This window comes from Amphiura filiformis, chromosome 2, assembly GCF_039555335.1.
Source record: "Amphiura filiformis chromosome 2, Afil_fr2py, whole genome shotgun sequence".
In the NCBI taxonomy this organism is placed as follows: Eukaryota; Metazoa; Echinodermata; class Ophiuroidea; order Amphilepidida; family Amphiuridae; genus Amphiura; species Amphiura filiformis.
The window spans coordinates 22017080-22161258 of NC_092629.1; the positions used below are offsets into that span (position 1 = coordinate 22017080).

The 144179-nt window shown below is 36.2% G+C and overlaps 7 protein-coding genes and 1 long non-coding RNA gene across 10 annotated transcripts in view; 5 read left to right on the plus strand and 3 right to left on the minus strand.

Moving 5' to 3' along the window:
- The window catches only part of LOC140145994 (uncharacterized), a 22063-nt gene extending 20464 nt beyond the window's left edge, over positions 1–1599 (plus strand). Inside the window, exon 8 of the mRNA XM_072167731.1 lies at positions 1–1599. This exon is cut by the window's left edge and continues 8355 nt beyond it. The gene's annotated coding sequence lies outside the window, so the exon portion shown is untranslated.
- An 835-nt stretch (positions 1600–2434) lies between these two features.
- On the minus strand, positions 2435–28859 carry LOC140145995 (retinol dehydrogenase 11-like). Its single transcript, XM_072167732.1, has 7 exons — positions 28760–28859; positions 24450–24528; positions 23240–23374; positions 17032–17223; positions 14010–14294; positions 6672–6885; positions 2435–5165 (listed from the first exon to the last, which is right to left on the minus strand). The coding sequence occupies exons 2-7, from the start codon at positions 24490–24492 to the stop codon at positions 5054–5056; spliced, it is 981 nt and encodes a 326-aa protein (XP_072023833.1). The 5' UTR covers positions 24493–24528; positions 28760–28859; the 3' UTR covers positions 2435–5053.
- Positions 28860–28942: 83 nt separating this feature from the next.
- Positions 28943–63606, plus strand: LOC140145996 (acid phosphatase type 7-like). Its single transcript, XM_072167733.1, has 13 exons — positions 28943–29115; positions 40659–40791; positions 42355–42555; positions 44616–44807; positions 47842–47965; positions 49801–49869; positions 51180–51294; positions 52481–52600; positions 53829–53865; positions 54277–54344; positions 55224–55295; positions 57055–57189; positions 58431–63606. Exons 2-13 carry the CDS (start codon positions 40686–40688, stop codon positions 58494–58496), a joined length of 1305 nt encoding a protein of 434 aa, XP_072023834.1. The 5' UTR covers positions 28943–29115; positions 40659–40685; the 3' UTR covers positions 58497–63606.
- Positions 63607–74085: 10479 nt separating this feature from the next.
- Positions 74086–76366, plus strand: LOC140139037 (integrase/recombinase xerD homolog). Its single transcript, XM_072160821.1, is given in 5 exon segments — positions 74086–74096; positions 74496–74553; positions 75499–75748; positions 75751–75911; positions 75914–76366. Coding segments are annotated over 5 exon segments (933 nt in total).
- Positions 76367–96096: 19730 nt separating this feature from the next.
- LOC140135641 (uncharacterized) lies at positions 96097–104746 on the minus strand. Of its 3 annotated transcripts, none has more exons than XR_011856549.1 (4): positions 101969–102682; positions 98510–98581; positions 98082–98171; positions 96097–97561 (listed from the first exon to the last, which is right to left on the minus strand). XR_011856549.1 is itself a non-coding variant. In XM_072157226.1 (4 exons), exons 1-4 carry the CDS (start codon positions 104672–104674, stop codon positions 97511–97513), a joined length of 291 nt encoding a protein of 96 aa, XP_072013327.1. In that variant the 5' UTR covers positions 104675–104746; the 3' UTR covers positions 96097–97510. The 3 variants fall into 3 exon arrangements, 2 of the variants coding, with proteins under 2 accessions (XP_072013327.1, XP_072013319.1); XM_072157226.1 differs by lacking the exon at positions 101969–102682 and adding an exon at positions 104597–104746; XM_072157218.1 differs by lacking the exon at positions 101969–102682 and adding an exon at positions 102695–103248.
- Positions 104747–111116: 6370 nt separating this feature from the next.
- LOC140135660 (uncharacterized) lies at positions 111117–112490 on the plus strand. Its single transcript, XR_011856551.1, has 3 exons — positions 111117–111206; positions 111338–111394; positions 112399–112490. It is a non-coding gene; the product is annotated as an uncharacterized lncRNA (long non-coding RNA).
- Positions 112491–117811: 5321 nt separating this feature from the next.
- LOC140139046 (uncharacterized) lies at positions 117812–119037 on the minus strand. The gene has a single exon (XM_072160830.1). The coding sequence runs from the start codon at positions 118937–118939 to the stop codon at positions 117812–117814; it is 1128 nt and encodes a 375-aa protein (XP_072016931.1). The 5' UTR covers positions 118940–119037.
- A 10620-nt stretch (positions 119038–129657) lies between these two features.
- Positions 129658–144179, plus strand: part of LOC140135664 (neuronal acetylcholine receptor subunit alpha-2-like) — a 180798-nt gene continuing 166276 nt past the window's right edge. Inside the window, exon 1 of the mRNA XM_072157250.1 lies at positions 129658–130670. Coding sequence (XP_072013351.1) covers positions 130577–130670 — 94 coding nt within the window. The 5' untranslated portion in view covers positions 129658–130576. The remainder of the gene's footprint in view (positions 130671–144179) is intronic.

A 144179-nucleotide genomic window follows, 5' to 3' on the forward strand; every position in this document is an offset into this window, starting at 1 on the left:
TTGTTTATGATCTTACTATTGTGTTGTTATTATAATTAGCCTTGTTTTAAAAATACAAGGACAAGTACTTCTTGCAGTACAATTTATTGAAATAATGTTTAGACATTTCTACTGTAATATTCAAAATGAATTCCAAATCAAGTGTGAGCTGAAAATTACAAAGTCCTAAGTTAACAGAAATTTGGGTGTTTTCCAAACATAGTCATCCCATCAAACACTAAAATCTTTTAAAGGGCTCACAAAGGTTACCAGAAAATGTTAAAATGTGGACTCTAGTAAATGTTATAAAACGTTCTGACAACAGTTTTACAATGTTTAATTAATGTTTGGCAGAAAATGTTTCACACAATATTGAGACAACATTGCTTTCATAATTGTTATTTTAAAAGGTTTTCCTAATCATCATACTAGGCTCGACATTTATATAATTCAAAATGTTGTAAACATGTTTTGTGTTTACTGGGGTTTACAAAAAACAATTGAACTCAACATAAATTTAAATCAAGGTGAGGTCCATTATTGGCAAGTTATGCTGTATAAAGCTAGCGAAGTTATGTACCATTTTAATGCTTTGAAAATGCCGATTTTGAAGATATTTTTTTATCTCCAAAAAGGAGTCAGAAAATGTTAGTAAGTTTCAGTATGTGCAGTATTTAGATCATTAATTTCATAACATTGACACATTTGAATAAATCTGTATCACACGAAGAGAATAGACATAAACAGCCTCGACTCAGCCATGGTTGTGGGTTGCTCATGGCATGGAAGACAAATAGTGTAGGTCCCTTCCTCCAGATTAATTCACAATGCACCCAGTAAACTATGATTTTAAATGTTTTCTTGTTTATGTTATGCGTGTTTGCATTGTGCCGATAGAGTGTGCTTAGCATTACATGTGCATACCTTTTAACACTGAATATTACAGGTGTAATTTATCATTTGATTTCCGTTTTTTGACAATAAATGTCAGAGGCACACTTGTTTTGGTCTCCATCATGGCATTCCAATTAAGTATGGCTGATTTTTACCATAGTGTTAAGCAATCGGACAGTCAGAGTTTTAACTCCTTTAATCAGTGCATATAAGGGGAAAATATGTGTAATTAACCATAACTCTCCAAGTGCTCTTTGGCAGGGATGGGAAAGAAGGAATTTCATACTTTTAAATCCATTTTTGAAGAAGCAAAGTTGCCACTCTGATGAAGTGTTGTGTAACGGCATGAAACTGTAACAAGGTATATCACCCAAAATGGATTTGATACAATGAATTATGTACAAGTTATTATTGACAATCCAGATGCAAATACTAATACAACATGTTTGGTACCAGCTGTGATGTCTTATTGGCAGAGATAAATATAATTATCTCGTCAAGTTGACTTATACATATTAATGGTGAGATCAAAATTGTGACACACAACTTTTGTAATGGAATCAAACTGAATTTACAGTGTTTGTACTTTATTCCACTATTTTGACATTTTGTCCTTAATTTATATGACAAGGGATGGCAAGTGACAAGAGATGTTAATCCACAAGTATTTTCTTGTAAATGTTTGCAATAAAATACTCTTAATAATAAATATGAATCAAGATGTCATATGCATATTGTGTTTACTGGTTTATAATTTGAACATTTGTGTAACAGTGTTGTTTTAAATCATTGAAATGGGCTATTTCATTTAAAATCTATATCCCTGTGGAAGATATCAGAACAGTCTATGGAGGGAGTATGTTTTTCAAATGGAATTGCTTTGGATTAAACTATCTGAAACACATACCCCCTGTATACGGTTTTACCTATATCTTTCAGAACTGGGTGAGTATTTTAAATGGAAGTTACCCAATTGTATATTCAATACAGGGTGTATTAAAATGATTGGTACCTATCAGTATCCAATGAGCATAACCAAGAATGCCACATCGATCATAATGTATTTTCCAGTGAGCATAATGCAGTAGATTTATGTTATAAAAGGTCATTAAACAATAAATAGTAGTCATTTCACAAGGATTTAATGTTTAATGCGGAAGAAGGCATTTCATTAGACAACAAAGCTGATGGGTACCAAACATTTTGAAACACCCTGTATGAAACCCATACCCGGACCCATACTCCCTCTGTGTGGAAGACTTTAGATAAAAATCTTCCACAAGAGAGTGTGAATTTCAAATGGAATAGCCCAAGTTCTAGGTCACCAACATGAACATAACAGTATATGAAGAGCTTTGTTTCAAAACCCCTTACATCCACTTGAGCAATTTTGAGAACACATCAAAAAATCATCACAAAAATCACTGATATAAGAGGGTTTGCAACAAAAGCAGCTTTTGGCAGGATAATCATCCTACCCAAGCATCCCACCAAAAGCTGCTTTTGTTGCAAACCTCCATATATCTGTACTTTTTTTTTTTATTTTTTGATGTTTTCTCAAAATTGCTAAAGTGGATGTAAGGGGTTTTGAAACAAAGCTCTTCATATTGGAAAACCCTGTCTTTGGCAAGTATTTTGCACAATAAGAGAGAAATTTGTTTTCTCAATAAAAAAAAAAGGTTGTGTGAAATGTTACGCTGACTTGATAAAAATTAGGCCTATTTAGGTGTTGAGTTTTCTATACTGTAAATACCATGCTCAAGTAGTCGGGTCTTGCCATCGTTTACGCCCGTCTATCGACCAATCATGTACGCCTTTAGGTAACACATATATTAAAATATCATTTTAATATTATGTCTGGCTACAATTTGCTATTAATAGTTCTCGAAAATGCCTCTTGTAGACTTCACTAGTTTATCATAATAAGTGACATTATACAAAATTCATTGCCATATAATTTAGGACATACAGGGTGTCTAAAAAATGTAAAACAAAAACTTTTTTTCCCTAAAATTTTGAAACTGATTTCATATCAGTGTAACAGAGGAGTGGCATAGTCTTCATTCAGGGCTAGTTGTAGAAACTACAAATTTAGAACGTTTGAGGACTTGTTCTCAAGTTGTAGGTACTCCCGTAGGGTGCCTCCAGGGTTTTATTTTGGAAAGTTTGCATTAGTATATCTAGTGTCACTGATGTATGTCATCTGTGATTGCTCAACTTATTCTACGCATCAGCTTTTGTCCAAAGAAATATTTAAAAAGATGATTTTTGAGTGATTTTCCACGACTATGTACATGTGAATATGGTGATGAATGCACGCTAAATCGCGGCGACACATACAATTACACATAGCTCCTTGGAACTCACGATTGGAGCCGTGAGTTCCAATTATTGGAACTAATTCAGGGCTGTCAACTCTCACGCATTGGGTGTGAGTCTCACACATTGGGTCACTTTCTCATGCCAAGCCTTAAGGTATATAGTATAATCTCACGCCTAGGTAGTAAATTAAACATGGCAGGAAAAAGTGGGCAATACAGGAAGCTCATTGCTGGGAAATTATTGGTTTTTGGCCACAAAAATAAAGAAATACACAAGGGAAATATGTGATACTGGAGGGAAATTTGGTACAACTGGAGGGAAATTCTGGATTGCTTGCAGGGAAAACAAAATTTTTCAGCCTGGTAGTAAATCTCACACATAAAGCTGTCAAATGAGTCAAAGCTCATGCATAGTCAAAATAATTTGTTGTCCCTAGTTATTTTAGCGATTTTTCGGACCTGTGGCTTATACCATGCGCGGCCAATATGTCTGAAATTACGGTGTATATAATCAGATGAATCAACCTTTCTTAATATGTGCTACTAACTAAATCAGGGGCTCACGTTTGTTTGATGTGATCATTTATGAATTTTTCTAACAAAACATATAATGTTCAATTTTAGACCTAGACAATATCAGGGTAAATGTGGTATTTTAAATGCCTTACAAGGCCAATGACCTCTAAATCTATACCCTAACCTCTAACCCTAATTAGCATATGGTAATGTTTCTGTCTTAAATACCACATCTACCACAAAATCAACAGCTATCACACTAATGTACACATATTTATTTTTAGCTATTTTTAATATAGGTTTTCATTTCTGTATCAAATTATTCATTTTTTCCTGCTTTTTCTCATAATTTTTATTCTATAAACTGTACATTTGTATGCAAATTCAGGGATGCTATTTACATAAATTTTGAATTTAAATTAGCTAAATAATACGACTCTTTCGTTACATTTCATGAGATTTTTAAAAAAATTTTCCTTACAATTTGTTAGTATTTTTTCTAATGTTCTAATACCATTCATTATACAAGTGTCTACCCCTTGTAAAGATGCAAACAAGATTTAAGACTAGTTTTACATGCCATCAAACAACCGTGGGTTGTGGGGAGTTGATCGTCAGATGAAATCTGACTCCAAATATAGACATGACTTTCCAATACCTGATGATGGTCGACTATCTATTGTGTCCTAAGATAGTCAGCCATCACTAGGTCTTAAATGAAAAATAACGACTAAAGTCGACTGCCCAGCACACCAGCAAACAGAAAAGGTTTAACAGAAAACTTTTAAAAGTCATTAAAATGTTTAAAAAATTAATCATGTACGGACATAATTTTAGCATCATGTCCAGTTACAATTGGCTGTTTATAGTACTTACTCAAAAATGATTAGACTTGACTCGGAGAAGCCAGCTCATACACATGTACTTCCTCTTGGTCCCGATTATTTATCATAAAAAAGTGAGATATATAAAATTGATTTTCATATAATTTAAAATTGATTTTCATATCATTTATATAGGGGCTGGCATTTTCTTCCGAAGGGGGGGGGGTCCTAAATTTACAAAAAGTCGGCGTCAATAAAATTGCGACCCCCCTATTTCGGCAACAGAAATTTTATGACCCCCCACAACGATACACCTTACCCCCTAAAATTGTATTGAAATCAGTCCTTTTGAATAAAATAAACACACTATCTGTGGTCATCTTGTGACTCCTACATTTTGGTCATCAAAAATTTTATGACCTCCCCCTATTTTTCTTTCCAACAATTTATGCCCCCCAGTATATTTGGGATCCACCCCCTTCCAAAGAAAATGCCAGCCCCATTAAATATACAGTTCAACTAGTTGACTTTTTTATCATCCAATCCCACCAGCTTAACACTGACGTCCCATAGTCGTTTAGCTGCTGCTTCATCATTTGCTTCTTTACCGGTTTCTTTTTCTGTACAATCGCTGTAAATAAAAAACAATAAAAACATGGACATCATTCACTTAACTGGGTTTCCTCTCCTTTAGCCATGCAAAGAGTCGTTTAAAACGTTTTCACACACTCCTATATCAAAGCAGACAATCAGCAAAGCGGTTAGAAAAGTATGCCGATTGCATTAATCCTATGCAACACAAATGTATGCGTTAGCACTGCGCATTGTACACAGTGCAGATCATACACAATCAATGCATGCCACATACTTTTACTGTAGGATTGATTCATTTTCCATCATTTTTCAGTCCTGCACAATGATTTTAAATAGTCGATAATATATTATCGAGTAGAGCTCATGGAGGCAGCCATTAGCAGACCACCCATTGTCAGATGGCTAGATGATTTTCAGCTGCACACACAAATGAATAGGAGAATTTTGAAAATGAATCATGACTTTTTGATAAACCGCTTACAGCAAAAATTCTGAGCACTGGGTGATTCTAAATTTCACATACAATGCACAAAACAATATTTGTAAAATCTTTGTCGAGAGATTTAAAAAGTTATTGAGAGAATATTCTGTAATATTGTTTTAAATTAGTACAAAATACAATTTTCTAAGCAGAAAAATGGCTACAGTTCCTATCTTGCCATTGAAAACAACAGGAAGACCACACGCAGAGCTTTAAGCCACATGTCAGACAACCTGGCGCCAACTGCAAATGGCTGCGCCCATGTGATGTAAGTCGATAATATATTATCGACTTTATAAAATCATTGTACAAGACTGTTTTTACTAGTGATAATTTTGTTATAAAAACAGCAAAAATCACAGTCATGTTTTTTTCTTCTCGTGTATGAAATAGGTTAATAAACGCGTATTACTTGTTACTTCAGGCCCGTGCATTAGACGCATCAACATCAGTGCGTGTGCATTATTTTGTCTAATTACTCTCCCAACAAGTAATACACGTTACTTAACCTATAAATAAGCACGTGTTGGTTTTGGTCTTTTCATGTTGGGTTTCATGACATCAGTCTACCAAGCACACAGCAAATAATCCGGTGGTACACTATTTTGCCCTGCATGATTTTTGCCCACTCTGAGTCTGACATGCAAATATGGCCGAGTTGGTCCTCTGTGGTTCTGAAGTTTACTTGGCACCATGCACTACTTGAACAGTGCAATAGGCATACACTTCATAATGATACTGGGTGCACGGTCAAATAATCCTGAGGTACATGCTTGCCCGCTATGACTTTTGCCCTCCATATGACATGCAAAGATGACAGAGTCGGTTCTCTTTAGGTTTAACATCTTTGGTTTAAATAGCCATAGGCTAATCCAGTTGAAATGCACACACCCCCTACAAACCACATGATAATGTTAATCTCTTACATGTGTACACAGGCAAGGTGAATTTCAAATAGCATCACAAATTCAGGTAAGTAGGTAACCCCTTTTGAAATTCACACTAAGGTCATGTCTTCCACAGGGGGTGTATGGATTTTAAATGGAATAGACTAATACTCACCTATAGTACTTGCCAGACACGTCCCTTAGACTCTCATCCACAGCACAGTATATATTAGTCTGTGCTCCCTGCACTGGAGTCTTGAGCAATAGCCAGATTATGGGAGAGGCTAGACGCAACAAGAAAAACATGATAGGGTATGCTGAAGGCAGATTACGAGACAGCTCAGTTTCCACTGCTCCAGGGTGCACAGCATATGATGTCACACCGGTGCCTGGAAGAATAAATATTAAAAATTTTTTTTTTTAGCATTTGAGGTTGGGAAAAACCATCCTTTTTGAAGGCCAGTTGGATATGGCAGGAGCAATATTTTTCCAGTTTTGGCTATTTAACTAAAAATAACTAACAGCACACTTCTTAATATTAATACATTGATCTCATAGGAAATTACCGGTATATAGTCAAGGAACCAATAATCACATTTATATTTCCAAAGGTCTTGCAGTTCTTGAGTTAAGGCCAATAATGTTTAAAAACAAAAGTTTTGCGGATCTCCTTTATAGAATCATAATTATATATACCACTCCTCTTGTGTATCAGCTTTATTTGTCTCAATCTTTGAGTGCAAACACCACTAGGTCATGGTCCTGTCTGACCCACCTTAATGATTTTAAACATAAATGTTCAATACAAAAATAGCTACAACTTTTAAGACTCTTCATATTTTCTATGGCCAATGGGAGACCACATGGTACTGGGAGCCAAAGCATATCACATTTTGCAATCTTGATATTTTCGGGGCTACTTATGTTACTTCAGTAATTTTGGTACATTTGCAACCCTACCAGCTCCCCATAGTACACCTGGGTGAAGGAGGAAACAAGATAAAGTTTCTTGCCCAGGGGTCTGGACAAAACATGTTGGTCCTGACAGGATTTGAACTGACAACTTTACAACCTTGTAATCACGAATCGAATGCTGTAAACCACTATTAGCTAGTCCACCACACACTTAATGACCTTTATGGGGGGGCAGCTTCCCCTGTGAGAAGTCTTTCCCCCATGTGGAGCTGCCCACCCTGATACGTAAGTTTTTCAGGTATGTTTTAAACTCGGGAGGGAAAGCTGTAAAAACCTTACATATGATTTGACCTTTTCCCTTCTTCCCTTAGAGACTCCTCAGTACTGTTAACCCCATGAGAACTACCTGCCGATTGGCTAAAAAGAAGTCTTCATTATTAATTGGCCCAATCAGCAACACTGTTAGAATAATTTCACCACACAAAAACATTGGGGTGAATTATTTGCAAAGCTCTATTCAGATTGGTGATTTAAGTGAAGATATCATGTAATTGACCAATCAGAGGCAATGTTAGATCGGCAGGTAGTGCTCAGGGGCTTAAAATGGAGTCCTCTCTTGTTCAGGGATGGTTGCGCAATACACTCCCAAAGCAAAGTAAGTTCCAGTATTAGATTTATTTCCAAACTCTGTTTACAAGTACTGGGGTCCATTTTCCACTAAACTTTTAACCCTTCGTAACTCAAGTAACCGTTCGTTAACACTTGATGTAACTTTACGAAAGCTCCCAGCGGTATATCCCTATTACTTACAAAGGACACCGTTCATAAGTAAGTTTAGTGAAATGGAACTTAAAAGGGCATTTCGTGATCCACAGCCTCATCCCCACTTTTTTCTAAAAAGTTGAGATTTTTATACCACTGGAAACCTCTGGCTACATAATGTTTATGTACCAAAATTTCTTGCAGATTCATTCGTTTGGAAAAAATATCGCCAAATCTGAATTACATTCTGGTATACCAGAATGAAATTACAACACTGGCCTATGGTGGAGTGTAATACACATAATCATGCATAACTCGCAAACAAAAATCAGAATCAACTGAAATTTTGGGAATAAGCTTTTTTTGTGGATATCTACTGAAAAATATGTCATAAAAAGAGGATGCTAGGATCACAAAATACTCCTTTTTAAAGGAGTCTCAAAATCGTGTCTTAAAAGACTCAATTTTGAGACTTGAGAGTTTAGTGAAATGGACCCCTGGATGACTAATAAGCAGGCACAGGCGATTTGCGTGGAACTTTTTTTCCGCCCAATTGGCTATTTTTTTTCCTATGGGCAGGGATGCATGATTTGCACTGAAAAAAGAGTTCTGCGCAATTTGCTATTTTTTTCCGCCAGGCCCTCGAAATCCGCGGTAACGCGGCCGCGCCGTTCCCAGAAAAAAAATTGAGGTCACAAAAAAAAGGAAAAAAAAAAAAAAATCGATTTTTTTTTTTTTTTTTTTTTTTAATTTTAAGTTTTTTGAAATGTTTTCCTACCCACCCACCCACAAACCTTACTCCATGTATTCAAACCACCCAAGCCCAAGTAACCTTTAACATAACCCAAAACCCTTGCCCTTACCCCCAAAAGGGAATTAGGGTACAAATTGATTTCACCTGAAAATGACAGAAAATCTGACCTATATGTAATGTTTTTAAATGTATTGCATGAATGTGTTTATAACGTTTTAAGGATGCACACAGGATCACTGAAATGTTACATGGCCAAAATTGAGTTTTCATCACTAATGTCATCTTCAAACCGTATTTTATCTTGTCATTAATAGATTTTAAAGAAATCTTAAAATTTGAACCATAAGAAAAGCTATTTTAAATACCCTTTTTCATTAAAAATTCGTCAAAATGCAAAAGTAAATAAATCATTGTTTTCCCGCAATAGATCGCGTTCTCGTAACGCGTACTGCGGCGTACAGCTAGCAAAGACACGCACACGTGGTAAACTGGATGGGCGAGGTGATTGCTGATTGAGGCGCTGGAGTCGCCAATCGCGATCACTACCGTATTTTATCGTATTGATCTCTTCCAAGGTAGGTAAAGCTTGCACCATTGCATTGCGAAACTGGGGGCCGACAGACCACCACCGTCCCCGTCCCAGAATCAGTAGGCCTACTCGATAAATTTCGCCAAAAAAAGTGCCGGCAGGCCTATAGTGGTATAAATTATAGTCTTGTTTGTTTTTGTTTTGTTTTTCAAGTTTCATTCTGAACTTGAAAAGATGAAATTTATCTGTAAGAAGTAGTTACCCGTAAGAAGCCCTGTAATTATGACGCAATCTGGTAGGTACGATAGAAAACGCCCGGAGAAAACATAGGCCCTAAATATTTTGCTAGTAGGCTAGACGCAGCCCGTATAGTACATCATTAGGCTTATTATTTTATGTTTAAAAATTTGTTTTATTTCACTCATTCATTCATTCATTCATTCATTCATTCATTTATTTCATTGTTATTATTTGATTTACCAAGTTGGTGTAGTTGGACAAGAATATAGGCCCAGTCCCATCAGCCTTGGTTCGGGGGCCTCTGCGGTCGTTCCTCGTCTTAATTTTGAAGACCATAAAAAATAGGCAAGCAGTTACTACCGGTAGGCCTATATTAGATACCTAAGGCCCTGAATAATGTTTCAAAGTGTTATTAAAACACGGATTTAAGATTCGTTTGCAAACGTTCTCTACTCCTGATTGACCATTAACGCAATGTCAAAAACGTTGACATTTCAATACATCATATCGACCATCTAGGCATAGGCCTACAACTCTATGTCAAAAATGTCGATATTTGAAATTGGCATAGCGAGCACGCGTTTATGAAAGCATTTTCACGAATGTTTTAATGCTAAATAATAATTTCAAACGAGAAATATAATCGAAAACGCGAATTCGTGCTTTTTTCATAACCCATTTTAACTACATTTCCATCAGTAGGCCTATTAGGTCTACCATATGCCATGATTGCGATAAAAGCTTTTGGTTTTACAACACTTTTTGCAAATGTTTTGGCCGAATGCCTTTTATTTGCAATGTTTGTCTGGCTTTCAACTTTCACGTTTATAATGTTTTCTGCATACTTTAATAAAAGGTAAACAGTTACTGCTTTAAAGCATTTTTCGTGAATGTTTTCATGCAGTGTTTTAAAACGCTCTTTATAGCATGATGCCTATATATACGGTAGGCCTACTGCATAAACCACAATCTAATTTAAAGCCATAAGTTTTCCGTTTTCTACTTTTGAAATTCAGTTTTGTTAGGCTATGTCAATTTCCGTGTTTTTCAGTTTTCTTGTGACCTCTCCGTGTTTTGCCCGTTCAATATATAAATGCCTACTTTTTGTCCGTTTTACAAGAAGTTTATTCAAGACATATTGCAACTTTTACCCCACTTTTTACACGTTTATTTGATTGAAAACAACAACAGACACACTTTTAAAATTTTTTGTTGTTGTATTTTATTCACTTTTTATGCGGTACAAAATATTTTACAACTTTATTGTGGCTTTAGGCCTATAATAGGCCTATGACTTTTGTACGTGTTTGATATTCCGTAAAAAGTTAAAAACAAAATATGATAACAACAAACAATTACAATAACAAAAACGGAATATTGAGCAATGACACATCAGAATCTTTTAAAATTTTATTTGGGATTCCTGTGGTGTAGGCCTAGCTATAATGAGCGTTAAAATGCCTATCTTTGGCGCGGACGGGCCGCTGTGGTGCCTCTCAAGCACCAACTAAAAAGAAAAAGCAACGAGAAGTAACAACATCATGTTTGCAGTTCAGAAAAGGACAATGAACATAAAAATGCAATACATGTTAACACCACAAAAAAGAAAAAAAAAAGAAAAAAAAAGAAAATCACCAAAAACGATTAAAATTAAAAACATTGCATTTTTAAAGCAAAATTATGAAAATTAGGACAAAACAGATATCGCAATTATCATGATCATTTCATAAAACTTCCTGATTTATCTGCTAAAATAATTGCTTGTCAGTTATTCTATGCTACTTTTAATGTTCTGATGTCCGCAAATTTTAATACAGAGCATGATCTTTTTTATACGGAACAGGACAAAATTGTGCTTAAATAATCATGGTTTCGTTCGCGGCAAACACGACCATGCACTGTGCAACTTATTCGCGTAACCTGTCTGTCTGTCCGCGCGCCCTGTCGCTCCTCAAACGCCGACGCGACGCCGCGGCCTTGCCGGACGCTCTGCTGCACCATGGAAACAAGACTGCAGTAAATAAAATGGCTTCTCCATGTGGCTAAACATCTGCCGAATGTGCACGGATAATTTTGTCATAATTGTATATTTTACCTTCTAAATCACCAAAAAAATGCCAATCTGCTGCAGTTGGACGCCCCCTCTCATTTTCTAACTTGACCAAACGTCACAAGTCACCGGATGGTATATTTATGGAATAATCTTCAAAAATGGACCTAAAATCCACTGTATTTTTCTAAATCGCGATTTTCGGCAAGTTCACTTTTGACCACTTTGAACCGTTTTTGGTCCGCCATAGCGTCTAAATGAAGCATCACTGAGGTAAGTTTTTAAGTCAAACGTTTAGATATGGCCAAAATCTAGATAGTGTTTTTTCATTTTTTTAAATTAGGGCCTAGAACTTTTTTATCACCCATGATTCAAAAATTTGAACACGGGTCACACGTTTTTACTGATTTTTTGCCTATATTTTGAAAAAAAAAACTAAGCAAAATTTCGAAAAAATAAAAAACACTTTCTAGATTTGTTTGTCTAAATTAATAAAATTCATGTTTTACAGTTTTTGATTTTCAAATAATTTTTTATGGCGGACCAAAATGTTTGGTCAAAAAAGCCGTTTTTTGGATTTTCTCGAAAATTGTACTTTTGACCCCAAACTGACATTTTAAATGGATTTATGACCTCATTTCCTTTCAAAAAATGTATACTTTTATATACTTTACATAAATAGTTTTCGAGTTATGAGGTGAATAATAATGGATAATTAGTGATCCTGTGTGCCTCCTTAATTACTTAAAATTTGCCTCATTTCAATTTTCATGGAAATTTTTATTTTTATTGCTAACAATATAAAGACAAACCTTTCACATAATTTTGGAAATTTGAAAAAAAATTCTAAAATTCTGGAAATACAAAAAAATACATTTATGTGCAAAAGCTTTTTTCCTCTGGGAAAGAACTTTTTTCTTACATGCAACAGCTTTTTTAATTGCAGGGTAGAAATTTGATAAATAGGTCATCATATACAAAATGCATGCATGGACCTATTTATCAAATTTCTAACCTGCAAGAAAAAGGCTGTTGCATGCAAGAAAAAATTCTTACCCAGAAGAAAAAAGCTTATGCACTTAAATGTATTTTTTTGTATTTTCAAAATTTTAGATTTTTTTTTAAATTTCCAAAATTATGTGAAAGGTGTCTCCTTCCTATAATAAGCCATAACAATAGCTATTTTGATGAGATGAGGCTAAATAAAGTAATTAAAACTTTATATATTCAGGCATTTAATAATACTAAACATGCTATACATGTAGGTCCGATTTTGGGGTGAAATCAATTTCACCCGTAATTCTCTTTTGGGGGTTGGGCAAGGGTGTTAGGCTTGGTTGGGTTTGTATATTTATAGTAAGGTTTGTGAGATGGGTTAGAGTTTGTGTAAGGCCAGGAAAAACATGTTATTAAAATTTATGCTATAATTACTTGACCATGTCGGAAATGAACATGATGAATAACACAAGATAATTCTGAAGATGAGGAAGTCCAACACTCAACTCTTGTTCATTGTTGTATTGTAGAGCATAAAATGTAGCATATTTTACACATTACTCTTATCATACAATGCATTCTTCATGCACATTAGTACCCCCCCCGCATGGGGGCCCCTCCCACATACCCAAAGAAGTGGGTGTCAAAATTTTTATGAATCATCATTTTTATATTGTACATTATATATATCAATTTCAGCCATGTAGGCCATGTTATTAGGCAAAGAAAAAACTTTGAAGAATGCCTCTCATGTACAAAAGTATAGGAAACTGAACATTTAAAACCACTTTTTTAGGATGAAGGAAGCATTTTTTTCAAAAATGTCTCAAACAGGCCAAGAATTACTTTAACATGGATATATGCATTTTTCTATATGTCACAAATTGCCTCTTTTGGGGTGCTAAATCTGCTCAAATCACCTGGGATCAATCCCTGCGGGGGGCTCTGCCCCCGCGACCCCCGCAGGAGCACTGCCTCCTCGACCCACATGGATAATATTTCAGAGTTTTTTTATCAAAGCCCACTCTCATGCCTGAATTAGAGCCTCAGAATGGTGATTTCTTACTTTAAAAAGTCTAAAATCCATGAGTTTTTTAGGCTTTTTGAGCCCCTGGACCCCAACCGTTAAGGGCGAGCGACCAGGCGCTCGCGAATTTTACAGAAAATTTAAAGCAACATAGTTTAAGTTCCCAGACAGGAAATATTTTTCCTATGCCCTGTTTTCCGCGCAAATCACCTGTTTTTGCTAATAAGAACATTCACTCACCATCAAGTCTCTTGGCCAACTCTGTAGTAAACAGAACATTAGCAAGTTTACTCCTTCCATATGCTTCTGCTGGTCCATATGATGTTGTATGATGTATATCCTCAAAATCGATTCCGGATTTTGCGATGCGGTAACCCTCAGATGACACATTGACGATGCGACTGGGAGCCGACTTCTTGATCAGGTCTAGGAGAAGCATAGTCAGGAGGAAGTGTCCAAAATGATTGGTGCCCATCTGCATCTCAAACCCATCTTCTGTCTCCCAGCGAGGACACATCATGACGCCTGAGGATAAGAGCTTAGAGTTAATGAGAGAGTCTGTACTGAGTATAAACTCCTTGCATAATAACTTGCCATATTGAATTGTCATGCTGGGGGACTAAATAAAATACTGTACTGAGGAGTCTCTAATGGTAGAAGACCAATGGCACATGCATGGGAAGGAAAAGGTCAAATCATATGAAAGGTATTTACAGCTATCACAAGTCCCTGATGGGGAAAAATGTGATTTATAGTGCGCTGTGCACAGACATTGATCCAAAAAACCTCAGCACACTTAAAAGCTTGTCGCTAACCACTGCGGCCTCATTTTATTCCATAATCCATTTAACAGCAATTCATGACAGTTCCTTGTCCGGGGAAATTTCAAGTTAACTCAATCTTATCCACGACAGTGTACTAAACCACCACCAGGGTTCGAACCCTCAACTTGACCGATACTTGACAAAAAGAATAACATTTGGCATGATAACAAAAGGTTCTATGAAATAATTTGACAAAACCAAGCTATAAGTGCCAGGAAAGCAGGATGGATTTGATCAGGACTGGGGCATCGGGCGAGGAGTAATGAATTGAGACAAGGGAGTCTACAATTTCAGTTATGTTTACGACCTAGTGTTAGCCTCTGAGTAGACACCGATATACACAGACACATCCATCATGTCATGTCATCATGACATCTATGCACCCCCTACAGACATGGAAGACATGACCTTAATGTCCTACAAATGGGTGTAGATTTCAAATGAAGCCACCCTTCTAGAAATCCCAATTTTAGAACCACTCCCAGATCATGTCTTCTGAAGGAGGTGTATGGATTTCATGTTCCCCTTAGGTTTCAAGACTTTGATTTTTATGACCCTGAACTCAATTGTATAATTGATACATAATATTATGTTCATCAGTTTCAAGAGTTTAATGTTATATTGGTCCAAAAATATGTGACACTTTATGAGACAGGGTTAACCCCATGAGAACTACCTGCCGATTGGCCAAAATGAATATTGTGTCCAATATTGAACCAATCAAGGAGGGTATTAATAAGATCATCTGAAAATGCAAGTTTGACCATGAATATTTTAAAGCCTAGTCATAATTGGCAATTGAAATGAGCATTTCAAGTTATTAACCAATCAGAAATGCTGTTAGATGACCAGCAGTGTCCAGGGGGTTAATACAGTAGCAATAGGCTTCAACATAAAAAGTCAAAGTTTTTTAAAAGATATTCTCTCAAAATATTAAGAGCTATTTCAACACCACTGAACCAATACTGGGCTTGTCTGTACTAATCTTATTGCATTTTTCATGCTGATTTCAAATATGGTCAAGACAACGCAAAATTCTGAAATTTTTTGAATTTTGATAGAACATTTGGAACTTGTCATCTGCAGTCAACACCTGTGTGGTGAGGACACGATTTTTACATTTTCCCTTTCCAAAATTCTAACAGGCTCAAACAGGACAACCAATAATAAAACTGTGTATCACAATCTGTGCAAATATGGTAGTCAGGGCAGGAGAAGTTTGTTCAACGCATAACACGGCGTGCATAGAGGTTACTAATATTACTAAAGATGGCATTTTCAGACTGACCACTGGGATTCACTTTTCCTGTGAGATTGGCTGCTACTTCCGGGGAGTTCGTATCCCTTGATAGCTACTCTGTTGATCATGTATACGATCCACAATATTAAAACTAAGCAACCGAGGGATGCAAAAATCGCCAGAAGTAGCAGCCAACTCTGCAGGGAAACCTGGTCCATCAGCCAAGATGGAGAAAGTCTAAATAACTGGGGTTTTTCAGGATTTGTCAATCAGAAAATCTAATCAAAGGTATGATTTTGTTGTAAATCAAATGACTCATCAATGTACTAAGGGGGGGGGTGCACTGTCCTAAGGTCATCTCAGGTCAAATGTAATGTCAACTCCATTACAGCATCTGTATAATTCTCCTGATGATGAAGTGTGTCTTTACATCAAATTATTGAAGTACATCTGAAAGACAGTGTTTATTGCGAAGTGCATTGAATTGTCAATCATATCCAATCGAAGTCTAAAACACAGTGAGTAATTTTGGATTTGTCAATCAGAAAATCTACCCAATTTTTAATCTACAATCCTACAAATGTATAAATAGAATTTCAAAATCATACCTTTTCACTACCTTAGGGAGGACAGTTTTTATGGTCTACTTAGCTCAGCAATGCTTTGCTGTCTTCGATAATGGTTCATGTACGCTAGAGCGTTCGATAGGAACAAGCGAACAGTATACGAGTTTGCTGATATCTATCGGAGCGTTCAGCAGAGCAGCAGGATTATAAACACGGTCGATGGTAAAACCAAAATCAATTTCCTTTGTGTTCAGTAAGTACATAACGACCCACTCATCAACTACTCAAGTGGTCATTAAATAAGCATGTCTCTGGTCGTGAATAGAAAGTAAATAATGTGTGTAAGTTTATGTTTACATAAAGTGGTGTAATTAGGTGTCAAGGGGTTGTTAATTCAAGCATGGTCGTAAAATTGATTCGATCGATATTTTGGTCAATGCTTTGTATCGGAGCAGAGTTGTCAATTGAGCGGAGCCTAAAAGAGTTTGATACAGGCTTTAATGGGTTTGGGCTTTGATAAAAGCCAGGTACCTCTCCGATACAATGCGCTATCGAAGACAGCAAAGCATTGCTGAGGTCAGTAGACCATAAAAACTGTCCTCCCTTAGCACTAATGGGGTCACAAAAATTACCTGCATTATTTATCAAGATATCAAGTCTATCCTCTTCCTCTAAGGTCTCTTTAGCAAACTGTCGTATCGATGCCAATGATGCAAGATCAAGTTTACGTATTACTATATTCTCATTGCCAGTGCTCTCTCTCACATAGTCTGCAGCTTTCTGAGCTTTGCCAACATCACGACAGGCAAGTATTACACGGGCACCTGCGGAATGAATAGAAATTGCATCAAATATTATGTATTCCATATTTATAAATCCAAATTGGGTACATGGTTGCAGCCATTACGTACACAACATACTATCAGCAAAAGTACCTAGATTTATAAGCATTCACTATACAAATGAATAAGAAAACAAGATGTTGGTATTCATTGATTTTCACAAAAATGACTATACTGCAAGAATTCTGAAGATTGGAGGGGGTGGTCCTATAACATGCTATGACAAACTAATTTCAGAGACAAGTTTAGCATCAAAAAGGTTATAATGAATTATGTAGACTGCTAATGGTTCACATTGCCATTCAAAAGTACAAGAAGACCACTCACTGTGCTAGAGGTCATTTATTCAGCCATACTAGCACCCTATTTGGAATCAGCATGAAAAATGCATTAAAATGAATACAATCAAACCCAGTATTGGTTCAGTGGTTCTTGAGATAGATCTTGATATTTTGAGAAAATATCTCAAAACTTCGACTTTTTTATGTGGAAGCTACAACCTTGGCGAAAAATGTTGCCACACCGGAGCGTTAATTGGCCAACATCCTGCCCCGCTCCCCTATTGCAATGTTGATTTGGACAAAATCGTCATAATTTCTACATTACAGTCTCCCAACATTGAAAATGGGGGGGGTGGGGGAAGGACGAGTGTAAGCTGCATGTACATTTGCAACTATTATACAAAATAATACGGAACTATCACATATTTGGCTCCGATTGTGTACTTTTAACACCAGAACGTGCAGGTGTGGCAACGAATTGCCGCCAAGGTTGTAGCCTATGACCAGCATGCAGAACATTAATGCTGCATTCACCATGCTGGTGTGTCACCAAGGGAGCTTCAAGATTGAGCATTACAATGGTTTGAGCACTACGGTTGTTTGATGGCATGTAGAACTGTATAAAATTATTTATTTTTACAAACTTTTGAGAAAAATTTTGTGTTATTTTGTAAAGTGAAAAGATGAAAGTGACGGTTATGAATGAGGTTATAACTTTGCACCGCACATCGTCCACACCTGGGAAAGAATTATTTTCTATAGGCATCAAAGCACATGTCTTTATAAACGCCCCGCCGGCTGCCGAGAGTAACCTCTATTACAAAGTTAGCTTATACTTGCACTCCACGCTTGGTGAGCGATTGGTTTAAAACCAATCATTGGCTAAAAACCAATCATGTGAATCACTGGCATTTACGAATGTAGTGTTAATAACAATTGCACTTTCGAAAAGCATGTATTTGCGTAAAGTGCAGTATTGTTATCATCACTTCATTCATGCAAAACAATGATACGAAAAACAACAAAACTATGATTTTCATTAATACAATAAATTAAGGAAGCGGATAGCAACATTTGCACATTATTGTTATGGGACATGAGAGCACATCAGACATATCGAATTACATGCTGAATACGAGGATTGTCCTTCTGATATAAAAAAAAATAATAATTTTGATTTTGTGAAATTCGTGATATAATACAAATTTTATGGCAAATTATTAAAATGTCATATTTTTAGTAAACTTTATAAATCTAATAAATGATATGTAATGAAACTGTAGGCCTATGTAGCTGGGATGAAAAGCCGAATTGAAAATTTTGACCTTTCATATTGAACATTGAACCAAAAAGACCTACATTTTTTAGTGTTTTGAGGAAAAAATCTATATCTTTAATAATGAAGGTCAAAATTTTCATATGATGGACAGCTGTTCATCCCAACTTCATAATCTTTAGGTGCATATCGTTAGATTTATACAATTTACTTTTTTTACAATTTACAATTTTAATAATTTGCCATAAAATGTGTAATGTATATATCGCGAATTTAATAAAAATCAGAATTATTTGATATCAGAAGGACATTCCTCGTGTTCAAAATCCAATTCGATGTGTCTGATTTGCTCTCAGGTCCCACAAAAAATATATATAGGCCTACACGTGAAAACGTCGCTATCCGAGCCCTTAAACATAAATTTACAATGCAAACCTGTGAAAAGTAAGGCAAGATCAAAACGGGTAGGTTAAAAGTTGTATATACTTATTATGCAAGATGTGTTTTTACCCTCACTTTGGAAAATGCTTATTTAGGCTTCACTTAGTATAAGCCCGTAACTTTAAATTATTTGGACCTTTCTTTCTACGCTTACTGTTTTTTATATCATTTTTTTGTTCTTTATATTTTTATACGTTTTCAGTGGCTTGGGACCAACGTTTAATTTGTTACATTTTGGGCAACATTGCTACTTAGGCCTATGTATCTGTTTATTTTTAAATCGTTTGATTTGGGCATGTTTAATAATGATAAAAGCCACAGTAGGTCTATTTTCGGTATAATTTTTATTTCACTTTAGTACATCTGATGTTTCATCTGATAGTATTTTGGCATGTTTGAATATTTACTTACATCGATCAGTAGGCCTATCCGATAATTAAATATTATAATGTTAGGGACGCTCCAGTTGATTTCGGGAGGGGGGACTGGAAGTTGAGCTTTTATTTCGCGTATAGGAAGCGGCGAAGTTTGTTTGTTGTTGTTGTTTTGCCGCCGAAGTTCAGGGACATAATAGGCCTAGGTAAAATGGATTGTAATAAGGCCAACCAAATAAAACAAAGTTTACACATTTAAAATATTCGTACCTTACTTGACTTAAAGTAGAATCATACCTGATTTAGGTCCTTCCTGCTTGAATCAACGATATATATCCTCGGAATGATTCCATCACACAATTATAATTACTAGTATCCAAGATAAATAAATAGTGTCCATAATTGCAAGGTTGTCCAAAATCGAACACTCGATTCATAGAGAAGAGTATCATTGCTCAGGTATAGCGGCAGGTCTGGCTTTCTTGAGGTACAAAACTGCAATGATCTGCATTTAACTATTTCATATTAACCTATGACCATTTTGCCAATTTTCTTTATTATGCAAAATAGAGACCCAAACGCAACTACTTCAATCATGTCAATAGTTAACACATTAGAAGTGGGCATAAAGAACTATTGATTGTACTTCTAATCACTTTAATGATTTTACGAATCTACGTTTATTCAATTTGGGTAACAAACATTTTAGATCTTTATAATTCAAGAACGTGGTTACGGATGATTTAAACTAAACACCTGGATCGTGATATGATGGGTAATTCTATAGAAATTTTACATAAAGCTGAGTCCGTGTATTTTTCACCCGCGCCTAGTACGATCATTCTATTAGTGTATTTGATAGTGTATTCAGTGTGAGCAATTGATCAATTTGTAAAGAGCACCAAATTTCAATAACACTCCATTCGTGGAAAATAATGGAGCGGTAAAACAATAGCGCGACGTCATAAGTGTGTATTAATAATGGCGCGGATTAGAACGTGAGTGGCTAAGAATGGCCTAGGGCCTTCGGCCCACGGCCATTCTTAGCCACTCACGTTCTAATCCTTGGCCATTATCCTATACATAATTTAATAGATGAATTGATTTTATTCTTATAATGAACTTTGACTACATGTCATGATATGATGGTGCACATGGTGTATGATTCTTTTGATGTGATTTATTCTCAAACCCTGTAATATATACCATTATTTTTGCTTTTGGAACCAAAAATTTGCAAGATTTGCAGTTGAATATATGTGAGCCGTCACATCAAAACATACCTCTTCGAGGCTTTTATAGTTCCAAGATATGAAGTTAAATGTCTATGAAAGTATAAAGGAAATAAAAGAAAATTTGAACCTTGTCTTTATCACATCCTGTGATGTGCAAGGCAAACATTCAGTAATAAGGTATCATTTTAAAGTTTGATTTTAACACTTTCTGATAAGGTTGAAATCTCACTTTTGAAAAAAGCCTCCAAGAGGTTGTGGCTGCTCACATATGTGTTGAAACAATGTGATAAGCGTTACTGCGAAAAATTAAATTTTCTTGGGTTAGAAACGTCAAAGACAATAATGAGCATGCATGCAGATCGTAAAAATGTGTCATTTCAGCTAATGAATGGAAACGCTGTGGTATCTTATATCATCCAGGTGATGTATTAGCCTGAGTCGATCGGTCTATCTCGAACAAACTCCCCATGCGTGGCCGTTGAAGAACTCAGTGGATTTCGCACTACTATCATGCCCAGGGTTCGGTTTTTGCTGGCAAAGTGGCAAAAACCTGGCAAAAACTGTTTTTGCCAGTTTTTGCCTGGTTTAAACCGGCAAAACTGGCAAAAACTCACATATAGTCACTCAAATATTAAAAAGTGACTTAGAAAGCTCATAAACAGTAACACACAACTTTTAATGAATCATTCAACACATTTTTGGTCTCATCAAGACCTTAAAATGAAAAAGTTTTGAATTTGATACATGCCACATTTCAATGAAATGCACTTGAGCAATGAAAACGCATCCCTTAAATATCTTAATATATTGCTTATAATTACAAAATCTGGCCTTGTTACACTCGGGAACTTATTTTTGTAAGTTAATGTTAAACTATAAATCACTTTTTAGTTTTTGCCATTTTTCCGGCAAAAACTGTTTTTGCTAAGTGGTTAAAACCGCGGTTTTTTCCACCTGCGGCAAAAACCTGCGAACCCTGATCATGCCATTTCTGATATATATAAAGATATATATAGGGATGATGATGCTGTGCACCGCATATGGATATTCCACGGTTCTAAAGCAAAATGTTATCTGTCACAACTCACAATGCCATCAAAATAATTGATGCATATAATAGCATGTATAGTTATGGCACAAGGCATTACTTGCACCAGAGAAGATGAGAATTCTCATCTTCTCTGCTTGCACATAGCAAATAAGTACAAGCATGCACATTATGGGGCGTGTGGCCAAGAGAAGGAAAGGTACACTATCTTACGTTCTATGCATGAGCGACATGCAAACATGGCATGCAGAGTTGGTTCTCTTTGGTTCTAACCTGATTGGGATGTCTCTTGATGTTTGATGCTGTAATCCTCAACAGCTGAACTTGGGCTAAACTAGAATGAGCTGGTATGGGTATAAGAATAATGTGAAGAAATAGGGTGGAAATTATATAAAACAATCACCTGATGGCTATGACTCCAAACATAGAATTTAGGGTACACTTATACACTATACAGAAAATGAAGTCTTGTGTAATAAAGGAAGTTACTGACAGAGCAGAATTAAGCATCTCATCACTTGGAAACTGGGCTTGGAAAGCTGCTCCCTTGAAAACCTGCTATTAATAGTATTATAGATGGCATAATTTCAAATGATGTATAAACGATGAACTGTTGTAAGTAATATGTTAATGTCTGAAATTATCAGAGGGTGTGCAAAGGAGGGGGGGGGGGTCTTTTAAGGGGGCAAACTTTGACAAAAATGGTCAAAATATACAAAAAATGCTTACAATTCTTAAATATCAGGAGGGAAAGGGTGGGGAGACTTCTCACAGAGGGGAGCTGCTCCCCTTGCCCCCTCGCCTTGGCTACACCACTGTACTCACACCCAGGCGCATACCGAGGCCACATGACCCAATTTCCAAATTGTCCTGCTGAGGGGGGTAACCCTATCGGTTCAGGATAAGGATTCTCTTCAAACTTACATACAATGTCAAATATCGTCCCCTTTTATCATCTATATGTGAGAAAACGGGAACAATTTCAACTTTAATGTGAATTGTTAGCATAATTTGCAAACCAATACGTTGGTACGCATGAATTGCATTCTGGTCAGGCATCCCAAAACAACGGCTGAGTGCATATCCCGATGGAAACAGGAAGTGTTTCGATGTGGCACTGACAACCAGCTCGCCCCTGGCCCCCTGTATACTTTAAACCGGCTATTCATACTAATTCATCTTAAATAACATTACATATCACTGCACCCATTATCATTCTTGACAAGATAGATCATGCCGTATCTATTTCGCTTAATTATTTCTTTATTTTTAGGTATATCATGCACAAGTTTTCATGGGACACCCTGTACAGACCCACAAACATTCTTGTCATTTTTACTAACCTCTATTAGCTAGGTCCCTGGCAGTTTCTTTTCCTATTCCTGTGTTAGCACCAGTAATGATAACCGTCTTTCCATCTAGCCGTGTATGACTGGTGCACATCGCACTGGTAAGTTTCATACGCAGTAATACATAGCCTGAAAAAGTATTGCACAAGGGACAAGACATATTAGTGTAATATTGGTACATGTACAGGGACTGACTTTTGGAATTTGCAGGAAAGTATTAAATACGGTAGCTCTTCTGGAGCCTTCAAGGAGAGCTGTTTAGAGTTTAGACTATTTACAATTATAGAATGGAGAGAATGGTCAACTAAGGAGAGCTAAAAATCACTCTCCTATCAGTACCGATTGCTCTTGCTCCCCTCAAAAGGCAGTCCCTAGCCCTGCATGTATGATACACCAATATGTCATACACTTTAAAAGTGTATCACATTTAAAGGTGTATCACATAGTGGTATATCGTACTATTGACACAGCATTCATTTGTATCAGAAAAAAAAATCTGTTTCACACACTGACGTATACCTTTGGAATCTTTTTTACCTATTTAAAACCTAATATGTCAAATTAAAATAATACAAGGGGCCGGGCGGGGGGTACTCGACTTTGGAAGTGACGGGGATGTGAGGACAGCAGTTCGAAACTAGGGGTCTTTCGGTGAAAACCTGAAGGCCCCCAAAAAGGGGGTTCTTTATATGAGACTGGGGAAATCTGACCAAAAAAGGGGGTCATTCAATGAGACTGGGAAAAAATTTGGGCCAAGATATTAAAGTTGATAAAAAAATTTCAAAAATTCATCATAATTTTAGGAAAAATACTGAAAAAATGGGGTCATTTAGTGAGAGATTATCAGCAGGGCCGTTCCGACCATTAGGCCAGGTAAGGCGGTCGCCTAGGGTGGCAAACGCAGAGGGGCGCCAAAAAGAAAGGGCGAAAAAAGAAAAAACGGGAATGGAGAAAGAAAAGGGAAGAAAATATGAGGGTGGATAAAAAGAAAAAATGGGGTCAATGTGGCCGCACATCCCGTCACCTGTTTTTAGTGAGTGCCCCCCCCCCCCTCACCGGGACAAGGTTGTGCTTTGAACACCATTTTAGGAACAGTTTTCATACAATGAAGTCGAAATTAGTGGGGGTGGTGAAGCCCCTGGATCCACCCCTGACATATGATCACATACACATACAATTCACTTAAAGTTTAGCTATGACTTACCTCCGACAGAAATTGCTGCTACAGTGATCAATATTGTAATCATTATGTCAGCAGATGGATTAACTCTGCAAAATGCAACCTGCAGATGACAAAGAATAAAAAGTGTTAATTTTTTTCAGTCTTATTATCATCCCTATAATCACAGTGTCTTCAATTGGAAAAGTCATCTTTTACTATAAAGCGCTCCACAGACTCCGAGTATTAGACGTACAATATTGTATGTAACATATCTACGTTATTTAATCTATTGCCATTCTATTTCCAGTAATGATGAAAAATCGATAATATATTACATATAATATCTAGCAGAAATATATTATCGATTTTACGTCATCAAACATTCGTTAGAATTTAAACATTACTGGAAATAGAATGGCAATAGATTAAACAACATAGATATGTTACATACAATATTTTATGTACAATAAAAAGTCTGAATACTGCTTTAGTTTGAATGGGGCATGAACATTAGCTACCATTAACAATAAACACTCAAAATTAACACCAAATCAAGTTAAACTACATGCTCAGAGAAAGACCAATTACAAGCTTCATTGATTTCACCCACTTCACTGGAGTGCACCCTCTTGAGTCAAGTACCTCTTCCTATTGTGACTGTATTGACTGGTCCACATTCAAGTGTAATCATCAATTTTCAGCTTCTTTTGGTCCTACATGTACTTTGATATAAAATTGGATAGATTGAGGCTCAATCATTGAGCCCATATTTATTGGTCGAGCTATGAGTTTTAAAATATTGGACAAGACATAGTCAAGTCCAATATTTCATAGCGAGACCAATAAATATTGGGCGTAAAGCATCCAATTTTAGGGAACAACCCAAAAGTTCGATGAAGCCCTATAAATGAAAGTCCTTTCGTTAGGGAGGGAGGGGGGTCAAAAAGTCCGATTACGTTTGTAAAGAAGTAGTTAAAACATCGGTCAAAGCTGATTTAATATATAATTGTAAAATTTTAGTATTTTCTGAAATATGATATTGACATTTTACAGTGGTTGCTTCAAAATGATTTCATATAAATATAGAGTGCAGTACTCGCAACCTGCGACTTGCAAGTTCATTTTTTAAAGCAGCTGTATGTACCGCACTTTGATTCTTTTAAATTTGAAAATCCAGCAAGTCCTAATTTATTATGATGAAAAATATTTCAAAATAAAATAGAATAATTGCTTCTTAAACGTCAATATCAATATCCTAGCATTGTGGCACCCCTCCACAACCCCATCGACCACAGCGACGGCCCGTGCCCAATGAACACAGGTTGGAATTTTCGATATTTGACACTTTCGTTAGAGGGGAGGGGGTTAGCCTTCTAACGAAAGGACTTTCGTTTATAGGGCTTCATCGAACTTTTGGGTTGTTCCAATTTATTGTCAGCCACACCTAAATTCTAAATAACCTAATTCCCCCTTCCACCATGTTAAAAGAACGACCACATATAGGCATATAATTTCAATTTTTGACTTGAATTTGTTTTTAAACTACAGCATGTAGTTCTTGTTGTTTGGTTTATATTTTGTTGTCTGTCCCTGAAGAAGAGTAGTTTATCTGCTCGAAACATCTGTTGTTTTTTATGTCTGTTTTGTTTTGTTTGACTGCTATGTGCACAGTGATTTTCATCACTTCCAGTGTACCTTTGTACTGTTTTCCTGACACTTTTGTGGGCTCTGGAATTGGCAATTTTTGGCCATCGAACTTTGCCTGTTTTTGTGCCTACACTGGTTGTTTGGTTTAGCGGGTCTGTTTATATGCACAGTGATTTTAATCACTCGTTCTAGTGCACTTTTGTATTCCCATTGATCCTTGTTGTTTTTGCAGGTTTAGCACTTCTGTGGGCCTTGGAACTGGTCATTTTTGGCTATCGAACTTTGCCTGTACATATTATAGGCATCAGCATCTATCATAGCAAAAATCTGCTAGCGCTATGCATGATGGGTTAGGAATAGGAAAGGTCCAAATTTGCATTTTCCCCTGACTCATAGTCGGCATCTATCCCAGCATCCACAGCATGAGCCCATTCAATTAGTATACGCAAACCATGCCCATTAAACATGTTCACTCACTGGCAAAAGTCGCCGAATTCGTACTACACAAAGTCCCCAGTTCACTCAACTTTTTGCGCAAGGCATCAATCCAATCTCATCAAACAAAACATTTTTATGTACAAAAAACTACCTTTATTCACCGCATGCTTAATTTAACTCACCGCTCAACTCTGTTATTTAGATATTTGGAGAGTAATTTCCGAAAAAAATTTGATTGAAATCGTCACTTTCAAACCCACTAGAAAGTTGCCAAAATTCCCCCTCATTTTTTTTCAAAAACATCGCCGTAAAATTTACTACCGGTAATGAATTTCCAAAATGGCGCCGGGTGCGCGATTTCCCTATGCTGAGAGAGGCTGAATATTGCGCATGATCAGGTAAGAAATGATCACATACCTAGAGAGGGGGAGCAAACGATTTTTAGCAACCCGTTTGGAAATTTGGGGGGTCATAATTATTGCACAGCCCCTGACCTATCTTCTATGTGAATTATGAAATCTACACCACCAAATTGGACCCCTTCACCAACGTGTTCTTCTCTAGGACCATCAGGCAGTGGAACAACCTTCAACAAGACTGCATCAACCAGCCTTCCAATACCACATTTAAACAGAGCATCCCCCCCCTTAATTTTTTGTGACCATTCCACCTTCTGTTAAAATGCCCCTGCGGTATCCTACAGAGGACAACCAACCAAGTACCAAGTAGGTCATAGGTGCGGTGCAAAGTCCACTGTCATCATTCACTGGCATGCTGGTCATGACATGATATATGTGCAGCATAGACTCGCTCGCCAGTCCTACAATACATACCATACATGCCATACCTAAGGACTGGCTCACACCATTTTGTCTGTCTATGGAAAATACACACTTAACGGTTTGCGCAGATCAGATATTCAAAAAATTTCTTCAAAATTTAATCAAAGGTAGGCCTATATAAAATTGATACCCACCTTATTGTGCTTGCTAAATCAAGACTCGGTTGAAACAACATTAAGGATCGAATGCATTTTATAGTGTCCAAAAAGGCAAAATTATTGTCAAAGTTCTGCCAAATTCTCCACCCTTGCGAAGAGTGCAGAATTGGAATCGGGAATAAAAAATATCCGATCTTTGCTAGGGACAGGCAAATCTGAGCGAGGGCGCTATTTATTTTACTTGATAATAAACAGTAAATCTGTGCCATTTTGGAGAAAATGATGAATAAAACCAAAATTAATCTTTTTCAGATGCTCTAGTTTGCATTGACAACAGATTCAATGCTTTAGGAAGCAGAATGCAACATTGACTTCACTTTTGAATATTTATTACTGTGAGATATGCCTTGGTGAAAATCACCGTTTTGGTCAAAAAAAGGGGTCAAAAGGGGCATTTTGGGAAAAAATTCTATTTTGACCCAAATTTCATCTTCTGACAAAAGGGAAACATGGTTTGACAAAAACTTTCATCCTTTTCACATAACAATTCCAGTTTACTTATTTGCTGGAAGAAAGCACTTTTTTGTTATCGCTTGGGAAAAATCATTGTTTTTGCCTAAAATGGGCCCAAAATGGCCGAAAAATGGCAAAATTTGACCAATTTTTACCCCCTTAAAATTGGAATTTTCATACAAAATTTCACAGATGTGTTGAAAATGATAACATACATAATATTCAACAAAAATTAGATTAAATTACAATGAAAACAAAAAATTGACAGGGGGGCACAAAAATTATCAAGTCCCCCCATGCACTCCTATGGTAAGTCTTATCAGAGAAAATGGCCCAATGTTCCGACAGTAATTTCGTCATAACTTCACTTAGCAATACAGTAGAAGATTGGTTTTGGTGTCAAATTGTTTCTGAGAAGTTCCCTCTTCTAATAAATAACAATTCATGTTAATAGAATTAATTTGAAATTTTTGTGCCTGTCCCTATCTTTGCCATCAAAAACACAAAAAATCAACTTTGGACGTACTTGGCAAAAGACATTATTGCCAAACAATATAGAATAGAACATTTGATGTCAACTTGTCAAAATATTGAAGAAATGTGCTCCCTAAACTTGTGACGAGTAGGCAAAATAATTCCCATTCAAACGCATGGGAATTGGGAAACTGAAAGTGCATAAACACCCCCGGTATAAAACAACGACTAGTGCAGCAGTGCATGAGTGGTTTAAATGAACTTATGACAGCCATCGTGCGAGTAAAACACCGAACCCATTTAGATGTAGTATTGTCCTCTGGTAGCATCCCTTACTTACCCTGATAATATAAACTAATAAAACTGAGACACAAACTGAAATTTTAGTGAAAAAAAAGCAACCACAATCCTAGCTCCTATCCTTCCAATCGCGTTAGCTGTTCGAAACTGCGCATGATTACAAACAGCTTGTCATCTGCACCTGTTTGGCCGTACAGACAACCCGTCAGTGCAGTTTGCAATTTCACAACAAATCAATTTGGCTTCGGTGTGATAGGATCATGTGATGTGACTGAGGCTTTTTAGATCGGAATTATTTTTTATTTCGTAATTTTTCAGCCTACTTCTTCTGGTGTCGCTGAGAATTCCTTCGACAACAAGACACCACCGTTCAGAGCACCAGTGTTCTTAAATTTGGTAAGTCTAATCACACAATGTACACATTGTACGTATGTACATGAATATTTTTTTGTCTTTGATATATGCCTTCTGGCTTCTTTTTAAAATCTTTCTTCTTTTAGTTAATACTGTGCAAGACTCATAGGATTGTAGACTACTCCGTAGTCCACTTGCCCATTGTGCATACTCTGGATATTGCATTTAAGCTCAAAACTCTGATTTAATTAATTTGTGCACAATTGATAAATTTTCACATCTGATCTTTTCAGTCACCATACCCTCTGTGTTTGTTATGCACAAATCAATTGCAGTCCCGGCCCCCCAGGGGCCGGGGATGGCGGGGACCTACCCGGGGATGTAATTTTGGAAACTGTTACAAACATGTTACAGTCCCGGCTTAGTCCCCGCAGGGCGGGGCACTATTTCTGTGTACATCCCGGGGTACATACCCGGCCAAGTCCCCGCCCCCTAGCACCATGTTCGAAGTCCACGCGAGTGTTTCCCCCGCATACAACCCGGCACAGTTGTGAGTACTCTTCTATTACGTCCCGGGTACACTCCCGGGGTAGATCCCGGCCTGTTTGAGAGGCATTACATCCCCGTATACTCCCCCACTACATCCCGCACTGCGAGACACATTGAACTGTTACATCCCGGCCAAGTCCGGCTCGGACCCGCTATTGCCAGGCCCTGGGGGCCGGGACTACAATTGATTTGTGCATTAGCTTCCCAAGTGGACTACTTACTTTGATTGCAGTTTACATGCTTTAAAACACGGTTGACAATGGATGAGATTGTCGGATTTCTGACCTACTAAACAGGGATGTCAGTTTTCAGGCAATTGCCTGATTTCAGGCCTTTTTGCTACTCCAAATTTCTGCACTTTTATTTATTTTCAGCCCGTTTTGAGGCTTTATAGCCCAAATTTTAATATGCGGTTTTTCAGGCTTTTCCTGTCAAGTCACTTCAGGCCACTTTCATCCCTTTAAATGGATCTGGCTTGTGATTGGTCGCCCAGATCTCGTAATGGTTTAAATCGTCCGGGCACCTGCCATTAGGCTTACCATTAATAACTACATGGTACACATCTATGTGGCCCTTTGTGTTGGCGGGAACATTAAACTCTCAGTAGGCCTACATGTAGGTGTATGCTGAGACGAATATATTCGTCTCAGGGTGTATGAGCGCGTCTTGTACTACCAGGGTTTGTGCTTGCAGTTAAATTAGATTGATAAACAAGTATGATTGACAGTGTGTGTGTTAGGAACTTTGCCCGTTCAAAGTCCCGTTTTTGCAATGTACATAGTCGATTTTTAACTTGGGCTTTCACAAAATAAACTGGCAGAATTGTTCAGTATTGAAGTGCCAATATAATTACATGTATGACATTGTGATATGTTGCATTCAATAATAAGCCTACTGTAAAACGGGGTGACTTTGGACGGCGGGGTGACGTTGGACACACATAGGAAAAACTATTACCGGTACTTCATGTAGGCTAGCTGTTTTACCTTTTGATATTTCTAAGAATATTTTTATATGTTCGTATGCATGTGGTAATGTATGGACATTACATGACTAATGTTTCCCAGTATAATGTGTTATCTTATATGTTTTTCATAACTTTTTAGCTGGGCCCATAAAATACAAGATTTTTGTGGTGGTCAAACTTTCGGTACCGTACTCCACCGGCACATCAGAGCGGAAACTCAAGCCTGTTGGTTGGATAGTGAACACAGATCTGAATCAAGAACCTACCTGGAGAGTCATGATATCTACCCACTCTTAAGAATTTAAAAGCAGGCTGTGTCCAATGTCACCCCAGGGTTTGGCTTCCTTTCCGGGGTGACTTTGGACGTATAATAAATGAATACCGGCACCAAAAAATTTGACACTTGTTTAAAATACACCACAGTGACCATATCCTACTCCAACAGCGTCCTCTGTGCTCCTACCCACCTCCCAACTACTTCCACCCTCTCCATTGCTCTACTCTTCAGGTCGGGGTGACTTTGGACACTTGAATTATACATGGTGTCCAAAGTCACCCCAAACCCAGGGGTGACTTTGGACACCACAGTGACCATATCCTACTCCAACAGTGTCCTCTGTGCTCCTACCCACCTTCCAACTACTTCCACCCTCTCCATTGAGCTACTCTTCAGGTCGGGTGACTTTGGACATGCACTTGAATTATACATGGTGTTCAAAGTCACCCCAAACCCAGGGGTGACTTTGGACAAACTTTGCCCTCAAAAAATAATCAGAAAATTGCAAATTGTAAAAGTTAACTTTATAATAGTCGGTGATTAGAACGATACTTACTAAAAACTTTAAATTAAGGGAGTACTACACCCCCTGGCCAATTTTGTGCCTATTTTTGCATTTTTCTCAAAAATTATAGCACATTGGTGACAAGTAAGATATATGTATATTATAGGGGCAAGGACTACAACTACTGCACTGGAAATTTTATTTCAGCACAGACACCAGTTGTGGAGTTACAGTCAAAAATGAGGGAAAACCAATATTTGATCAATAAATCAATAACTACCTGCCTTGAGTTGCTGAAGTTTCAGTGCAGTAGTTGTAGTCCTTGCCCCTATAATATCTTTAATACTTTTCACCATAATTTTTGAGAAAAATGCAAAAATAGGCACAAAATTGGCCAGGGGTGTAGTACCCCCTTAAGAATACTCAGAGGAATAACATTTGTGAGATTAAACCCTGGTGGGCATGATGAACGGGCCCACATGAGGCAAGTTTTTATTTTGACATCATAATATAGTGAGTCATGTACATGTATGGTGTTCATATCCACATAAACTATAATTAAAGTGGGCTTCATAGTAATCATACAGTTAAAAAATGGCAGCATTTTTGATCCCTATCAAATTTCATCCGACATGATTGCATAGGTTTTGAAACAGAGCCAATATTGTGATGATGAGTCACCAATAACAACATAAAAGTACACGAGGAAGTAATACATGGTTAATTGCCCTTGATACAGATGGTAATGATATTAGGGATCTGAATGGGTGACTCCATTGAAATCTACTGTCACATGGATTAAGTTTATATTGTATTCCATAGGGTAGATGTATTTCAGCTGGAATAGCCCATAGGGAATCTGGTGCCTTGATTCTATTGGAAACAATGGACCAAGAACTCGTGAGATGTCTCATATACCGGTAGCGACTGGTAATGGATGCAATAATGGAACAGCTAGCGGCACATGACACAGATATACATTGCAAGAAAAGTACAAACCGGCAGGTCAAATTGTAACATTGAACAAACTGAATATAAACAAAAACTTTCTTTAAAAAAGTCAATGCCACTTTTGTAAAATAAATATCATGTTCATTTTGTATTGATAAGTGCTTGGAATGCTTGTGATTTGATTTGTGTATTTGTTTTGTGCGGAATTGGAACAAATAGCTCAATTAAAATCACATGGACAAAGTTTGATGACAATCCAAATCTTATCAGTTTGTTCAAACCAGTCTGACCTCAAACATGATCTCAAAAATTATGTTGAAAATTTGTTTGCTGCTCAAAGGGTGATTACATCCACCTAGTTTCATGGCAAAACAATTGACCTCAGACAACCTTGACATGACCTTGAACATTTAGGATGCTCAATCGTAATCACACCCACTGAGACTCATGACAATCCAGCAATTTATGACCTCACATGGCCTTGACCTTGAACAATTTGTACCTTTAAGTGAAATTGTGGTCACCTCCACCATGCACTGCAACACTAGAATCAAGTTGACCTTAGATGACCTTGACCTAACCTTGAACAGTTTTATTTCAAAATAAATGACCACATGCATCCACCAAGTTTGATGATAAGGATAATGAACTGAGTGCAATGCATTAGTCAAGATAATCGCAGCGCCGTGGAGTTATTGCATTTAGCTCGAGAGCCGATAGGCTCGAGAGCTAAATGCAATAACTCCACGACAAGTCAATTATCTTGACGAATGCATTACTGATGTACGATATCCGTCATACACTGAGTGTATTAAAACAATAGGCAATATTAATTGCTGCATTCATTATATTAGTTTTAATATTAGGAAAATATCTTACATTTTAAAAACACCGTCAGGTCATTGACCGGCTAGGTAAAATTTAACTGGTAAAGAAAATCAATCCCTGAATAAGTTAACTATCAATGGTATCGATTGCGTCATACGTCATACTTTAGTAACTTATTCACACATGGTTTGTAACCAATTGACTTTATGTATACATGTTGTGATCATTTAATATCGTAGTTTCGAACACAGAGAGCACTGAACCAGTTCACCTGGAAACGATCAATTTAGATGTCCGACTAGTACTACGGTGAATTGAGATAAGAAAAAAAAACATATCAACTGGACTTTATAGCTCTATAATTTGAAGTTTAAAAAATCTACAATATTAAAACACACAACATTGGGATTTTACAATTTGTTCAGTATTATAAAGCATGATCATGATATTATGCGCTAGTGTGTTTTTCCCGGGCCCGGCCATGTTATTTTAGATATAGGCCTACATGTATTTCATTTATAAAATGCTGAATTTTTTGCAATGGTGTCATCTTGTATAATTATGATCCACCTGTTTTTGGCCCTTTTAAATTAATAGAAGCTTGATTATTCTCATTTGATGTTTGATTTATTTGAGGTCATTTATCATAATTTATGACAATGATATTTGCAAAATAGAACACCGTTTGTAACTATACCATTTTAACACCACAGAATGTATATTCGTACTTTTTTGATGGTATATATACCGAACAGACAATTACATAGTTATGTGACCTCTGTGTCGAAAGCGCCACCTAACTCTACTATATAGTTATGTGAAAGTAGTATTTCTAGTATTTGAGCGTGCACGTATTATCTAGAATCTATTGTTTAGCGTGCAGGTTTTAGATAATGCATTGTTTAGCGTGCAGGTTTATATAATTTGGACTATGAAGGGTAGTTCGCAAAAATAATGCACGGGAGAAGAATACATAACGATGAATAGAAACGGGCACTAGAAGTGTATAACAAGTTAACAATCTATAATCAGTTGACCTCAGATGATTATGATATAATCTACAGAGCATTTTTGGCAAAAAAGAAGAAGTACTTTAATTATATGCCAGTGGCATAGCATCACAGGGGTATGTGCCTCCCCCATTGGTTTGATAATTAAAAAAAAATCCCATAGGAAAATTACCAAAAAAACAGCTTGTGCCCCCAATCAGGCCCGGTGCCCCCTCCCAAAAAAAATTCATGGTCAGTGCAGGCCCGTACGCAGGGGGGTCCCCCCCCCCCCAAATTTGCCAAAGTGTACAAAAAGTCCCAACATTTCAGAATTTGCGAGCGTAGCGATCAAAAAATCAGGTTTTTTACTGATTTTTCGTCAAAAAATGTCCAAATTTTGGAAAAAAAAGTCCACTTTTCACAAAATCGCCCCCCCCCCTTGGGAAAAAGGTCCACTTTTTCAAAATCAGCACCCCCCAAACAAAATCCTGCGTACGGGCCTGGGTCAGTGCCCCCAATAGAATGACTTACGCTGTTAATGTTATGCTAGGATTTAACTAGTTCTGCAAACAACATGTAGGCCTACACTTATATATATACCAACAAGCTAGAGATAAGGCCCGGATCTCGTGTGAGATACAATTATATATCAATGGCCTAATGTAATCCAATATCATAGTGTTCTTATTCAATTCAATAGGAATAAGTTCTGTGAACATTTGAGTTGGATTCTGTGAAAAAGAAACCTGTATGATATTTAGGACTATATGAATTTGCTAATTGTACCGACTTGGGTGCTAGCAGACATGATTGCAATATTGAAAGGAAACTAAATGACTGGAACCTTCAATTTTTATGCATGTGTTTTGGTTTTTTTCTTTCTTTTTTGATACATTCTTGAGCGCTACATATAGTAGGCCTACAGCCCAGTGCTCCAGACGAATGTACCCAGTGTTCAATGTATCAAAACTTAAAAAAATGACTTCAGGTTAACTTGAAAACATTTCTGAAAATAATGTATATAGATATAAATCAAATAATGTTCAAATCATAGATTTGTTCTTAGTTTGAGTATGGAGAGATATGAGAAATGAAAAAGCTGAAAATTTGAGTCTCTAACTCCTTTTCGTTTGTACAGCGTCAATTTGAAATTACGGAGGGGGTTGGCATGATGAAAAACATATCGTCGCACAAAAGTCCTAGCATCAAACGCCCCTCATGTCAATGTTATTTTTTGCTCATATGATTAAAGTGTGCCACTTGTCAAGTTAAATAAGTGGTCCAAATTTAAATTCAAGCGGAGGTCTGGAAATGGGTCCACCCTTGAGCTCAAAGTTTGAGCGTTATATGCATGTATAACATATAATTACACATGAGGCAGCTATTTAGTTTTCGGTACTTTATGACATGCACAATAAAGGCTGCCTCATTGATTTGTGCACTAAGTAGCCAAAATGTATCATCTCAATGATCTCATACTTACAAATCATAATAATCATGCTAGGATGATGTCACAGGTTATAGATATGCCTTCAAAATGAATAGCTGCTCCATGTATTCAAATACATAATAAAGCATACATATCTCTTATAGTCTTATTTGGTGTTAATTCACTTTACGGTTGCCATCCGAAGGAATTCAATAGATAACCAGTTTTAACTACAATGATGCTTCTGCTTGAGCAGTGAACAATTAAAAAGCCATTATATTATTTATATTACCATTGCTCAAGATACTGCCCATGAAGTGAAAGTTACCAGTTTAGTCTTAATCACGGCTATCGCTATACAGTTTACGCTTCCGCAAATTTGGTGTCTTCTTCCGATCTTGCTCCACCACCTGCAGAACATTCTGATAATGTTTCTCACTGTGGGCTGTAGCCAGGAAATCGGCACTCAGTTTCACACCACGTTCCGCTGCATCAGTAACCACATTGATGGCTTTAACATTGTTTAAGGAGGATAGATACGCTGGGGATTCTGGCCATGTGTCTACGTCATCTGTTAAGAACGCCTCATTAATCTGCAAGATGTTCATAGTAAACCAAGAGTCTCTGCCGGCAAAGTCAGCTAAAGCTGTTGTTTGTGTGATGTTCTCATCAGAGAACTTAAAGGCTTACCAAAGCCTGACCAATACCGATTAGTTGGTGTGACCATCACTTCATCGGGTTTAACTGCGAGAAGCCTACTAGCAAGAGCTTGTTTCTCCTGTGGTGGCACCTTATCACTGAAGAGAGCCAGTGGGATCATTTCTTGGGAGATGTACCACAGATGTCATTTCATGACTTTTAGGGCACTTGCAGCAACATCAGCATTGACATCAGAATACTTAAGCAGACTCTTGTATAAGCAGAGATGGTTCCAGGGAGCATCAACTGCAACGCTGCATGTCATCCACCAGGAGCTGTAGATTACAGTTGCAAAGATGACAAACTGGCGTAACTTGGGCAGCTGATGTTTTGTTGTTACAGTGCCTTGTGGGAGAAGTTGAATGTGATCTTGCACCAAGGAGATCTTGATGCTGTACAACAGCTTGGACAGCAATCTTGCTTTGTGTAAAGCACCTGGCTGTTTGAAAGTGGTGGATTGCCTACAACCGAGGAAGAACAAACACAATTCAGCAAACTCACAATAGTCATCTCGAGTTAGGTCCACTTTAGATCTGAGGATACTTTCAGTATATCTGCTTTCCACTGCTCAATCAACACTTGGTTTGCTTCACTGAAGTCTGCTAGATCCAATGGTGCTAGAGGCTCAGCATCACTATCATGTGGCAGCAAGTTATAGTTTGTGCGGAATCTTGAAAAGACAGTGATATCAGGTGACCTGGACGGATCATGGGCAGTATCTTGAGCTATGGTAATACCCGGTGGTAATATAAATAATATAATGGCTTTTTAATTGTTCACTGCTCAAGCAGAAGCATCATTGTATTTAACTGGTTATCTATTGATTCCTTTCTGATGGCAACCGTATAAAAGTGAATTAACACCAAATAAGACTATAAGAGATATGTATGCTTTATTATGTATTTGAATACATGGGGCAGCTATTCATTTTGAAGGCATATCTATAACCTGTGACATCATTGTAGCATGATTATTATGATTTGTAAGTATGAGATCATTGAGATGATACATTTTGGCTACTTAGTGCACAAATCAATGAGGCAGCCTTTATTGTGCATGTCATAAAGTACCGAAAACTAAATAGCTGCCTCATGTGTAATTATATGTTATACATGCAAATAACGTTCAAACTTTGAGCTCGCGGTGGACCCATTTCCCGACCTCCGTTTGAATTTAAATTTGGACCACTTATTTAACTTGACAAGTGGCACACTATAATCATATGAGCAAAAAATAACATTGACATGAGGGGCGTTTGATGCACCCTATCCTACATACAGGGTCAATTTTTCCCATGCTCTGTCACATGATCTGTCACCCAAAGACCCCTTATTTTCCCTTTTATATTGAAGTTTCCCCTCCCCCCTCCCGGGTCTATCTTACGCATTGGGCTATAACAGTTGACATGGTTGAAATCCATACACTCCATATGGAAGATATATAATCTTTTAAGACATTACCGACATTGTATGAGATTACTTAAGAAGTTAAAACTTCTTAAAGGCCCATTCAGTGATTTGCTCATCTGGACAATCGTAAAAATCATCAAAATTCAGATTTTGGTACTTTTGTCATTGTCTTAGATGTGCTAACATAGCCTGCGAGTGGTTCACAATCAGCCGAAAGCCGTGTATTAAAGACAAAATAAGACATTTTACACGAATCTGTAATTCTGACAGTATCTAAATTAGCTACATGTACATGTATTTGAATGGGGTTTCAACTTCGTCAGTACTGCTGTTTTCTTTGTTTTTTGCCAAATTTATCGTTTTAAAAATACCTAATGACAATTTGAATGACTTCTCCTTTACTTTTAAGCAATTTATAAACAATTTTAATTTTTTCACACTTGTGCTGGGGTCACTGAATGGGGTCTTTAAGTAATCTCCTACAATGTCGGTAATGTCTTGCATAGGTCCATAGGGGGTAGATGGATTTAACTGGAATTGCCCATTTTTTTGGCATGTAATATTGACTCCCGGGTGAGTAATTTGAATTAATTTGACACTGATTTTGGTGTGAATCGACATTTTGATCACAAAAAGGAGTAGGCAAAATACTGTAGGGTGTCAAAATATTATTCTCATTAATATTTTTATGTTTCCATGGTCTACATGTATGATTACATGTCCAGGCCTAGAGTGTTCACATGTCATTTTCAGTTTTACACCGAAAGATGCAGGCTCTGACATGTGACACCAAATTTTCTTTTAGTGTACACACAACTGAATGGGGCATTTTTCAGCACTGTTTTTTTTTTTAAATTTCTAATGTCAATTTTTCATGTGAAGATATACACAATGATCATATGATAATATAGACTTATTGCCTTCCACTTCTAAGAAGTCAAGCATTTTTTCAATATTTTAGGCAAGATATTGTTCTGATCCCCTGCAGGAACCATTTTGATTCGCCTAAAAGTGCAGGAGTTACAAGAACAAACCAATTTATTCAGGGTTAGATTTACCATTGGGCCAGATGGATCTTTCTCATAGAAAAAAAAAAATAAATTGAAACCTTGAAATATCAGTTTATAAATAAGATATTTTTATAACAAAATAATGATTGATGATCAAATTTTGTTTGAATTTTATTGATTTGCTACACACAACAGTTGTTTGAAATGATCACAATTTTTAAATTTAATTGTTTAAAGAGTCTACTCTCTCCACATGGGTGTCAACTGCAGATGACACATTTCCATTTTTTTTAAACAGTTTCAGAATTGTAATATTCATGACCATATTTGGAATCAGCATGAAAAATGCATCAAAAAGGAGTACAAACAAGCCTACATGTAGTATTGGTTCATTGATTCTTAATATCTTAAAAATTGTAATGTTTATTGCTGAAGTCTATATGGTTTGCATGCAGATCATTTAGATGCTGTTCTATACACATATGTGATGCGATCAAGCAAAATCAGTCGTAACTCGGAAAAATTTAATTTTCAGTTTCTTATAGGATACTAAAAAGGATTTACAAAGCTGGATTTTGCAGAAAACCCCATTGAAATTGAACAACCAATTCTAAAGATATGAGCAATTAAAGAGTTTCCAAAACAACAGGTAACAAAAAGAAATATTTCCTTTGTTAGGCTATATCTCAAAATCAATATTTGCGAGTTCCGACTGATTTTGCTTGATCGCATCACATATATACATGCAGTGTTCATCATTATTTTAGTACCTACAATCATTTCAAACAACTGTTGCATATTGTAAATTAGCATGTGACACACATAAATTTAATTTACGTTTGTCACAAGATCTCGTTTACTAAAGGTATCTATATGTCTGCATACAAACTAGACAGTATTTTCAGTATGGGTATAAATTTTCGTTATTTTTAAAACCATCCAATGCATCCTCGTACATATGCTTTCAAATTAGCCCTTTAACCCTGACTCTCGAAGTGTGTTTTGGTCAATGGAAGGGAAAGAAGGATTGAAAAAAAGAAAAAAGATAAACATTAAACAAGTAGTTTTCTTGGGGTGGGATTCAAATCCGAGACCCTCGCATGCCAGCACTAGGTTGCCCACCATTTTAGAAGTGGAGTGAGTGGAACCACACCAGCTGTAAAATTTCAAAATGGCATGCCAAAATGCTTGCCCCCCCCAGTTTGGCCTGCCAAAAAGTGCTTCTGTCCCACTCCCCTTGGCCTGTCAAGAATTGTTGCCCCCTTTGTACATAATATGCCAATATTTTGAGATCCCAATATTTGCAAACCTTTTCAAATGGTCTAGATATATATATTGGGAGTACAGCGTGCGGGAAAAATTGCATGCACTGTTTTCCTTTTCTTTTCAGAGCATTTTATGAAAAGGCACCCTATGAGTGTATGCCAGAAATCATCCCTCCTCCTCCATAGCTTGCTGAAAATGGAGAATTTGGATTTTAAAAAAAATGAAGCCCCAACTGAATTAGCCATTTGGCACAACAAATTACAAACAAGCACATTGTTTCAATTGCAATATTGAAAACACGTTTTTTAAATGTTTAATATAATATATACACATCATTATAGATTAACAAATTGTGATAGACTTAAACTGTACATGTGTTAAATATCATGATGGGTAAAAATGGGTCAACCATAAATCATGCATTTTGAAGCTATTTGCATTTGGTGCAACATTTTCTAAAATGTTTGAATATAAGTTGGCCTATATAGTACAACTAGCATGGCAAAAATTTTATAGGGGAATTTGGGGCAGCATCCACAATGCAGGGGAGCATTTGTTTTCACCTACAAAAGTGGGCTTTGTGTCCATAGATGTAGTGAAAAACCACACACTGCAAAACGTGGACGTGCAGTCCATGGTCGTAAGACAGCATAACTTTGCCTATGGGGTAGGACTAATGATCATTATATTTTATATATTTTTACAGCTAAACAGAGAGATCTATATCAGTACAATGTGTTCTAAGTACCAAGTCATAGTGTTGACATTATGGGTTTCCATAGTAACAGCATGGGATCCAATATGGCTGCAACCAGAACAGATACACCTCTCTGCAACAGGTAAGCATGAAGGAATCATGGGTATTGAACTTGTTCAATTGGATTCGCAACTATAGTGGGAATTCCAATTGAATGAACGCAGCTTTCAATAGCGTGACAAATTTTTGCGTACACTGCGAGATGTATGCCAGCGTGTGCGACTGTGCGTGAGTAGGCCTAACGCGGAAGTGACTCCAACCATGCCAACGCACTCGTGATTGGTTAGCATTGTATCCAAGGTCGTGCGTTCGCATTGTAGTTTGAAAAAAAAAAAAAAAAATATACGATCGCGGTTGGATTGAGTGCAGCTGTTGAAAGCTGCGTTCATTCAATTGGAATTCTTACTATAAATGTATGTAAACTCGATCTGAAGATAGTGACGTCACACTCATTCCCATCTGGCAGGCCCTTATGTAGACTATGCCATAGTCGAATTTTATTAAAAATAATTATGTTATTATTAGTCATGATGAACCCATTTCGTTGAACTCAAAATTATACTGATGTTTATTAAAATTAAAGTATTCAATAGTAAAATGGTCATAAAGAGTTAAAAATATCAGATAATTAGTGACAATAAAAGTAACTGAATGCAACATTATCTTGCATAATTATAATGGCTCACTTTAATACTGAACAATTCTGATTTTGGAATCTGCCAGTTTATTGATAGCGAACCCTGAAAATCCGACTATGGACTTTGAATTTTAAGCAGAACTTTACCCCGGGACTTTGCGCTCTAAAAACACACAGTCAAGCATACTTGTTTATCAGTCCATTAACCACAAGTACTAAGCATGGTATAGTACAAGACGCGCTAGATGTTTGATGAGAGATTAACTTTCGCGTCAACAAAAAAGCGCCGCAAATACCACAGATAGTTGTGTATGCGGTGAAGTTAATGGTAATGGCATGGCCCGGTAGATTTAAACAATAGCGAGATATGGCCGACCAATCACAAGGCAGATCCATTTAAAGATGCATTACATCATGGCCAATTTTAGTTAGGCCAGAAATTGGCCTAACTCTCCATAGAGTCCCGTGTTAAAAATCTTAACCGCAAGGCAAAGTCAGTAGTCCACTTGGGAAGTTAACAAACAGAGGGAGTGCGGTGACTGAAAAGATCAGATACAGATGTGAAAATCTATCAGTTGCAAACAAATCATAAATCAGAGTTTTATGCTTAAATGTAATGACCAGAGTATGCAAAATGGTCAAGTGGACTACGGAGAAGTCTAGCCCTTATGCAGGATTTTTTTTGGAGGGGTGCTGATTTTGAAAGAGTGGACCTTTTTTTCCAAGTGGTGGGGGCAATTGTATGAAAATTGTAGACTTTGGGCCTTTTTTGACCAAAAAAAAGTCAAACAACTGTTTTTTTTGCTCGCTACGCCCACATATTATATATTTTGAGACATTTTTGATACTTTTGCAAATATGGGTGGGGGCAGTGGGGCCACATTCCCCCTGCGTACCTGCCTCATGAATTGCATACATGTAGTTGTACAATCATGCAAGTCCATAATTCTCCATGTACAATGTATTTGACTGTATTGACTGTGTTTTATTTTTCTGTTCTTCTTGTAGGTGATCCAACAGAAATGATGGTTACCTGGAGTACATTCAATGATACCAAGGAGTCCACAGTACAGTATGGTGCGGATATATATGACATGGCCATGAAAGCTACAGGAAGCAGGACCAAGTTTGTTGATGGAGGATCAGAGCACCACACACAATATATCCATAGAGTTAAACTCAGTAATCTCACAACGGGAAAGATGTACTGTAAGTATACACTGCACATACTGCACATGGGCTCCTTTGCCTTTTAATAGGGTGCATGATACCTATTTACCAGTGCACACTGTACTGTCTGTACAGCCTACCCCATCCAGGTTGCTGCTTGCTGTTGCAGCCACAATACTTCATCAGCTCCACTGAATGAGCGTTTCTCCAGCCAAGCCGGGGAAAGCTGCACACTGGTATATAGGTATGGACCTCAGGGTAAGTCACATACAAATAGAGAGCTCCCTCCTCTGAAGCTCTCAACAGGAATTCAGGGTCCATGTCTTTATTTGCTGATGGAATTTTTTACAGGAGGGCATAAGTTTGTGTCTAAACTTGCAGTTACATTTAATGTCAAGGTGGCCCATATGCACCATTATAGCACAACACCACACACAGTATATTAAAAGAGTGATACTCACTATCTCATAACTGGGAAAAACTCACTAATCTCTTAACTGGAAATATATACTGTAAGTACAATCAGGCCAGTATGCAGGGTCCACTTTTTGCTATTTTGTCAATAAAAGGGACCAAAAGTGGGATAAAATAGATGCAAGCTCCACAAAAGAGACGCACCCTCACACTGTGTAAATGTACTTGAAGCACACGCATTTCTCCACAAGTCCTGACATATAAGGTATAAGGCACCAGAGCCAAATTTGTTTGTTCTTTGGATCGACCATCGATGCTACTTTGATTAGAGGTTACATGTACGCACCGGTTATTTGGAGGGCATTGTGAAAAATCTAAACATTTTGCCTTTGGAACCGAGGAATATCCTGCGCCCGAGGGATATTCCGAGGTCCAAAGGCAAAATGTTTAGATTTTTCACAATGCCCGACATATTACCGATGCAAAGTTATTAACCTCATTCATAACCGTCACTTTCATCTCTTCACTTTACAAAATATCACACAATTTTGATCAAAAATAAACAATTTATACGTTTTGCCTTTTCAAAAATGGATCATGCTTAAACAAAACGACCAATAACAGAAGTGTTTATCACAATCGGTGCAAATTTGCAAAATATGGTAGCGCGCAATCCAGCGCTCTCGCAATTTGTTCGACGCACAACACAGCACGCGCGGTTACTAATATTTACGCCGACGGCGCGGAGGTCCACTGTTGTTTATTAGTGACCGCGTTTAGCGTTTGCATTTTGCCAAATAAATATGTATCGCGTATATTAATGAGTTTATGAATGCCAGTTATATTTTGAACTATCAACTAATTAAGGGATGGGGTATGAACGTTTGGACAGTATTTATTGTGGGACATGAGAGCACATGAGACATTTTATGGCAAATGATTAAAAATTGATATTTTTGATATTTAACAGTACTCTAAGTAAACTTTATAAATCTGATGATTTATACTTAAAGTGTATGTAGGTGGATGAAAAGCCGACGAGCAATTGAAAATTTTGACCTTTCGTATTGAAGATATGGATTTTTTTTCCCCAAAACACACAAAAAAATTAGGTCTTTTGGGGAAAAAATCCATATCTTCAATATGATAGGTCAAAATTTTCAATTGATCGTCGCTTTTCCTCCCAGCTACATACACTTTAAGAATATATCATTAGATTTATAAAATTTACTTCGAGGATTGTTATATATCAAAAATGTGAAAAATATCAAATTTTAATAATTTGTCATAAAATTTGTATTATATCGTGAATTTCAAAAATGAAAATTATTTGATATCAGAAAGACATTCTTCAGTATTCAGAATGCAATTCGATATCTGATGTGCTCTCATGTCACACAAAAAATACTGTCGAAATGCTCAAAACGCTCATTCCAGATCCCTTAGGAAGAATTAATGGTAAAATTATTGTATTGGACAATGCAACAATCAACAATTTGATATTTCATAAATAATAAGGATTGACCAATTAAGCATCGATGCTCAATCGAACTATAGTAAATTGGTTCTGCTAAGTCAGCAGAATAACATGATGTAATGTTGAAAATCTCTCAAAACTGTTTCAAAATTATCTCTTATTCTTTTCTTATGGCTGACTTATGGAAATTGCACTTTTCCCCTTGCAGTATATCGCTGTGGTAGTTCCTACGGCTGGAGTTCCATATTCAAGTTCCGAGCACTACCAGATGATGCCCAAGCTGCTAAAAATGGTGTGAGATTTGCAGTATACGGAGACATGGGAAATGACAATGCACAGTCACTGGGTAGACTACAGGTAGAAGCCCAAGATGGGCTCTATGATGCTATATTACATGTTGGTAAGTATTTATGTAATCCAGGCATATATGCAGATGATGTGGAGCTGCCTCCCCCTCAAATGTGCAAAAGTATTTAAAAAGTCCCAAAAAATCCCTATTTGTGATCAAAAAGTGAGCCAAAAATATCAGGCTCTTTATGTTTTTATGCTCTTCATGAACATGCCAAGAGCTTGCCATGAACATGCCAAGAACATGCCCTATTTTCGCTAGCAACGGTCATGAATTTTCGTGAATTTGGGAAATTTTGATGGGTTGTTCATGCTCACACATGAATATTCATGCCCTTGCATGCTTTTATTTTGTCATGCGTTTATAGTCAGAGCCTTGACATGTTCAGGGCATATTCATGGGTAACTCATGGGCATAAATTGTGGTCAATGTCAAATTCTCTCTACTTTCATGCCCATAAATTCCTTATTCATGGGTAACTCATGGCATGAATCATGGTCAGTGTCAAATTTTCTCAACTTCCATGCCCATTAATTCTTTATTCAAGGGCGTCAATTACAATTTTAATGGGTTCAAAATTAACTACCCATGAATCCTTGGTAGAGGATTTTCATGCCATATACAAAACAAAAGAATCAGAACGTCATGCCATGTTCATGGCATGAACGATTTGCATAGCAACCAGGTGCATGGTGAAATGATGCGGAGATAAATTTTGTTTGACCTTGAGTGACACATAATTGATTGATTGATTTTATTTGGTTTCATATAAAACAGCATTATAAAAATACAAAATACATAAATATTATATTATTGCAAGTTAAAAAAATACATTACATATGACGCTTGACAAAATAAGGAATAAAAAGATATATAATGTGAAGATAAAAATACACTTGGAACCAGGATAACCAGAGCCAGTGTTTCAGGCTTATATGGGGTCCTTAATAGAAAGATTTTGGCAAAAAAGGCAGAGTATAAACAACAAAAGAAGAAAGAAAACACAAATTGGACAACAGACCCTACTGGAAATTAGCTGTTACTGAGATGTTTTCTCATTGCACCCTTGAATTGATCAAGATTGGGGATGTTTTGATATCATTTGTAGTATTTTCTAGTATTGTAATTGTGAATTTCAGTCGTTTTAGTAAAAAACTGGCACAGGTAGGGGCAATTGACTCATAATAAATTTTATGAACATGACATAATTTTAAAAATTTTACTCAACACTCTACATTAAAAAAAGTTCAGACTGTCAAGTCCAGTTTGACCAATATGTGACCGGGGTTCTAGGTTTAAAATATAGCGCACCATTTTCTTTTGAGTGATTTCAAGTTTGTTTTTGAGCCATTGACTCCGTCCGGATACCATGAAGAAGACGAATAATCAAACTGGCATTGAATTAAAGCTGAACACAGAACACTGGAATTTTGAATAATATTGTTTGCAATTGCTTCCCCAGAAACAGATTGGTCAATGTTAATACCCAGATATTGCACAGACTCCTGGCCTTTGATAATCTGGCCAGACCATTCAACAGACAAATTTTCAACATTTTTTTATTTTCCTTTCAGAACCAAAGATAAAACATTCAGTCTTGCCGATATGTAAAGACAGTTTGTTGTCTAGCAGCCAATTGCTGCAAGACTCAAGAACTTGGCCTAATTTTTGTGATATGACACTAGGATCTTTATGAGAAAATAGGATTGGACTTTCGTCTGCATACAACATCAATTTACAGTCTGGGTCTATACTAATGATCATATCATTTATGTAACATAAAAATAAGAGTGGCCTCAGTATGTTACCCTGGGGCACACCGCATATTAAGAGATTGAGAATCAGCATTGTTAATTTGAGCTATTTGCTGCCTATTTGATAGATATGAATGAAACCAGTCAACAGATTCAACTCTCTCATTGCATTTAATTTCTCACATAAGATTTGATGGTTGACCAGGTCAAAAGCTTTTTAGAGATCAATCATGATCATGCCTGTATATAAACCTTGGGAAGATTGAGTTTTGATATGGTCCATCAAATGAATGAGACAAGATCTGTTGAAAAGCCCATGTGCTTTTATTTGGGTTGAGATTGAGCAGCTCCCTTTTAATAAATTCTTCACCAAAACACACCAAAATGAGCCGCCAGATATGTCATGATAAAAATTCTGAAAACTGCAGAGGTGGTAGTGTACAGATTCTTTGGAGAAGGCAGTTTCTCAACTCAACTAAGGTGGAAGCAACCCTGGTGAAGAATTCATTAAAAGAATTGGATATTTTGTGGGGATCATAGCATATAACACCATCAATATCTAAAACAACTTGTAATCATAATGTGTAATACCCTGATCCAACCAGGCCAATGAAGCCTGAGAGGTGCTCACATAATGTGACCATCCACCATACATGGAGTGGCTGTAATGTCAGCAGAACTTGTTCTGAGATATGGCCCATTAATTGAAAATATTTAAAAAAAAAAAACAGAAAACAAAGGATTTTTCTAATCTTTTACTGATAGTTTACTACCTTACAAACAAGCAACAGGGACAAGTAATATATCATTGCAAAGCTTATTTTGAGGAAAATTTGCCTGTCCAATATCTCAAGAAGTAAAAAAGCTGACATTATACTCAGTCGATTTGTGATGGTCGTTCACATCTAAAAGTTGTAAGCATGAGTGTGAACCAAAACACACTATGGGTACCATCAAAACCTTATGTTGATGACAGATATCCATCAACAACTTGTGTGTGTGGGGGTGTGTGTGTGACATAGTGAGGGATTACACAGTACAATGACTTCCGCATGCGCTCATCCTCTGCACTGGTTGCACCTTTCCCATATGCTAAATGTGAACGATTTTTAGAGTCATCGGTAGGCAAAGGGCGACCTATACATGTCTCATTCTTAGGTACTTTGTCCTGAAGAAGTTAAAGCTAATCCTGGTGAAAGCTTGACAGTTCTAAACTTATCTGACAGCGAACTCACAAAAAAGCTTACAAATTGTTATGAACTCCTGTTGTAAAAGACAATCCCACAATTTAATCATGACATTGTATTTTTCTGCCTGTGTTTATTTTACAGGTGATTTTGCATATGACTTCTTTCGAGCCAATGCCAGTGTAGGGGATGAGTTTATGAGACAGATTCAATCAGCAGCAGCTTATCTACCATATATGACATGCCCTGGAAACCATGAAGAGGCATAGTAAGTCCCAGTTGACATCCATGCACTCTATGGAAGACATTACCTTAATCTCCCAAACAGGGTGTGTGAATTTCAAATGGGGTTACCTGAATGGGTGACTCAAATTAAAATCTACACTCCCTGTGTCAGAGAATAAGGTCATGTCTTCCATAGGGTGTGTGGATTTCAACTGGAATAGCCCATTGTGGTACTTTGTTTCACCTCAAGGTTGATATAGTGACACACTGTGGAATCTTGACATTGAAAATCAACAGTGAAATTTATACGAGAGTCATTCAAAAAGTTCTACCCTTTAGGGTCATAACTTTGGTTCTGTTAAAGGTAGCTACTTGAAAAGTTGCATACATATAGCTTGTAATGTCCCCTACAGGTGGTGAAAACAGATATGGTACACCGGAAACGGTGACGCATCTTTGGATATTGCACTTCAAAACATGCGTGCAGCCAATGTACGAACTTCCCCCTTTATGCAAAAAAATCATATTAGTAACATTATAAATTTTGAATGAATATACACCTTACAGTCCAAAACATCACCTGTGACTGAAAAAGTAAAATTTTGATGGACAGAAATTACCCAGAATTCCACTTTTTGGAGGGATATCTTGTAACATCTCAGGTAATGATAATCAGCATAGTGTCCATTCGTACAGCGTGACCTTTCTAGCTGCGCTTTTAGATAAAATACAAAAGTTAAAGCTACTATAACACATTTTTCAGTCAAAAAAGTAAATTTAATTCCCTTTGTGATCTATTGTGGTATTTTATTCCAAAGCAAGTTTATATAATGCCACCATTTTACACCATGTTTTATTAAAGTCAATATCTTCATAAACTGTGTTTGTGGTCATTTATACTAATTTTATTACACTGGCTATTTGTTCTATTAGTTTTGTGCATATTAAATGTCCATATAATTTTATGATTATTCTTGTGTTTTATACAGTTTTTACTGTATAACATGACCAAATGGAATAATTATGGGATCTTTAACACACTGTACTTGAGACGCCTTTGTAAATATTGTACATTTGTGACCCCTCGGCACAACTGAGCCCGGAAGTCGCCAATCATCATTTTTGAGATATTCAACCAAAATATTTTGCTTGAAATTAGCTTTAAAATGATGTATATCATGTCTATAGTACTTACTTGACATTTAAGTAGTGAAAAATCAATAAAACAGTCAATAAATCCTTTGTTTCCTATTGTTTATTGTTAAGTTCGATGGAGCATATCTCAATAGTGGCACTGGCGACATCCGGGCTCAGTTGTGCCGAGGGGTCACATTTTTGACCGTTTCCGGAGAACCATATCTTACTGTGGTTTTCAGGTCACCAACAAAAATCTGAAAATGGTCTTGACATGACTTTTTCACCACCTGTAGGTGACATCACGAGCTATATGTATGCTCATTTTCAAGTAGCTACCTTTAACAAAACAAAAGTTATGACCCAACAGGTAGAACTTTTTGAATGACCCTCGTATTCCAACTGAAAATATGCTGAAAACAATCTCTGTGTAAAAAGTTGCACTGAAACAAACTGACTAGTGTGGTAAAAATGTATAGGTGTGATTCTGTACACAGGACTGATGGTTTAATGTCCCCACTGAAGGACAAAGTGCTCTCAGGGTTCATTTGCCAAATTCTAAATGGTCCACAGATAAGAGTGGAAGTCTGAATTAAAATCTACAGATTGAGTCTCCCAAGTCAATACCCAGCAAGTCACCACCGCTGGGGATTGAACCGGGGACATCATGCATCAAAGGCAATAACCATTATTAAGCCAAGCTCTCCCATTTTTTTCAACATCTCTCATTCTTAATAATTACAGCAACTTCACCAATTACAAGAATCGCTTCACTATGCCTAAGTATGAAGACGTACAAAACCTTTGGTATAGGTAAGTGTATGCTGGTCTTCTATATGACAAGATTTGGTTTTATGTGACCATATGTGACACTACCCCTGTGGAAGATTTTGGATATATCTTTCACAGAGGGAGTATAAATTTCAAATGGAACAAACACATTAGGCAGCTCTCTGAGAAAGATTCAACCTGAATCGTCCATTGAGGGAGATGAGTTACAAATGGAGCTGTTAATATGTTCATTCCATTTGAAATTCATACTCCTCCTGTGGAATATAATTTCCAAAATCTTCCACAGGGGTAGTGTGGATTTTAAATGGAATAACCCATTGTATGTCAGCTAGTGTTTAGATATGGTCCATTGAATCTCTGAAAAAACAAAGAATTTCCAAGACCATTTACTGATTTTTAACAACCTTGCAAACAAGCTTCAAGGACATGTAAAATATATGAATGTAAAGTTTATTTTGATAAAAAGTTACCTGTCTCAATAGGTTATAATGCCAAAATTACTGGCCATTCGTGGTGTTCGGGCACATCTGATATAGAGAAGAGGAATCAGCAGTCTATCAACAATTTGCAATTTAGATTTTTGTTCATTATTCATTCACACTTTAAAAATGTTAAAGTATGATCCAAACACCATTGAGACATTAGCCTTTTTGAAATATGGCGAGCACAGAAGGAGAGGGCATACTTTGATTTGGGTAATCTTTTGTCAGCTGAGAAGCATACTAAAGATTACCCAAACCAAAGTACGCTCTCTCCTTTTGTGCAGCTATACATCAAAAAGGCTAATGGGAGTTTTTTGAAGAAAAAACAACTTCGCCCACTAGTCACTAGACGGAATAAAAATCGCCCCACTGAAGAGTAAAAAAAACAATTTTGCCCCATGCACCCAACTCTGTATAAAGGTATACATAAAAAAGAAGCAAACGGTGTGTCCATGAAATAGGTCTTCTGTCTGGTTACAAAGATATGAGTGATTCTTTGAAAGAGTAAAACCTAAAATGTGAAAATATGGTCTGGTAGCATTGGGGTTAACTAAAAAGGCAAAAAACATTGGAAATTGTGATGTCACAAGTCAACTTACACTAGGATCCACAACATACATGCTCATCTATCAGGGCACAGTTCTTTAACCCCAATACGTTTGCACATTCATTGAATGACCTTGGAAAGTTTGGGTACAAAAACTCATGTACTCTGCAACTTGAGGTCAAATGTTGCACTATGAGTGTTTAATTGAGGTTATTGAACTAAGCCATTGGGATAAGGCCATTGTGGTCAATAGTTTCATCTATATCAAAAGGTTTATTTTTTCTTATTATCTGCCCATGCAGTTGGAACATTGGACCAGCCCATATCATAGCATTCTCAACCGAAGTGAATTTTTTCTTGCAATATGGATTTGCCCCCTTGAAACATCAGATGGAGTGGTTGTATGCAGACTTAGCTGTAAGTAAACAACTTGATCTGAATTTATACTCCATCGCTGAGCGATAGCGATAGGTTTGTAGCCAATGAGGTGGAGGCTTTTTTTTTGTTGCGTTGGGAAAAGCGTGCTACCTCATTGGTCAAATACCAATCGCTCGTCGCAGTTTACTGTTACAAATCTTTGTCCATGTCTGTCCATGCTTGTCCGGAAAGGAGATTTGTCCAGGCCTGACCAGTATTGTCCAGACATGTCAAGTTAAATTCTTCTTGCAATATGAACTAGCCCCTATGAAACACCAGGTCGATCTGTTCATGTTATATTTTGTGTAAGGAAATCTAAGCTAATCGTAACCCTAACCCTAAGATTAAATGCTGTGTATAATTACATGAAGGAGTATAATGATTACATGGTGGTGTGGTTGCAAGTGGATGCAAGCAGACTCATAGTTGTTTGATGTGATCATATTAATATTTATTTACTAACAAAACATATAATTTTCAAATGGGTTTTTTGTCCAGAAATGTACAGACATCAGAAATCAAAACAGATTTGTCCAGGCCTGACCAGAATTTTCCAGACATGTCAAGTTAAATTCTTCTTGCAATATGGACTAGCCCCTATGAAACACCAGGTTGATCCTGCATGTTATATTTTGTGTAAGAAAATCTAAGCTAATCGTAACCCTAACCCTAAGACTAAATGCTGTGTATAATTACATGAAGGAGTGGTTTGATGTGATCATGTATTAATTTTTTTAACAAAACATATAATTTTCAATTCTTAATTTTTAGCTATATTAAACATAGAATTTCCTTTCTTTATCAAGTTTTTCATATTTTTCTGTCTTTTTGTGGTAATTTGCATTTTATAAATTGTATATTTGTGTGTAAAATAACATCATACAAGTGTCTACCCCTTGAAAAGATGCAAACAGGATTGAAGATAAATAGTGTCATTGCTCAAAAATGAATACAGTTCTACATGCCATCAAACAACTGTGGAATGTAAGAAAATACACTCTACTATTATGAAGTTTTTGAAATTTTTTGTCCAGGTATGTCTAGAAAGAGGATTATCTTGTGGGTTTTAGTGTCCAGAAATCAGTGCATCCAAAATCAGAGCAAAGTCCAGGTCTGACCAGAATTATCCAGACATGTCAAGTTCATTTCTATTACAATATATCCATGTTTTGTACCTAATTCACAGGAGGCTACCAAACCAGAGAATCTTGCCAAGCATCCATGGATTATCACGATGGGGCATAGGCCAATGTACTGTACTACTGATGATAATGATGATTGCACTAAGGATGAATATTTTGGAATTGTAAGTAGTATTTATAAATTCTTAATAAGGACTTCAGTTGTGTACTGTAACTGTACGACTGCCATCTTCTCTTTACCTCTTTCCACCCATGTGTGTGATATTGGCATACACTGTATATATATATATAGTCTGTCAACTCAGAAGTACAAAGTAAATCTGTTGCATCAGGGGTTGATGCTTTGCGTCACACGCACTGCGTGTTAAACACATGACGCATAAAGATTGTGGTGCGCTCGGCAAGTACAAATGGCGCAGCAGTTGGAGCACCAAAAAGGCATTTACACAAGCATTGCACTGAAATAATTATTCTCATACCTCCAGTTTCCAAGGTCCGCTTTGTACTTCTGAGTTGACGGACTATAGTGCTTGCTGGAGGAGTACATGAAGTCTGGCCCAAACCAAAATGACAAAGAGAGCATGTGAGCATTGCTCCAACACAACCTTTATATCTTGATGTTAAATGCAGACTTCACATGGAGGGTATTTGGGTGCACAGGGTTTTGATACAAAATATTAGCTGTGTACAGGTGTATGGTTGAAATATAATCACAAAGTAATGTTAATGATGTAGCATTGTGGGCTGCCTAAGTGTTGGTAAAAAAAAGGAAAAGCAAAAACAACTATCAAATGATTGTTGATAGTAAAAAAATATGTTTAGTTTACATGGAAGAAGTTGAATTTGTTTTATTAAATTTGGTTTCAAAGCAAATAATACCAAACATGTTATAAACCTACTGTTAAAAATGTATCAAACTACAAAGGTTTTTAAAAGCTGGGTTTTGAAAAGATTCATGTGGTCTGCCATAGGCACTCCTGTGTTATTTTGCCTGGCTTGAAACAAGCATATGACATCATAGGTCAACTCATCTATGTGATGTTTGAAAGTATGAGGAGTAATGAAAAGAGTGCCAATTGAAAGTTGTCATTCAAGTTAATGATAATAAGGAGACTTTCAATGATGGATCAATCATAACCATCTTATATGTGCATAAAGCACCATCAGGCTGCGACCACATAGAAGTATACTGTATACGGTATTCGCTATATGAAATATGCTCATTCGATCAGGCTTAGTTCACATAGTATACTCCTATGTGAAGTCAGCCTGATCGAATGAGCGTATATCGTATAGCGAATACCGTATACTTCTATGTGATCGCAGCCTTATGCATTAAAATCAAAGTTAATATTGCAGTAATCAAGAACATTCTTGATTTTTCAATTACAGACCAGAGTTGCCTTTGAAGACTTATTCTACAAATATGGTAAGTGTATGTGTATGGTGTGGGGGTGTTGGTAAACAGCGGGAACCTATGCGACACACATTATGAGAAATCTCTGTACAACAGTGGATATCCATGGCTCCTAGACCCGCAGGGAGGGCGCTCTTGTATTTCAAGTTGTATATCAGCCACATACTAGGACTTTCAAAAAGAGCCCAAAGCAAATACTTTTCATAAGTGTAAAAATGGACCAAAACAAGTACTACGCCATTGTTTTCCTACCTGAAGGAAATATTTGATTGTTATGAGTCACGATGAACACACCTAAAACCGGCGGTAGCAATCAGTTGATTGAAGAAATAGCACAGTGAGTGCTAATTACAAGACAAATGAAACATTTCCATAACCATACAACTTGATTAATTTTGTTGAAACAATTTTTTTTTTGTGCAGGCGTTGATTTAGAAATTTGGGCTCATGAACACAGCTATGAAAGATTCTGGCCATTGTATGACTTTAAGGTAAGCATGTCAGAATTACTTTCAATTCCAGAAAAATACACCACTAACATTTGGGGATTGAAAATTTGTATCGCAAATAACACATTACTTAATCTTAATAACTGCCAAATATAGTAACATTTTGGCGAATGCTTGGAAATACAAGAGTCATTCAAAAAGTTCTACCTCCATTATCACATCTCTGTTATCTTATGTGTCAGGATATTGAAATTACTCATGATTATACTCTTAACTCTCGGCTACAAAATAAAAGTTATTTGATGAAAATTTGGTACGTTGGAAATGGTTAAAAACCGAAGCCAACAGTTTAGTAAGCATCATAGCGTAGCTTTGGATAATCTCAATAAAAATGTTTTTAAGATGTGGTTGTCCAAATGCTTACTCAGGATAAATATTTGGTTCATATTTGAGGTCCCTATATGCCTTGGGATTTCAAAACAAAATAAAACATGTTTTATATGAGGAGAAAACATCAAAGGGTTCAACAGACACACAAATGTTTGTCAAAGTTGCCAGATTTCAACTAGGTCACTTTTAAGGGTAATTCGTAATTACGTCCTATTTAAAGCAATTATGGATGCATCTTGACGTGGAAATAAGATGAACAATTTGTTAATAATATTGCATGTACAAAATACACAGTATGTATATACACTGTGTCGGACAAAAGTCTTTAAACATGGCAAAGTTTCGAAGTGAGCAAAAACATCTTAAATCCAGCGATGCTGACATGGTGATTATTTTATAGGCCTATTGGTCTAATGGCACGCATCCGACACTTTACGGAAAACAACTTTAATCACCTATGTTATTGGATTTGTTTTAGAACCTTGTAAATAATTTTATTCCATAATTGTTTGCTTCTGATTTCTTGTACAGGTTTACAATGGTAGTGTGGATGCACCGTACACAAATCCAAAAGCACCTGCCCATATAGTCACTGGATCTGCAGTAAGTCAAAAAAAACCTGTTTGTTTTACTGTACAAATGAATACCGACCCTAATTTTATATAACTACAGGGTGTCCCAGAAAAAATTACCGGGCGAATAAATTTGGACGTAAGTTGAGAAATAGACATTAGAATCCAAATATCTAAAAATCAACGTGTACCCCATCTTATTCTGCATCTTATGCGCTAATTTTAGAAATGAGGGATTACATAACGCATGCGTCAATTCACTTCATTCCAAGTTTGAAAGAAAGATCATTGCGCACTATAGTGGTTAACTGCCAATGGGCTTCATATTTTGTTCGGTGAAATCCTTTTCGTTCTTTTTAAACAATCTGTATTCAAATTTGAAAACCTGCACGATAATAAAATTGCATAAAAATAAGCTTGCATGTAAGATGATGCTCGGTACTTGTAAATATCTTTTTTCGTTAATGTTAATATAAATGTTACATAAAGAATTATTGCACAAACTTTAGGAAGCGGTGAGCGAGTATGAAAAAGAAATGCCTGTTGATCAACTTTGGAATGAACTGCATTGATGCGCGCATTATGTAATCGTTAATTTCTTTGCAACCTGTCGACCGAATCAAATAAAATTTTAGTATGTGATGCACAATAAAATAGGCTATGCACTACATTTTAAATTTTCTTATTCTGATGTCTATTTCTCGACTTACGTTCAATTTCATTCACTTGGTAATTTTTCTGGGACATGACACAGTGTCATGATATATGTGAGTCTTATTTTTTTCCCGGGATTTTTTCCTCCTATTGTAAGCCAAACAAACGTTAATTGCTCGCTATTTAAATTCAGCTAATTGAGTTTATCACTCGCTATTCGAATAATTGCCGCTTTTTATCAGATTCACAGCTGTAGTAATCGGTGGCACATTTGTATGATAAATCAAATGTTCTGCACAGTAAACTACAGTTGCCTTGTATGTCAAATGGGAACTGTTAATTGGCATGTGTCTCCAGGGGATGTTAGGGGATTTGTGTTTGGGCATTCACAATCAGGATTCTGACCTATTGGGTAGTCTTAACCCTGGGAATTGTGGACATTTCTGGGCCTCATAACTTTAAAATTGTTGGTCTATAGTGTATAAAGTATAAAGTATTATCTAGAATAGCAACGACATTTTTATTAATTTTTGAAAACTAGATATAAATATCTAAGACCTTATGTTGGTTTTTTTTATTTTACTTTTTCTTTAAAAAGGTTTTTTTGTTACAGTGCCCAAAAAGTTTGGGCAAAAAGATGGTTTGGGGGGTTTTCACCAAAACTATCCTTTATTGCCCAAATTTGACCTCACAGATTAATTCATCAAGTCTTTGCCATTCTAAATATATATGTGACACGATCTGGTCCATGGGGGCCAAAGGAGGCATTTTTGAAAATTGAGTTACTGTATTTATTACATTATACATACAATAGGCTATCATTTACTGAAAACGCCAAAAGGTCTAGCATTCTTGGTTCTAAAGTAATGATGTCTATTTTCTTACGTATTTTATTGTTTTTTACACCATATTTTTACCTTTATCTCAGTTTCAAAGTTGCTACCTTTGGCCCCCATGGACCAGATCGTGTCACATATACATGTACTTTACAGCACTTTATATACTTTAGATATCATCAATAATTTAGCAGTCATGTGGTCCCAAAAGTTTCCATGATTCCAGTGTTAAGACCATCCTTTTACATTTTTGATTGTTAACTAGCCTGACCAGAGTATACTATATACTATGTTATGCAGGGTTGCAGAGAAAGAACAGATAAATTTGGGCCCAATAAACCATATGTGGCTTTTACATCCACTGACTACGGTTACACAAGGATGACTATTGTGAATTCTACACACATAAATATGGAGCAGGTTTCTGATGATAAGGTAAGAAAGAAATAATTTGATTGGTTACAAAAGGGGCTATATCATACTTTGAGCCAATCGGATATATTGTAAGAATAGCCAGTAGGGCTGAAGGGAAATAAGCTTTAAATTGATCAGAAATCTAAAAGCTCATTTTTTATTGGCTACTCAGATAATTATATCATTTAACTAACCAATCGGGGGCACTATAAGAAAGGTAGTACTACATGCTGGGGGTTCATTTTGAGCAGGTTTCTGACGTTATAAGGTATTTTAACATATTCTTACTTTTTTAACCTCTGTTCTTCCAAATTCATTTTCTGGACCTTTCTCTCCCTCTTCTTGTTTAGATTAGTGTAAGATATTACGTTCATATTTCTCCTTTGTGAGTTGTGAGTTCAAATCCTGGTCAAATGAATTGTCCAGAGAAATTTGTACTGGGAGCCTGTCTGCAGGCCGGCTTTGTTACCCCCCCCCACCTACAATTTTGTCTGGTACACTGGTTCAGTACAGGCTGAGCCAGGTCAATTTCAGCACACTGATCATCACCCTTTAGGCTTATTGGTATATATGCCCATTCGTTTATTACAGTGATCAGGGTCAAGAGTCTCTCATTGAAATGTAACATATGCAGGATGATCTTTATTGTAGTTTGTGTTGAAAGTATAGCCTGGTCACTCTATCTAAAAAGAATAGGCCAAAACCATGGATTGCTCACTAATCAGTGGCACCCGACCCCCCCCTCGCCATGGCCGTCGGTTAATGTTAGGCTGTCAGTAGACGAAAGGCGTTGGTAGGGGGAAAAAATGGGTTAACAATAGACTATTTTTGACCCAGGGTGACATAAAAAAGGGGGAGAATTGTAAAAAAATGATGAAAAATTGTGAATTAAATTGCATTATACAGTTATTAGGTACCATCTATTACCCTTTTAATTTTATTTTGCTTTTCACTTTTTCAAACCACTGTCACTAATTGATTATTGCCTCTTTTCGCCAGATTCACAGCTTGAGTAATCTCTGGCACATTGTTATGATAAATCAATTTTAAGTCAAATGTGGTAATTAGTAAGTGCCTCCAGGGGCATGCTTGGGGATCATCCTCTATTGATAAGGCAAAGATTAATGTCTGTTTAGCTAGCATGATCAAACTATACTAATCTTGCACTCAGTGTGCACAAGCATATGCATGGAAATGCATCTTACATGTATGTCAGTGTAAAGACTAACAGTTTGTCATCCTTTCCGTTGTTTAAAATACAGGGTGGTAAAGTAATTGACAAATTCACAATCATCAAAAACACCCATGGACCAGATGCATGGTTATAGGCATCAGCAGACTAGAGTTTGGCAATTCCGTCTATGTGTGCCAGGAACCGAATTGGGCTGTTCCAGTTGAAACCCATACACCTCTATGGACGGTATTACCTTGATCTCCCACACAGGAGGTGTAGATTTCAAATGCAGTCATCTATTTAGGTAACCCTTACCCTATCTGAAATGCATACTCCCTGTTTGTAAGATATAAAATATATTTTAAATTTTACCAAAAAACCCATTTCAATTTGTTTGGTTCAAACAACTTAATTATATCATTCTAAATCTAAACTGAAATATGTGTGTGTACCTACAGTATATCTGCTCCCTATTCTAAAAAAAAATTCAGCACTATGTTGTTAGAATTACAAAAATATTTTCATGTTTTGCCAAATGAAACATAGCTAATTCCTAATCATTATAGTTAGTTCTAACTGTCAATAAAAATCAATTTTAATATGTTTTTCAATTTGAGGGAAAGTGCATGGGCCAAAAACATGCCATTTTGTGTGTTTTCTTACAAGTGTTGTCACAAATTTCGAAGACTTGGCACTCGTGAGTATAGGCTAAGAGTTAGCTTGCAATGTTAATTTTTTTTTTTATTCTTGATAATTGGTTATGAAAAAGTTTAGGATATGTATTTTCGAAAAAACATAGAATACATAACTTGAAATTAATCTTTGTACAAGTCTTTGGGCTTAATTGTCACAGCATACGAAAAACACCCTAAAAACGCATGTTTTGGCCCTTATTTCCCAAAATTAACCAAATAATTATTAAAATTTGACTTTCAATGGCAGTTAGAACTACAGGATTAGGATAGGATTGAATAGCTATGTTTCAATTGGCAAACCAGGATAATATTTTTTTAATCCAAAAAATTAGTGCTGTATTTTGCTGGAAAAGGGAGAAGTAGGGTTAAGTGGCAATACTATAATCTAATTATATTTTTCCACCTTTTGTAATTGTTCATAATAAAAACTTTGCCAAAAATAACAGTAATTTTTTATGAAAAAAATTATCTCAGATAATAGCATAGTGTAAATATTACTGGTCGTATAATTTAAAAACTTAAAAAAAAATATATATATGTGCTAAGGCACCAGAAACAAATTTGTTCGATCTTTGGATCGACCGTCGGTGCTGCTTCGATGCTAATTATTAATGATCTCTCAACTAATTAATCCAGAATTAACACTAAATTGATATTGGTCAATACCATTACAGGCACAAATTACTATTAAATTACAATTAACAATAGTAAATTAATTGATTTCATAAATTAAAAAGATCGACCAAGCATCGATGGTCGATCGAAAGATCGAACTAATTTGTTTCTATTGCCTATATAATTACCTTGTAATACTATAACCCGGTGGGCAAATCAGGAAAATTTACATCAATACAACGTCTGAATGTTGTATAATGGTTGTAAGATGGTTGTATATATAATATATATGCAAGTTATTTTGACATCTATTGGTTGGTACATGCAAATGTTAAACCAACCAAAATTTGCCCCGGTCGTGAAATAAAGTTATTTCAACGTTGAACCAACCAATTGACATCAAAATAACTTTTTTCCTGATGTTCTCACTTGGATCTAAAAGCTAGTATTATACTACATGTAGCTAGATGTTGGCGACCTTGGCTCAAAAGGTTAATATGGCATTGATCGTTCATGTTGTAATTTAGTACTTAATCAAATGTACTATATGTAGGATAAAATGGTAGTGACTATATGGCTGAAGTGAAATATCTTTTACCAGGGATTGTATATGAAGGGACTGGAAAATATGGCTTTCACTCATTGTACCCCCTCCCCTCTAACGTAAGTGATAAATATAGAAAATTCCAACCAGTATTCATCTAGGATACAGGGGCCGTTGCTATGGTGCATGGGGTTGTGGAGGGGTGCGACAAGGCTAGGATATTGATCATGTTTATGGAAGAAATGAACAATTAAAAAAAATGTTTTTCTTCATTATCTTTTTTGGCACGAAAAAAAAGGACTTGCAGGATTTTCAAATATTTTCAATGGTATCAAACACAAAAAGTTTACCAGAAAACGTTTAAATGTCGGATTATATAAAGGGTATATAAAGGGTAAAAAACGTTTTCATATTAAAAACATTTTTTGATAACCTGCTATAAACATGATAAATATTGTAGCATAATGTTCTTTAAAAAATCTTTTACAATAACATTTTGAAAACATTTTAGAAATAGTTTTGTAGTGTGTTTTCAACATAACGTTTTCATGACTTTTATATAAACCAGGGGGATGAGAGTGCTCAGGTTAACTGTCGGAACCTAGGTCACAATTTGAGAAGAGATGATATACCACTACGCCCATTTGCGAAAGTAAAAAAAAAACAACTCATGTGATAGGAAGATGATTATATATCATTATGCCTCATCAGTTACTTGGTATAACTGAATACTATAGAATAGTTCTTATACCATAAAATGTATTAAACATATTTTTTCATATTGATAAAATGTGACGGGAAATAAACTGACCTATGTCAATTCAGTTCGAAGAGATAATGTGTGAATCGTCACCTTTTTCAGGCGTAATTCCCAAATATCGAAGTTCCCTGATATAACCCAACATTTTAATGTTATTAAAACGTTTTTACCAAAACAAAAACACCAAAATATAACATGTTTAAAACGTTTTAAAAACGTTGTGTGTTTGCTGGACAGCTGCTTTAAAACTGATCTTACAATGACGCACACCGACATCGCCTGGTTAATAATTACATTGTACAGCAGAGACACTAAAATGAATACACGGGATAGATACATGTGAATGTGCTTTGATATCGTGGTAGCGGCCACTAAGCAAAACAAAGGTTCAGTTGTCTGTGTGGAAGGTCACATGGAAATAAGTGAACACGGAACAAGGGCACAAGCCACAAGGGAACAGCCTATGGATACGGGGCCTCACACACACAGAGGTCAATTACCAGGCTATTGTCAGTAGCCTTAGTCGGATGTCCCTCGGCTCATCATGCATCTCAAAACTGTCAAACAGGTCGGAACAAAATGGCCATGCGTGGCTGTGGATTCAACCTACCATGGCAATTTCTGCCATGAAGATATCGGGCCGATGACACTGACGTTGCAGGTTGCGAGTACTGCATTCCATTGTTTTGAAATCTTTTTGAAGAACCACTGTAAAATGTCAATTGTACTTCAAAAATTACTCAAATTTGAAAATGATATATTAAATCCTTAAAAAAAGATCAACTTTGACCGATGTTTTAACTACTTTTTTACAAACATAATCGGACTTTCTGACCCCCCTCCCCCCTTAACGAAAGGACTTTTGTTTATAGGGCTTCATCGAACTTCTGGTTTGTTCCCTAAGGAATGTATATTTATGAGTTATATAAAACAATTATTTAATGTTTTTATTTGTTCAATAGAGAGTCTTGTTGAATGGAACAGTCCATATTTCACTTCATGAAAATATTCTTATTGTACTCTTAAATGTTAAATATTTGTGTAATACTTTGCAACAATATTTTCATTTGCAACTGAAGCTTGGCTAGGACATTGATATAACAGCACACTCTCTCACATCACCACCTTTCAGATAGCAGTGACAATATCATTCCTTTTTATTAACATACAAGGAAAATTAACTGCATCAAAAATAAAGGGCAAACTCTTGAATTGGGGGAAAATTATGGTTAATCTATATTTCCCATATGTGTGGTTTTAGAGTTTCAAATGTATGTACATGTATGTTCATATCAACTAAAGCCAAAAAACATTTGTTTGATTGGTGTAAATCGACCCACCCTAAATATCCTGAATAAGCAAAAGGTCATTTAGATATATTGTGGCTGTCAACGTTTTGGTGTGAGATACTGACAATGGAATTATTGTTTACGCCAATCTTTTTAACTTCAAATAGTCATCAACTACTTTTTAAAGTTGTTTTAAAATAGAAAATATTCAGGATATCCTGTGTGATTCACTGAAAGCCGGAAAATTTTAGTAAAAGAATGCAGATTTTGAATATCTGTTATTAGGCTATTCAAGTTGAAATCCATGATACACCCTCTAGAAAAACTTGACCTTAATCTCCCACACCTGGTTTGCCTGAATTTAGACACAGGCTACACTCCCTGTGTGGGGTATTAAGGGTGGTCTTAATCCTGGAATTATAGAACATTTTGGGCCACATAACTGCTAAATTGTCAGTCTAAAGAATATAAAAATATACAAAGTGGCAAAGACTTGATGAATTCATATGTGAGGCCAAAATGCTAATTTTTGGAGAAAGTCCCCCAAAACTTTTTTTTGGGGGGGGGCAATTTTTCCGTCAACTTAACAAAAAAATTCTTGGGCCAAAAACAATATTTTTTTATTAATTTTTAAAAACTAGATAAAATTGTTTTTATTTTGACCAACTTTGATAATTAAAAATTTGCAAGAAAAATGGTAAAAAAATGCTCAATTTTCAAAACAAATCATAAAAAAGCCTGATTTTGGCCCAAATTTCAAATATTTATATACTTTAGACCAACAATTTTCCATAATTGCAGGGTTAAGACCACCCTTATGGTTATGTCTTCCTTAGGAGTGTATGGATTTCAACTGGATTAGTCCATTACTTTCATGCAGTGTGTTTTAACATACTGCATGAAAGACTGCTTAAAATGTTGAAAGACTGCTTAAAATGACTTAAAAGACTGCTTAAAATGTTGAAAGACTGCTTAAAATGACTTAAAAGACTGCTTAAAATGTTGAATGACTGCTTAAAAGCAAAAACAGTCATTCAACATTTATTGCGATTCTATCCATATGTATACAAAGCGTCTGTATGAGGGGATACAAGCTAATAAGCATGGCGTGACGTACATATGAAAGAAATTAAATAAATGATGAAATTTTCTTGCTATTTTTAGGTACATATCTTGAGGGGGATGGAGTTGAAACAATATGCATACTATATATGTATGGGAAAAGAGCAAGAAAGTCTTTCACAGTGTACACATCATTACAGGCTTACTGAGCACAAAAAGTATCTTAAAATATATCTAAACAAAGGCAATTTCTTAAGGACAATAAACATTAACGTATAAAATATAGTGGTTAATGGAGAGTTTTTGTGTTTGTATTTGTATACCTCATTTGACATGATGCAACTTTATTTTCCCAGCTTAAACCAATCAGAATGAAAAATCCGAACATTTATAAATGTAGTATGTGGACTTTTGCCCTAATTGTCTATTATTTCTACTTCAAATTACAATATTTTTTGTAACTTGGTCAGAAACAATGAAGAATGGGCTATTCCAGTTAAAATCCCCATTCCCCCTGTGGAAGATTTTGGAAATATATTCAACAGGAGGAGTATGTTTTTCAATTGTAATTGTGACACGATCTGGTCCATGGGGGCCAAAGGAGGCATTTTTGACAATTGAGTTACTATAATTATTACATTATACTTGCAATTGGCTTTCATTTACTGAAAACACCAAAGGCCTAGCATACTTGGTTATGAAATTTTTGATGTCTATTTTCTTATGTATTTTATTGTTTTACTCCTTATTTTTACCTATATCTTAGTTTCAAATTTGCCGCCTTTGGCCTCCATGGACCAGATCGTGTCACAATTGGTCAGGGTTAATCTTTTTGAAACCCATACTCCCCCTGTATTATGGCTTTACCTCTATCTTCCACAATTGGAGTGAGTATTTCAAATGGAAGTTACCCAATTGTCTATTCTATTTGAAACTCATACTCCCTCTGTGGAAGACTAAATCTTCCACAGGGGTAGTGTGGATTTTAAATGGAATAGCCCAATCTACACTTTTTCCAAATATGCCACAGGCCGAACATCTCTCTGTACTACCCACCATTCCACAAAGACACCTGGATGGTGGCTCTGACCTGCATACACTGATGATAAGCTCTGCATTAACCTTAACCCTTTCATACATTCCTATATCAAAGCAGCCAATCAGATAAACGGTTAAAAAGTATGCGGAGTGCATTGATTGTGTATAATGGCACTCCGTGTACTACGCGCAGTGTGTTCACCTAGTGATAATTTTGTTATTAAAACTGCAAAGATCATGTTTTTTTCTTGTGTAAGAAATAGGTTAATAAATGAGTGTCATTTGTTGGTTGAGAAATTGTACAAAATAATGCACTTGTACTGAGATATTGACGCGGCTAATGCGCAAGCCCTGAAGACACATCAACATCTCAGTACGCGTAAACTGGGCTCAAAAAGAAACTTATGAGTTTTCACATGGTCATATCTTGAAAATCTGTCCATCAAAATGTACCAAAATTACACACAGGATTACTTCAATACTCTAGTCTAATGACATGTCTATAAATAAGTGGTTACCTTACTGACACAACTGAAAAATGCACTGACATGGAACTGCTTGCTGTATCACATGTCACAGCCTAGACATTCCAACAACATAGTTTAAGGGATGAGCCTATAGGAATAACGACCAAACAAAGAAATTCTTGTTTATGCCGTAATATTGTAGTCTTTCAACCCTTTCACAACTTCAGCTGTGTAACTTACAAAAATTCCCGCTAAAAAGTGGTTCTTTTAATTTTAGAAAATACATTAATAATAGCATTGGACTTTTCGTACTGATCGTACTATAAGTGACCACCAGCCTATAATGTTCTGATCACATTATAGACTGGGATTACATGCATGACATGTGACGTCATTGCCAGGCAATTGGTCTCTATTGTTCCTTGCCCGGAAATGCCCACGCAGTCAGGGACCGTGCTTTTAAAACGCCCGCCAGATCACAATAAGGCCATTGAACTGTGTAGTGGCCATACGTACTCGCTGAAGTATAACGGTAGCACGTTCCCTTACCGACTCATTATTAATGTGTGGAAACGGGTCAGGGACGGCATTCTGATCATTCTAATCCTTTTCTTTTGAGGTCAATAGATAAAAGAAAGGCCTTGAACACAGGTGCGGGGTTGTAGATAATATTTAATCATCAAAGCTGCTGGCATAAGAAATTTCGAGGAGGCAGCGCTTGTTATTTCTTGTAAACACAATCTAATGTGGTACTCACTACATGTAGAAGGCCGGGCAGGTCTGCAAATTAGTGCATGAAGCTAGTAAAGATATAGCTTCATGTTCAGTTTAATCAATTAAAATACTATGGCTGGATAACAAAAAAATCGCGAGGCATTCTTTCTTGTTATGGACGACAAGTATTATTTTTTATATTATTATGACAAAATCCAGTCCCTTCTCAATTGAATAGGCTCCGAGATTTGACTTTCCTTTCCAAAAATAAATTATATGGCCTAGAGGACATGATATAATCTAAACCCATATTCGGTATCCAGAAACCTTCACAGTCCGAGCGGCGCTTGCACTCGCATCGCATTAAACTAGGCAAAGTTCGCTAAACTGAGGCCTGCTTCAATTGCCAACCTTTATCGAGGGGCGAGTTTGAGGTTTCATAGTCATCTATTACCTATACCATTTTCCCCCGATGTGGCAGTGACGTCAACGCGTGGAAACGGCTGTTTCGCTCGCGCATCTATACGGCGTCTTTAAGCGCGTGCGTATGTACACCAGAGCTTTGATCAAACTCTAGCGAATGAGGTCGCACCTAATAAAATTCGTACAGTACTGACGTGACGTCACTGCCACATCAGGGTGAAAATGGTATTGAACATCGCAAACCAGGCAAATTTGTCATAGGTTTGAATAGCTAGTAGAAAAACCGTGAATATCGTGTCAGAAAGTCTCACACATGTTAGTATAACCTTGTCGTTAATGTGACACCGAATGCAGCGCCATTTTTGGAATATATCATACATTGTGTGGACAAATATTTGGTCAAATGTAGGCTAAGTAGGCCTAAATCATGAAAATCGCTTAATCGGAATGATACCAACCAGCAACGGACATCGAGACAACACTACGTGAGAAGTTTGAGGTAAGTAAATCTTTTCCTTGTTATAAAAAACAAGGAAAAAGCAGTCATTTTATCACAACGCGATATATTAACAAAGTACATTTTGAGAGGGCCTACGCTGGTTCTTTTGATTCTAGTTCAAAATCTGTTCATCACCTGCAGTCCAATTTGGTATCTATGTTTTCATCAAAGTCTTGGGAACTAATGTGGATGGTATTTTGGTTAATGCATAATGTATAAGTTAAAACCGCGAAGAGTAATAGCAACAATAACTATCTACATTCCAAGCGGAAACGCTTTTCAAAAACATACCACCTTTTTTCGGGCAATCGCTGAAACCGAAATATGAAATTCCAGGCCATCTGTAAAAAAAGTGCGTGGGCGGAAATGACCATGAACTTGGGTCACCGAAACAAATGTTTATATTGGTGTCAGGCCTTTCATAGTGATACAACAATTAGCCCCTAATAATGGCTTTCATTTGAACCGTTATTTGTTAAACTGCGATTTTTACTTTTTGAGAAATCAATGAACGTATCAAAAAACTTTTCGAAAGTCGATTTAAAATTGCCTAACCCGTTAAGGCATGTGAAGAAGTCAAAACAAATGGTGGTATTCATTGGGGGCACAAGGGCTTATATGTGTCTGTGTTCGCCTATGTCGGGCTGTGTTTAGGTTTGTTGGGTACAAGTTTTATTTTTGTGAGGCAATCCTGAGACAGGAAAGTCCACATTGCTGTTGCAATTGCTTTAGACATGGGCTGTAACATGTGGTCCAAGAAGCTGTTCCATGTCAGTGCATTTTGCTGTTGTGCCAGTTGGACAACTGCTTGGTTACTGAAATGTGTTTAGAGTAGAGTATTGAAGTATTCCTGTGTGTAATTTTGGTTCATTTTGATGTACAGGATTTTAAGATATTGTTAAAAATTATAAGTTTCTTTTTGAGCCCAGATTAATATTTTTATGTTTAACATTTATTTAACTACTTCTTAAGTGACATTTATCTCAAAAACTGGCTCAGTCTAGCTCAAACAAATGTAGATGCTGGTTGAGTAGGATGAATATCACTTACAATACACTGACATACATGATGTACTGAACATGAAGAGTATTGTGGGATAGGCTTTTACGACGGGAGTTCATAACAATTGGTAAGTTTTTAGCGGGTTCGCCGTCGGACAAGTTCAGAACTGCCAAGCTTTCGTCAGGAGTAGCTCTGACCTCAGGATAGTACCTAAGAATGAGACATGTAGGCTGCCCTTGCCTACTGGTGGCTCTGAAAAGAGCCGTTCAACAGAAGAGCCTTGTCAACAGAAAACAAGCAGACCTCGCCTATCTGCTAATGTAATAGGTTTGGTGGCTCTCAAAACAGCCGTTCTCTGTAGACTGCCCCTTGCCAACAGAGAACATTGGTGTCAAAAGAGTTAGTGACTAGATTTCTTTGTTTTTCAATGCTGAAAAAAAAGGGACGCGGAGTAAACAAAAAAACAAACAGCAAGCATAATTATACACACCAGTCTCCCTATTCCAGAAAAATACAACACTATTTTTTTTAAATGAAACATAGCTCAATCGTAGTCATTCATTTGGTACTAACTAATGATAAAAGAAAAAGTTTTTACTAATTTTACTAATTTCTTGAAAAAAGAGCCAAAAACGTGCATTTTCGGCATATTTTCTAACAATCGAGTCACAAAAATCAAAGACTTGAAACAAATCTTAAGCATTCAAAATCTTGAGTATATGCCGAAATTTTGCTCATTTTTTTTTTCACTTTTTTGTGTTACTTTAATTAAATGCATTGGTTAAAAGAATGAAACATTGATGTCTTTACCAAAAATGACTTTGGGCTTGATTGTCACAGCATACTAAAAACACCCTAAAAAGTAGTAAAAACCCATGTTTTTGGCCCTACATGTATTTCCAAAAATTGACCCAAGTTTTAAAATTTGACTTTTATTGCCAGTTAGGATTAACTCCCTTAAAGAGGCGTGATCCGATTTGTTCATGTTCTGTTTTCTTACATTACGGCCTTCCATCAAAATTATATACCTTGTGAAAATCCCCACTTTCATAAACAGTAAGAATCAGCGAGTTCACCGAAGCAAATCGTGACCGTTTTATTTTTTATTTTTTAGGCTGAAAAGTGTACAGGCTGTAGCGGTTCCGACGGGCCTGTACACGCTGTTTATTTCTAACGTTTTGTCCAGTTTCATGGCTGAATGTTTGATGGCCTTTTGGCTAGTTGGAGTCTGCATCAACTTTGCAAATGTTGCGATGTTTTGCCGCTCAAGTAATATAAATGGGAATGTAGTGCACATTTCTGTACTGTGTGAATATTTATTATAACTCTTTTAGAGCTAAATAGGAAAATATGATAACGTGTGAGGGTTAAAAAAAAGCCAGGGTAGTGAGGAAGGTCTTTACTTGGTTTTCAAAAACATCTTTATTGAGAATGTACTCCTTTTTAATAAAATCATTTAATCTTTTCGAGCTTCAATATTAGAGGTGATGCGTACATTGTCCTGATAAGGCCCCCCTTTCAGCAATCAGCATCGTGTGCTGTAATCATGTATAAATATGCTTTATAATTATAATTATACCCAGGGGGGCCACTGTTCATTGACCAGGCATGCGTGGCCAAAGATTCAAGTAAAAAGGGTTTTTTTTTCATGATCAGGCATTAAGTTATTTTACGTATCGTCAGGGGCGGACTGGCCACTGTGGCGTTGTGGCGATCGCCACATGGGCCGCTTGGTTCTGGGCCGCTCAGGGCCGGTTGCTCAAAAAGAAGAGAAAAAGAAAGAAAAAGGAAAAGAAAGGAGAATGGGAGAAAAAAAGAAAAAGAGAGAAAAGGAAAAAGAGGAGAAAGAAAGGGAAAATAGAAGAAAAGGGGAGAGAATGAGTATCTTAAGACATAGGCCCAAGGGCCTGAGGCATAGGTCCGAGCCTGTGTGAGCCGAAGGCGTAAGGCCTAAGACATAGGCCCTAGGGCTTAAGGTATAGGCCCTAACACTAAGCTATTATAGGCCGGCCACTAGTACACCGTCGCGGCATCACCTACAAATGGCCTTTTGAATCAATTCTCTAGAAAGTAAACACAGCAAAAGGCCAATACTCCAGATGCGATACAGTAAAATTTTTAAATTTTAAGCCAACAGCAAAATATTGGGCTGGCTGTCAATGGAATATTGGTAGGCCTATTTCATTGCGGCTGCGGAATGAGGCTAGGGCCGGTATGGGCATTTGGAGCTATTTGGTATTAGGCAGACATAGGAGAAAGAAAGGAAAAGAGAAGAAAGGAGGGGGATCATTGAGGGGGATGAGTAATATAAGGGCCTAGGCCTACACAGTGTGCCCGCTGTTTGTCTGCATAGTGATAGGGCCTAAGGCCTGTAGAAATAGGGGGCTGATAGGCCTACAGGCACTCGACTTTCGAAGTGACGGGGATGTGCGGACATGGGACACCAGTTTGAAACTATACATGCTATAGGGGTCTTTTGGTGAGAGCTTCGACGCCATATAACCAAGCCAAGGGGTCATTTAGTAAGGAGGCCTCAAAAGGGGATTCTTTCAGTGAGACTGGGTCAAAACTTGGGTCAAAATATAAAAGTTAACAAATGTTTGATAATTGTTTTTCAAAAGTCATCAAAATGGGATTTTTTTGAGAAACAATGGTGAAAGACTACCAGAAATTTGTCACAAATTTTTTACAAAGGGAGGTCTTTTTGTGACAGTCAAAGAAAAAATAGGGGTCATTGAGTGAGGAGTTCAGTAATTCAGTAAAATAAAAAAGTGGTCATTGAGTGAGAGGGAGTTGAAAAATGGGGGTTAATGTGAGTTGTGGCCGCACTGCACGCACATCGCTTCACTCATTTTTAGTGAGTGCCCCCCCCCCCCACCCGGCCTTTGGACCACCATCAGCTGTCAAAACTACGGCTAGACCATCATTCGAAAACCTCTGGGCTGGGGTGCTCCTTGTAATGCAGGGATTACATTACATAATACTTACAGCCACATACTCGGTTCAATACTCAAACCAATTTCTTTCCCTTTTGATGTTTCAACTCATAGGCGTAGATCCCGGGGGATGGGGGATAAATCCTAATATTTTAAAAGGGGGATGGTCCATACAAGCCCCCCATGATGACACCTGTAAGCCTATGTGAGTTTCTGACCAAATCAATCTCATATTTGGCCATTTTAGCCTAAAAAGTGTCAATTTTTTCGCGCTTCGCGCGTATTTATTCCACTGTATCATCACCAGTTTAGCTTCAATATGCCAAAAATGTCTGTGCGTTTCGCGCGCATTTGTACAATAAACTTATAATGTCGCCAAAAGGCCGTGCTATTTCAAGAATATTTTTCCAACCCCAATGTCAAAAACAAATCTACGCCACAAATTTTTGCCAAAGCTCACTACCATTCGCTAGATGCTGTGAACTACCAAATCGCAATAGTTTAAAAAAGTTGCTATTAACCTTTACCCAGTAGGCCTAAACAATTTTTAGCATTTGTCTTTTAATGATTGAATATACTCACGATATGATAACACAGTTCTGCAAAGATGTAATTCTATAAATGTGTACAAATGAGTCCAAACATAAAACATGCACACTATATAGCCACTTATAAATTGAATAACTGTTGGTTTGATCTTGATTATTGCAAGTGAGTGACAATGGATAAAGAATATTTCAAGTCTGATACAAATGGAATTTGGCTTCAGAAATCGTTGTCAAATCCGGGCTTCCTGACCCCCTAGAATAGCTAAAACCCTTAGTTGTCCGGGGCTTCGCCCCTGACCCCCTGACCAGGGGCTTTGCCCTGGATTCCTACCAGGGCCCTTACGCGGGCCCCTGGACCCCATAAAGCTAGTCGCTACGCTCGCTTCGCTCGCTGCGCTCTATTTGAGTAATAGGGCCGGTCTTAATAAATTTGCCACGGCCGCCTAAAACCACCAGTCCGCCCCTGCGTATCGTGATAGGGTATCTAAAACAAGCAAATTTAAAAAAAAGGGTATATGCCTTTGACAAAAATCACAGTGTTTGGGGTCCTTTGAAACAAATGTAGCATGGAATAAAGGTTAAAAGTTATGAACTTTTGAATTTGTGTTTTCCCAGTTGTTATGAAGGGTTTTAGAGTCAAAAATGACTGATTTACTTGTTTCTAATGGGGGCAAAAATAGTGTCAATACTTTTTTAGGGTATAAAATTGCACTTGTTTAGGGGTGCATTTTCAGACATCGTAAATACTTGTTTAGGATGCTATTTTGGGACTTCGTGGCCACGCATGATACCCCCTTGTCAATGACCAGTGCCCCTCCCCAGTAATTATATATTGTAGTATATATTATTCAGTTGGGTTAAGAAATTCTTTGTTTCCTAGTGTCATATCTCATAACTAGTTGCAGTCCCTTTTAATTAGTATCGGGTTACTTATTTCTGGAACTACGACTGAGGTTGTACCACCCCCTAATATTTTTATCTGTCATAATAAAACGCGCGTGCTTACGCCCAAATGACCTTAGCTAATCGTAGATCCATCCTTTGCGCTCATTTTAGTGATAAAATTGTAAACCCAGCACTTTACCCGAGGGAAGGACCGGCCATCAAAAATGACCATGGGGGTATGCGGCCCACCATTGGTTTGTACAGTAAAATCCATGATTTTTGTTTCGCTCTTGTCAAATTATTTCAAGAGCTCCTGACTTTTTACTTTTTAGTTAGCTTGAAATTGTTATTTCCTAGCTTTTATATTTAGGAGAAAATTTGGTGAAATCGCATGTTCGTGGAATTTTTGCCTATTCTTTTGTACACAACAAGAATGGGAACCAGAATTTCCCAAATTTAAATGGCCGCGCGCTGACATTATGACATCATAGCGACATTACGTGGGAAATGTTTGTACTTATTTTGGTATCACTGAATAGAGGAGACCCATAGCTATACATTGATACCACATATAACGTTTACACTTGAAAATTAGGGGTTGCATACCGAATTGTCTTCAATACTAATGTGAAAATTTAATGTTTTACGAATATCTTTTAAATAGTTGTGAGGTTTATAGGTGTAACGGGTATTTTATGGCCTTTTTAAATTAATTGTTGTTAAGATTTCAGTCATAAATGGATTGTTATGCAAATTAGCATATATAGAGGGCAGCTATCCATGTAGGCTAAATTCCATGCAGGCTACACTCTCCCCTACTACAAGAAAATGGCGTCCCGACATTTAGTGCTCTCGAATCGGACTGGGCCAGTTTGATTTCGTGGGCTCGTTGAAGTAACTTCTGGGTGAATTCTTGTAGTTTTGCACCAGGTTAAAACTGAGCTAAGTACCACTTTGAGAACGAGAAATTCCCATATGGTTGATCTGGACCACTTTTGCATGGGGAACAAGAATTTGTTGGGTAAAAAGCCCGTAACCTGAGAACATTTCCATTTAGGGGCATATTTAACCAGATTTTGGATTTTTATTGATAGCAATAATGTACTACTATAAGTCAGGTTATTAATATGAAGGTAACAGGAGGTCACAGCTGGGGCGCCTTTTTCAAAATCAATAAAAAACATATAATGGTTAAATTAGTCACTTAAGTGGTATACTTCATCAGATTCTGGATGTTGTTATTGATAGCGGTAAAGCATAGGCCAGATTGTTAATACTAAGGTAATAGGATGTCACAGGCGAGGGTGTTTTTTTTTAAATGACCGACAAAATTGAAGGAAAGTATGATATCAACGAAAAAGCGGCAGGAAATTTACTTATTAAGTTGAAAAAAGTAATAGTTGTCTTTGACTTTTTGAACTTATAATGAAGTACTTCACCGTGGTAAAGGTAGATTCTGATTTAAAATGGCGGCAATGATGACTACCAGAATTGGCTTTATGTATTAAAGAATACCCAAAAGCAGCTTGTAACTAGAATGCCGCAAAAGTGTTGGTTACAGTGTTAAATTGTCTGTTTTTGCATGGTTTTACTGATGCATTTCTCTTTGTTTTAATCCTCAGGATCACTCAAATCGCTATTTTCTGAAAAATCTTCATAGTCATTCTCTACCAATAGTTCTTGGACGTCCTCTGGCATTACCGTTTTAACCAATTTAGGTTCCATGTTTTCATTCCACCCATTGTCAACAATGTTTCCACCATCGTATACAGTGACATCTGCTGCTCTCCACTCTCTTGCAATGAAATTTGCGTGAAGGATATGAAGCGCCAGCGCCTGCTTACATGGTGGTAGTAAGGATATATCTGCAATATTTTTATCTTTTGAAAACTTTCGATCAAAGATATCGTGTCTTGCTTCGTTGCGATCTTTGTCCTTCACTCTAGCTAGCTCTTTGCATATTCTGACGGAAAATCTAATACTCCAATATTGCAGAATGAAAAACTGCGAAAAAAAAACTGAGTTGTAATCATTGTCAGGGAATGCGTGAAATTCAATCAGGGATGACTTCTGAGCTGCTGTTAAGTCAATATCGCTCAATTTAAAGGCCTTCGTGTCACAAAACAAGATGCTATTTTGATTCCCGATCTTAGCAGTAATCAGGAAGTAGATGACACAAAGGTCATCTCGCACCCGGGCGAGGGTATAGCAATCATCCGTTCACATTCGGGAGACATAGACATTGCTTTATCCCATTTCATTCATGATGGAGACAGAGTAATTCTGGACACAAACACTGGCAAATACAGGAAGGCATTGGAGTATTAGATTTTCCGTCAGAAAGTTTATGCAGCCAGTACAGATCCCTGAGGAACCCCGTTGTTAAGGCGGCGAAGTATGCTTTGCTGTCCGTCGCTGGTCTTCAGTACGAAGCTCCGGTTTGAGATCAGGTTCAGGATGTAATGAACCATACGTCTGTCCGGTATCATGCGAAGTAGCTTTTATATTTCGCAATTAAAGACAAAATTGTCAGGTATGACCATTTGTGCCCAGTCTCATTGGGACAAGGAGTTTGCTCTGGGCAGTGACAGTTATGTCATTGAAGAATTATTCTTATGGAAGATTAATGTTAAGAGTCTTAACATGAGAAATGTGTTCGATTATTCTATACCACAGGTATTGGTATATACAGATGCCAGCAGCACTGGTTGCGGATCGTGGGCGAGCTGTGCAGGTATGAAGTGCAATAAAATTATAAACTAATAAAATTAACTAAAGGGAGTAGCACTGGCACTCCTAGCATTTTGTCCTAATTTAAATGGAAAATGTGTCAAAGTGTTTTCTGACAATCAAGGAGTGGAGTCAATCATCAAGAAAGGTTGTATGAAGTTAGACCTCCAAATGTTGAGTATGGAGATTGATTCGTTTTGCCGTAACATGAAAATATCCTTGAAAGTTCAATGGGTTCCTAGACAGGAAAATTTCGAAGATTATGATAACTGGGGTGTGTCCAGTACATTCTTTTCATTCATAAATAACTTGTGGGGACCACATACGGTGGACAGGTTTGCAGATAACGTTAATGCAAACTTATCAAATTGTCAAGCACATGAAAGTTTTCAAGGCTAGAGGTTCCTTGGTTATTCCCGCATGGCCATCCTTACCTTTTTGGCCTCTTCTGTTTTCTAAATCCAGTTCATTCGCAAGTATCGTTGTCAAAGTTCTCAGATTTTCGGACACTCAGAGTATTTTTATACAAGGTAGAAACAGAAATTCCATTTTTGGAACTCCAAAATTCCATAACGATGTATTGTGTGTGAGGTTAGATGGGAATATAGCCGGGGAATATAGGTTAGTTATGTTACCCACAAGGGTAACATTTCAGCTCAGTGGAGCTTTTTTAGAGTGTGACACATCACTGGATGTAATTACGAATAAATTGAGACACTGGACGATTATAAATTATAGTGGTGTTGAACAGAGGAATATTGTGATCACTGGATCGTTTCCTTATTATGAGAGTTATAGAGGTTTTGGAGATCAAGACTCACTGGGGCTAATGAGTAGTGTGTATATTTTATTTCATGTTGTATTTTTCAGAGATAGAGTGTTCCAGAACACGTTAACCAGAGTTTAACAAGCCTCTAGAGCAGAAAATATCATCAAGAAAATATACAAGAACTCACTAGCAGCGTGGGAAGTTTGGTGCAGATTAAATAGGGTATCGCCTACTTCTCCCAGCAATTTGGAATTGTCAAGGTACTTTATTGTTATGTTCAATAGTGATGCTCCGTATAGCAGAATGGAAGCAGCATTTTATGCTATAAAATGGAAGATTGATTGTTTGCCAAATATGGTTAGTCAAAACCCATGTGATTCTAAGTTCATACATCTTTTATTGGAAGGTCTCAAGAGGATCTTGGCTAAACCAGGAAGGAGCCTATTACTCCGGATATTTTACATTCTATAGTGGTCAAATTTGGAAGTGGGGATTTGAAATGTACTAGGCTTTGTTCCATGTTTCTATTAGCATTTGCAGCTTTTCTAAGGTATGAAGAACTTGATAATTTAAAAGTGTGTGATGTGGATGTATGCGTTATTCTCACATTAAGGTATTCATTGAAAAGAGTAAGACTGATGACCAACTTAGGGAAGGTGCCTGGGTAGTGGTGGGAGCAACTGGTAAATCTACATGCCCTGTTTCGATGCTTCAGAAGTATTTGGTGTGCGCAGGTATTAACGATCCAAACTCGAAAGAGTTCTTGTTTAGGCCAGTTGTTCTCCTCAAATCTCAAAATAAATATGTGTTGCGTTCAGGGAAATTATCATATACTAGATGTAGTGAAATTCTTAAAGAAGCTTTAGATTCTAGCAAATTTGCTTTGCACAGTTTGCGTGCAGGAGGTGCCACATCGGCAGCGGAGATCGGTGTGCCAGACAGATTGTTCAAGAGACATGGACGTTGGAAGTCTGATTCTTCCAAGGATAGGTATGTCAAGGAGTCTTTGAGTAACAAATTAGTAGTGTCCATGAACTTAGGTATTTAAAAGTAAATGAGTTAAATAGTTGCTTGTGTGTAAATGTGTTTACAGGTTCACAAAATATGTAGGAGCTATGAGCATGTAGTAGAGTAATTTATTAATAGGATATTAATGTAGGTTAAGTTGTTAGTAAACTCAACCCAGAAAGTATCGAAACGATTATAGATGGTCAGATATATCGGGAACTGAAATATGTGGTCAGTGTTGTGGTGCGAGAGGGTGTGTGTGTGAGTGCGTGTTGGTAAGTAGAGGGCGAAATAAATAGGAAAGCCTTTATTTCCGGTTGAGCGTGAGCGAATTAGGAAATAATGTTGTTTCCTATTGGTTGAGACCGGTTGGGTTGCCAGTTTGCAAAGGAAGGATGGAAAAGGGTGGGGCGAAGGGTTCCACAGGTGAGCCATTGACCGTTTTCGCATCAGCCTGCGTGGACGTGTTTCAGCTGCTTTATTTACATAAGGTTCTAACTAGGTAGAACGTTTTTTCTTTACAGATGACGTTGGAGAAGAGCTAACTAGCATATTTTATATTAGAATATATCTACAGGCAGGATCAAGGTATTGGATGAAGACTGGGCGCAGGTAAAGTATTTGGGCGGCCACCGGGCAGCAAAGTGTTGGCGTTTCACCGAGACAGTCCAACATCAGCTTAGGCGCCCTCAAGCTAGTACACCATTCAGTGTTCATCGCGAAGAACGGTGCTACCCCAAGGTCAGTGTTGTGGTGCGTGAGCGTGTGCGAATTAGGAAATAATGGATGTGAGGCTTTTGTAGATCGAAATTATAACTTAATTAGAGCGTATTTCATAATTTTTCAGCCTCCTTCTTCTGGTCGACAAGAATTCCTGTGCGACAACTAGACACAGTTTAAAGCACCAGTGTTCCACATTGGTAAGTTTTATGCCAGTTCATTTTAAACTTCCAACTTCGAAACTGCCTGTGTAATTTTTAGCAATGGCCAATGCTGGTCACAATCAGTTGTAGTCTAATTCTACCTAAAAGCGGGCCACGTTATTACATTGCATTGCATCGTAATTTCATTTGTGTCCATGCAAATTATGTTTACACAACATATACTCACGTGTTTTCAAGCAAATTCGCCGATAATAGGCGATCAAAAGCGATCGGATTGTTACAAAAGTACAGATCGCATTAAGCTAATTACTTCATATGAGATGATCTTTGGAAAAATACGGCATAAATTGTCATGGTGCTTGCGGAGTGCCATGCAGTAAAATACTAAGACGTTTCGGCAATTCATGATTGACAACTAAAAATCGGCGTGTCGTTCGTATCCTCCGCTGTCAATTTCTTATCCACTCACTAGTCCTCACAAAAGCTTTGTGTTGATTACGTAATATATGGAGGCAAATTGCCATAAGTACAATGAAATAATGAGTAGGGCGGGCTCCGGGGCGGGTTTCTTCTTCGTCTTACGTAACAGTATTGTTCTCCAAACAAAACCCGGAAGCTTGTTGTCTGGCGCTCTAGCTGAAATACAGCAAGATAGTGTAAGATCGTAAATGTAAACCTGTATTTTAGCTAGAGTATCTTGAGCTTGTCACAATCCTCATGATACATGAACAGTGGTGAAGATATGGATGGGTGAAACAAACAAGTTGACAATATTAATACGTAACAGATACTATGATATAATTGATATCAGCTTATTAATATTATTCTTTTTTGTTACTGGGTGAGTCAATAAAGTCACAACTCAAGTTAGCGGGTACATCTTGCTCGAGAAGTCTAGACACGAATTTGCTCATCGATAGCTACACATTCAAGGCTAGAGACCTTGTATTCAAAATTTAGTCGGATTCGCTGAAGCATGACACCATTGTAAAGCAGTGGAAGTTCAGAAATAAACACAGTCGATCATGAATGATGGGTGATCGCATCAATAATGTTCCTAAATTTACTCAAAAGATCATAAAGGCGCAGGATTGGTCATTGCACAAATAGCATTCAATTGCAAGAAAGTGTGCAATTTGTATAAATAGCACAAATAGCCAGTTGCTTAAGCAATTTTTAAAAATTGCATAAATAGCCACTAGTTGCAATTGATGCAATCTATGTCGGTCAAATTGTATAAATAGCCACAGGTGTTGCAATTTGTGTGATTTATGTCAGTAAATTGCACGAATAGCCTGCAGTTGCAAAAAAGTGTGTAAATAGCCACGTATGTCAGCACTTTTTACAAATTGCATAAATAGCCACAGGTGTTGCAATTTGTGCCATTTATGTCAGTCAATTGCACGAATAGCCTACAGCAAATTGCACGAATAGCCTACAGCAAATTGCAAATTGCATTTGCCCCCTCATGCCCCCCCTCCTTTATCTCTGGTAAGGTGAGCACTAATATGTGACCGTACAGCACGAATGAGCCGTAAATGTCCTCAATTGTATTCTGAGTTACAGTGTAAAATGGGCATGAAGGTCGTATTCATAGGTACCTCAATTTGGTGCTACGTGTACCTCATTTAATGAGATACACGTAGCACCAAATTGAGGTACCTATGAATATGACCTTCATGCCCATTTTACACTGTAACTCAGAATACAATTGAGGACATTTACGGCTCATTCGTGCTGTACGGTCACATATAGTGATAGCTATAGGCCCGGTCACACTATGACGAATAGGAGTAAACGGCAAGCGACGTTAAGCTGCGAATTGCAATTTTGAATTTACCGTCACTCATCGTGTGTTGCCGTTAGTTGTCGCTGACCGCAGACGGTCGAAATTATTCGCCGCGTCCGTCGGCAAATTTTCAACATGTTGAACATTTTGTGACGGCAAAAGAAGTAGTTGTGATTCCGTTCAGATTTCATTGGAGACCGCAACCCTCATTTCTTTGACGTTTCCATACCGTGCGAAGCCGTCTTTAGTCGTTTTGACTTTTGAGGTCGTCACATTTTCGTTGGTAGTCGTTGTCAACGACCATTGACGAAGAAACAACGGCACGTGACGTCACATCTCGAACCCTGACGACAGATTGTGGCAAGTAACGAAATTGTAACGATCTTGGTGCGACAGTGACTTGACAATTTTGTCCGGAGGGTGACGGATGTTGACTGTTGATGGCGGGTCGTTTGCGAGTACCTGCGGCATTGAAACGGTGGTCTGCGATGGGTTACGATTTCTAAACGATGGTCCACGATTTTAAACTTTTTGTGCGATTTTTGACATTTTTGACGTCAGTTCGAGTTCAATAGATAGACTGTCCGGCACGCTTAATTTCTTTCTGCAACCATAATGGGCCGCAATATATCACTAACCGCATAGTCCGAGGCAAGGTTCATTATTGTCATGGGTTAGGGTCTTATGGTTAGGGTTAGGGTAAGGGTTAGGGGTTAGATAGGGGTTAGGGTTAGGGTTAGGGTTAGGGTTAGGGTTTAGGGTTAGGGTTTAGGGTTAGGGTTAGGGTAAGGGTTAGGGTTAGGGATTAGGGTATAGGGTTAGGATTATATTCGTATTTATTAGTACTACATGATGCAGTCATGTCTACAGTAGAATTCATCTCGACCTTTGCAGGACTTAACCCCATTAAAAGCTATTAAACCAAGATAACACTCATTGAAACAGCTCAACTGATTAAATCGGATCTTCTCTGGCTGTGCACATGTGACTGTTTTCATGTGCGATATCGCAATAAAGTTTGTATTATAGCTTCAGTTGGGTAACCGATTATAAAGGAAACGAAAGGAAACAATGGTATGTGTGCTTTTGTTCACGAAATGAGACAATGGCGTGCTTTTTGTAAACCATTCTTGAAAATGAGCAACATAATGATTGTTGACTTAAGGTTAGCCGAGAGTTTTTCATGCGCTTGATTTCAGAGGGGCGCAAGTTCATAACAGAAACAGCCATGCAGAAAATGAACAAGCGTACCGGGACGTAGGTCTACTTATAATAGAATATCGATCCACGGTCAAGACATGAAAAGGCTATGAAACTTGGCTTAGCTCGTGCCCGGAGCTAGTGAGTCGCGCGGGGGGTGGGGGGGGTGGTGGTCATGAGGGGCGGCATGCCGGGTCGGATGCCGGGGGGGCACAAGCCGTTTTCGGCAATTTTCATAAGGATTTTATAAATTTTAAAATTGATTGGGGCCACTTCGTCAAGCTACGCCCTGGAAAATGTGTTGATTTTGAATTTATAGCCTTGATATCTTTAATGAAATCAATGCTGCTATTCCCCTGATTACAATGTAATAGGGTACAACAATAACATCAACAACAATATCAAAAAGTTATTATTTACAAATCGAATTTGGGAATCAACAAGACAGACTTAGCAGGCCTACAAATTTCTGATGTTATCTGTCGTTTACATATCCTTCCTAAAACACAAAAGTACGACCCTCTCCAAACACCTAAATTAGCTAAAAATTTAGGACATGTTACAAAACTATATTGTCTAGAATTTTAGAAGAGTACTTTTAATATTGGCCGGTTATTTTTCATACAGCGACGTTAACTAGGCAATGTACTATTACCTATAACATTAACTAAAACACCAAAGTACGAATATTTCCAAACATCTAAATTAGCTAAAAATTTAGGACATGTTAAAAACTATATTTTCTAGAACTTTAGAAGAGTACTTTTAATATTGGCCGGTTATTTTTAACACAGCGACGTTAACTAGTCATATCCCCATACTTTTAACGTAGGGCTATTTGTAGAGGTCACGCGTCAATGGGAAAGAGCACTGTGTATTGTGTATAGGAAAACGGACAGTAACTGCAGTATGAATATACTAGTAATAGTATATTGTGTGTATGCACTTTATTCCGTAATCAATAAGTAACATAAACAAACACCTTTCTGGCACAACGAATCATAGCACAGTCGTGTAGGCATTAGACTATGGATACATAGATTGTGGGTTCGAACCCCAGGTAAACCCTTGTAGAATTTTAATTCTTACGATTTCTTTTTATTTTATTAAGTAAGAGGAAATAATAATGGTAATAAACTCGTGCTATATCTAGCCTCATAGGCCTATAATTACATGTATGTACTATGTGTTATCGCATTGCGGCCCATTATGGTTGCAGAAAGAAATTACGCGTCCGGCACGATGCAATTTTGAAGTTCATATAAAGAAATATCAATAATAATCAAAAACATTAATATTTTTAATTATTATTGATATTGATATTGATGTTAATATTTTTTATTATTATTGATGTAGATATTTTATTATCTACATAGTTTAGATTATTATTGATATTGATTTTGCCACTATGTGTTATCGCATTGCGGCCCATTATGGTTGCAGAAAGAAATTACGCGTCCGGCACGATGCAATTTTGAAGTTCATATAAAAAGAAATATCAATAATAATCAAAAACATTAATATTTTTAATTATTATTGATATTGATATTGATGTTAATATTTTTTATTATTATTGATGTAGATATTTTAATATCATAGTTTAGATTATTATTGATATTGATTTTACTATTTTTGATTATTATTGATATTTAGATTATTTTTTTTATTTTATTATTCTTGATATGCATGCGCGGTTTTTTTTGGGGGGGGGGCTTTGGTAAAAGCGGGGCGGCCAAAATGAAGGGGCGGCGGAAGAAGAAGGGCGGCAAAAACAGGGGCAGCAAAAACGAAGGGGGCGGCAAAAAGAATTAGTAAATATAAAAGGGCGGATAAATTTGATAAAGCATAACATTTTTTGAAAAGATGGTACTATACATCAAAATGTGCTGCTTTAAGGGCGCTAGCGCCTGAAACCTTTTTTTTTTCTCTCTTCACTTTTTCAAACGACCGAGAAAAAAATTGGGTCAACCTTTTCGGGCTGTTGAGGAAGGGGCGGCAAAATTGAATTTTCTTCAGCCCCCCGGGGTTGGGGCGGCCACGGTACGCCACTGATATGTGAAACATTTTTGATTATTATTGGTATTGATGTTAATATTTTCGATTATTATTGATATTGATGTTAATATTTTTTATTATTATTGATATTGATATTTTTGAGTGGATGACCAGAACGTTGTGAAAAGTGGGAACGCCAAAGTGGACTATACGACCCGCACACACACAGGCTTTGATGTCGGCCGCTGAGTCACGTCATCATCGCCGCAATCCACCGTCAGCTGCCGTTCCTTGCCGCAAGCAAATCAGCTGCCAGCCGTCTGACCGCGTTGCTTGTTGTCGGGCTCCGTCGAGGCATCGTGACTCGCCGCCCAGACAACGTCCGGTTTTGGTCGCTAGTCTCCGTTTCCTGCCACAGCCTTTCGCTCCTTGCCGTCGTGTTGTCGCTGAAGGTCGTTCCCACTCGTCAGCGAATCTTGTTTTTCCTCTTTTTGCCGTCGCTTTGCCGTCAACATTTTGCGATTTTCACGTTCGTCACCTTTCGTTGGTTATCTGCCGTCATAGTGTGACCGGGCCTTATGCTGTTTTAATTCCTTGAAATGTTTTTCAGAGATTTTTCTGTTTTCCATTTTATCCTTTCTCCCAAATTAAGACCATTTTTATGGGATTTTCAATTAATCCTATTTATCACCAAATGTTACACAATTTCCGATCACACTGTAGACTATAATACATTAGAACGCAACAGTATGCAACATAAAAATACCCTGAACATTTATGTATGGATTTTTAGCAAAATATAGGTTTTCCCAGAGTATTTCGCACTTATATCAATGATATTCATAAAAAGGACAGTTTAAATTCGTCCTAAAAAATCGAAGTCGCACAAACTCAAATTTCATATTTGTATCATTATATTTCACATTTTGTATTATTGATTTTCGTCAAATCTGTGTTCAATTTCGTCTCGTGTGGCGATATGGCTACTGAATCGTAAAAGCAATTTAGTCTTTTGTCATTCATTTGTCATACATTTGTCATTTATATTCATCAGATGGATGTATAATTATGACTATTTTGTTTTCGTTTTAGTTTATGTGAAGATCTTATTCTTAGAATTCTTATAATCATAAAATTGTATAAAAAAATGAAAGAAAACACATAAAGATCATAAAGGAAAGAGTATTGTTAAAGAATAACAAAACAAATATAATTTACAATTCATCTGAAGGAATTTACAGTAAGCCAAAGAATTAAGGTACCAGTTGTGTTCACCCCTGTATATCCTAAATAAAGACAAATATGTCAAAATTAAAACAAGCTCTAATTTAAGACCTTGTTTGTTGAAATTGGTTGAGAATGAAAGAAACGGTGATCTAAAACCTAATGAAGAAACAAAATCAAAAATTGCACTTTTGTGATCTAACCAATGAAAGCACATCGCTAGTTTTAACGTGCTAATCAATGGAAGCGTGGCGCTAGTTCTCTTGTTCACGAACGTTGTGTGTACAAATCAATAGGGCATGCAATGCAGCAAACTGCAACTTTTAAAATGGCATCTTCCTTGGGTTTGGGATCGCCGTGTCTTTATTTCTTAAACAATTTAAACGAATGAGGTCTTAAATTCGAGCTAAAATTTATTTTATGACATATCTGTCTTTGTTTAGGATATACAGGAGGTGAACATAACTGGTACCTTAATTTTTTGGCTTACTGTATATACTGTGGGAATTTCCAAGCAAACAGGGACATGTCACATGATCCAAAACATCAAAAATATACAACTTGAAAACTACAAGTGCTACAAAAGCAAATTTTGGATCAATTGAAAGAGATTAAAATGCTGTTTAAATTATTTGGAATATTGAAATTCTATGATGGTTTCATGTTTTTTGTTTTTGTTTTTTTGGTCATTACTTTATGCGTTTCCATATATTTTTGGGCGGACAAACTGTAGCACGAGTTACCATGTTGTTGGTGAGTTAGTGTGAAACTATGAAGGGCAAAGGTATAACAAGATAAACCTAGCCGCCCTATATATTATATAGGTACTTTCATAGTGTTGCTGTTTTTTGTTTCGTTTTGTTTTTGTCTTTTTGTTGTTGTTGTTGCTGTTGTTGTTTTAGGACACTATCAAAATAAAACTTTTTAGCATGTCCTGTGCTCGTAACACGAGATACCGTTTTTTACAGCTGTCCCATAGGTACATAGGTACAAAAATGAGTTTTCAAGCTGGAGCATAAAGTATGTAAAAGTTACCATGGAATTGCCTATATATAGCCCTTGTAATGTATGATATCACATAAAGAAAGAACGACATAAGTGCATACAATAAAAGCAATCCAGAATAATCCACCAACCCAACAAAAAGTTGTTTAAATATATTTTGGACTTATACCAATTTCAAGAATAATTTTTAACAAGTTTAATCTTTGTAACAATTAATTGGATCAAAAAAGAAACGAAATTAAAGCCTACATTATATGAACTCAGAAGCATAAGTAAAAGATACAATATATATAAAAATGTTTGAAACAAAAACCAGGGAACAGACCAAAATTAAGCCCCCAAAATGAACGTAATTATGACTGTTTGCTAAATGTTGTGTGAAAATGAAAGATGTCAATGAATTCATGGCTGAATGAGCCCAAATTAAAGACAAAAACTGCCCAATCCAAAAGTCACAAAGTAGGCCTATGCTTGTTAAAGGCCGGTTCAGTGTGTATATTCGAAGGCGAATATTCGGCTTCGAATACTTTTTGGTCTTCAAAATATATGCGGCTTCGAATACAAAACTATGAACCGGAGAGAGATATATTCCTACAATTCACAGCGTTGCCCAACTGTTATAACAACTATTGCCCGTTGACCAAGGTAAGCAAAATTTAGAGAATTTCTTTAACGAAGTCAATAAAATCACAATAGGTAAACTCAATTGAACTATTGTCATGATTTTTTTTGTCATTATATTTTTCATTAGAAAAAGCAAACATTAAAGTATAAATATAATCACAGAGACTCACAACTACAGCTGCAAATGTGTATATAATATACATAATTACTACAGTATGCCCAGAGCAAGGTTTAGAGTAGACTTCTCTGTATCGTCACGTAGTCCACTTGCCAACTGTACATACTCTGGCTATTGCATTTAAGCTTAGAACTCTGATTCAATTAATTTGTGCACAATTGATAGATTTTCACGTCTAATCTTTTCAGTCACCGTACGTACTCCCTCTGTTTGTTAGCTTCCCAAGTGGACTACTGACTTTGGATTGCGGTTTACATGCTTAACGCGGCTGTCTATGGATGAGATTTCTGGCCTACTAAAATTGGCCATGATGTAATGCATCTTTAAATGGATCTGGCTTGTGATTGGTCGCCCATATCTCGTTATGGTTTAAATCCTCCGGGCACCGCCAACACAAAGGCCGGTATAGTTGTGTACCATGTTGTTATTAAAATAACTACATGGTACACAACTATACCGCCCTTTGTGTTGGCGGGAACATTAAACTCTCAGTAGGTGCATGAGCGCGTCTTGTACTTGGTTGCGGTTTAATTGGATTGATAAACAAGTATGATTGACAGTGTGTGTGTTAGGGACTTTACCCGTTCAGAGTCACGTTTACAATTCAAAGTACATAGTCGATTTTTAACTCGGGCTTTCGCGATTAATAAACTGGCAGATTCTAAAATTAGAATTGTTCAGTATTGAAGTACCATTATAGTTGTTATATGATGCATTCAATAATATAAGCCTACGTATACTTTACTTTTACTGTCACAAATATAATTATATAAACTTTTTCATAACCATGTTATACTAGTATTTTGATGTAATAAATATCAGTATAATTTCGAGTTCAACTGAATGCGTTCATCATGAATATTAACATATTTTTTATTTATCAAAAATCGACTATGGCATAGTCTAGGTTTAGAGATGCACAAATAATGAATAATGAGATACAGAGTCAACATACATGTGACAAGATGACATAACAATAAGACAATGTTGATGCACTTTGTACATCAAATGTCAAAGCACCACTTTTTAAAATGATTACTTAATTTACCCTTTTTATAAGCAATATTATATTCCATTTTTTTGTTTCATGAAAATGAAGTTTTTCAAAGCAGTAAAAGTTGGGTTCACTTCCTGAAATCTACATCTGTAAATATAGTATTTACTGCATAATATTAAAAAGGAAAGGAAATTATCATTGGCAATACCAAACATAAGATCAAAACTATTAAACATCCCAGATAAATTAAACTTTATCACATTCACAAAAAACATGAACCACAGTTTCGGGAAATTTGTCACAAAAGAAACAAAGTGGAAAACCTTTTCTTCCAATTTTGTGGAGAAAGCTGTTGAAAGCAATTGCCTTATGGAATAATTTAAAATAAAATTTTCTTAATTGAGTCTCAATGGTGTATTTAGAACTATTGCCATGATTTAATGTCTGTAAAATACAAATAATTAAATAAATAAATAAGTCAATAAATAAATAAATAAATAAATAAATAAATAAATAAATAAATAAATAAATAAATAAATAAATAAAGTCAAGAAATAAGTCAAGAAATACATAAATAATTAATTAAATAAATGAATATACAAATAAATAAATAAACAAATAAATATATAACATAAGATATGATTGAAGCGACGACAAATATGACAGCCCTGATAAGTGTTTATGAGACCACCCACCAAATATATACTGTCGAGTTCAACAAAACTGAACTGTGGCAAATATATTTCTGGTGAATACTTTTTCATTGGCTGATACCCACTTGAGATCGGCATCATCAAAGTAGTTTTATGATTCATTGAACAACCAATTTTGGCATTCGACCGGAATACGCGAATGTCGTTATATTTTTACCACCAAAAGATAAGAAGTCTCGTTCCCAACGTGTGTACATTGCTATGTGTTTTAATGTCTGATTCACAAATTATAGAAATAAAGAAGAATTGTTTTTTAAAAAAGAACCAGCAATAGGGTACCAACGTTCGTGGTTTTGGTTGTTCTGCATAATTAATGAAGAGATCCATTGCAAAACGTTATATATCTATTCCTACATAGGCCTATGTGTTAATTATTTTGCATCCTTAATTATTAATTATAATTATGAATTTGACTGATATTAACAACGCATTACATCTTTATTCCGCCCAAAATAACATCATTTAGGCCTATGGTAGTCAAGAATTCCGCTATTGCGGAAAAGATGACAAAAATGGGTGAACCTCCGTGGCAAACGCATTTTTATATTTATAACCCCACCCTCACACATCCTCTGCCAGATGCATATGGGGACCTGGATCTGGGGCCAAACATTATGTCCGATAAACCGGGGTGGAGACATAAATCTGAATTTGGAGGGTTTTCTTCTGCATCAGTCGATTTGGAAACATTCACTTCTACATTTGTAGGCTATGTTTGTAAGCCTAAATATCATATTATTTGCATAAAACGTTAGATTAGATAGATGATCGATAGATAGATAGATAGAGTTATTATTATCTTTTCACTCATTACATGATACAAGAATAACACATACGAATAATACATTATAAAGATATAAATAATAATACATATATAATAAACTATGGAAATGCATAATACAACGACGAGTGAAGGAATTACAGTTGAGGCCCAAAGGCCTGTAGCTCTGTAACTCCTTGATACAGATATATGGCATTTATTGGACATGACAGCAGGTTGGTAGACAACAAAAATACCGAGTCCAACCAACCAGCTGTCATGTCTATCAATGACATATCCTATGTTAACATTTAAGGAAAAACAAAGAAAAAACAAAAATGCACATATCAAAAACTAATTATTGAAAGTAAATTAATGAAATTAGTGAACAAAATATTGGTGAGTTACTTACCATCACTACAGCATTGGAATGATATTGCCTGCAGGTTAATTTTCATTGGGGATTTTTGAAATCATCGTTCGTCGAACAATATTCAGGTGACCTCGAGCCGTTCATATAAATCAATAGTATCTCGCTATCAGGTGCGCGATATTTAATCCGACTCAACTAGGCGTGTCAACATATTTTATTCGTTGCCGTATATATTTTGACGTCACAAAGTATTCGGCAACGAATATTCGCCTTCGAATATACACTATGAACCGAGCTTAACTGCAAGGTGTGTCAATTGGAACAAGGAATCTTACCACTCAATGTGCTGAGCTCTGCATCAAGATGGGGATTTGCATGGCTGAATGATGAAGAATGTTCACTTGGTGAGGAGTTTAAACTGCATTCAACCACAGTCCACATGGATTTTGCATTAATTATTTCGAAGTTAGTTTTATTGGAACAAAACGAAACCTTTCAATGCTATGACGAAATATTGGGAGGGATGCTTATTTTTGTTGATGTGTTTATTTTGCAATTCTCTACTTTGGACGCGGACGGGAAACAGGAAATTAAGAATCAATTGTAAAGGGCCTTATGCCCTACAACATCATAGCAGGAATAGGCCTATATACTATTACAAGTTAAAACTACATGTAAACCTTAACCAAGAAGTTTCAGTGTTAGATGGATTGGTCAGTGCATCGTGGTATGTTAAATGTTTATAAATGTGTACAGTTAATGGTACCAGTACATTTTATTGTTATCAACCATTTACTGTTTTCTGTTATCATGGTGATCTTGAATGAGAAATACTAACAAGGTAAGACTGATCACAGTTTAATTAATTTAATTCTAAGTTTGATAGTTACAGTACTATTCATGGGTATTGGAATAATTCTGGTATACCCTGCGCACAAGTATAACCCTAACCCTAATCCTCATCGTTTATAAACCTAACCCTAATCCTAACCCTAATTTAAATTATAAGGGGGCTGTCATTGTCTTCGGAAGGGGAGTGGGTCATGAATATACTGGGGGCAGGGGGGTCATAGAATTTTTAGACCAAATATAGGGGGCTTATAATTTTGTAACACCCAAAATAGGGGGGTTATAGAATTATTAAGGGCTGGTTAAAATGTGCACACAATCTTTCGTTATATAATGCAAAATTTTTGCGCGCTATACGCGTGCCTTATTTACACGCACAATCAAATTTTAACGTACTCCGCACACTTAATTCGCTCTAAAGTTTTCGTGCACTCCTCGCCTTTGTTCCGGCAATGGATAATTTGTCTTGAGTCTGTGTAGGTGGAAGGGGGTCATACAAATTTTTGACCCAAGATAGGGGGTCGTTAAAATATTTTGCCCATGATAGGCATGGTAGGGGGATCATAAAAATTTTGCTCCGGTCACCGTCATATTCATGACCCACCCCCGCCGACGAAAATGACATCCGCCTAACCCTAACCCTAAAACACAGTGTGCACAGGGTAAACTAAAATTATACCTGGGTAATAATAATAATTCCTATTCATGTTTTAGTCCAAGACACCATGTTTATCATCACCGTTCACCATCTTTATTAACCACTCCCGTTTACTAACTGCTCCTGTTTACTCTACTAGCTCCCGCTAGTTTTGAATAAAATAAACACACTATCTGTGGTCATCTTGTGACTCCTACATTTTGGTCATCAAAATTGTATGCCCCTCCCGTAATTTTCTTTTCCGAAAATTTATGATCCCCCTGTATATTTGGGACCCCCCTTCCGAAGAAAATGATAGCCCCCTAAGGGGAATATGGGGCTCAAACTCAGTGACATTTTTTGTTTTATCTGTACAATTTAATACCTATATATGACGTCATGATTCGTCAGATTATTGTTTCATTATATTTCTGTTATTTCATGACTGATCTGACTATTAGAATTGTTTTCATATTTCTCTATGTCGAAAGGTATTATTAACATGTGCTTATTGTTTCATCTTTTCCATTTTGATACCAAAATAGTTTGATTTACTATACCATGCTCACATTTGAGCTATATTTGTTTTTTCTATTGATGATTTGGTTATTGCTTAAATTATTCAGTTCATTTAATTGGTTTTTTATTCAAGTTCGTTTCGTTCATATTTTACATGTATATTTGAGTCTGAGAGCTTAAGAGACTGGTGCATTTTTTTTTTTTCATCACTGGGCACAGCCTCTTCCCGCTTCTATACTAATTATTCAAATCTTTTGATTTGTTTACAAGTTGTAATTTAAGTAAATTTATTGGTAGTTTAAGTTTTGTGTTATTCGTATAATGTCCGATTTCATGTCCAATATCAAATTTGATCCATTTTCTTTTAATTGCTCACTTAATTCTCATAATGATTTCTTTGATGACACCTTGAACCTCAATTATAACAAGATCAATAACGTCCTCGCAATCTTAGAGATCTTCTTGTGAGAGCTGAAGTCCCCCACTTTCTGATACTATTCCTTCCACACAACAGGGTACTTTCACATGTGATTCCAGGTGTGTTGTCTGCCAGGACCATATCCAAGAAGGGGATTCTGTTGCCAGTAATTCCAACAATTCCTCCCACAGGATCAGGGGCAACATCACCTGCACCACATCTAATGTAGTATATATCATTTCTTGCAGAGTTTGTGGTATACAGTATGTGGGAGAAACTAAGAATGCACTTAAGAAGCGGTTTTATGGACACAGGTCCACTGTCAAAACCAAGAAGCTTGACACCCCTGTTGGTAATCACTTTAACCTCCCCAACCACTCCATCTCCGACATGATCCTACAGGGCATTGAGTCTTTAGGTAACCGCCCCGACACCGTCCGTGCCAGCAGGGAGAAATTCTGGATGAAGCGCCTTCGTACCATCCAGCCACATGGTCTCAACATCCAAGAGGGAAACGACTAACTTGTTTTTCATCATCACAATATTTTTTTTTTTTCCAATTATTTTTTATATATTTTTCCTCCACTTAATTATTTTAGTTTTTATTTCCTATTTACATCTATCATTTTGTAATATGTTCATGTAGTTGCCATTCATTTTCATATTTCTATTCAGCCTATTGTCTTCATTCATATCCTTATCCCTCTTACTTCCATTCATGACATCCCACTTCCTGCCCCTATTGATATTTCCCAATAAACACTTAAGTGCTGTTTTATTGGACTAGAACTATGAAATTCGTCTTTACTTTACTTATGTCTTCTATTGTCTTGCTCATTTCCTTTTCCTTTATGTCCATGTCCCTATATATATGCATGTTTGTGTGTTGTTTTGTCACTCTGCCTTTGATAAAGATCCTGCTAGGATCGAAAGCTCAGGCCCCTAAAACTTTGAAATTTTACTTAACAGGCTATTTTTGTGGATAAGCAGTTTACAACAGCTCACTTTTTAACGTTAAGATCAATAACTGTCAATATTATAGTAGTGAGAATTTACCCGATGCGACTGAATTAGGCGCCAGCGACCTTTCCATTCTGCATTTTAACATCAGGAGCCTCAACAAACATACCACCGATGTTGCAAACTATCTTTCTATGCTCGATCATCACTTTGATATTTATGGCTTAACGGAAACGTGGTTTTCTCATGATGATGATGCAAATCTGGCTGATCTTAGCAATTATTCATCAGTAAATTGTGTAAGGCATGAAAGGAATGGTGGCGGCGCCTCAATTTATATCAACCCATGTATCAATTTTCGCGAAAGATGTGATCTTAAATTAGATTGCCAACATTGTGATTCTGTGTTCGTTGAGATTAACCACAAGTCTCAACAAACTATTGTTGGAATTATATACAAGCCGGAATATGTGATTTTTGACGATTTTATCAATCAGTTGACAAAGACCCTTGAAACTATCTCTAAAGAAAAGAAAAGATGTTATATTATGGGAGACTTCAACATCGATCTTCTAAAATACGATCAATTGCCTAAAGTTAACAGATTTGTTAACCTTTTCTTTTCTCATGATTTTTATCCATGCATCGATCGTCCGACTCGTGTATATCGCAACCGGCATGGCGTTACTGGTTATTCATGTATTGATAATGTATTCTCCAACGTTGTGTCAACTAATCACAAGTCTGGTGCTTTAATTACAGATCTCTCGGATCACTTCCCTGTGTTCACCATATCAAAGGGCTCCAGGTTCTTCCCACCACCCAAACCAACTGTTAGGCAAGCTAGACAATTCAAGCCTGATAACATCAAAGGTCTTAATAATGCTCTTTCTCAATCCGACTGGCATTCTGTGTATGATATTGATGACCCTGAGGAAGCTTATAATAAGTTTAATGATAAATTACTTACTTTACTTGATATTCACTGCCCAATAAAAACTACTAAATCTAACTACCGGAATACTCCTAAAAAACCCTGGGTTACTAAAGGTCTAATTAAATCGATCAAAACTAAAGATAAATTATACAAAAAGTATATTTCTAAACCTACTGATAATAATGAAATTAAATATAAAAATATAGAAATCACCTTAATAGTCTCCTCCGTGTTGCCAAAAAATCATTCTACACTAAAGAAATTGAGCTCCACAATAATGACATGAAAAAAATGTGGTCGACTTTGAACAATTTACTCGGGCGTAACAAACATTCAAAACTTCCTGACTTTTTTACTGATGACATTGGTAGCAAAATCACCAATGCCCATGAAATTGCCACCAAATTCAACGATTTTTTCACAAACATTGGTGCTTCCCTTGCTGATAAAATTCCACCTCCATGTGGCGATTTTCAGGCTCCATCAAAACCGCCACTAATGAATAGCATTTTTATATCCCCAACAACACCGGAGGAACTAATTAAATTATGTGCTAACCTAAAATCAAGCCATAGTTCAGGCATGGATGGCATCAGCACTATCTTATTGAAATCAATCATAAACAATGTCAGCATGGTCCTCTGCCACATTTTCAATATTTCAATTAAATATGGCTTAGTTCCTGATAAACTCAAAATTGCCAAAGTGACACCAATCTTTAAATCTGGTGACACCCATGATTTTTCGAATTACAGACCAATTTCAATCCTTCCAGCCATTTCTAAATTACTTGAAAAGGTTATTTATAACCGAATCCATGATTTCCTTTCATCGCACAACATTCTTAGTCCCAACCAATTTGGATTCAGGCAAAAACGATCAACCTATATGGCAATTAATGAACTTTATAGCATAATTACCCAGAATTTAGATAATAAAATTCACACTGTAGGTATTTTCCTTGATCTCAGCAAAGCTTTTGACACGCTCAACCATGAAATTCTTTTAAATAAACTTGACACTTACGGCATTAGAGGAATTGCTAATAATTGGATCCGTAGTTATCTTAATAACAGGAAACAGTTCGTTGTATTCAATCAAACCTCATCTGAAATGACATCAATCACATGCGGTGTCTCGCAAGGATCGATATTAGGTCCACTTTTGTTTCTAATTTACATTAATGATCTTCCCCTTTGTTCTACCACAGCTGACTTCATCATTTTTGCAGATGACACAAATATTCTCTTTTCTCACAAGGACGAAAATTCTCTCGAAACCCTGATTAATAATGAATTGGAAACTATCTCCAACTGGTTTAAGCTAAATAAACTCTCATTAAATGTTAAAAACTAATTTCATGATTTTTAAAAATAAACATACTACCAAACATCAAAAGGAAATTAATATTCATATTAATAATAATAAACTAGAAAAAGTCCACACAACCAAATTTCTTGGCATACTAATTGACGATAATCTTTCCTGGAAATCTCATACGTCCCATATATCTAAAATAGTCTCTAAATATAATGGCATTATTCGTAAAGTTCGTCCTTTTCTTCCTCAGGAATCCTTATTTACACTTTACAACACCTTTGCAGTTCCCTATATTTCATACTGCAATATTATCTGGGCTGACAAAAACAACTCGCACCTTGAATCACTTTTTCTCCTCCAAAAAAGAATCATCCGCACGTGCACTAACTCCCTTTGGCTGGCCCACACAGAACCCCTCTTCAAGCAACTTAACACACTTAAGATTCAAGATATACATTTTCACCAACTTGGAACGTTCATGTTCAATTCCCACCACAAATTATTTCCAACTGACTTGTCTCTAAATAACTTGTTCATTACAAACGCAAGTATTCACGATCACCTCACAAGACAAGCCAGTAATTTCCATGTCAATTTAACCAAAACAAAACTTGCTGATAATACCATTAAGATTCAAGGTGCTCTACTATGGAATTCACTCCCCCAGTCAATCAAATCCAGCCCCTCTGTGTCATCCTTCAAAACTAATTTTAAAAAGCATCTCATCAGTAGCTACATTTCTGGCTAATGGATCAAATATTTTTTTATATTTCTATTATTATTATTATATTAAAATATATCTCAGATTGGACTTGTTTTCGTGTGTTTGTGTTATATTGTTCCCTCTGCCTTGCGGGTAGATCTTGGTTGGAGTTTGTCCCCAATAAATTATTTTCCAACAATTTTTTTGTATGTAACTCCAATATTGAATATCATTATCATTTGCTATATTTATCATTTACTTTGTAGGTACTAGCCTTTTTACAATTTCACATGTAAATGTTGGATTTAGGCCTCTGATTTGCTCATGCATACATGTTTTGTTTTCAAGGTTGTAGGCCTATATCCAATACTTGTTACATTTTCAATACATCTTTTTCATGTAATATTTTGGAAATTGCCTAAAATGACTTAATATTCTAGATATGCCTACTGGTTATAAAATTATTTCTTATTTAATATGCATTGTATACTTTGAATTTTGCATTGGTAAATCTTGTATTTTCTCTACTTACAAGGCTTGTTTGTCTTTGTTCGTTTTTTTTTTCCTAATGTATTAAATTTTGTTTTGCTTATTGTAAAATTGAAACATTATGTATAGGGTGCCACAACATCACGCTGTGCGTTTGGTGGCATCCTCATCCTCTGTTTCTCATACTTTTGTCATATAATTTAAAATGTTCCACACTGTTTTATACAAGAAAATATTATTCTGTATTATGTTAACATGTATTTTGAATGGATGAAATAAACTGAACTGAACTGAACTGAACTGACAACAAACCTCACAACCAGCGGAACATTTTGCAGGGGTCAGGTCAAAGATCATGCAGAGGTCAAATCTTATAATGCTTTTTCTGGCCATATGTAAGGGGTACGGGGCTTAAACTCAGTGACAATAAACTTGATGACGAGAGTAACACTTTGGAATATTTTGCAGGGGTCAGGTCAAAGGTCAGCTGGGGTCAAATCATCGAATTTCATTATCTGGACATCTGTAAGGGGTACGGGGTTCAATCTCGGCGACAACCTCATGACCAGGGGAACATATTGGAACATTTTGCAGGGGTCAGGTCAAAGGTCAGCTGGGGTCAAATCTTCGAAATTCAATATCTGGACATCTGTAAGGGGTACGGGGCTCAATCTCGGTGACAACCTAATGATCAGGGGAACATGTTTGAACATTTTGCAGGGGTCAGGTCAAAGGACATCATTCTGGGGCCAAATCTTAGAATTGCGTTATCTGGACATCTGTCAGAGGTACAGGGCTCAAACTCAGTGACAACAAACCTCATGACCAGGGGGCAGTGGCGTAGCGTGGGTCATCACATGGGGGGACCATGATGGGGGTGGGGGCACCGGGTCTGATGGGGGGGGCTCAGGCCATTTTTCGGCAATTTTCCTATGGGATTTTTTAAAATTTCAGATTTCCCCTATGACGCTACGCCACTGCAGGGGGTCAAAGATCATCTGGGGTCAAATCTTAGAATTGCATTTTCTGGACATCTGTAAGGAGGACATGACTCAAAACTTGGTGACAACAAACCTCATGACCAGGGGAACATTTTTGGAACATTTCGCAGGGGTCAGATACCTCCACAACACCAACATGCCCCAGCTAGGTTTGTGGTCTATGACCACCATTTGCCTCTAGTTATTTTTCACAATAGTGTTTAGTAACGTCTAATGTTCCTGCTATCGAATCATTTGAGCAACAAGTGCGTAGAAGGTGATAAAAAAAAAGAAACAGGCATACGAAGTATTTCACTGCCTAGTTACGTCTCATTTTGCAAGAACGCCTCAAGACTGAAACGGAACATTGTTCGATGATACGGAATCTCAAACCCTGGTTTGTTAGTAGTTGACGGTGTAGTTATGCACATATCAAATGCAACCCCGGCCCCTGGAGATGGCCGGGTCGTGGGCATCGGATATAGGCCTGGATCTTAATATGAAAAAGGGTCAAGATAGGTTTTCAATGGAGACTAATGGGCCCAACTGGATGCCCATTTAAGACCAAAATGTTGCTGAGTACTAGTATGTAAGGAACTGAGAAAGGGAAATAATATGGGCTGAGACCATTTCATGGTTCAGCAAAAACGCTACTTAATCCGACACGGCGTATTAAAGTCCGATTATGAACACACGGTAACATTAATGTGGCGACTCGGTGGATTATTAATATACATCCACGGCTCAAGTACGGTCAAGTGATAGGATTCCCCAGCGCATAGATGCGGGCATCCTTACGACATAATCCCGGCCCTCGCCCGGTTAAATTCCCAGCCTAATTTCCCGGGGGTTTGGTCGACGTCAATTCTTATACCAGTCCCGGCCAACACCCGGCTCCCCGGGCCACATTTTGAGTCAAATCCCGGGTCACATGATGTCAAGTCCCGGACCATCCGGGTCCCCAGGGGCCGGGGCTGCATTAGATATGTGCATTAGTTTTATACAGTTGTTTTATACTACACAATTAGGTTGAGCAACACCTACGTTCTTCGCATCAAATCGTTTGAGCAACTAGTGAGTAGTAGGTAATGGAAAATCCAACTACCTACACTGCACCAGTTCCGTCACATTTTGCCAGATTGCCAGAACGCCTCGTAAATGAAATGGAACAATGTTCTATGATACGGAGTTCCAAATCCTGGTTTGTTGGTAGTTGGCATTGTAGTTTAAGGGTATACGATGTATTGTTGGTCAAAGCAGCCAAAAAAATAGTTCACAGCATCTTGCGAATGGTAGTGAGCTATAGCAAAAATTGCATTGCTCAATTCATAGTGAACGTGTAGAAGAATTCAATTATCACAGATATATTTTTGTAGGTCCTGTGGTTCTTGAGTTATGTTGTAAAGAGGGCTGAAATAACAACACTTTTGTAAAACGTACATAACAAGTTTTCTTCAAAATATATGATTTGTAGAATGAACTTTTGCAAAACACCAAAGTGTTATTTTTCAATTATATATTGATTCAGATAATGAAAATCGATTTTGTGGCTGCTTCGACCAACAATACCTCGTTTACCCTTAATGCTATACAATTATTGTGTTGAGCAGCACCTCACATGTTCTTGCCATCAAATCGTTTGTGCAACCAGTGCGTAGTAGGTGATGAAAACCCCAACTACCTATTAAAATGGAACACGCACACACAAGAAGTATTTCATTATGATAAAAGTATCACCCTATTTTTCAGCCAAATCGAACCCTTTAACATCTAGGTATTATTGATCGAAAATACACCTGCTACGTAACTTTATTTGCATTTGAATATTGCGACTTACCAAACAATATAATAGGTATAATTCTTGGGAAGTGAAACTGGATGCAACTACAAAAGTGGGTGGTTGTATTCAAATGAGTATAACTTGAAGTTGCTGTAAGCAATTGCAACAATTCTGTTTTTAGACGTGTCAGATTTGCTTTTTTTGATGATATATTTGTTTTGCAGATTCCTTGTCATATCTCTTGTTACAGCCTCTTTTTGACTCAGTCTGTAAGGCAGAGGTGACAATACTTTATGTTCATCCGTAAACAGATGCATCAATGTGAGCAAAGACTTTCTGCTTCTCAGTAAGTATTCGCAACAGGAAAACGCACGTAAAACGCCGGGGCAAAACGTCGATTTATATGTATACTAGACCTTACCGTTAATATAAATTCCTTTGTAATAGGCAAGATATTCCACAGTGTAAATGCGATTGGCGGTCCATTTAACTTTGACAGAAACATATGAATCTGAAAATAATAATAATAATGATATTGTAATGATATTACAAATAATAATGCTTGTGATGATAATAATGTAATAAGAATTATCCTTATAGTGATTACTGATCAATCAGTGAACTATATTTTCATTGTTAAACAAACGATACAATATTCTTAATATTAAGGGATCGGATGTTGAGAGACATGAGATCACATCAGACATATCGAATTGCATTCTGAATACGAGGAATGTCCTCCTGATATCAAGTAATTTTGATTTTTTGAAATTGGTGATATAAAACACACTTTATTTATTGCAAATTATTAAAAAATAAAACAAGAAACAAAATACTATGTCAACATACCTGTACAACATCTTCGTTTTTGGAAATATCAAATACGCCTATATCGTGGATGTAATTACCGATGTCATGAGCCTATATAAATGAAATAAAGACGCAAAATATTATATATTATTGTCATCTGTAATCAAGAAAACCTATTATTTAGTAAAATAATGATTGATAATATCATAAGCTTGAGCCTCGGCGTGGTCGTGTATGTCGTGCCCTATAGCAAGTCTGTCCTCTTGCACAGGGTGTCCCTGAAAGAACTGTATCGTCGGAAACGTAATTGTTCGGGTATTTCAACCCCACCACTAAATATAACTAAATACTTGGTGTAGCTGAGGAATAAATCAGCTATCACATATACCGTTCTTGAAATATAATAATTTTACGAAACTCTCTGATTTGCAAGCCTTTCCAGGGATTCAAATATCAATCGATGATCTATATAGTATAGTCAGACTGCTAAGGCCATCTTGATTTAATAATTCGTCTCAAACAGTGGCGTAACTAGGGTTGGTAGCGCCGGGGGCGAGAAACAAAATTGTGCCAGTTAAAAGCGCCCTCTTTGGCAATTAGGAAATGCTGTTGTGACACGATGCTTACATAAATGTTAAGGACGCAGTCGAAGGTCTCAAATGCCGTTTGTTATGTTCACTTGCAAAAATCTTGAGATATGTTTAGTTAACAACGAATGGGTAAAATCACAATTGTGCGCGTGCCACTTTTACTAGGGAAGAGTGCTATACATGTAAATCAATGATCATGATGATAGCATCAGGTTTATTAAGAGTTCATTCGTGAAATCAAAAGAATCCATTGATTACACAACAAAAGAAAAAATTTTTTGCTTCTGTTTTATCACTTTTCCACTTAAATTAGATCAAAAGTTCAATAAATATTTCACATTCTGCGGTAAAATACATGTGTACATGTTAATGATTTTATCATGGCAAATACTGTTCTCATTGACATTCAAGACATGTTAAAAGACAAACAAATATTGCACAATCCGTTGTAAAATTAAAATCATGTCAAAGAAATATTGCACATACGTTTGAAATTGTACACTAAAGATTTAAAATCCATTGATGATTTTTCATCAAATCATTAAGTACAAACTTAATAATATTTCCGAGTGTGCAGCAGCTGAATCCGACAATGCTTGAAATCAACAGTTTAGTTAATTTTACAGTTTGGTCACTATTGTTCTTATACATGGGTCACTCAGAGCCCCCTTCCTTGCTGCCGTCGTCTTCAATACGTTTACATACTGAGCAATTGTTACTTCTATCTACTGTGCTGTACAGGAATTTTGATATAACATTTTATTAAACTTTCTTAAAAGTGGCACAAAAAGGGTTGTCATATGTTTGTGTTTAGTGAAGCATATCTCTGGATTGCCGAAACCAAAATGAATGAAACAAACTATTTGAAAGCTAGGATTTCTTTTTTGGCGGTAATGTAAGCATCATGTCACATAAGTGTTTTCTAATTGCCAAAAATGGCGTTTTCCACTTGCACAATTTTTTTTTGAGATAGGCGGTAGTAAAATCGCCCGTTTTTCGCGTTGTTCCCGCTGGATTGAGTAAATCTCACGTCTGACATCGTCAGACGTCAACATAGGCCAAATTGTAAATCTTAATAAACAATTCTTCATCTTGACCACAGTGCAACCTCCTTTGGAGATGAAAAGGTGGTCTATCCTTGCCACAGATAAACAAAAATTTTGTTTTTTTGGGGGGGTTTTTTTCGCATTTTTTTCTGTTTTGTATAGCGCCTCGGACTAGATAGATGGTGCTTTATAAGTACATTAAAGTTAAGTTGTTATTAAAGTTATCTCGTTTGTTAATGCATTAATAATCATATGTAAAGATAAGAATAAGAATATTTTAACAAGAATTTTGTTAGATTACAAACACTGTGTTGTTATGTAATGTTTCCTGGAACCAATGTAACTTCGGGATTGCCCTGTGCTTCTGGCCTATAAACCCCAAAACCTTTAAAAAGATATTCGTAAAAGAAACAATTAACAGTTTACCAACCCAAAGTGTTACAATTAAACATGACAACAAATAAACATGAATCTCCGACCGACACACAACCCAATTTGATTTTTTTTAAATTTTTTTCAAATATCTAAAAAATACAAAAATCTAAGCTAAGTATTTGACTCTAGTGCGTTGAGGGCATCGGTTCAATCCCTGGTTGTCATGACAGAGGAAAATACCAAACAGTTACAATATCCGCTCTATCCATATTAAATCTAAATTTTAACTGAATTAAGTGGGCAGATGTAACCTCACAGCAAGTCCGATCAGGGTAACGACGAGCTGTCTGTACACACTACGTATTGCCACTCCACTATAATGACACTATTGGCTGAAGTTGTCATTCAAGTTGAAAAATAAAGGGTAATTGCAGTTAGGTAGAAATAATGGGACTTTGGGTAACAAGAACATTAAGCACAAGAACAATATTTTGTAACACGCACAACGAAAAGGCGGAGGGGGGTAGTTCCAACCTCCTAATTTGCAATTATAAACATCATAAACCGTTATAGTTTATACCAATGTATAGCTATTCGTACAAACTATCCAGTGAATACCAAAAAAGTACACATATTTCCCACTTATTTCGCTATGACGTCATAATGTGAGCGTGCGGCCATTCAAATTTGGGAAATTCTGTCTCCAGGTTCTGGGTGTGTTCAAAGGTATAGGCAAAATTGATTTTCTGCTAAAAATCCCATAAACATGCGATTTTAAATGAAAGGTAATGACTATTTTAACTTAGCTAAGAAGTAAAGAGTCAGTAATTCTTGGAATAATTTGACAAGAGCGAAATAAAATCATGAGTTTTACTGTAGAAACCAATGGTGGGCCTCATAACCCCATGGTAATTTTTCATTGCCGGTCTTACTCCTGGGTAAAGTGCTGGGGTAAAAGATTTATAACTAAAATGAGTGCAAAGGATGGAATACGCGATTTTTTATGACTGATAAAAATATTAGGGGTGGTACAAGCCCCTTCGTAATTCTAGGGTTAAGGTTTGAAGAAATATGTAACCGGTCACTAATTAAAGGGAAATGCAACTTGTTATGAGATGTGATCCAAAATAAATTTAATAAACACTAGAGAAAATCTTAACTCTATTGAATAGTTTAGTAACGACCTAATAAGCAATACGGTCAATGTCCATGCCCACTGGACATGTAATATAGAAAATAATCAACGGTCACATATGGGCTCTTACATGATTAAAGCACACGATGCTGATTGCTGAAAAGAGGGGCCTTATTAGGACGACGCACGCATCACCTCCAAAGGGGCACATCCTCAAAAAATATGTTTTTGAAAATCAATTAAAGAGCCATTTCTCCCTATCCTTAATTTACCCCCACACGTCATCATTTTCCCATTTAGTTCTAAAATAGTATAATAAATATTCACACAGAAATGATTTTAAGTGCACTACCTTCTCATTTACTTGAGCGGCAAAACATCCCAAAATTGCAAAGTTGATGCAGACTCCAACTAGCCAAAATGCCATCATACATTGAGCCATGAAACTGGACAAAACGTCAGAAATAAGCAACGTGTACAATGTGAAACATGCTAGGATTATATTGCCTGCAACTGTTGCAGCCAGATAAAAAGAAAACGCATCATCTACTAAGAATACCACCTTTGAGAGATGCTGATGCTGGCGTCGTAGTCCAACAAGACATTTAGCAAACTTTCCGTCTCTACTGACGCTAGTCGTGAAAGACTTGGTTAGCTCTTGAAATTGGTATGTTATAATTATGCAGAAAAATACAAAAAATGCTACGGGCAAAATGAACGCGGCGTTTGAAAGGGCAAATACGAGTATTATAATAGCCACCCAAACGTCATTATCTAACGACAATGGAGTAAACGCAAAACGTGTATCGTTTCGAAGAGATTCGAAAGGCCCAATCATGCAAAATACTGGAAAGGATGTATTCATAAATGTAATGCACAATGTAATGGCTAAAATAACACGTATGCTTTTGCGGACACACTCGGCGGTCAAAGATGTTCCAAAAATTCGGCTTGCTTGCGAAGATTGACAGTAAGTTTGCCAGATATCTATAATATTTGGAAGTTTGTCCGTGGCACATAGACAGCACCATACAGTTGTATAAACAGCACCTTGTAAAGTCCAAATTACCAAAGTTACCTTAAGTGGTACAAACTTGTATTGCAGGGATGTTTTGTCACCGAGCCAGAAACCGGTGATAATTCTGATAAAATTTAACCAAGCAATCGCATGTACAAGAAAACAGTAGGCTTGTTGAGACCGATAGAGAAATCGATTCCAGTTCGACGCGCCCGATTTCATTTGCCAACTCTTCGGTGTGTAGTACAATCCAAAGAAACCCATCACACGAAAGAAATGTCGAAGCTCATACGCTAAACTGAAGTCGCCACCATCCACAAAATCATCAGCTTCAAATGTTGATCCGTCTCGATTGATCGTGGGGAGATTGGATTTTCTTGTTCTGCTTGTCATTGTGAAGCTCATGTCTCTGTGAACGCCACAAGATGTTCACTACAATCCAAAATACTATTTTGTTACTATCATCACTAATTTTCCTGAAAGATTGGTTAATATTTTGTTTTAAAATTCGAGAAGTGATACTTGAAATACCCGTTAAAATCTGTGCAAATAGTACATGTAGAGACGCAGTGACTATGATGTGATAATAGCTTGCAGCTAATGGTTTTCTATTATGCCAGCCCATTATATTCTGGGTGATTAGGCGAAATGGTTTTTAGTGGTAACCAGGAAATACAGTGTGATTATAAAAAGAAGTGGAATCGAAATCTATAATTATCTTATATATTTGTCCCGATACACAAAGAGTACAATATTACATCACCTGCATGAACAAAATTTGACACATCGCTTTACTTTGCATTTGAATGTCGTGCCTTATTTTCAATCGCTATATTACTGGTATTAAATGAGGAGCCGTGGACAGTTTTAAAAATGGACCATGTGTTATGCAAATGGACATAACTTTAGATTGCGTAAACAATTTACAAAACGTTGCTTGTTGTTTTGATTCATTAATTATCATATTAGCACGCATAAATTTCGTCCAATCTGAGTCCACCTCATTTTGACTCATACTGTATGGATCTCATAAAATTGTTAATGGGCTCATATGAGCAATTTACCTATAATGAACAGTTTAATCGATTGGTGAAACATTACAAATAACATACTAGAAAGGGCTTTTAACATTACATTTTAACGAGGATTAGATTTGTAAATGGCACCACTAATATATCAGTGTATAAGAGTCTCATACCGACTGCATTGCCTTAAATGCATAAAAATTGCGTTAAAATCTGAACTTCGTTATGTACAATTAATCAGTCAAACACTGCTAATAAATGGACAAGCGAAAGCAACTCTTAAATGTGTAGTGTTTAGTATGTGTTCAGCATGCATTTTAACATTGTGTTTTTTACATAATAAACGAAGATCAATAGGTTTAGTGTCTTTAATATATAGTTATTGTTATAAGTGTAGGGATACTTTTTGTGCGCAGTACGCAAATGGAAAACACGCCTATCGTGAAGCGTGTTGCAAATCCAACACTTTATATAAACATTAGTATCGATGATCAACAACACGAAACAACAACAAAAACCATTAACAGCATGAAACTACTATGGTCCTTGATACCAATTGGTATTAAAAGGCACCCAACGGGAAATTCAGCAAAACAAACCCATGTTAAACGCTGAATCTTCGTAAAGCAATGAAATTTTTAGATTGTCATGCTTCTCTCGTTTTGGGTGTGTCCTTCGTGTAAGAGAATACCAAACAAATCCCAACTCTAATCTAACCCTAACCCTAACCCCATCCCTAACCCTAACCCTAATCCTACCCTAATAAAACCCTAATCCTACCCTAACCCTAACCCTTACCCTAACCCTAATTCCTAACCCTAACCCTAACTCTAATCCAGTAGTATTTCGTGCTCTCTTACACTAAGGATAAACCAGTTTTTCATACAACTCGATTCTAAAATAAAATAAAAATATCAGTTAATATTCTACTTTTTACCTTCTCATTTACTTGAGCTGCAAAGCATCCCAAAATTGCAAAGTTTATGCAGACCATAAGAGCCCAAAATAACATCATACAATCCGCCAGAAAAGTGGATAAAACATCGGCAATCAAGACCGTGTACAATGCAAAACATGCTAATATTATATTGGCTGCAACGGTAACGGCAAGATAAAAGAAAATGCATCGTCTACTAAGAAGACGATCTTTGAGAGGTACTGATGCTGGCGTCGTAGACCGACAAGACATTTGGTGAACATTCCATCTTTTCCGATGCTTGCGTTGAAGGATTTGGTAAACTCTTGAAATTGGTATGTTATAATAACGCAGATGAGTACAAATAATGCAAGTGGGTAGACGAAAGCTGCGTTTGAGATGATGTATACAGGTATTAAAGTAGCCACCCAGAGGTCATCTTCTAACGAAAACGGGGTAAGCATAAAGTGTGAATCATTTCGTAGAGATTCAATGGGACCAATCATGCCTAATACCGGCGTGGACATATTCATACATACAATGCATGATGCAATCGCTAACACAACGCGTATGCTTTTGCGAACACATTTAGTGGATAGAGATGTCCTAAACAGCCGGCTTTCATACGAAGATTGACAATATGTTTGCCACATATCGATAATGTTTGGAAGTTTGTCAGTACCGCATAAGCAATACCATATAGTTGCATTAACAGCACTTTGAAAATTCCAAATTAAAAAGGTAATTTTAAGCGCCACGAACTTGTACTGCAGAGAAGCTTCGTCCCCGACCCAAAACCCCACGATAATTCTGATGAAATTCAACCAAAGAACGAGTTGAATAAGGAAGCAGTACGCCTGATGCATCTTGTACAGAAAACAATCCCAGTTGGAAGTGCATGACCTCTTTTGCCAACTCTTTGGGGTGTAATATAATCCAAAGATGCCCATCATTCGGATTAAATATCGAAGCTCATGTCCTAAATTAAAATCGTCTACATTTTGTCCATGAAATCATCTGTTTGTTCATTATTCACATTGAATTCGGGCACATTGATCGTAGAAAGCTCTGACTTCCTTTTCTTATGTACTCCGTTTGTCATCGTATCATTCATCGTCTTAAAGTTACTGATCACAATCGAAGAGTTTCCAAAGTTTCACGACTGATGATTCTACACGCGTTTCGTTTATAAAATCTTTACAAAAATTTCGGGAGACGAATTATGTTACAATCCCTTGTAAGACCTTTGCTATAACAGTGCTTAATGTCGATACCACCACTGGTGTGTCATTAGATGAATGCATAAAAATGTTGATCTTATACAACATGTGTGCATTATTTATACACGGTTGAGAAGTAAACGGATATTAGTTTTTCCCGCCCAAAAGCAGAGCCTTTATTAACCACACATTTACATGTTCAATTTACAAGACATACAGTCAGCACAAAAAATAGTGTACATGTTCATAAATCATTACCTTATAGCCACAGTGACGGTTGATTCCAAGGTGACCGTAATGAACGCAAGGATGTGTTATTTAATTTTTTTAGCTATCAGTGAGAAACAGATAGAAGGTACGCAATCAAACACCTCAACACACCCATACACCGTTCCTACCAGTCTGGTATGTCCACCGCAGAACATCGGTGTATTTTCTACATCCCCTTTTATGTTTGTTTATCTGAGATTATAGCGCGGATAATTGGGGTAAAAAGCATTTTCATGTTCCTGGCATCCGGTCTACTGCACCCGAATAGACGAATTTTAATATCGCCAAGGTGTTAATGTTTCGTTTTTGCTTTTACAGTAATGTAAGTGGTTACAACAAGTATGCAGATCATGTGATATTATTATGTCATTATGTTTAAACCTGATCCATTTCTACACTCATATCACTAAAGCTGAATTTATACAGAAGTACAATTTCGCAGAAAAGTGATTCTCATGCATTCTATTTTACTTCCGTTTTTAGAGAGTCAAGCCGATCAATCTTTACAAATCGCTGAGACAAAAAAACTAACATTTTGCGAGTTGAAGACGTCTCCACTCCCGAGCGAATTCTCCTGACACGTGAATGCATCAACCAATCATTTCCAACTAACTGGATCTATTATTTTTCTAATTAATTTACCTTTCTCGATCATTAACTTTCGGAGATGAATTAATTCAAGACAATGATTATTGACAGCAATGTTCTAAAAATTCATTTTCGTCTACAATTGTGATCGCTATTATTAGTTTAAATACAAACGTGACGAGAGAATATGACCATTATCAATGAACCACCTTCAAGAAAAAATGAAATAAATGGAACCTGCAATACGCAACGCAGATAATTTAGTACGTGAGAGTACAATGCAATATTAAATATGCACGTATTTTTCCAAAGGCTGTTCAAATTGGCTATATGGTTCTAGTAGTGTATGAAATATAATTAAATGACATAAAACTCCCCACCCAATGAAAATAGAATAGTTTACTTGCAAAATAATGATATGTTTATTTTGATTCTTGTTTAGAACACTATCACCATGGCTGCTGTAGCCAAGAATATGAGTTATGAATCGATATAGAAACTCATAATAATTGTAACTACTTTTATATGACGCACTTCATTTCACTTGGTTGTACAATACATGTAATAAAGTGCTTCCTGCTTTCACTCAATAATTTATGGCGATATAAAAACGACACAGGACTTTCAAAAAATAAATTATTTTTCAAACAAAACTTGTCAGTACGTTAATAATCTCAACACACTAGAGAAGTTTCGAATGAGAAAACGGACATTTTGGTGACAAACGGTCAAAATGGAAAGCATTTAAATTTTCTCATTCTTTTGGATGAGAAACTTCGTGGTGTGTGTGTCAATCATTTATGTTTTATTAATACTGATGAGAATTGGTAATATCCGCTCATCCAAAAGAACGAGACAATTTAAATTCTTTCCATTATGGCCGTTTCTCACCAAAATGTCCGTTTTCTCATCCAAAATTTCGTCTAGTGACACGAGTGTCAAGTTCCACTTTTTCAATTCCAAATTTCAGAAGTGAACATTCCCATGACCATATTTGGAATACTCATGACAAGTGCATTGAAATGGGTACAAACAAGCCTAATATTGGTTCGGTGATTGCTGTGACAGCTCTTAAAATTGTGAGAAAACATCCGTAGACTTTTTGTGTTGATTCCTATGGCCAGTACGCAGAGAATTGAACGTTAGATACGATGTTGCTATATATATAGGATTTGAAACAGCTGTGCTTTTCGCTAGCTCCATTTCAGGAAATCATAATTTATTTTGTTTACCATCAGTTGTGCACTTGTTTTCAACCACCATTAAAATCACACAACATGTTAAAAATAGGGTAAAATGTTATATCAACGGCTTGTGTGAAAGTCCCCGTAAGTATATGTTTATTCTTCGCCGAACTAAGCCATCTATCTGATTTAAAGATGTTAACGCTCAGCAGTCCGGGCTGACTGCCTGCCCAGAAAACACTGCCGGGCCAGGCAGCATGTTGCCTACGCAGGCAACACAGGCGTTGGTATTTCTTCCGAATTTGGCAGACTAAGCCCTACATTGTTTATGGTGATTTGATAAATAGTCGGTACATGTAGAAATTTTACTTTTACACACATAACCTACATGTACTTTTCACCGGGAGGAATATACTTTAAATAACAAAACAATTTCTAACGGTTTTCAAAACTTTGATTTAAATATGAAAATTACCTTTATTTTAACTAACATTGATGAAAAAATACTAGCGATTGTACATTCATTGATAATCGTATATAGTCTACAAACTTAACTCTAAAGCAAGAAATAAACGGTCTATTAAAGGATGCTCTATTTGAAATAGAGCATTGCATTGTGTGAATACCATATTGCCTGCACGGCAGTATTTCCTGAGCAGGCAGTCGGACCAGACTTCTAAGTGGATCATCTCAGGTTGCAATGTTAAAAGGGCATTTCGTGATCCACAGCCTCACCCCCCCCCCACTTTTTTCAAAACAAGTTGAGATTTTATACCACTGGAAACCTCTGGCTACATAATGTCTATGTACCAAAATTTGCAGATTAATTCGTAAATATCGTAAAATTTGAATTTCAACACTGGTCTATGGAGCAGTGTAATACACATAATCATGCATAACTCGCAAACGCAAAATCGGACTGAAATTTTGGGAATAAGCTCTTTCGTGGATATACATGTATACTAAATATATCATAAAAAGAGGATGCTAGGATCACGAAATCCTCCTTTAAGGCTCATGCCACAAACTGCAGATAATCAATCAGTAACGACTGCGAAACTTGCCGAAAACAACGTCAAGCAGGAGCGTAACCAACAGGGGACTAACAGAGTGACAAAAATGAGAAAAGTGCCCCTCTGACAAAAGTAAAAGTGAAAATCGAGAAGGCAAATGAAAAGAAAAGGGGGCAATGGCACTATTTACATATATTTTAAAATCAAATAAGCCAATTGAATGAGTCAGTCCCTACATTTATTTTTTGGAAAATGTCTATACCACTTGCTAGTCCTTTTGATGTTCTAACACCATTATAAAAGGTGTCTTCCCCTTATAAAGATGCAAACAAGATTTAAGATAAATAGCGCTATCATTGTTCATCTTTTTCTCAAAAACGACCACAGTTTACACGCCATCAAACAATCGTGATAGAGGAACTTATATTTGTCACTTAATACTAGAGTTCCCATAACAATTCCAGGTACTCACAATTAGTAGTGACGTTTCGCAACATTACTGGCTGGTTGCATCTTCTTGACTGAACTGTATCCAGTACTGGATACAGTTCAGTCAATAAGCAATCAGCCAGTAAGGTAACGAAACGTCATTACTAATTGTGAGTTCCTGGAACTGTTATGAGAACTTTAATAATAATATAGACAATCTTCATTGATCCTGGTGAATATTCTTCAATCATACCTGTCACTATATTGTATGATGCACTTTATAGTGCTTAATTTTGACAACAATAAAGTGCTTCATGCTTTCAAGCAATGATTTATGGCGATATAAAAACAATACAGCAGTTATATAATATAAATGGGATCGAGCAAAAAGTATCACTCTCCGCACGGGTGTCGGCTGCAGACCACAAGTTTTAATTCTTTTTTAAATCCAAAATTGTCAGAAATATATTTACATGACCATATTTGTGATTAACATGACAAAATGCATTAAAATGAGTACAAGCACGCTTGGTATTGATTCGGTGGATGTTGTGATAACTCTTGATATTTTAGGAAAACATATATAAATTTTGACCTTGATGTTGAAGCTTATGGCCAGTGCATTAGATATGATGTTGCTATTGGCTTTGTTGCTATGTGCTATATTTTTCGCTTCATTTAGTCCATTTAGGGATAATAAAAGTTATTTGCCATAGTTGATTTTGGTTGCCAGTAATTAAGTAGTTGTTTTAAACCTCCATTAAAATCACATGACACCTTACGCTTGGGGTAGACGTTTATATTTTGTGATGTGAAAAAGTCTCCGTTACCCTTAAATCTACGTATTTCTTAGCCGAACTAAGCCATTACTGTCTGATTTAAGATGTCAACGCTCAATGGACCATCTGAGGTCCCTATGGTAAGGATCATGCCACAAGCTGCAGATAAACAATCAACAACAACTGCACTTGCCAAAAACAACGTCAACCTCCGCCATGAGCTTCGTCACCTATTCCATGTCATGGCCATATTTGGACTATACCACACGCCGAAATGTTGGCACACCTCGGACAGGTACAACGCGCTTCTTCAACGGGCTCATCGATTGTACTGTATGATTGTTCAGCTAGTACTGTGGCTAAATGGAGTTCGTGTATTAATAGGTTTATGGTATGGTAATGACGACTTGACAGGAGTAAAGATTATGATAAGTGCGTACTTAATTCAATGTGCAGCTAACAGCAGTATTTGGTACTACATCTGTAGTACGGACAAATTGCCAACTATCTTCCAGATATGGCAGACCCATTGTCAGGCTTCGTCTCAAAGTCACGCGTTTGGGACTTCGGTAAGCAAAACTTGCATTAGAAAACGGGTAACGCTTTGTTTCGCTGTTGCTCTTCTGTTCATTGTCATAGGTTCAGCGCCAATCGTAATCGGACGTTTTACTACTGATCAGACACTACTTAATGATACCTCATTCATTGAGGTACCAATAACAGAACCAAATTTGGCATGGACCATTTCTGTTTTGATATCATGTATTTACGCCAATGGCGCATATTCTCTACCAACGGCATTTATCTTGATACAATCACGAACCCTTTCACATCAATTTAACATGTTAACAAAGACATTTGCCGATGCTTTTACAAGTGAAACAGAATTTAAAGGATGCCTGAAGATTATACGTCGGCAACATCAGTATCTGTCTAAGACCGTTTTTCTCGTCGATGACGCATTTTCCCTTTATCTGGCTGTAACTGTCGGAGTATCGATTCTTACGGCATGTTTTGGAATGTATCAGCTTGTAATAGCACGAAGCTTTAGCAGTGCTATTTCATATATATTGACCTTAGCTTGGGTCATTGTGGTGTCCGGTAAATTTGCCCTTGTCGGTGTGTTTACCGCGCAGGTCCATGAGCAGGTAAGAAGTGATCACATTTAACACGAGCGGAGCATCATACTTTAAATCGCCTAATCCAAATCTTGTTTTCGTTCGTTCATTCTGTGCATTTACTTCAGATATCTTATCTGATATCTATATTTATTTTACAGGCGCATGATATTGTAAATTACATTCATGACATTGAAGACCACGAGGAAGTATTACAGGTGAATGAATTTCCCATAATTTTTGCAAATAAACCGAGACTACGTCATCGTCTGTCTAGGCGCAGTGTTTAACTGGATGTGCAGTAACAATACGCATCGACTACGAGGATGTAGTTTCGGTTCATTTGCGATGGCGTTTGGGACATAACGTAAAGAATAACATTCCGATATATTTTAGGATACTATTTAAGGTTGAAGTTCAGATTTTAAAACCATATTGGAACTAATATTGCTGAGGAGGATTTTAATATCTTAATACGTTTTTCAAATTCTGGATTTGTGTGATTGTAATGTATTTAAGAAACAACCATACCCTGCAAAAATCAAGGCTTTGTGTGTTGTAGTAATTTGTGACAAAATCCAAAATTTTGAATAAAACGACGGAATACGTCGTTTAGTTATTTTGTTACGATCAAAATACTAGTCGAACGAGTATACGAGTTCTACTGTACGTAAATGGCGTGTGGGAAGGTCATAATAATATGAAAAGGACCAACTAAATTCGTAATCGACAGAGTGACAACGCAATGGAGACAAGTACTTAACAGTGATTTTGTTCGTTTTGTCTAATCTGTTCAGGTCAAAGGGGTGTATCTGACAATGAAAACTAACATTTTGTATGAAAAAAATACACTTCTTTTTCTTATTTTACAATACAGCTTAAATACAGAAAATTAGAGGATATTATAAAGGTTACCCGTACAATATTTTACGACTGATGATTACAAATTGGTCTAGTAATGGACTATTAAATGGTAATGCAAATACGTTTCGGTAATGTCACATTATTGAAAAGCTATTAGCACCAAAGTTGATATTTCAATTAGTGAAAGGAATAATATGTAATTTAACATCCAGTATAATACTCGTTAAAATGAATTTTGATAATATAAATTAGGGAAATATTATAACAAGAAAGTTCTCTATGTATAAATTTAGGCTAATACTGTGCCCTTCCAATATTGTATCGTTCATATCAAGTATGTACTACTCTTATATTTCAGATGAACATGTTTCTGGCTAAATTAAACGGTCCACCTATTGCGTTGACATTGTGGAATATAGTACCACTCACCAAAGAATTTCTTTTAACGGTAAGTTGGCACAGCGCATAAGGCAATAGAAACAAATTAGTTCAATCTTTCGATCGACCATCGATGCTTCGTCGATCATTATTTTTAAGCATCGAAGCAGCATCAGAGGTCGACCCAAAGGTCGAACACTTAAAGTTAGGTCACTCAAACTTATCTCCTCCCCGCAAATGGGTTCGAATATCAAACAGCCTAATCATGAAGCTCCTGTGGCCGAGTGGTTAAGGTACAGGTCTCGTAAACATGATGTCCTGGGTTCGATTCCCAGACGGGATCACATTTCCTAGTTGTCTCCTTTATTATTTGCGACGGCGAACCGGGTGAAAATTTTTGTTTATTTATATATTTCCCATCGATCATGCCACTGTTTTCCCATGTAATATTTCCTCACAGGGAGGATGGCAATTCATTTCTCGCATTTACGGCCCAAGCTACTATGGGTTATTTGTATGGACGAGAAGTTTAAGTGACCGCTTATGGGTTCGAATTTTAAACAGCCTAATCATGAAGCTCCCGTGGCTGAGTGGTTAAAGCACAGGTCTCGTAAACCTGATGTCCTGGGTTTGATTCCCAGGCGGAATCACTTTTTCTACTTTATCATTTGCGACGGCGAACCTGGTGAATAGTGTGGTTATTCCCTATAAGTAATTTGTGTAAAATATTAAAATCCATCGCTTCGTTACAAGACAAATCGCCAAATTGGAGTTCTGACTTTTCCTCGCAATTCAATTCGTAGTCACGGATCAAGAATGAGAGTGGTTATGTTTTGTCAAGAACAACGAGTGTTAGGACCAACAGAAAGCGGTTGTGAATTGAAGGCGACTAGATAATTCATCACAACTCAACTAAAATTTACTATACCATTCGCCATTGTGTTACTGACGGCCAAGCAAATTTAGTTTTGTTTGATCCAATCATAATCATAATAAAGGAGAACATGGGCTTGTATCTTTACATATATATTTTTTTAAATTTTTTTTATTCATTTTGCTTTTATATTGAACAGGACAAAAGACAAATAACTTGAGAAAAAAAGATAGAAAGAATAAAAGTAACATACATAACACAAATACAAAAGCATCTCTTACATTATAATATGATACTACAATAGTATGCATATTTCGTTTAAATACTTTGTATGTCCGTGGGCACACGAGAAAGACAATAATATGTTATATTTATATATAATTACTTTCTTGGTATATTATTTTCTTACACAAAACCTTCCCATTTCATACGAAAGATATTCAATTTATTTATTCTCTGAAAACAAGCTTTTTCTTCTTCAGTTTTTTTTACTTAAAAAATGTGAAAACGTGGCGATATATGGTTTCTCATTTGAAAACATGTTCCTAAGTAAGTAATACTTAGCACTCAGAATAATATAGTTTAGCACTTTGAACCTTGAATGTCCTTCCAGTCCCAAAATTACATTTTTGTAACATAAATGTATTCGAGTCTGTATCTTTCCATTTAAACATATCTCTATATTTGATGGCATTCCCAGAACATATGATCAATTCTTTCTTTATTTTGACAAAAATGACACTTTTCGTTCTCTTTCAGATTAATAAGCTTTAAATAACTATTACTTGGAATAATTCGATGAAGGATTTTATATTGAAAAAATCTCATACTTTCTTCAGTGGTGATATTTTCAAACAAACGATCATGATAATTCTGATTTACTGGTTTTGTGGATAGTGACATGTTAAATTGCTTAGATACATAACGACCTGTTAACTTCTTTACTTTTAACGAAATGGTTTTTTTTTTCAATACTTTCAAGTTTTCCAATATCTGTTTCAGAAAGTTTCTTTATTTCTAATTTCCATTCCCTTGGTAAACTATTTATAACACCGTTATATGTTACAAAATCAATACATCGTCCATATTTTTCACAAAGTTTTTCGTATGAATAAAATGAACCTTTATCATCTAATATGTCTTTAATCTTTGTCATCCTTAGTTTGTTCGAGCTCTATTAAGGTTATTAACTAGTTTAAACTGTTGAGATTTGGTAGTTCACAGCATCTTGCGAATGGTAGTGAGGTTTGGCAAAAACTGCATTGCTCATTTCATATCGAGCGTGTAGAAGAATTCAAATATCACAGATATACTTTGGTAGGTCATGTGGTTCTTGAGTTATGTTGAAAAGAGGGCTGAAACAATAACATTTTTGTAAAACGTACCTTAACTCATTAACAACAATAAATTAAGCAAGTTTGCAAAGTATAAGATTTGTAGAATGAACTTTTGCAAAACATCAAGGTGTTATTTTTCAATAATATATTGATCTAGATAATGCAAATCGATTTTATTGGTTGCTTCGACCAACAATACCTCGTCTACCCTTAAGAGACTTGTTTACATCTTTTGAAAACAACTTGTTATAAACTTAGTGGCATATGCAATACATCTTCCAAATTGATTGTTTCTTTGTTATTACATTGTTTAAAACTTTGCCAGCTTAAAATGACTTCTTTGTAAAACTGGGGGAAATTGGCAGGAAAAACAGAAGCATCAACATCACATTATAACAGGAACTCCAGACCTCCCATTTGATTAAAGAGATAATTTGGGACATCTTTCCACGGTGCATAACCTTCACTCAAAAATATTTTAGCCACATTATATTTAATGTTTTGTCTGTATTGAATACATTTACCATCTCTATTCCTCCGCTTTCTTTTGGTGCAATTAAAACAGAACGTTTGATTTCCCTGGTTTTCCACTCCATAAGAAGTTATACAGTATCTTTTGAACATCAGATAACATAATCCATTCACACAATCTGTGGACATTGAATAAGTCATTTGTGAAATACCAATACTTTTTACTAATAAGACTTTTCCTCTAAGTGTTAGATCTCTTTGTCTCCAAAAATCTAATTTGTCCTTTAATTTCGTGAGTCTTGGTGGAATATTATACTTATTACATTTTTTACTATCATAACCAACAAATAAGCCCAATATTTTAACAGGTTCCTTAGTTGGTTTCTAAGACTTCCTATCTTCATCAATTCTTTTTTTCTCCAAATTTATCTTCAAACAAGACAACTTTTCAAACGTCTATATTTATCTTACAAGATTCTCTACAGATTTTGAATCGGATAGAAAAAAGGTTGCATATTTTAATAGAAATGTTGGCTTTAAAAGGCAAACATTTCTATCACACACACGAATAATCAACTGCGTGATTGTTTTGATTTGTAATGTTTTAAAATGCACCAAATTTCGTACACTGGTATTTGTCAATTCAGAGTTTTTGGTTGCAAATGCAATATCAAATATTGAAGGTAACAAGATGCTGCACACGACCGTGTTAAGGTAAATGTACATCATCGTGTGTAACTTCTTTATTCCCTTTTTTGTTTGTTTCAGGTTGTGGGCGTTTTCATCACTTATTTCGCACTGGTAGCTCAGTCTTTCTGAAGTGTTATGCCACCTGGTGGAATGTGCTTATAGCAGAAGTCGAAATAACTCAAAGGCAGCTGTTATAGAGCTATAGAAAGTTATCACTGAAGTGCATTATCAGAGCTCTCATATGGCTCACCAGCGTAGTTTATACTTTTGATTACGTTCCTTTTAATTGTATTAATTTACAATTTATTATTCACCTTTGTGTTTAAATTGAATGTAGACAATTATATATGGATCGCGCGTGGACCTGAGACATGGGTGCTAGAAATGTAAGCGACATACAATTTTAGTTTGTTTGTTTGTTTGTATGAGGAATATTAAGCGATGCATGATGGAGATAAATTGATTATGAATACGTTTATCGTTACCGGAAAGAACAACCCATACCTCTTACATGGGCTCCCTTCTTTGCACACCTATGTTACCCCTTTTACTCCGTCTCTCCTTCTCCACCCCAGGCTCATCCCCTCCCAAGTGTCTCCTTATAATACCCCTTGCTTCTCCCCCTACACTCGATATCTCATATCCCCTACACACTATTTCATTCCACTCTCGAGATCTACTCTCTCCCTCACGGTTGTTTGATGTATATAGAACTGGCTTCATTATTAACTAAATGCAAAATATAGATGGCGCTATTTATCCTAAATCATATTTCTTTATTTGCAAGGGATGGGTGATTAATATTGCCATTAAAACAGCTGAAATAGGTGAAACAAGCAACGAGGAAATTTTATAAACATATTTTATCAACCAATAAAAAAATTATTTGTATTAAAAGCTTGAAAGAATAATTTCCAGTAACTAAATAGCTCCACCAATTTTGTCATTAATAGATCATTTTATATCCGAAAAAGCTATAAAAATGCTATAAAAGTAAATAATTGTGTAAAAGAGGGGAAATTAAAGTTGAGAATGACTCAAAAGTATCTGTATACATTAGCATGATATCACATTACTGATGTTTTGTTTGAGCCATTCCATGTCAACTCCAGGGATGTGCACCGCAGCACCTCTTCAATTTTTTTTGTTTTTCTGTGTGGTGGTAGATATTGATGAGAAAGTAAAATCCTGAAAATTTGAGCTTCATACTTTATTTCGTTTTCCCGTGGCATCAATTTGAAATTTAGGGGGGTCAGCGTAAAAAATGGTAGCATTCGCTTGACATTTTCAGATACAGTAACTTTACAAGAAATGTTTTCTGTAACCTGATTGTTTTAAATATTATTTTCTTGTATAAAAGTACTTTTGTTTCAAAGTTTGTTTAGTTTGTATTCAACAAACAAAACGAAATAACAAATTGAAAATAAATGTGTAGTTTTATAATAGGCCTTTAGGCCTACACCTTCTCAGACCCATTCGCACAATCAATCACTAACTAACTAACTAACTAACTAACTAACTAACTAACTAACTAACTAACTAACTAACTAACTAACTAACTAACTAACTAACTAAATAAATAAATAAATAAATAAATACACAAGGAATGTATTTATATAAGCTGAGCCTATTTTAGAAAACCTTAGTTCCCATAAATAATAACGTAATGTTTCGACAGTAGGGTTTCAACATAAATTAGGCATACTGGCAAATATTTTGCTGGACAATACTTCCTGATGCGGATGGTCGAATAAATACCATCTCTGCGCATTGTGACATTCGTCCCCATTGCTCTAAATGGATTGATTCCAAAAAGTTTATGGTACCCGACGTTCTACGGCTTTTTATAAACATATCGCGGGAAAACACCAAAATTGAAAAGAAATGGGGTTTTAAATTGAACTTTAGAATTTGAAAAGTATAAATCACGTTAGGTCTAGGGCTGTGCTAACACTTTTCTTTGATGACTTTGACCACAATTTTTTATTTTTTCAAATATCTTAAACATTCAAGATTCTAAGCTAATTGAACAGACAGTAGTATGTAACTTTTACCTTCTCATTTACTTGAGCTGCAAAGCATCCCAAAATTGCAAAGTTGATGCAGACACCAACGACCCAAAAAGACATCAAACATTTCGCCAGAAAATTGGTTAAAGCATCAGCAATCAAGAGCGTGTACAAAGAAAAACATGCTAATGTTATATTGGCTGCGACTGTAACGGCAAGATAAAAAGAAAAGGCATCATCCATTAAGAAGACGATTTTTGAGAGGTACTGATGCTGGCGTCGAAGGCCGATAAGACATTTGGAGAACTTTCCATCTTTTCCGATGCTTGCGTTGAAATATTTGGACAACTCTTGATATTGGTATGTTATAATAACGCAGATAACTACAAATAATGCAAGTGGGTAGACGAAAGCTGCGTTTGAGAAGATGAATACAGGTATTAAAGTAGCCACCCAGAGGTCATCTTCTATCGAAAACGGGGTAAGAATAAAGCGTGAATCATTTCGTAGAGATTCAATGGGACCAACCATGCTAAATATTGGCGTGGCCATATTCATAAATATAATGCAAGATGCAATCGCTAACACAACGCGTATGCTTTTGCGAACACATTTAGCGGGTAGAGATGTCCCAAACAACTGGCTTGAATACGAAGATTGACAATACGTTTGCCACATATCTATAATGTTTGGAAGTTTGTCCGTGGCGCATAAGCAATACCATATAGTTGCATTAACAGCACTTTGAAAATTCCAAATTGAAAAGGTAATTTTAAGTGCAATGAACTTGTACTGTAGCGAAGCTTCGTCACCGACCCAAAACCCCACGATAATTCTGATACAATTTAACCAAAGAATAAGTTGAATAAGAAAGCAGTACGTCTGATGCATCTTGTACAGAAACAAATTCCAGTTAGAAGTGCATGACCTCTTTTGCCAACTCTTTGGGGTGTAATATAATCCAAAGATGCCCATCATTCGGAAGAAATGTCGAAGCTCATGTGCTAAACTAAAATCGTCTTCATTTTTGTCCATAAAATCATCCGTTTGTTCATTATTGAAAGCTGATTCGTGCACATTGATCGTTGAAAGCTCTGACTTTCCTTGCTTACGTAATCCGTTTGCCATTGTATCATTCATTGTCTTAGATACTAATCACGATCGAAGAGTTTCCAAAGTTTCACGACTGAAGATTCTATACGCGCTCCGGTTTTAGGAAACGTATTATCTTATAATCCTTTATGCGATGCGTGTTATAGCTTAATGTACGATTATACTGCCACTGTTGTGTTAGTAGATGAATGCATAGACGTAAAGACCCTGGATATTGATTTTGCAGAGCTTTGCAAATAGGTTTGTTTATATATAATGAATCGTTTATACAATTTGTGTACTTTATTGATATACGGTTGAGATGTAAACGGGTTTTAATTTTTTTCCTTCCAAAGCAGAGCCCACAGCAGAACCTTAGCATTAATTTTCATTTCAAGGCGTACAGTCAGCACAATAAATAAGGCACCATTAAATCATTAACTTATAGCAAAATGGAGAATTTATTTCGAAAATCAAGGTGACCATAATGATTGCAAGGATGATTTTTTTTTATTTGAGTTATCAGAGACAAATAATACAGAAACCCAAACAGATAAAAGGTACGTATTCAAACACCTCAAAGCACTACCAGTTAAAGCGCGATTGTTCTGGATTACCGCGGTTTCCTAACCTTCCGCTAATGTAGAACCTTGATTATTCTCTACCTCATAATTTTCTGTATTTTTTTTTGTTTCCCCCATCCGCAGGATTAAAAACGACAAAAACTCCCCCACACCACACCAGGATTTATAAATATTTCGAACCAGAGTGTGTTTGTTCCACACCGTTCCAGAATAACCCCATCATGCCATGTATTTTTGTCAAAAATGTACTTTGTCATAAGATTGATATAATTCACGGTTAACCTGTTTCATGATTGCAGGCGAAGGTAAAAACAAGCGCGGATAATTGGGGTAAAAAGCATTTTTATGTTCCTGCTATCCGGTTTTAATGGATAATACTCTCGCCAATGTCTGAATGGTTCATGTTTGCTTTTACAGTAATGGAAGTGGATACATTAAGTATGCAGGTCGTGTGGTATTTAGACAAATTGTTGTTATATTTACACATAAATAGCAAGAACCTGATCTCAAAGTTTTGATTTTTTATGTTTAAACCTATGCCGCGCAGTTTTTTGATGGCATATAGAACTGTATTCATTTTAAGCAAAGTTGACCACTGATGGCGCTATTGATCTTAAATCTTGTTTATTGGGCTAAATTATATTTGGAATATATGTAATATCGCCCGAAATTTGCACACAATTTTGCAGTTAAAAGAATAAAAATTACCACAAAAAGGCACACAAGAAAATCTAAGTTAAAAATAGCTAAAAGTGTATATTAGTGTGATAGCTGTTGGTATTGTAAAGGTCAAATAACCGTGGGAGAGCACGCAGAGCATTAAATATTAGATCCGATCTGCTTTGAGTCTATTTCAGAATAACGAAGGTTATTTGCCATAATTGATTTCTGCTACCATCAATTATGCAGTTGTTTTAAACCTCCATTACAATCACACGAAACCTTACGAATACTGTAGAATTTTTATATTAACAGCTTGTTGTGTAATAGTTAAACTCCATACTCCCGCTGTGGAAGACTTTCGATACAGACTTTCAACAGACGAATATGAATATTCATATGGAATTAGCACATTAAGTAACTGCTTGAAACTCGCCCTCTCTCACAAAAAGTTCAGGTTGAAAGTTAGTTTCAGAGGGCGTATGAAATTTAAAATAACCTGCCAAATGTTCACATTGACATTCACACCGCCTATCCAAAATCTTCCCCAGGGGTAGTATGGATTGTAAATAAACTGAGCTCAAAAAGAAACTTATAATTTTTTACAACTTGTGAATCACAAGGTTATATCTTAAAATACTGTCAATCAAAATGAACCAAAATGACACACAGGATTACCTTAATACTCTACTCAAAACACATGTCAGTAACCAAGCAGTTGTCCAACTAACACAACAGCAAAATGCACTGTCATGGGACAGCTTCCTGGACTTCCTTCACTTTCACAGCCCAACATTTGGCACCCAGGACAAAAAATCTGTGAGAATGCACACAAGATCCTTGCACAGATGATAAAACGGTGCTGTTTTCTGCTTTTCATATACTTTTTTCATGAAAGAGGGCTGGGCTGTGACTGTGGTCCAGGAAGCTGTCTCATGTCAGTGCATTTTGCTGTTGTGTCAGTTGGATAACTGCTTGGTTACTGACATGTGTTAAGAGTAGAGTATTGAAGTAAATCTGTGTGTAATTTTGATTCAATTTTTCTTTTTGAGCTCAGTTTATAATAGCCCAATGTAACTGGTATCACCGGTTGAGTGTAAGAGCTTCAAATGTTCATTTCAGTCATTTTTTGCAAGGGAAACATTTTTGTGTTTTTAAACCAATTAATGACACTTTGATGTCAGTATCAAATCAAATTGACATTTTAACTTTGCAATATTCATCACTAGAAAGTTTGCTTTGAACAATATTTGTACCACTAACGACACTCTTATTAAAATGTTCATTGACTTTCGCAAAATAATAATATTTTATGTGTATTTTAGAACAACAGAGATAACAGAACCAAATTAAATGTACACGATCTGAAATCGTACTGCCCTCATTCTCTTGTATAAGAGCTTTTAAGAGCTCGCCATTTCATACCTATCGCTAGCCATGAACGTGTCATATATACACCTCATAAGCCATCTGTTTATGCAATTGTTTTACGCCCTCTTCCTCTACTACCTTCCACTGAGCCATAGATTGAGGGACAATGTATATGCCTATTATTTCTCTGGTATTTTCAGGACACAAATCTGCCGTCTATTTGCCAAAAACAAAAACCCAGATTGAGATATTATATTCATTGATAAAGTTTTCTTTCCTTCAAAATATGGGCCTCAAGGAAGAACAGATGATCAATTGTGTTTTAAAACAATCAAACAAACAAACGTGTGGGATATGATTTTTACCAATCTATGTGTTGAGTCAGTCAAGTGGGCTAGCCCACATTTTGTACCTTTTAGATTTGATTTTGACTAATAGTATGTTTATGTATTTTGATCAAGTAGGCTAGATTTTCTAAATCTAAGTCAGCCACATTATATTTTTTTATATCAAGTCTGCTTTATCTTTAGAGATATGCTGATTCTTTTTAATGATCAAAATTTAAACCTCAGTTTCCTGAAATTGTTATTTGTGAGGGATAGCTTTAAATGATTAAAGCGTAATTTGTTTGATTCAAACTCACTGTTGTTTGTGATCATTTATTAATTTTTCTAACAAAACAAAACATTATTATATATAATGTTCAATTTCTAGCACTGAACAATACCAACAGCTATCACACTCACCTCACCTCACCTAGGCTGTTTCATCCTCTGTAGTATGAAGCCCTCTTCAAGAATCTTCAATTTCTGTCTGTCTTGCGCATCCCTTGCCCAAGTGGTGCATCTATATGCTGTTCTGTCGTCTCGCCATCTTCGTCTTTGCCTTCCTCTTCTACGCTTTCCTGTTCGTGGTTGCCACTCGGTGACTCTTTTTGTCCATCTGTTGTCGATTTTTCTTGCCACATGTCCCGCCCAACTCCATTTTGCTTCCCCCAATCCTTTTCATGATGTCTTTGACTCCAGTTTTACTTCTTATGTCACTGTTTCTGATTTTGTCACGCAAAGTTATGTTTAACATACCTCTCTCCATGGCTCACTGTGACGTGGTGAGTTTTTGTTCCAGATCTTTAGTAGTCGACCAGGTTTCAGCGCCGTAAGTCATGGTTGGTAACACACATTGATCATACATACGCCTCCTCAATGTCATTGGTATCTTTTTGTCACAAAGGATGTCTTTGTACCCCTGCCAAAACAACACCAGCCAGCCTTGATTCTCGATCTCAGTAAGACTTCCTCTCTTGTGTTGTCCTCAATTTTGACTGTCTTGCCCAGATACTTGTAACTATCTACTTTCTCAATCGGTTCGTTGTCAATTTCATTGGACTCTCTAGTGTCAAAGTTGGTCATGTATTTCGTTTTCCCTTTGTGTATTTTTAGTCAAATTTTCCTGCTCTCAGTGTTCAAACTATTTAGCTGAACCTTTAGCAAACCTCGGGTCAGTTAACCATTCTCCATCGATGTTGATGCCTCTTTCTTCTAAATCTAGTTGTTTGAAAATTTGTTCCATGGCAGCTGTGAATATTTTTGGAGAGATTGTGTCCCCTTGCCGTACTCCCCTCTGTATGTGGATAGGCTTGGAGACATCCTTATCTATGTGGATTGTAGCTGTGGCGTTTGTGTAGATGTCTTCTAGAATCTTAACATACCCTTCGTTAACTCCAATCCTTCTTAAGGCTGCAAATAGATCACTATTTTCCACCGAATCAAAAGCTTTCTCATAATCTATATAGCCTATACAAAGCTTCAGCTGATACTCATTTGCTTTCTCAATCAGTTGGTTCAAAGCATGCAGATGATCAGTTGTTGAAAAGCCCTCTCTGAAGCCTGCCTGCTCTTTAGGTTGATTCTCATCCAATATAATCTTGATTCTATTCTGAATGATTCGTGTGAAAATTTTATATGCATGTGAAAGCAGACTAATAGGTCGGTAGTTTTTGATATTCTCTTTATCTCCTTTCTTATGTAGAAGAATAATCTTGGCTTCCTTCCAGGCTGCTGGTATCTTCTTTTATGTCAATATTTGGCTGTAAAGTCTTGTCAATTGAGTGATGATTTCCGCACCTCCTATCTTATACACGTTACTGGATATATCATCAGTGCCAGGTGCTTTTTTGTCTTTCATTTGTTTTACTGCTGTCTCTACTTCTCTAACAATTACATTTGGTATGTCTGTTTGATCTGGAGACAAGAGGTTTGGTTTACTTTGGTTAGAATGAGAGCTATATAGGTCTTGGTAAAACTCTGCACAGATGTTGAGTATTTCTTATCTACTAGATGTAGGAATACTATTTTTGTCTTTCATCTGGCTGATTCTAGTTTTCTTACTGTTCATTTTGGAGATCTGTTTTGGTCCTTTACCACTTTCTAGGATTTGTCAATTTGTTCTCTTCGTGTTCTTCTACTTCTCTGACGTCTCTTCTTTCGAACTTCCTTCACAGTTTCCTTGTACTCCACTTTCTGAGTAGTAGTTTTGTCTATGATTTCTCTGAGTATCTTTCTTTTAATATCTAGCTCCTCAATCTCAATATCTTCTTTGGCTTTTTGTTTCTTTGTTCTTTCTTGTGGTGCTATCTCTTCAGCAGCCGCTGTCACTATGCTGTATATACACCCTTATTTCGCCAATTAAAAAAGTTTTAAACAATCTTAAACTCGTGTTAGTTACGTGGTCCTCTCGTCGAAATATTGGTTAAGGGCCCTTAATTTTCCTGTTGTTTAAGGCTCAAATCAATAGTTGGTTAAAACTTTTAACCAATAGATGCATATAGCACTTTAACCAGCTTCAAGTTTAAGTGCTTAACCAACTAGGTTGTTTAAGGTCTTTTAATCAATATTTGCTTAATAACTCTAAACAGATAATGATTTATATGTTCTATTTTATCTAAGGATTGTTTAATTGCTTAATCAATGGTTGTATTGGATTTAATTATGATTGGGACTTTCTTTCTTTCTTTCTTTTTAAATTTTATACTGAAACATAATTCATGATAGATTTGAAGTCATCAGATCTTGGTCAACTGTGAGATTCGTTCAAAAATACAATTTCATGCATAAAGTGTTTTTTTATCAGTTCAACCCGCTATGTATCCGGGCAATGTATCCGAGTAAAAAATTAAAATCTAGTAAGCCTTTCTCTCTCGCATGCATTACGATACATTGCTAAAATACAATACATCAACGCTAATAAATTCACACACTCGATACGGTATCCAGCATACCGATACTTCAAAACAATGCATCTCGTCTACATTGTAAGCTATTGTGCGTATGCCCAAAACTGAACATCGCGGTACACACATTGGTGATATACATGTACCGTGCACGTAGAACAGTACAGTACAGTATCGCTAGAATGTCAATCCCAATGACGTTGTTAAATCTAGCAAATAAACGCATCAATATCCATCCTTTATGTCTCAATGATGTCTATGCATAACTTATCAAACGAATCTCGAGTTTGGTGCAACCTGATTGACTCAAACCTACCTATTTGAACGAAGTTTCAGGATACCATAAGCAGCATGACCAGCATTCACTCGTGGCCGCCATTTGCTTTTGTCATTTTAAACAATAAGTGGTTAAAATTCCGTGGCGCGAGATGTATCGTTAAACAGGTAAAGTACAATTCCACTCAACAGTACACAGTTTAACGCCTTTTAACATAACAAAAAATAACCACCTTTATACGCTCGAGTTTAACAGTCTTTTAACATACGTTAAACTTTGCAGATTAAGCGCAAAATCACGCCTTTGAACATTAATTGTTTAAAAATCTAAAACTTTTCTTCTTATACTTGGCGACTGTTAACTGCCGGAACAAGAGTGTAAGTGTAGATCTCGAGTCTATATCCATATCTTCCAGTGCTGTGAATCGATTCTTGAGTGTTAGTTGAAATTCTTCCTTCCTTTCTTTCAGCCGCATTATATTTAGTTTGCTCTTTTTAGAATTCTTGATGAATTTGAGTCTTGCCAGTTTCTTGTTCAGTAGTATTTTAGCTCTAATCATCCTGTGATCGCTGCCAATGTCCACATTCGTGTAAAATTTCCTTTTGAGATCTTAAGTTGATAAGTAAAAAGAATCTAGCACCAAATAGCGCCATCACTTCCTAGTTTACACATATGCAAACATCTGTTACTGCATTTTATACCATTATATCATGAAGAGAAAGAAAAGCACATGCACCAAAATAACCAGGATCGAATTTGGTTTTTGAAAACATTACCATTCGCCATTTATCAAAAATCGACAATGGTATTGTCTACTTCTTCTGTAGACATATGATGGGTTTTTTAATGATCAATAACTATAAACTGATTTTCTTTAAACTGTGATTTTGTGGGATAGCTTTAAATGTTCCCGGTAAGAACAACCCATACATTTTACCTATGCTCCCCTCTCCCCATATAACCTCGCTAAGTGTCTCCTTTTCCCTCCCTCCTCCTCGCCTCCCCCTACATTTGATCTATCTTGAACTCCCTTCCCCTTTCCTATTTACTTCCAATGCTCTCTCCCATCTGTTTCGCCCCCCCCCACACACACACACACACACTCTCTCTATCTCCCTCTCTTTTTTTCAGTAAAATTGCTTCAGTACAAGTCAATAGCTTATGGCCTTCCATCGATTTTCGTACATGCAATTAAGGACATGAATCGATTTTGTTTATATCACATGAGTAGCCCCTGTTGTAACTTCGAATCCAAATATTTCGATGGTTTATATTATTTCACAGCTAAAATAGCCATAGCTTATTGGATTTTTTAAAGCACGTTTTTCAATGTAGAATGACATGCTCGATATCATTTTGTATACTTAGATCAGGAAACTTCAAACCGAGCGATTTTATTCTTCACACCATTATATAAGAAACTGAAATGAAAACCGAATCTGTTGATACAAATGTTAAGTTTGTAACAAAAGGTAGAAACAAAGATATCAATAAACGTGTGAGTCAAGAGAAAAGGCAGGATAATGTGAAACCACATGACCAAAACCAAAACCAAAACTAATACTCAATATGTGAAATGAGTTAATGTCGCGCACTATCAAACCATGCTTAGCCTAGTCTTCAAATTATTTAAAAAAAACCATTTTGTCATGCATAGCATTTTTGCAATTAAAAATAGAAACATTGTACTTTTATTCGAAGATCTTAAATTGATAAGTAAAAAGACAAAATATGGTCACCACCAGTGACAGTATTAAATCACATCTCTCTCCCATGTAAAAGAATCCAACACCAAATATCGCCATCACTTCGTGTTGTACACACATCCAAAACATCTGTTAGTGCATTTTATACCATTATACAAGGTGTCCCATAAAAAGGTTACATGTAGAAAATGAACCGCATTTTGCGATGGTACAACAAAACACTGTCATATTTTCAGGTATTATTTATCCATCCTTCATGTACATGTGATGTAATTGTCTGCTAAGTTTCAAAATATCGCACAACGAAAGTTAAACACAAGCACATCTTTTTGTTCTAATTTTTCTAATTACTTTTTCTTTCTCTCTTTTTTTTTCATGGTTGAAAAACTTTTTGCACTAAAGAACCTCATTGACAATTAAATATTGCACATCCCTTATAGAGCTTCTTGACTTTTATTGGCAAAAATAAAGATGGTCATTAGAGAGGAACACTTTTTGGTGAAGGCATTTCTGCATGCTGCATCTCCTGCCATCAACTAAAATTAATAACAATTTTCATTTAGGCTTTGTTCGGGTTTTGTTGAGTTGAAATCGCTGCGTATACTATAAGAATATTGTCCATTTTCTGACCGAACTCTCGAAGTAAAACTGAACAAGTTTAATTATCTGTTGAACAAAATAATATACTGCGTCTGCCATGCTATGGCTGTGACCCGCAAATACACTGTACGCAGTGTGCGGGCAGCGAACCTCGTGTTGCATTATGTCACGTAAACATGTAAACAGCTTGCTCAGGAATGCGTGGAATGCGAGCTAAATACGCACTTGACATTCACAGGGGTACTAGTAGGGGGTACATGGATTATGTCATGAAAATTACATTTATATTTGTTAACATTAAGTTAGATTGTTTTCAAAAATCTACATGTAACCTTTTTTTGGGACACCCGGTATTACAGAAAGAAAAGCATAATTATGTAATGACTTGAAACAACATACAATTATGAGGATGTGATAATTTAAATTATATATTTGTATGGTAATTAACTGCTTGGTAGCAATCGTTCTAATTCAGCCAGTAGTATACCATTAAAACACCACATTTTAACAAACTAAAGTCAGGTTTAAATTTGATATTATGAACCATTGTTTTTATCCATTTGGGCACTTCTAGGCAATATTTATTAATTATGTTTTATTTGTGCATATAATTTTTTTATTGTATTGTATTGTATTGTATTGTATTGCGACGGATTTTCGCGTCGAAAGAAACAATATACATTCATAATTATGTCTTTTACCTTGTCAGTGATGGCAGCATATCTAAGGCCCTTATTATGTAATATATTCGGCGAAAACACAACCATCTTGGCGACATCAAGCTTAACAAGAATTTGTCTTTAAAAAGACAAGTTCACGGATCAGGTGTATAGTAGGCCTCGACAATAAATAAGTGATATGAGGCTTAATAATGATACCTGCATCTTGACTCTGGAAAACAATTTTTTAAACCTCATTTTACATTTAGGTTTTAAGCCACCTTCATGAAACAAATTTGGCTATTACTACGAAAAAAAGATGCCTTAATTTGCTTACTTAAAAGTAAACAAATTACACAGCCATTTTGGTCTTGCTAGCTTTTGTCAGGGATATTTGTCTCATAGCCCTGCTTTTATGAACACCAATTATTATTTTGTAACAGAAGATATATTATACAGGTTTATACATACATTGCTGGGTTATTACAAGAGTCAATAAACATTCAATTAACTATAGATAATGGACTTAGTTTTGTGCAATGTAGTTATATTGAACATTTTTCTGAAGTAAATCGCCTACTGCATAGTTTTTTTTTTATACAGATGATAGGTCTAATCACAAAGTAAACATTCAGGATACTGACCAAGATCTGCCTAGTTTTGATTAACCAATCAGTTATGTGTATTATCAGCATGTGATGGCTATAAGCCAATTGCAAACATGTTTATTAGAAAAGGCAAAAAAATTCCGACACTTTACACTGAACAGTCTCTTTCATGTTCTTGTCATGTGGGGCAGGATTAGATATTAACCACAAGGTTGGTGGGCTACAATAGCTATTCAAGACACAGGATATGTAAGGGATAAACTGTGCATTTGAGATGTGGGGGGAAGTGGCATTATTTCACTGCCGTGAAAAAAGCAGCTTGAAACCATGAGATTCTTCGAGATCCTCCTTTCACAACGAGACGATTGAGCTCATTAGCGACCGTGCTCACGACTGACTGGAAAGTGTATGCATCTTTAAAACTACAGTATGTTCAAATTATACACTATCAAACTATGCATACAGTAGTTATTCAATGAGATGAAATGCTATCTACTGCTGATAGCAGTCAGTAAGACAAAATGCTAGCCTCTACTGATAGCAATGGTGTAAATGAGAACCCAATGCTATCTACTACTGATTATAGCGAGGCATTCAATCAGATACAATGCTATCTATTACAGCTGATAGAAATGTAAATTAGTCATATAAAATGTTATCTACTGCTGATAGTAATGGTGTCAATGAAATAATATGCTATTTAGTGAGCATCGCTTAAATTGCAATCTGAAATGTATTTACTTTCTTCAAATAATTTAAAAAAGCATTTAGTAATGCATAGCATTTTTTCAATTAAAAGTAGAAAATTGTAATTTTATTCTGAGATCTTAAATTGATATGTAAAAAGACAAATGGTCATAACAGTGACAGTATTAAATCACGTCCCTCCCCATGTAAAAGAATCTAGCACCAAATAGCGCCATCACTTCGTAGTTTACACGCATGCAAAACATCTGTTTCTGCATTTTATACCATTATCTCCTGTACAGAAAGAAAAGCACATGCAAAAAATAACCAGGATCGTTAAAATGGTAATGACTTGAAACAACATAAAATTATGATGATGTGATAATTTAAATTATTTGTATTGTGACGCGTCGAATTTGGTTTTCGAAAACTTCACCATTCGCCATTAGATGTCTGTGAAGTGTTGTATGTACCACCAGGTTTTAGAAACCAAATTAACGTATACCATCGATGTGTTGTAATGTGCTTCACGTATATAGTGACGATTTTGTTGAAACATCTCGCCACACAATGGATTATTTAAGTTGTAAAAGAGCAGTTCTTTGAACCATTATGACGGCGGAACGACGGATATAACATGAATAAACAGTTTTGCAATTGTTGGATACGCTTTCGTCACTGCTCTTGGATACCAGACTTGTAAATTGGATCGACAATGCAACGGTAATTCGATTTAATGGTGTTCTTACTCAGGAAGAAGAAAATCGATGTGAAAGAATGAACTGTATAGAGTTCAAAAAAGTGCGATATATCAACACGGAAAAGTATCCGTGGATAACTTGACTAATTTCTAAATAACATCGGTTTTGTTTTGGTTTGTATTTATTTAAATTGTAAAAGATCTACATGTTCGATGAGTACGTACAAAACTTAGCTGGCATGGCGACATCATTATTATGTTCGCATCTCTATTGTGGTAGTGTTTTCGTCTTGAAACTGGGCATTAGATACCTAGATATCTTTATCTGATACTTGTGAAAACTTCTTGTGTTTTAGCCTCTTATTGTTAACACAACGTTGTTTTAAAATATTAGAGCGAATTTGGTGTTTTTGAAGCTGTACCGATGTAAAATAGAGCAGAGAGAATATATTCAAGAAGTGCTTGTGTACTCGAAGTTTATCCACACCGAATCCGGAAAGACGATGATTATCCCTGGGCTATAAGATCAAGCCATCGTACTATACAGGCATTAGTGCCGAAGTATATCAGAAGCTTCCGAAGCAGTATATAGGAGATACCCATTATGGGGCTGGTTAAGATTTCCGTAAGGAGATATAGAGATGCCTGGTTGAAGTACTTTGGATTATATCTGATTATTCTTGGATGCGTACAACACGGTAAGTGAATTATCATAAAGAAAACATCTAAGGAATATCATGTTTAAATGTAGTAACACAGGCTGCATACTCATGTTTTAACACGCATCCTGTATCAATAATGATTGGTAGCCTACTCATCCGAGTTTGATGTTATTGGAAAGTCTGATTCTTCTCCGGGAACACTTCCAAGCGCATCCATCCGTATAAATAACTGGTTAATTATTTTAGTATCGATATCAATGAATCTGCGTAGATTGAATATTACGTTTTTATTTATTTCTCTACATTACAATCACTAGAACTGATAGAAACAAACCAATGGTCTAAACCAGTTTAAATCTATACTCCCACTGTTGAAGACTTTATCTAAATCTCTCACACATACAAAAAGGTCATATCCTCGTAGTGTGTACGGCCTTTAACTGGAATAACGCAATGTGCGGATATTTATTGATTTTAAAGTGAAAATGTTAACAGAAGAACAACCATAATTCAAAATATGAATAAAATTGACCATTCATGGGTCATTGTTCTCGAATATATACGACATTTATAGATAAATATGATAAAGGAAATTTTACCACATTTTAACAAAACAAATTCAAGTTTAATTTTGAATTGCGAATCATTTGTATTTATTCATTTGGGCACTTTTATGCAGTATGCATTAATTATGTTTAATTTGTTCATATATTGTATTGCCTTAATATCATTGCTTTCCGTAATATATTCTGCAATAATATTATTACACACTATAATTTAAGCATGAAGACCATTCTGTATCAAAAGGATTGCTACTAATCAGTTGTGATGGTTATTGGAAATTCTGCGTCCTCCCAATGCAACTAAGGGTCCTCTTGAAATTTGCCACAGTTTATTATTATAGGACTGTTCATGACATAAATCAACAAATTAGAGGAATCTTATGTTGCAATTTGATGTGGCATTCATATCCAAGATAACTGGGTAGCAATCATTTTAATACAGTCTGTAGTATACCATTACATAAAAGCAGGGTAGTTAAGGGCTGGGGTATGAACGTTTGGACAGTATTTATTTTGGGACATTAGAGCACATCAGACATATCGAATTGCATTCTGAATACGAAGAATGTCATTCTGATATCAAATAATTTTGGTTTTTGAAATTCGCAATTTAATACACATTTTATGGCAAATCATTAAAATTGATATTTTTGATATTTAACAGTACTCGAAGTAAACTTTATAAATCTGATGATATATACTTAAAGTGTATGTAGGTGGGATGAAATGCCGACGATCAATTGAAAATTTTGACCTTTCGTATTGAAGATATGGATTTTTTTCCCAAAACACCAAAAAAAATTAGGTCTTTTTGGGAAAAAATCTATATCTTCAATATGAAAGGTCAAAATTTTCAATTGACTGTCGGCTTTTCCTCCCTGCTACATACACTTTAAGAATATATCATTAGATTTATATAATTTACTTCGAGGACTGTTATATATCAAAATTTGAAAAATATCAAATTTTATAATTTGTCATAAAATTTGTATTATATTGTGATTTTCAAAAATGAAAATTATTTGATATCAGAAAGACATGCTTCGTATTCAGAATGCAATTCGATAGGTCTGAGGTGCTCTCATGTCCCACAAAAATACTGTCGAAACGCAATAAACGCTCATTTTAGATCCCTTAAATGGAATTACAAAGTGTAATTTTCAAATCAATGAATGTATGCATAATCACGTCAAGTGTGTTTGCTTGCCTTCATTACCCGATAACGTACAGATATTTAAAACACACACACCGTGTTTCGGATCCACACTACAAACGCGATTTATGGCATCTTGAATTTTGACACATTATTTAATGTTTGCATATTTTAATATGCAAATCTTAACCATTTAAAAATGTCCGAACAGGTGTTCATTGAAAGTATTGTCACATTTTAGTAACAAAAACGAAACTGCAAATGGAAATTCCAATCTTAGCTACTTGTTTCAGTATACGACTGTATATCGATTGTTCAGTGCCAGAATGTGGTAAGTACAATAGCTGCCTTGTGAACATTCGACAATTTACAAACGGTATATTGTACTCATCCAGACATGACAGCTACATATGGCAGCCATTGCACTTACCTACTTCTGGCACTAAGCAGTCGATATGATTGGGTTTATTTAATAGAAGCAGGTAGCCCGCAGCATAGGGGAAGTACGTTTACCCACAGCACTTCCATAGCTCTCAAGATTCATACGATGCATTGAAAAGCAAATCAATCCGAATCATCCAAATCCAGCATAATCTTTCTGTTACCAATCCTATCTGGTCTACTTAATCCAGATTGCATAATTGTGCTACCAGTCCGAACCTATTCCAGATCTATTTGAAAAACTGGATCAGGCACGTGGTTGTTTAACAGCAACGCAGTGCAAAACACGCTTAATTGTTCGGAAAACGAACACATGTTCTGAAGCTGTGTGAAGATTCGGATCGGTATGGGTAAATGGATTTGAAACTCCTGTATTTGAATCTAGATTTACGAGTGTGACCCCATTAAGCAAACTAGTGAATAATGTCGCCAACGTCGTTCTTGATCAAACCAAACTATTCTTAATTGTGTAATATCAGTGTTTTTGGTTTGCTTTCCGTATCTCACATTTTGATTGCATTTTACATCAAACAAACGTTTACCATGATGCAAAAATCTTAAAATTGCCTTGTCAAGACTTTTTCATCATTTTGCGTTGATGTGGTCAGAAGGCCTCTGAAACACTTTCTTTATTACGGTATGTGTGATGATCCGTGACAGTGAAAGGCTGGGATGCATGATGATTATATATAGTATTGGCTATTACCGCAGTACCATTAAACTAGCCATAAAAGAAGCTATGAATAAAACCAGACACATAACGTCTATGGAACAGCTGACTCATTAGTGAATTTCAGTTTTTTTATATTGAAAAATAACCAGATGTGGATATTACAAATACAGTAAGCCAAAAAATTAAGGTACCATTTATGTTCACAACCTGTATATCCTAAACAAAGACAGATATGTCATAATTGAAACCAACAGCCAATAGCTGCACCTTTTTGCTCGAATCGAATTTAAGACCTCATTCGTCGAAATTGTTCAAGACATAAAGACACGGCGATCCCAAAACCCAAGGAAGATACCAATTTAAAAGTTGCAGTTTGCTGCATTGCATTAAACGCCCAATTGATTTGTACACAAAGCGTTCGTGAACAAGAGAACTAGCGCTGCGCTTCCATTGATTATCACGTTAAACTAGGGTCTTGCTTTCATTGATTAAAACACAAAAGTGCAACTTTTGATTTCGTTTTTCATTTCTCAACAATTTCAACAAATAAGGGCTTAAATCAGAGCTAAAGAGTACAGGTATTGACTGCTTGTTTTAATTTTGACATATTTGTCTTGACTTAGGATATACAGGGGTGAACATAACTGGTACCTTAATTCGTTGGCTTACTGAAGGTGATCAATTACCTGTAAAGGCATATTCTGATCAAGCACAGTTAATGTCGACTGTCCTTCTATGTCATTAAAGTTACAGAATTTGATAAAGGATTTGAAACTCGTATATTGTAGATCTTCGTTGAAGTAATAATATAACGCACACTATTTACTTATATCATGTTATAATTGGAGACCGATTTAAAATGACTAGTTTGCGTATGACGCCCTGTCAACCATACCAGAAATGCCGTATTGCGCAGGTCAGCAACCAGTCGCACCTTTGCCCTGACGTCAGACGCCAACTAGTCTTTTTAATTCTTCAATTATAAGTCAAACAGAGATTCATTATTGTTGACTTTTTGAAACACAGATTGCACTAATACCGTAGTTGGTTATGTTTCAAGTATTATTTTAAGTCCGTATCAGTGAAATGAGTCAATAAGCACTTATATAAATAATTGTACATTGTAGCTACGGTTATATTGTTTGAAATTGCTACTGGTGGCTCATTAAGTAACTACTATCGAAACTCAATGTAGGTTTCCGTAAATTATTATTCCTATGCATTGAAACAAAAGTCAGGGAATACGAGACTTAAAAAAATAACACATATGTGGGGGAGCGTAACCAAACTGGCTTCTTAGGAGACTAAGATTTGCGATCGTTCCGACATATTATCATAATCTAAAAAATATTATGCCGGACCAACAGAAAATCATCTCGTTTTACTACAAATAGGGCGAAATTGACAGTTTGACAGTTTGCTCATAGATATAAGTTGGAACATGTGTAAGTATTACAAATATACCAAAAAATTGGTTTTGAAAAAAAATATTGGTATATTCTGAAAAAAAAATCGTACATTAAAGCTTTAAGAAATTATATTTGGGCGGCATTGTAGGTTCTGGAAAGGTACCATGTGTAGCGAACTTGTTTAAAATAATGTATCATTGGAATTAAAGGTCCTGGAAAGTTGGCTAGTAGAATATTTAATAGGCATTGCAGATCCTGGAAGTTAACATGTGTGGTAAACTTCTTTGTTGGTATCATGGGATGTTAAAATTGCATGTTCTAACAAGTTATCAAGCGCGGTAAACTCATCATTTGTGGTAATCTTGTTTAAGATACTGTTAAGCACGCGTGTAAAGCTTGTAAAAACACTGTCTGATCGGCATGCACCTCATTTGAAATGAGCATAACCCACCATGATGGGCAATAATGTCGGCAAAATCTTGTTTATGATACTGTTTGGTCGGTATTACAAGTGGTACGCGTGTTAAACACACGTGTAAAGCTTATAAAAACACGGTGTTAGGCATTTATCCCTCTTTTAGCATATCTTATTATATATGTTAATATATGGGGCGAATTATATGTGGATGAGGTCTGACAATCAATCTTACATCGCTTTTATTCAATAAAAAGGAAAATCAAGATATACACACAAAATACAAGACATGCTGTCTTGTATTTTGTGTGTATACCATACCTCTATAAATAAAGGCATATAATATAAATTTACAATCAGAAACGTAAAAAGAGCAGCCTAAAAACATACCAAAATTTCATATTAAAATACTTTATTTGTTGAATACAGTTAATATATAAATGTTGTTTATTTATGCCTATCTGCGAAAAACATATCTATTGACGCCAAATATATTCGTTTGAGACAAATGTTTAAATGCAAACATGTGGCTTTCTTGGATTTCATTTTAATATAAATATACGAAGTTAAATGTTTATGTCCCAGTAACATCGTGTTGCATTCATGTAACTACATACACATCAATAATAGAGTCTTGTATTTCAGTGTCCCCAGGTTGCTTTTGGTGATTGTACCTTAATATATTATCATAATAGTATCAGGCCCTCCTAACATTGCTTTTATTACTGTCGTTAAAACGTGCAGAACTTTTCCATCATTTGCAACATGTGGATGAAGCAAACGTCCTTATAATAGCCAGTCAGATATTGCAGGTAGTGTTGCAATCTTCCATTCAACACTATTTCAATTTAAATAATGTTACAGTCAATGTACGCGCTTGTCGGCAATATCCTCCGTTTTATTAAATTTACACCGGGTGTAAATGAGTGATAGGTTAGCATTTAGTCTAAAGGATGGTACATTATAGCTAGGGTTATCTTTTTTTGGGACTCCTACTTAAAGACCCATTCAGTGATCCCAGCGAAAGTGTGAAAAAAGGAGAAGGATAAGTCATTCGAATTGTCATTTGCTATTTTTGAAATGAAAATTTTGGCAAAACACAAAGAAAACTGCAGTATTAACGAAGTTGAAGCCCGATTCAAATACACGTAGCTAATTTAGATACTGTCAGTATCTAAATTACAGATTCATGTAAATTTCTTATTTTTGTCTTAAATACACGGCTTTCGCCTGAACCACTAGCAGGCTATGTTTACATATTTATGACAATGACAAAGGTACCAAAATCTGAACTTTGATGATTTTTACGATCGTCCGGATGAGCAAAGCACTGAATGGGCCTTTAAGTTCGTTAAGTTGTTATTCCTCACGGATTAAAGCAATTAATAGTCAGGGAATGCCAAATTTAAAATGACGTAAGCACGTTTAAAACGAAAATGAGATAAGTAAACGTGATTTAAATACAATAACAATAAGTTAATACACAACCGACAAATAAGCAACCATAAATACAATATCGGAGTACATGAAGGTATTTTATCACAACGGTATTATTTCCAAAATAAAAACGAAAGCAAATTGTATTATGTGCTTTAATAATAATATTATATTATTATTATATGCCACTGCATTACTATCATTGAGGTTAATGTAGTTATAAAATGTGGTTTATTCACAGGATATAGGTGCAGAATATACTTATTGACGCCAAATGTATTAGTTGGCGCCAAATGTTTAAAGATAAACATGTGGCTTTCCAAATCCAGATGCTAATTTTATTAGATTTTTGTGGTTTGTAGAGAAAAAAATACATCCATATTTCCCCATTTTCTTGTCATTATATCTATTTTGTTTTAATATAAATACACGAACTCATTCTTTTTATGTTCCAGCAAGTTCCGTTCATGCAACTACTTGTACATAACAATAACAAAGTCTTATATTCAGTGCTTACTGATTGCTATGGGCAATTGTAATGCCGTCATATCAATAGTTTTAATAGTTATCTTAATATGTTATCATATTAGCAACAGGCTTTCCTAACATTGCTTTTATTACTGTTGTTACAACGCACAGGTCGATCTATTATTTGCAATAGCATTATGCGTATGAAGCGAACGTCCTTAACATCTAGCTAGTCCGATATTGCAGGTAACGTGGTATTCCTAAAGGAAATATTCCATTCAACACCATTTCAATTCAAATAATGAACCGGTCAATGTACCCATTCGTCAATATCTTACTTCCGTTTTATTATATCTATACCGGGTGTACCAACAAATGTATTGTTTTCTTACAATTTATTTAGCATAACGTATTTATAATATTAGCAGGCATGATCTTGACAACAACGGTCCGTCTGGGAGGTATTTATGAGTGAAATTGCAGCATATCTCTTGATTACTCAAGCTACAATGTCAAAAATGGCCTATATAAAAATTAACCATTTACACCATTGTCATGGTTGTCTGAAACAGGTATTTAGAATTTTCTGTTAACATATTCTTCTATATGTGCTCTTCATCATCTGCTTCTCCTTCTTCTTCCCCTCCTTCTTCTTCTCCTTCTCCTCCTCCTCCTCCTCCTCCTCTTTCTTCTTCTTCTTCTTCTTCTTCTTCTTCTTCTTCTTCTTCTTCTTCTTCTTCTTCTTCTTCTTCTTCTTCTTCTTCTTCTTCTTCTTCTTCTTCTTCTTCTTCTTCTTCTTCTTCTTCTTCTTCTTCTTCTTCTTCTTCTTCTCTTCTTCTTCGCGTCCTCGACAGTCTCTACTGATGATTAAAATTGAAGAACTAGTTCCAAAGATATGAACAATTAAAGAGTTTCCAAAACAATAGGAAACAAATGTAAATATTCCCTTTGCAATATTCCCGTTCACCAACAGAGATAGAACGAAATATCACGACACATTGGGTGCTTGTTGAAATATAAGCCACACTTATTAAGTTGTGTAGTTTTCTCCGAACAGGTGTTTCTGAAGAAGAAATCCCTACTGTGAATTCGGAGCCATTACATATTGAACCATAGTTTTAGGTGTCATTGGTATACTCGATAACAAAATATATTTTGCCAAAAAATAGTTTATATCATAGATACGTTTGCTGAAGTGAGAACAATAATATGTGAATATAATGCAGCATCGTGCTTATACAATAAGTACTGGGGTATCAAATTGCTACGAAGCACTTCGGATATTGAGATGTCATTTGTATCGTTGAGATTAGTATTGACAAGGATACATGACACATACACTATGTGTGTGTCATAATTGGCACGATATATTGGTGCATACAAATCGCTTTCAACATTGGCAGGTCTTATACATTACAGTGTGACCCGTTCCCATGGAAAGCCAGAACATAACGACAGACGTGGTATTGCGATAAACACTTTAAACTATATCACATTGATAAGCCACTGCTTAAAAATGCATTATATTAGAAGAATTATTTTAATTGAAACATACCCAATTTTTGAGAAACTACAGAATGTTGAACTACAAGTTTACATGATGCATGTCGTAAAAAGGGGGAATTTCGGGTGGTCGTTGTCTATATTAATTTGAAAAGAATAAATGTTGATTGAAGCAAATAAAATGCTAAAAAGATTTGATACACTTGAACCACCACTCATTACTAAGTACAGCGAGGTAACTTCTTGAACTTACTTTTTTACGTTCTTTCAATTCCTTTGTTCGGTTTATACAACCTTTCTAACATTACTAAAAGTCCTTAATACTTCACCCGTCGTACTTTAACTACAGTTTTTCTATTCCCAATAATGTCCAACTTACTGGATAAGTTGTAATTCACTCTTTCCGACATTTGAAAAAAAACATGCCCACAGGTTTGTTTGTTTCTTTTATAGATATTGAACATCTTTAAAGGTATTTGTGAAAATAACAAGAAATGAAGGTCACTGTTTATAAATTCAGTATTTGAAAAAGAAAGAATTTTGATTAAAATAACAATAAATTATGATAGATTTAAGTAGAGCTGATGAACTACAATTTTAACAAGTTGAGTCAAAAAAATGCAATAGGGCAGAGAATCGATATTTATGTGAGAAACAAGTAAAACTTTCCCTTTGGTGAAAGTGACTATAAAATAAATGCCACACTCACAAAGGCCATGAGACACCATATATTTTGAATGAGAGCACACAATGTGCAACAAAGACAGACACCAGACCTGAAACGGACTTAAACTTAAGGGACGAAAACAAAGTCAAAATTGCTGTATTTGTTAGCTTATTGTCTACAGCCAGTTTGTCTGTCGGGGTGTTATCATCACTTTGCTTATTCTTTAGCTATAACCCACACTTCCACTGACATTGTAATGAATACAAAATGCATGCTGTTGCAGCGAATAAAAAATTTAACCGAATTTGAAAGAACAGCCTAATCTTTTCATGAACAAGTTCCAACTTGTAAAATATTGTCCACTTTTATGTCTCAATTTCTGCTGAAAAAAATGTTAATTCATTGTGTCATAAGAAAAAAACAGTACAAAAACTGTCATTGTCCTATACCTCTACATCCAATGAGTAAGAGGGATCAATTAAGGAAACCGACAGAATATCATCAGCTCAAAAACGTTGTACTCTTATGGTATTCCTGGTTTTGTTGAGCAGCCCACATGTTTTATACTATGCTACATTATAAATGCAAATGTTGTCAATAGATTACACAACAGGAATAACAGGGAAAATGTTAAGTGTATGATTACGAGATGTGAACCCGAGTAAATATTGACTTTTATGAAATTTAATGTTATGTGCTCTCTTTCTCGCGTAGGGATGTCTAACAAAGTTTGAATGTCGGGTAAACGTAAACCCACAAGCACCAAAGTAGAGCAAAAACTAGGAGGATGCTTGGCATCAAAATTGCTGGCGGATATTAATATTAAGTTTGATCCTGAGGATAAAGGTCGTTTACCTTTATAGGAAATGGGTATCACATTTCTGATTTGGTGTATTTAGGTTAATACGATAGGCATAGTATTAGTTACCCCCGTTTGTTCACAAAATACGAGAAATATCTACGGGCTGGTGCCGAACTAAATGAATTTGGTTAGATAATCTTACTGAAAAGAAGGCCAGTATCTTCCTTGATTTTTGACAGTGCAGCCATGCTGCGAGTAAAGTATGCGCGTCAATCTTAGGATATCGCGCGAGTCATGTTACGCATGTTACCTGCCTGTAAATGAGGAGTACGCAGGTAATACGGATTTTTATTCATGTGTTGTTTGACCAATGAGATTAAGAAAACTTATCAACTAAAAGATAAATAATAATGCACCCACAAATACGAAGTGTAATGGTAATCTATGGTTGTCTACATTATCTGTCAAGGATTATTATCTGGTGGAAAATGCATTATCTTAAAATATGAAAATTTTGATTATTTTTTGCACAGTTGTGTAAGTTCATACGTACTGGTAACAAACAACATTCCACTGAACTCAGCTGGTTTCTACTTCTTATTAAATTATTTTAAGAATAAAGATATAATGGGCATGTGCACTTGCGTCCTTTTGTCATTTAATCAGTCTCGTATTGCTGTTTTGTATAAACAATTAACTTTTCCTAAAATACCCCAAATGCCTTATATCATACATACTATACCATCCCTGGAAGTATTCACGAATGTGTACAAGTAAATTTAAACATGAGTAGTATTGTTGTATGATGTTTTACTCTGCAGAAAATATATAGTTCGGGGTATCGATTGAAAGTTCAAACTAGCGGCAGATATTTTGACAATTTTGATGGAGGTTATAGAGGTCGTTAACTTAATAGGACATGGGATATCACATTTCTGATAAATGTATTTTGTTTAGATACAATTATTGCTCGGTGTGGGCGGTGCATGATAATGAAGTACTTTTAAGTAAGATGTATATAGTAACAGTTCCATCTTTTTCAAATTCATGGCATACCCAAAGACATGGTAAAGAACAACAGCATCAAACCTTTTGAGTCGCTTATTCAGACAAAACATTTGGACACTGCCAAAAATGACGTCATCAGGAATCACGTTTAATATCAAACTTCTATAAAAGACCCACTCTAAACAATAGAATGTAGTTTTATCCCGGGGGGGGGTACTCAAGTTTGGTTTTGGTAGGGACGTGCCGCTGAGATTTTGGAAGTAGACCCATAAATATACCAATTTTTCAAGAAATTTGGACCCATTGATATACCAAAAGTCCAAATTTTCGGCTGAATTTACCAAAATTGTCTTAGTTTTTACAAATTTTCCCAAAATTTTGGGAAAATTTTGAAAATTTTGGCTAGATTAAGGAAAAATTGGGCTGTTTTCCGAAAAAAATTGAGAAAATTTTGAAAAAAGGACCCATTCATATACCAAAATAGGCTTTGAAAAAGGGGTCATTGATATACCAGAAGGCTGAAAATGCTACCCATGTTTGCGGCACGTCCCCGTATGGTCATTTGTACTGAGTACCCCCCCCCGGAGTTTTATTCGCATACTGTTGGTACACAGTGTAACCATGGAGGTATATAAATAAATGGAGAATGATCGCCAGAATTCTAATCTCTTAAGTGGAGATTATCCCGTTACCTCTATTCAATGAGTCACCAAACTTGAATTGACCAGCCACTTCAGCCAAGCTATTGATCTCCACGATGGTTATGAGCCTCTACCATGGTTCATTGATTGTCACTCCCAAAATTTCCTCATAGGAATTGACCCTACATTGACCCGTACCGGAAGCCTTGTAAAAGAGACTGTATAATGACGTCAGCTAGTCAATCAGATGTTCAAAGTCACCAGTTTTGATAGCTTATAGTTTCAATGTATGATCGTGCGAAAACCCGAAGAAATTCGGATGTTCTGTTCTCAAGTTATGAAACTGTTTTCTACACTAGTTGTGCCGTAACTTGACAAATATACTTAGTTTTCATGTTCATATATTAAGCTTTTAAGGGGGTCTGAGGGAGTTCAAATATAGTGCAAATGAAAGCAAAACGTTTTTACCTTCCGATTGTGAAAAAATTATGTTGGGCCAATTTGGGCCATTTGAGTTACGAGCGAGCAACATTTACCGGAAGTACTTCGGAATTCAAGCAAAAGTGATGATCAGACAATCTTTTCTAGAGAGAAATTGATATACAGAATGTATAGGCCCTACATACTTTGTTTAAACAGTTCCTCATAGTTTAGTGTATGATAACCGTGATTTTGGTTGAAGCTTCCGGTCAAATTAATTGAGTGCCATGATGGATATGTCATGTTATTGTTTTTTTAATTTATAATTCTGTATTGTCATGAAATCGTATAGACCGCCTAGATCATCATCATTAAACTTCTCATTTTATAATAAATAATTATAGTATTTAGGCCTAAATGATTATATTAATATTATTAGGGGCTATCATTTTCTTTGGAGGAGGGGTTCCAAATATACGGGGGGTCATAACTTTTGGGACAAAAAGTCATAATTACATTTTTCATGACCAAAATGTAGGGAGTCACAAGATGACAACAGATAAGGTGTTTCTTTTTTCAAAAAGACTGATTTCTTGATGCAATTTAACTGAGACTAGTATACCTAAACCTAGGTATACTAGTCTCAGAATTTAAGCACTCAATTTTTGGCGAAAATGAGATTTTGATATCAAAATTTTATGAAACATGAGCACCTTCCAATAAGTATAAACTTCATTTTACCCCATTGAAATCAATGGCCAGTGAAACAGACTTCACAATGTAATCAGCTTAGCATAATCAATATAAACCTGAAATTGCCTATTCAACAATAATTGGTCATAACCAACGTAGTACAAAGGAGGCTTGGCTGGATCATTCTCCATTTATTTATATACCTCCATGGTGTAACTACTCAATAAAAAAATAACTTTACACACAAAATTTTTCAGCCAATTGGCACACAGGAGAGTAGACACACCTACATTGTTTCTTTTGTCTGATTGCTTCTGACCTCTAATGACCCCAATTTTCATTCAACTGGTATGAAACTTCTGTCCATTAGTTTTTTTAATTTTTCCAATTAGATTCAAGTTTAATATCTTATCTTTCTAACAGTACCAATCATATAGGTCGACTGTTACCTCAAATCGTCGACTTTCTTGTTAAATTTGTGCATGTAGAAAAGTTTAAAATATCACATGAGACCATCAACTGCATCTCTGACAGTATTGATTTATGCAAATTTTTATTCACAACAATATACACTTTATTGACTAAGTGGATTAAGTCATGGTCATAAACGTGTAGAGCTATTGATTTGACTCAACCGCTGCAAGGTCGTGACCTACTGTTCACTACATTTATATTTTAACATTTATAATAATGTAATAAATATTTATTTAGTTTTATTTAAGTGCTTTGACAGTATATTAAAAATAATTTGAGTTTATCTAAATATTATTTTAAATATTATTTAAAAACTCATGAAAAATTGAGAATTGTTTTGTAATAATTATTATAAATACAAGTGTACGAGCCTCGTGACTTTATTACAGTCAGTATAGGGACTAGTTACAGTGTGTGGTAGCTACGACGTATAACGGTAATAGCGTTTCCAGTCCTTTGGGCTATGTAACTTTATCAAATCTACTTCATGGTAAATAACATCAACATCAATACAATGCTTGTACCACCAACACATAAAAAATACATCAGGAACAGGACGACGACTACATCAAAATCCTAAGAGGACTTGATATCGAATTGGTGGTGATCAGTGTGATCGGGGCGTGTGAAAATTATGCTCACACAATAATATCAGCAAAATTGGAATATGGCAATTTACTTATTGATGACCTTACATCATCATAAATTCAACCCCAATGCGCTAAAACAATAATTAGAATTATGAACCCAGTCCATGAAAATATCACACCATTTTTAC

Excerpts from the sequence above, each read along its gene's own strand:
- LOC140145995 (XM_072167732.1), bottom strand. The coding sequence starts at position 24,492 with ATGATTACAATATTGATCACTGTAGCAGCAATTTCTGTCGGAG. Across the intron at positions 23,375-24,449 it reads AGCAGCAATTTCTGTCGGAG|GCTATGTATTACTGCGTATG; the intron begins GTAAGTCATAGC and ends ATACTTTTTCAG. Across the intron at positions 6,886-14,009 it reads GTTGGCCAAGAGACTTGATG|GCACCGGTGTGACATCATAT; the intron begins GTGAGTGAATGT and ends TTATTCTTCCAG.
- LOC140145996 (XM_072167733.1), top strand. The coding sequence starts at position 40,686 with ATGTGTTCTAAGTACCAAGTCATAGTGTTGACATTATGGGTTTCCATA. Across the intron at positions 42,556-44,615 it reads CACAACGGGAAAGATGTACT|TATATCGCTGTGGTAGTTCC; the intron begins GTAAGTATACAC and ends TTCCCCTTGCAG. Across the intron at positions 51,295-52,480 it reads GGTTGTATGCAGACTTAGCT|GAGGCTACCAAACCAGAGAA; the intron begins GTAAGTAAACAA and ends CCTAATTCACAG.
- LOC140135641 (XM_072157218.1), bottom strand. The coding sequence starts at position 103,039 with ATGAGCTTCACAATGACAAGCAGAACAAGAAAATCCAATCTCCCCACG. Across the intron at positions 98,172-98,509 it reads AAAACGAAGATGTTGTACAG|ATTCATATGTTTCTGTCAAA; the intron begins GTATGTTGACAT and ends TATTATTTTCAG. Across the intron at positions 97,562-98,081 it reads CAAAGGAATTTATATTAACG|GTAGTTGGGGTTTTCATCAC; the intron begins GTAAGGTCTAGT and ends CCATTTTAATAG.
- LOC140139046 (XM_072160830.1), bottom strand. The coding sequence starts at position 118,939 with ATGAATGATACAATGGCAAACGGATTACGTAAGCAAGGAAAGTCAGAG.